This window comes from Prionailurus bengalensis, chromosome C2 (assembly GCF_016509475.1).
Source record: "Prionailurus bengalensis isolate Pbe53 chromosome C2, Fcat_Pben_1.1_paternal_pri, whole genome shotgun sequence".
Classification (NCBI taxonomy): Eukaryota; Metazoa; Chordata; class Mammalia; order Carnivora; family Felidae; genus Prionailurus; species Prionailurus bengalensis.
In genome coordinates, this window is record NC_057350.1 from 129511270 (window position 1) to 129655448 (window position 144179).

The window sequence follows — 144179 nt, forward strand, 5'->3', positions numbered from 1 at the left end:
AAGTTACACACATAATTTTAAAAGTCAAATATAATTCTCTAGAACTTTAGAAAAGCGGCAGTCTCCTGGGTTCCTCTGCTGTCCTCCATTCCATTCTCATGTTAGTCCCTGAGCTGTCTCTTCTGATATTTGCCTCTATATTGCTCACATTGGGATCACATTGCCACTTCTTGACTTACAGGCATTATTTGTGGATTTCCAAGGAGGGAGGTGAAGGTATCATGCCCGTTAAAGACTCCCACACATATTTAACTTACCGTCCCTCCACCAGTACTTTGGGTTTACTTTGTTTTGATGCTGTAAATGCTAGTCACCAGTGAGCCCTATGAAGCAGTTTAATTAATTGCCTTTCCTTTCTCAAACAACTTTTAGTTTTCCCCGGAGCTAATAAGTGGCCTCTTCCTCTGTGTCCTTCTGTCTAAATTCCTGTCCTCTCCTTGGGGACTTTGCTCCCAGACCCTTCTACCTAACCTTCTGGCAGCTCACTAGGCAGCCCTTCAATCTGAAAGGCAAAGACCAAAATGAACAGGGGGAAAAAAAAAAAAAGGAATCTGTATCAATAGAGACAATAACATAGAATCTGTGAGATAAGAATAGGTTGCTTTAAAAAAGAAAAGTCAAAAAGCAAAGAGCACTCTGAAAATAAACTATGACAATAAAAAAATTATAAGCCAATATAAAAGTTAAAATAAAAAGCCAAAGAAATACCCTAGAAAGTAGAACAAATGTCTAGTGATCCTTGCTTTGCCTTTATTATTTAGGAGTGCAGGGCTAAAAATCTGATTGTTGGTTGGTGACCTTGTCCTAGAGTCATAAAGGTGGAGTGAGCACCAAATGTCTTTTGTGTTTTCTATCAGTATCTTTTGATAGTTTCTTCTGGGCTGCTCAGATTCCCTGCAGAAAAATCTCCAATCTCCCACTGGGTTCCCAGCATCCTGGGAGCTGAATGTAGGAAGGGAACTAGAAAAAAAAACTCTGATCAGTACACAGAATTTGACTTTATGTTCCTACTTTTAGTATGGCATCGCAGCTCTCATCAGTACCTGATGTCTTCCAGTCCAAAGACCTCTGTATAAATGTTTCGTTTTGTGCTCATATTGGGGAGAAGACCCCAGGATCTAAATGCTTCTCAATCAATCCTCCTATTCTTAGCCCATCCTGCATTCCCCCATTCAGAGCTACCTGGTGCCTCAACTCCTGACTTAGGTTTTAGCTAAGTCAATTGCCACTGATCAGCTTTCAGCTTCCAAAATGTAGTTACTGTGGTCTCTACTGCCATTTCCCTTTGTTATTTGGGTTTATACCCTTAAGAAAGAAATCCCTTTCCTGCCATGTTAGTAGGGTTTGGGAGGCTAAAGAGATAAAAATGGTGTTCAATCTGCCATCTTCAAGCAGAAGTGTCTCATTCTACTTTAGCTCTTTCTGGTTTCACTTGGAACCATACAAGCTGGATGCCATGATGTAGCACTTTAAATATCCTCTACAACTTTGTTCCTTTTTCCTTCCACTGCTCTGGATCTGCATCCAAATATGAATTATTCCACAGGCCATCCTCTTTCCTCTTGCAAACAGAGTGCTCACTACACAGATCAGTATGACCTCAGACACTTTACTTCTCAGTTTCAGCCTCACTCTCAACAATGCCCAGAAGAACTTAAAGACCCCTGGTCAATACCATCTTCCACCCACCTCGCCAGCAACTGCATACATTCAACCCTTTTATCAAACCTCCAGTTCTACACTAGTTCTTGGTGCTCTAATCCAGAAATGACTCTCCTCCAGATTAAAAAAAAAAAAAAAAATAGAAGCAACCAAATGTGGATTTTCTCAACTTCCTTCCCCTATTTGTCTGCCCCATGAAGGTATCTGTGTCTGAACCCACCCAGGCCCCCTTTTCCACACTCGGTAGCAGGCTCTGCTTCTGAAGCTGCCAGAGGTGCCCCTCTCACCGTGTTGACCACACTGTGGCTTTCAGAACCAGCTCTTCCTGCCTCTTTTAGACTTAACTCCTCCTAGTCTTTGCATCTTTGACCTCTCCCGCTTGTTTTGGCACATTCCTTTCAGGTTAGAAGCAACTTACATTTTTCCACTTTAAAAAAATTCTATGCAATCCCCATTTAGATATTATGTTCTCTCTCTCTCTCCTTACTCTTTCACCAGGCTTCTCAAAGGCATTGGTACTCATTATCTCCACTTCCTTGCCTCTCCTTACTGCTTTGACCTATGCACTCAGTCTTCTGCCTGCTGCTCTCCCTCACTGATGCAACTTTGGTTGACAGATGTGTTGGGTATGCCTCAGTGCTTGGTTTACTCAGCAGTATTTAACATGCCGGGTCACCACCTTCCTGACATACCACTTTCCTTGGACTACACTACTTTCCTGGTTCTCCCCACTCTCTGGCCATTCCTCTTCTGGAGCTTCTCTTCCTTTCCTGTCCTTTAATGTTGATGTGCCCAGCGTTCCATCTCAGCCCTCCTTTCCTCTCCTTCTCCATAAGCTTCCCCCATTCCTCCCACACTAACCACCTGGTGTCTCTTGCCACCTCATTGTGGATGGATGTACGTCTACTCCAGTTTTTCTGCAGAGCTTGCACCTGCATTTTCACCTGCTGGCAGGACATGTCTGCCAGGATATTACACAGGAACCTCAAACTCAGTGTGCCCCAAGCTAAAATCACTGTTTCAGAACCAAAACTTGCACACAGTACCTTTTGCTATCTGTGAAATCTTGGGGAAGTTACTACATCCTCATCTGGAAAACTGGATAATAATACATTCCCTATAGGATTAAATGGTCTCATTATGTCTGATGACGTATGTCCAGCATTCATCAGTGTCTGACATACTGTCCATGCTCAACAAATGGCCCCATCGTTAGTAGTAGCAGAAGGAGAAAGAGGATGGTGAGGAACATTAGACACCACTTCTACCTGCTCCCAGTCCAAACACTTGGGATCCATCCCAGTCTCCTGCCTCCCCACCCATACCACCACCTCCCTGCCCGTCAGCCAACCATATTCAATCTATCATCAAGCCTACTGATCCTATCCCATAAATATCTCTCATATTAGTTTCCCTGTTCCCATCCTCACTGCCCTGCCCTTCCTGTTCAGTCTCAATCTTCTCTCACTTAGGTACTGAAAAGTCATGCTGCCTGGTTTCCCAGCCTCTGGTCTTGCCCTTTTTCCTCCAGTCCATCCTCTAAATCTTCACCAAAATGATACATCTAACATGCATGTCTGAGGAGGAAAGCTAATATTTAAAACCATAACAGATTGCAGCTGCGTCTCCCCCTAAAGCATGCATTCCTCCTGAGCACAGTGCTCTCTGTTTGCTAAAATACCTGCATACTTGGCTGCAGAAGATGAACAGTTGAGAATATATAATAAAGAGATAGCTTAACTCCTCTGCAGAGGAAACAAACTGGAATTAAAGGTTTGGAAGGGATCTAGAAGGGAAAGAAAGTTGCGGAAAGCCTTGGGGGTGGGGAGATTCTAGCTCACTATCTCAGCAGGTGGCTGGAGACAATTAGGCTGTGGTGGGGTAGGGCTGTCATGTAAAGATCAGAGGTGACTAATACATTCTCTCAAGCTCTGGACTGTTCTGTGCTGCTCTAGACCCCCTCCTATTCTGCCCTCAACTTCACTGCACTTCACCATGTGTGGAGGCAGAGTTTTGGCTGGCATGGCTGAAAATGGGGATTTAGGGTAGAGATTGGTGTGTCTAGAGCTGAGCTTTCAGCAAGCAGGGCCAAGAGCTGGCTTAACAATGGAAAGACTGAGCAAATAAGCAGATGCATTCAGGATAATGGGAGTTAGGTTTCTTACTGTCAGGGAATGGATTTACAAATAGGTAACGAGGAAGGAATGGTGTGGGATTGGAATCAGAGGTATTGATATGAACTCATAGATTTTACAAATGTAAGTGTATTTGCACACACTTAAGTACACAGACATATACATACATAAGTATGTTTATTTCCTTACTCTGTCTCCTGAGAGGGCCTAGAATCGATTACATTACAGTAGCAATAAACACAACTAGCTCCCAAATCTTGGTTTCTAAATACCATTCTCCACTAAAAGGAACAGGGGTTCCTAAGAAAAAGGGCTGATTGTAGGCTGCAACAGAAATGTACAAGAGAAGACAGGAATATTGTTGTTTCATAAAGTAAGAAAATACTCAATGAATGCTAGAGACATATCAAAAGAACACAGGAACCAGCAGAAGGAGCTCCCACTGGCCAAATCTCAAATACCTCCAAATACATTTTGAGGATGAACATATGAATGATAGTAATAGATTGTAATCCATTGAATACAATAAGAATTCATGAATCTACACAGATAAAAATAAATGAAAAAAGTAAATAGGAGAAAAGGAAAAAGTCTCCCTATGGTTGAATCCAACTAAATATGAAAGGAATAGTAGTAAGAAAATCATCAGTGGGTGATCAAATTTGTGGATAAAAGTTTGAGGAGGAACCAGAAATTTACATCATTTCAAAGTATCTCTCCCTCAAATTTCTTATTAATCACAAAGAAAAAAATAGTAACTTTATAGCAGGGAAATGTATAAGACAACACATTAACCAACTGGTCAAAGATAACAGCACCAGTAATAGGACAGACTGACATCATGTGCCTTTTGACATAATCTACTGAGAAGACATCACTTCAGTGCTTTCCTGTCAAAATTGCATAACCTGATTCTAATCACGAGGAAATGTCAAGCAACAACAACTGAGGGACATTTTACAAAATAACTAGTTAAGGTCAAGAACTTTAGGCAAAAGAAAGGTTGAGGAACTTTTAAAAGAGATGGAAAAAAGACATAAAAAGACATGAGAAATAAATGCAATGTGTGATTCTCGATTGGATGCTGGACTAGGAAAAAATAGTTATAAAAGACTTTATTGAGACAACTGATGAAATTTAAATATGGACTGTGGATTAGAAAATAGTTTTTTTTATCAATGTTAAATGTCTGTATTTTGAAAATTGAACTGCGGTTATGAAAGAGAAAATCCTTGCTCTTAGGAAATGCACTGGGAAGTATTTGGGGGAAACAGAGTACAATGTCTCTGACCTATTCTCAAATGGTTCAGAAAAAAATGCACATCTGTCTGTCTATCTACCTACCTACCTGAGAATGTCTTGGAATTTTTATTATTATTATTATTATTATTATTATTAAGTTTAATGTTTTTATTTATTTTTGAGAGAGAGAAAGAGAGAGAGAGAGAGAGAGAGAGAGAAAGATAGGGCATGAGCAGGGGAGGGGCAGAGAGAGAGAGACACACACACACACAGAATCTGAAGCAGGCTCCAGGTTCTGAGCTGACAGCACAGAGCCCCAGGTGGGGCTCAACCTCATGAGCTGTGAGATCATGACCTGAGCCGAAGTCAGATGCTTAACTGACTGGGCCACCCAGGTGCCTCATGTCTTGGAATTTTTAAAAGACATCAGATCCAGGACTCTCAATAAATTTCAAGCAAAGTAAATGGAAAGATATCCACACTCATATATATCCCAACGAAACTGCACAATACCATAAAAAAATCTTAAAACAGCTATAGAGAATAGACAGATAATGTGTCAAAGTGGCACTTAGAATTACAACTAAATTTCCAATGGAAATAATGATAACCAGAAGACAGAAGAATATGTCTGGAATACATGAGATCTGTTAGGGGGTCTTTTAGTTTATCATGCCCTGTGATTAAGGTTAATGGCAAACTATGACAATTCAATCCAGGTAAGATTAGTGATGGCCAGACCCTTTAAGAAAGAAGATTTGGGTCACCCCCACCAGGTAAAGAACTAGGACCAGCTGAGGAAGGGTATGCTGGTAAAGTTTTTAGGAGGTCAATTCCATCAACATTTGTAACTCCTTTTGATTCAGCAATTCCACTTCTAACAATCTACCCTACCAAATATATACATTATGCATGAAGATACATGTGCAAGGATGTGTGGTCTATCAGAACCACGAAATTTATCATGGTCCATTCCAACCAAAAGAACACCATGGATATGCCTCTGCATGCTCTGTCATGCAAGCATCCTCAAGACCTCAACTTATTTTGATCAGTGAAAATATCAAATCATGTGACCATTACCTTTTGTACAATTTCATTTCTATAAAACTGAAAACATGCATAAACACACAATTGTGTGTCTAAATACATACACATATACATGTATGCGTGTGTAAATATTGAGAGAAAGGGCTTATATATAAGAACATACACCAAACCGGGAACAGGGGGAGAGGGATGATGGTTTGTATCAGGAAAGATGTTCATATTTTACTCTGTGAACTTTTGTGCTGCTCAAGTCTTTCACAACACAATGGGTTAATATATTACTTGTGGAAGGAGAACGTTTAAAAAGCAAATCAGCTCAGGGTGCCTGGGTGGTTCAGGGACAGTTGCATCTGACTTTGGCTCAGGTCATGATCTTGTGGCTTGTGAGTTCGAGCCCTACATCAGGCTCTGTGCTGACAGCACAGAACCTACTTCGGATCCTCTGTCTCCCTCTCTCTGTCCCTCCTTCTCTCTCTCTCAGAAACAAACAAACATTTAAACAAACAAACAAACAAACTGCTCTACAGTACACAGAGCAGCATTCCCAACTGCTCCTTGCAAATAAAGTGGATGTTTCCAAAACTTAGAGCCACCCCTTTCTAGAGCCCTTCCCTAGCTGGGTGAACTCAAGGCCAGGGTGAGGAGTTGTTTCCAAGGCTCTGTGTGTAGGCATGTATCCTCGAGTGGAGCATCAGGTCATACATGAACACCCAGCCATTTCCATTATCTGGGAGGCCCCACCCAGCAGTGCCCATTCCTGCTGGCCCAGGGCTCCCATCCACCCACCCTGCTGCATCTCAAGCCCATGGCTGGCCTTTTTTAGGAACAGCAAAACAAGCCCTGATGATAGTATTTTCCAGGCTTTCTGAAATTTGTCTCCTGGAGCAGCAGGGTAAGGTCAACCACGGTGACAAGCAAAACCAAGAAAGAGGGCAGTGTGTAGAGTATGGTGATGATTTCGGCTTTCATTTCCTCCAGACAGAGAAACCTCAGGAAGCTGAGGTCAGGGATTCCCAGCATTTTGAGACTTATTGGGAAAATTCAAAAGACTACCCACACCTTGGTGGAGGATTGTGAGGGTGAGGGGTGGATGATTCCTTCTCTAGGGATAGGATGGGGCTTTTGGGAGGATCATTTTGTGGGAATTTGTTTGTTCTCTGAGGAGTTAAAGTGTTGGGAAGGTCACAATTTTAATTTTATTTAGAGGTCAACATTTGAGTATAGGGGTGCTTGGGTGGTTCAGTTGGTTAAGTGTTTGACTTCACCTCAGGTCATGATCTTGTGGTTTGTGGATTTGAGCCCCACGTCGGGCTCTGTGCCGACGGTTCAGTGCCTGGAGCCTGTTTCAGATTCTGTGTCTCCCTCTCTCTCTGCCCCTCCCCTCCTCGCACTCTGTCTCTAAAATAAATATTAAAAAAATTAAAAAAAAATTTGAGTGTAAATTTGAGGAGGTAAGAGATGAAGCCACGTGAATATCAGAAAGAAGAGCATTCTAGGTACAGGGAATAGCAGTGCAAAGGCCCTAAGGTAGGATTGTGTCTGGTGTATCGGAAGCACAACAAAGAAGCCATTGGGGCTGGAGCTAAGTGAGTGGGGGTGGGAAGGAAGAGTAGAAGGACACAATATCAGAAGGGGAAGGAGGAAGGTGGAGGGAGAACTGCCTTGATAGCTTCTAAGGACTTTGTCTTTTATTCCAGATGAATTCGAGAGCCAGTAGCAGTCTAAGAATCAAGTAGCAACAAGATCTGGTTGCATATAATAGGATAGTTTTGGCTGCTGATTTAAGAACAGACTTAAAGGGGTAAAGGAGGAAGGGGAAAGAAAGCATGGAGGCCAGTGAGGCAGCAAGTACAACAGTCCAAAGGAGAGGTAGTAGAGCTGAGGTTTTCTTGACAGAATGGTCAGCATCACCTGGAGGGCCTGTGATGCTCTTTGGGGGACAGGGGCTCTAGAGCAAACAATGACATGTTTATACCACTTCTCTATGTGTTCCTTCCCTCCAAAGTTGATACTTACTAGTCTGGGGTAAGGCCAAAGAATTTACATTTCTACAAGTTGCTAGGTGAGATAGTACTGCTGGTCTGGGGAACCATACTTTGAGAACTACCAACTTTTTCTTCACAGCACTGATGAAAATGTGCAACGAACATGTGCTTATCATATGTCCTCAAGGAAGCACCTGCTTACCCCTGTGTCTCAAGGCCAAGCATGATGTCTGGCACAAATGCACTGAACTCAGCTCTGGGCTAGGCATGGTGCTGCATTGAATGAAGTTTTTGAGGATCTCTGGTTTGAAGGGTTTGAAGGTAACTGGTGATTAAACTCTTCAGGAAATGGTCATTATAGGGAAGGGATTCATTATAACAACAGTAATAATGGGTGTGACACTTACCCAGTCCAGTGTTGGTCTCAGTGTTTTACTCAACATCTCCAATTAAATCCTGTGAAAGCCCTGTGAATCTGGCATTATCACCCCTGTTTTATGAATGAGGAAACCGAAGCTTGGGGAGTTTAATGTTCCCGAGGTTACACCATTAACCAGAGCAGGGCCAGGCCTGACTGACAAGAAGTCAGTTCAAGAAGTCACTGATTAAGAGGAGATTGCCTTGAAGACAGGAGCTTCCTCACTTAGGGACTGTGAACTATTTTTAAAAATGCAGGGCATATGCCATCTTAAAAAAAAAAAAAAATGACTCCTTTCTGAATTGAGAGCCCTGTTCACACAGCACATCTCCAGCCTCAAGCTCTTCTTGACAGAGCCCTGATTTTCTAATAGGTAGCAGTGGCTGCTCCAACCTAAGGATTTTTGCTGACCTTTGTGTTTTTTATGCTTGTCTGGTGGAGCACGTTTCTTCAACTCTCACCCTCTTCTCTGCCTCGTCCTGTAGGATGACAGGCACAACTCAGGGGGCTGAAGCTTGACAAATCGAGGCTGGCTTATCTCTAAATGTAATCCACGGCTCTCCCTACAGAACGAGAGAAATGAAGTTCCAGGACTTCCCGCCTCATCAGACACCCCCCTCGCCCTCCCCCGCCCCCGCTTCCCTCAAGAGGATAAAAATAGCCGCCTCCCAGGGCCTCTCTGCAGGAGCAGCAACTGCGCTCAGAAACCCCGCCTGCCCCTCGAGCAGCTGGCGGGGGTCGGGGCTTGGACCTGCCCGCAGGGGCGAGGTGACCCGGCCGGGCTAGGACGCTTGGAACTCTCAGCCGAGAGAGGGGGCACTTGGAGCATGTTTGAGCACGATGGTAGGTGCTCACATAAATGCACCCCGAGACCTGGAGGTCCGAGCACGGGTTGCTTAGGCTGCCTTTCGAAAAGCAGAGGCGTATTCCCGATTCTTAACCTCTTTGGGCGACAGGGTCTCGCTAGAACAAACGATGAAACGTACAGAGCACTTCTCTGTGTGTGCTCAAGCACACGCAGAGAAAAACAGACACACACTACTGCGCACCACAGGTTAACAACCCCAGATAGGGTTGATAACGGGGGCGCACAACGATCATGAAAAATAAAACTTCGTAAGGTCTAAGAATAAGGTTACTAAAGTTTGCTGAGCAGGATCTTTTTGGAGAATAAAAGCATATAATATTTATACATGGAAACTGACACAGAAATGTTGATGTTACCTCCGATGGTAGGATAAAAGGTGCTTTCCATTTTTCTCCATTTTCTCACTAAGAAAAAGCAGGTTTCTCTTAATGCAAACCTGAGCGACCGCAGCATCAAGCGTTTCCCTGGAGCTGGGACCCCACTCAGCCGCAGACGAGGCCGGGGCCTGCCTGCCTGCCTGTCTGGACTCTGTGTCGGGGCGGAATGGGGAAGCGGGGGTGTTACAGACAACAGGCAAGGAAACCTCAGGCTGGTGACAACGTAAGGTGGGGATAGGCTCCTTTCAGAGGGTGCCCAGAATGCCCCGAGGCCGCGGCAGCACTTGAAAATCAAAGCGCTCCCAGCCCGGCCGCGGCCAGCACTGAGCGGAGTGTGCGTGCGTACGCGCTCTCGGGGGGCGGCGGCGGCGCGCACGGGCGCGCCTCCGCGGCCAGCCCTCCACAGTGGACGATGCTGCCGAGGAGGCGGCGGCGGCGGCGCGCTCCGGCGGTCTGAAGCGGCGTCCGGCTGCCACGGGCCGGCGGCGCGATGAGCTGGGCGACCGCCCCCGGCTCGGGGCTGTGAGGGGCTCGGAGCCGGGGGTGGGTGGTGGCGGCGCGGCGGGAAGCCAAAGCTCCTCCGCGGCGGCGGCGGCGGCGGCGGCGGCGGCGGCGGCCATGCGCGGGACGGCGCGATCGGGGCCGCGGGGCCGGGGCCGCCTCCCTGGGACCCGCGGCCTGAGGGCCCCGCCGCCGCCGCTGCTGCTCCTGTTCGCGCTGCTGCCGCTGCTACCCGCGCCCGGCGCCGCCGCCGCCCCGGCCCCGCGGCCTCCTGCGCTGTCGCCGGCGGCCGCGGGGCCCAGCGTGAGCCTCTACCTGAGCGAGGACGAGGTGCGCCGGCTCATTGGTGAGTAGGGGCCGCCTGCTCCGGGGTGGGCAGGTCGGGCCCGACCCCGGCTGCTTCCGGCTGCCTGCGGCCCAGTCCGCGGGCCGGGGACCGCGAGCGGGTCACGTCCCAGTACTCGGGGTCGTCCCCGGGCCTTGGCCTTTGCCTGCCTCGCTGGCCGGGAGGTGTGGTCCCTGCCCTGCCCCCGCCCCAGGTCAGCCTTCCGGCCTACCCCCTTCGCCCTCCCTGCCCCGCCGCGAAAGACCTGGGATCCACCCCGTTCCGTCCTCCTCACAGCCCCTTCAGCCTTTGGCCCTATTCCGCAGTCAAGCGCCCTAACTTTTCTTCCCTGCCGCACCAAGTTTCTTTGACCATTCCTGATGCGTGTCATTCTAGGGCCCTGGATTTTGGATACCTCGAGTCCACGTTTATTTAGACCAAACCTGCACATTCTTGCCTGTGGTTTTGACGACCACAATACTGTGCTCTTACTTTCTTGTTACCATACTTTTTTTTTTTTTTTTTTTTTTGAAATGAGGCCGGTGGGGGGGAAGGGAGAAAGGGCACTACACGTTAGTGGCAGTCTCCAAATCTTGTGACCGAAAAGCATAATTTTAAATGGTGAACGAATCTTCCAGTAGCAGACCTGCTAACTTCTCCAGTATCTTTTTGGTTCTTGTCTTGGATGTGTTGGACTGTGGACTGTTTGTTCAGGGCCTCCTTTGAATACCTTGTAGGGAAAGGAGAACTTAGCTTTGGGTCAGTTGGTTGTTCTGTTGTACGTAATTAGCTTTGTCGTTTGGGGAATTGATTTGAAAAATAATGGTGTTCTTGTGCTGAGACTTTGTGGATTCTGGAAATGAGCCTTAGAGGAAGGTCTGAGAGAAATGGCCCCAAATGGGAAGTCTTTGGTAGTTGCAGATACCTAGACATTTCTTTGTGTGTTAGACTTTCTTTTGTGTGTTGCGGCACAGAATAACATTTCCCCCCTCTTCATTTAATCTCGAGTTTGTGGTGTGTCTGTGTGATGGGGGGGGAGGAGAATTTTTTTTTTTTTTATCATCCATTATCTGTCAGTTTTATTCTTTTCTTTTTAAGTTTATAAGACTTTCTTGAGGTCGACTCAAAGTTGAAATGGTATTGCTTGCAGCGGTCTGTTTACACGTTGTTACATATATGGGTTTGTAGTCTTTAATCAAAGAAGAATGCTGAGTTTCTGTAATGTCCTGCCCTTCTTAATCCTCTTTTTAGTCTAGTTGAACAAGCTAAATTTAGTTGAGATGAATTAAAACTGCAAATTAGGTTAGTACTTGGAACATAAAACTAAGATTTAGGAAAAATACTTATAAATCGACTCGTATCACATAATTATTTTTAAAAATTAATGCATTATGCATGGGTTTTAAAGGTTTCTGTTTTTGTTTTTGGTAGAAGCATGTACTGCATATGATTTGTGGCTTTGTTTATATATAAGAATATGTGTTAGAAACCAGCCAGGTGGGGATGAGGGACAGGAAACAACCAGAGGCTAACCTTGATTGAGTGCCTGCCATTTACCTGCCCCTTTATGTTTTATACACATCATTTCCTCTAATTTTCTTATGACCCAGTTAAGTAGACACCATTATTTCCATTTTAGAGTTGAGAAAAGTGAGGCTTTAAGTAACTTTCTCAAGGTCACACAATTTATAATCATTAAAAAAAATTAAACATAATGTTGACATAGGCCACAAAGTTTTATTAAGGGTAATGAAGATATTGTTTGTATAGAGGTTTTATTATGGCATGGTGGAAAAGAAATCATTGCTAATTAATACTTGAAATGATGTGTATGTATTTGTCACCCGACTGATGAGCATCCAGGTTCTGCCCAGGAATGGGCTGTGGGGAGGAGGGGACGGAAGATTGCCTCACTGACCAACCTCTGGGGCAAGAGGGACCTCCAGTAGTATTTTCTTTAATGCAAATAGAGTGGACTTGTTACCGGGAGTCTGACTCTCCTTCTTGCCAGATCCATGTCCATCTCCCTCATCCATTCTACCTTTAAAGTATTCCTTGGCTGCTCCTGGGGGCAGAAGAACAAGTGGGTAGGGTTCAGATCTGTATGAGGCATATTGAGTTCTCAGACTGCAGTTTCTCACAGAAACTCTTACAGTGTTTAAGACTACTTGAAATAATAGTTTGTACCATATTTTTGTATCATGATGGGTTAAATGCCTCTGAACGCTGACTTGGGAAACTAACCATCATTTTGTAATATATCTAAGACAATGAGTTTGGAATTCCAAATAAAAAACTTGTAAGTGAAGTTGATAATGACAGCTTTATAAATTGAACTAATTGCCCTTGGTATGAGAATAGGTTGTTGTTTTAATCCAATTAATATATGCACACAGTTAAAAAATCAAATAGTGCTAAAAGGCTTAACATAAAACAACAGCGTTCTACCCTTAGCCTCTTTATCCTCCACGTCCTATTTTACAGTGGAAGCCACCATCTCGTACCAGTTATAGTTCTGTTCATTTATTTTCCTGGTTTTTACTTTCATATTTTGAAATTAATGTAGAATAGGGACTTGACTTTCTAGTATCATAATTGATCATTTGCCCTGTTCTCTCTCAGTCCCTCAATATAGCTACATAACAATTTTTAGTAAAACCAACCATCAGAAATTACATTATTGTATAAAAATTTATTGCTCACTTCTGAGTTAAATAGTGATGCCAGATTATGTGGGGGTTTTTTCTGTTTTTTTTTTTTCCCCTGGAGCAAATAATTGCCTTCAAGTTTTTGATTAGTTTTTCGTGTATCTATGGCTACATTCCTCAAACACCAAGAAGTATGTTCAGTGCCTTTTGATATTTTTTCCAGGTAGCACAAATCATCCCTCAGTTCCACTTGGTTTCCTCTTAGAGACTCCCTTGCTCAGGAGCCTTCCATTCTCTTGCTCCAGTCTGGAGAGTAGTATTATTTTTTTCTGTGATTTCTGTTCCCTTCTCTTCTGCCTTGGAGCCTGTTTCCTGGATCACTTGTTTTCTTTTTCTTGGTTTGCCTCATTTGCTAAAGGGTACCCTCAGTGGCTTCCATGGTAGGTAAATTATTTGAGGCCTTGCATGTCTGAAGGTGTCCACACTAGATACTTTCTAGATGATTTATAGATGCTTTATAGATGATTAGGCTAAATTTAGAATAGTAGGCTGAAAATATTTTTTCCCATAATTTTGATGACATTTTCACAGTTTCTGGCTTTATAAAGGTTTTTTTTTTTTTTTTTAAGTTTATTATTTATTTTGAGGGAGCAAGAGCAAGAGCGAGCAGCAAAGGGGCAGAGAGAGAGGGAAAGAGAATCCCAAGCAGGCTGTCACTGTCAGTGTGGAGCCCGATGTGAGGCTTGAACTCACCACCTGAGCCGAAGTGGACCAGCTGAGCCACCCAGGTGCCCCTGGCTTTAACGGTTTCTGATGAAAAATCCAGAGCCATCTGATTCCTTTTATTTTTCTTTGTTTTCTTTTCTTTCTTTCCTTTTTTTTTTTTTTTTTTTAATTGAAGGTAAGCATCTTTTTCTCCAGCATTCTGAAATTTTGTAAGTTTTTGTGTGGGTCCTTCTTCTCACCTGTTGTCTATTTTATTTTATAGGCCCTTTGGCCTATAGACTCATATTTTTTCAGTTTTCGAGAATGTCTATTACTTTGGTAATTTCCTACCCTTTATTTTTTGTTTTTTCTTTTTGAGACACGTGTTGGTTTGATTATTGAATATCCTGGAATTGATCTTCAGATACTTCTATGTTGTCTGTTACTTACATCTTTGTATTTGGATGTGGACAGTAGCAAGGGGATTTTCTTAATTTTATAGGCTTTTATTTAAAAAATTTTAATGGTAGTGTTTTTAAATTTCAGAAGGTTTTTGTTCTCTGGTTTCATTTCCATTTAATTTCATTTTCTGTTTCCATTTTATTCTTATTTTATGGATATTTTATCTTTGAGGTATGTGTCTATTTGATTTTCATTTTTTCTATATGTTTAATATGTTTTTAATATTTCTTCTGCTTCCTCCAGTGTGCTTATTCATTTCTTTTTATGTTTGTTTACATCACAAACATCTGGTGGTCCTTGGCTGTCTACAATTAAGAGTGAGATGCTGGAAAGTTGATCAGGAGAGAGAGTGTGTGTGCTGGTGGTCTCATGACTTCCCTTGGAGTACAGGTAGACTTTTTATGGGGCATCTACCTCACATAACAGTACCTTCACATCCCCCTTGGGACTAGTGTCTGCAGAGAAGGTATCTCCAATAGCCTGCCTCTGGTGTGTTTGGCAATACACTGATTGTCCGGGTTTGGGTTATCTGTTTAAGGAGGGATGGAGGGTGCCACCATTCCTGGTATAGATTCGGACTTCTCTTTATTGTTCTTCTGCCTCTGTGGTTCAGTTTCTTCAGAAAAAACTTAAGGTCTCCTGCTGGATCTGGGAGCCCACCCCTTATAGAAGCTCCTCTTTGTCAAGCCTGAGCCTCAGGCTGGCCTTTGGTGCCTGAGGGGTCCTGAGGAGCAGTGACCACTTCTTCACCTGGCTCCCCTCCTGAAGAAGTTTGTTGAAATTTATGATGTGTTGTTGTCTTTTTCCCCTTTGTGTTTGTCTTTGTGGTTTAATGTCTTTGTGATTTCATTAGTTTCCTTTCAGGGAGTTGGGGAAGAAATGGGGATAAAGGTGAGTGGTCATTTCACAATATGTAAATGACAGGATTGGGCTTTTTTTTTAATGTTTTTTTCTAACGTTTATTCATTTTTGAGACAGAGGGAGACAGAGCATGAATGGGGGAGGGTCAGAGAGAGAGGGAGACACAGAATCTGAAACAGGCTCCATGCTCTGAGCTGTCAGCACAGAGCCTGATGCGGGGCTTGAACTCACGGGCCACGAGATCATGACCTGAGCCAAAGTCGGACGCTTAACCAGCTGAGCTACCTAGGTGCCCCAGGATTGGGCTTTGACTATTGAAGAGCTGTTGATGTATAACAGGGTATTTTTTTTTTTTCTTTCTTTCTTTTTCTTTTTTTTTTTTTTTTGGAATAATATTTAGAAGACTAGTAGTTGACACTTTTTAGATTGCTGCTGACATGTAGCAATCTTTTCCCTCTGTCAGGCACAAAGGTAATTCCTGTTTTAAATATATATTGTTATTTCCATTTTATAGATGAGGAAACAGGCTTGGCGGAAGTATGTAACTAACCCACTTCCTTGATTGTAAGGCAGACAGTCCTGATGGAAGTCTACGTGTACAGAGACTCCAAAAGCCTCAGGAGGTTTTACTCTCCATGTGGTGGCATCCCTGTTTCCTCAGGCCTAGTTTCATTGCTCTCATTTACTCTTCTTAACAGGCTGCCATGTCCATTTCCCCATTTTTACTGTTGAGGACTTTGATTTGGGACCCTTTGGTAGAGGGTCAGGTCTTGACTTAGTCATGCCTGAATCCAGAATCCATCTTGCCTCCTTGTGAGCTCTGGAGGAGCAGTGATTAACCAAAAATACCCAAGAAGTAGAATCTGAAAGCCTGCTGCCACATGTTTGTGGTCTTGACTATTATCTGCATCCTCCCATGTTCTCTCTCTAATTGATAATTCTAATAGTACTCAGTTCCCTGGAAATCCAGGACTTGTGAAACTGGCATGTGACTGGGGGCAGTGCTAAGGGTTTGGGAATAAAATGCTGAGGGGTAAGCAGTATGGTATAAACTGGTTATGGCAGCAGTCATGGTAGTGATAGGGATTTGTAAGGGTCAGGGGTCTTCTAAGAATAGATTCTGCCTTTCACCAATTAGAAATTCAGTTTGGGTAACTTGCTTTTCTTTTCAATAAATACCCTTTGAAAGAATTAAGCATTGTTCATATCTTATTTAAAATCAGTTTAATACAAGATGAGATCAGTGCTCTCCAAATCAGTCCAGTCAAAATTTTTGAAGCTCAACCAAGTACCATATATTGAGGGAGAAAATAGCAATTCAGAATTACTAAATTCCTTTTCTTGAAGAATTGGGAATTTTGTAGGGGAGACTTTTATATTGATAACTATAACACTGAGATAAGAGTTATACTACTGATTGACATAAGTAAGAAGTGATTACTTTTATTGGAGGAGTGGGTACTTTTATATTGTAGGAGTGATTACCTTTGACTTTAGAAGGGGAAGAGGAGAGAGGCTTAGAGAGTTTAGGGAAAGTGTTCCAGGAACTGAGGCATTTGAAATTCATCTTCAGGATGGGTTTGATAGGCAGAAAAGAGGAGCAGTTCAAGCCGGGTAGAGAAGATAGCTTGAAAAAGCTATAGATGTATAGAAGTAGATGGGTGTGAAATCAGGAAGTAGGAAAAATCTAATATGGCTAAAATGAGAAAAATTGGCAAAGCCAGGGAGAATATAAAGCTGGGAATTAGGTTAAGATTGGATTAGGAATTTGAATTTTATATTGTAGGTAATGAGGAGCTGCTGAATTTAGGAAAGGAGAGTGCACAAACAGGACTGGGTTGCAGAAAAGATGACTGGCTCCAGTGAAAAGGGGCTTGGAGACAGATAAGCTGGATCTGGGAAATGGGACAGAGTCAGCCTTGTGGTGATAAGAGGGATCAACTAGGGCAGTTGAAGGAGTGGGATAGATTGGTGAGGAATTTGCAGGGAGTTTGGAAAACCACGTAGTGGGGAGAGACCTGAGGGCTAAAGAAAAGAGAGGAGTCACAGAGGACGCTAAGGTTTCAGAATTGGGGTGCTGAACTGAGGGACTCTTCTCTTTTGGGAGGTGGTTGATGGAAAGAAAAATGAGATGAGCCATGAGTTCCACTCCTCCCAGCACCTCTCTTTCCTCTTAAACCTTAGGCCAAGTGCTTGGTCAGGGAGGGCAGTGAGGGTGTCCTCCCTACCGATGGGTCTGGCATGACCTGAGGAGGTGTGGGTGATTGTTATTGGAGTTGAGTTAGCACCCTGAAGCAAACTCTTAGACCTGGGTGTTTTGGGTGTGGTTGGTGGCATCGATGCAGCATTAATTTGAGTCCATGTGTTCTTCATTGGGAGAGTTAGGCTGAGACATTGTGCAATTGTGGGTTTTGAGTTTTTCCCCCCCTTCTTCATGCTACACATGTGGGAGAACTCTATCCAATTATGGCTAAACCTGCCCCCTGTGAGTCACATCCTGAGTTGACTACTCAATTTTGGAGGTGCTGCCTAAAATACTGTTTGGATTTTAAGGGTCCCTTTAGAAACAAATGAAACATGGGTATTTCTTTGAGCACCCTGAATTGAGAAATTCCATAGCATTACTTTTGTGGTTTTAATGCACTTATGCCAGTGTTGTGACAAAACTTGCCAGTTATACATACTAAAACAAAACAAAACAAAACAAAAACTTGGACATGAAATAGAGCCTTTGGCTACTCTGAAATTGAATTACACTTAAAAACGTATGCTTTTATTGTGTTACCCTTGTTGATGCAAATCAAGTACAATATTTTCTGATCAAAATGTTATTAAACAACTTTGATTTATTGTGGGACCCCTTAAAATCTGATGTGTCAAAACAAATGTGTGTGTATATTGCTGAGTTACATAATATATACTTAGTGAATGATTCTTTGTATTGTGCCCAGCAAGTGATACTGCTGAGTGGTAGAATATTTCCTTTTTTTTATTTTATTTTATTTTTTATTTTTTAAAATTTATATCCAAATTAGTTAGCATATAGTGAAACCATGATTTCAGGAGTAGGTTCCTTAATGCCCCTTACCCATTTAGCCCATCCCCCCCTCCCACAACCCCTCCAGTAACCCTCAGTTTGTTCTCCATATTTATGAGTCTCTTCTGTTTTGTCCCCTTCCCTGTTTTTATATTATTTTTGTTTCCCTTCCCTTATGTTCATCCCTTTTGTCGCTTAAAGTCCTCACATGAGTGAAGTCATGTGATTTTTGTCTTTCTCTGACTAATTTCACTTAGCATAATACCCTCCAGTTCCATCCATGTAGTTGCAAATGGCAAGATTTCATTCTTTTTGATTGCCGAGTGATACTCCATTGTATATATATACCACATTTTCTTTATCCATTCATCCATCGATGGACATTTAGGCTCTTTCCATACTTTGGCTATTGTTGATAGTGCTGCTATAAACATTGGGGTGCATGTGTCCCTTCGAAACAGCACATCTGTATCTCATGGATAAATGCCTAGTAGTGCAATTGCTGGGTCATAGGGAGTTCTATTTTTAGTTTTTTGAGGAACCTCCATAATGTTTTCCAGAGTGGCTGCACCAGCTTGCATTCCCAAGAATATTTCTTAAAAGTAGTTTCTAGGTCCCATTTGTTCATAAAATAAATGTTATGTCTTGTTTATAAATAAATATATTCTTCTATAAATATGTGTGTTTTAGTATACCTCTTGCTATACCTTTTGTTCACATGTGAACCAAGTACTTCACATGTGTTCTCCTTTAGTCAGTCATACAAAGTAGGTGGTGGCATTGACATTTTTTTTGAATAGATAAAGCTGAGGCTCTGGGAAATTACAGAATTTGCTGGAGGTCACAGAGATGTCTGGGGCTATGTGACTCCAGAGTGCATGCTTTCTTTCTGTGCTGCCTCTGAAGGCTAGCAGTTTACTTAGTTTTTACCTAACCAGAATCATCTGAGAAACTCAAACAAAATATGAATTCCTAGACCTATCCTGAGCAATTTGTTTAGGAGATCTGAGATGGGGCCCAACTCATGAACTTTTTGAATGCCATGTTTCATTCATTATATGATGTACAGTTTTCCCATGTTTGGGCATCTCTGAAATTGTAACCATTTTATACTCAATGGTAAGTATTCAGTTAATTGACAGTTCTATTTCTTTCTTAGTGCCACAAAAAAATAATGGTACACTTTGCATGAAATGAAATATGGTATTGTAAAACGGTGACCACCTTTCCTTTTTTGGGGGGAGGAGGGATACCTGTCCCAACTTTCTTTCAGAGTTGTAAAATTTACTGGTGGTATTTATTATTTGCTTATGGTAATGGCTGTGTAGTAATCTCCTTGCAAGGAAAGCAAACGACAGTGAGATATTACCATTAAGTTTACAAGCAATAGTAATTCAGTTTTCACGTAGAAGTTGCTGGCAAAAGAAATATCAGGGATTCTCAGCCTTATTTTGTGAAAGTCTTCAGCCCTTTCCCTAGACAAAGGGATGGATACCCAACTATATTAAATTTTGCATACTGTGCTGACTTAGACCTTGGGGCTTTGTACTTTATAGATGAAAGCTTATGGATGCATTTGGGTCCCACAAAAGCTGGTTCTGGAAAGGGTCATATTATATTCTGTATTTCACCCTGGTATTCCTTGACCTCCTACATGATTTTTTTTTTTAATTTGCATGCGTTAAAGTTCACTTTATTGTAGTTATATGGGTTTTGACAAATGCATAGTATCATGTATCTACCAAAGTATTGTATATAATAGTTTTATCACCCTCAAAATTCCAATTTATTTTAAATCAATTTGCTTTTAAAAATGTATTTATTATGGAAAAGTTCAGACATTCAGAAGTACACTAGTATAACAAACCTCTGTGTACCCATCATCCAGCTTCAGCAGTTATCAACTCATGGCCAGTTTTTTTGGGTATATACCACTCCACTCCCCAGTCTACACCTTTGCTCTTACTTCCCTGATTCCCCACTTGGCTTATTTGAAGGAAACTCAAACATTAATTTTTTTTAAGTTTGTTTTTTTTATTTTGAGAGAGAGAGAGCAAGCAAGGGAGGAGTAGAGAGAGTGGGAGTGAGAGAGAATCCCAAGATATAAGGCTTGAACCCATGAACTGTGAGATCATGACCTGAGCTGAAACCAAGAGTCAGACACTTAACTGATCCAGGCACCCCTCAAACATAAGTTTATAAAAAAAATTTTAATATGTATCTCTAAAAGATAGGGAATCTAAAAATTTATAATAACCATTATCACACCCAAGAAATTAACAATTCATAAATATCAAGCATCTAGGCTGTTCAGATCTTTCTGATTTATAGGTCAATGTTTATATTAAGACTCTTGCTTGCCACCTCTTTCCTCTCTTATCCCCCTCTCCCCCCATGTGTTTAGTTCTTAGTTCCTCTGGTGCTAAGCTCTTTCTCACCTTAGGGTCTGCCTTTTATGGTTGCTTTGCCTCACATACTTTCCCCAGATCTTCACAAGGCTGGAGACTTCCAGATCTCAACTTAAAATGTCACTGCCTATGGGGCACCTGGGTGGCTTATTCAGTTAAGCATCTGACTCTTGATTTAGGCTCAGGTCATGATCCCAGGGTCGTGGGATCATTGGGGCTCCACGCTAAGCTTCAGATTCTCTCTCTCCCTCTGTGCCTGTACCCTGCTTGTGAGCTGTGTCTCAAAAGAAAAAAAAAGTCACTGCCTCAGCCTTGCTTTCCTACGTTTGACCCCAAGTACCACTCTGTTCTTATCATCCTGTTCTATTTTAAGCATCTAATACTCGTTTTTGTCTCCCTCTATAGAAAAGTTAATTCTGTTTGATTAAAGACCTTTTATATCATTCTACTCTATATCCCCAGCACCTAAAACAATAGCTGGCATGTAGTAGATGTTCAGTAAAAGTTCAATGAATGAATAAACCAGACTTCTTTTTAGAGGAGATTCACCATCTTATGCCTTATGGGGGTCATCATTCTCTTTATCATTTCCCATTGTCTGCTGAGTTATTATCCAAAAAGGGAGTTGGACTGGACTTATGTTTATGGATGGGAGTTTAAATAAATTGGTTGTTAATACTTTTTCTTTCAGGTTGCCTAATTTTCTCAAGTTTCTGTTCCTTGTACCCTACTCTCTGGATTAAGTATATCCCATCTTGGCTTCCATAGCTCTACATTCTGTACAAACAAATCAGTATCATTGTACCCATCACATTCTGTCTTTCCCATATACTGCACTAAGGCCACCCCATGGCTTGACATGTGGCAGTCTCTCCGCAGACTGTTGGTCTCTACTACAGTTGAAGGATGTGAAGTATTCGAGAGAGATTCTGGCAGAAGCCTTTTCCAGTTGTTAAAAGCTGGGAAATACGATTTCTCATCTTTTCTTCTGAAATGCTTAAGCTTCTGTTCTGTCCAGTGTATTTTTTAATCACATGCATTGTAGTTTTTATTTCTAGAAATTTGATTTGGGTCTTTTTATGTCTTCCATATTTCTTAACTTTTGACCAATGAAGTACAGCTATAATAATTGTTTAAATGTTTTTTCTACTAATTCTAACATCTCTGCTGGTTCTGGGTTGGTTTCAGTTAGTTTATCTAACATCTATCTATTTAATTATTTGTTTTGCTTTTGTTTTGTTTTGTTTTTGCATGCCAAGTAGTTTTTGATTGGATGGGAGGCATTGGGAAATTTACTCTGGTGGGTGCTGAGTATTTTTGTATTCCTATAAATATTCTTGGGTTTTGTTCTGGACTCAGTTAAGTACTTGGAAACAGTTTGATCCTCCAGATCTTGCTTTTAGGATTTGTTAGATAGGACAGGAGCAATGCTCAGTATAGGCTAATTATTCCCCACTACTGAGTTAAAGACTCTGTTGTGTACTTTCTCCAGTGACCTGTGTGAATCATGAGGTTTTCCAGTCTGGCTGGTGGGTGTAGGTGATATTCCAGTTACTATGTAAGTAAGATTGTACATTTTATCCTTTCTCTGTTCTCATGCAACTTCCTTATGCATCCTCTGATGAGTACTTAACTGAAGACTGGAGGGCAGCTCTCTGCAGATTTTGGAAGTTTCCTGTGTAACTTTCTCCTCTCTGTTATTTCATCCTGCATGCTCTAGCTGTCCTTGTCTTTGTGAACTCTCATATTTTGTATGGTTCTTGGCTATCTCAGACAAGAGAGTTAGTCTGATCCTATTATTCTATCTTGTCTAGAAGTGGAAATAGCCAAGGATGATGATGATTATTTTTTAGTTTATTGGAGACAGAGCAGGGGAGAGGGAGAGAGAGAATCTCAAGCAGGCTCCACAGTCAGTGCAGAGTCTGACGCGGGGCTAGATCTCACAAACTGTGGAGATCGTGACCTGAGCCGAAATCAAGAATTGGTCGTTTAATCAACTGAGCCAACCAGGTGCCTTGCCAAGGATTATTATTTTTTGCATCTTTTCTAACTTAAACTATTTGTCAAAGGAGAGAATTTAGTCCAACTTAAAGGAAAATATTTTAAGGTTTGTATATGTGTGCATGCACATGTACACAAATTTGGGAATAAACAATATGGAGGTTCCTCAAAAAATTAAAAACAGAACTACCCTACAGACCTAGCAATTGCACTACTAGGTATTTACCCAAAGGATGCAAAAATACAGATTTGAAGGGGTACATGGACCCTGATGTTTATAGCAGCATTATCAACAATAGCTAAACATTGGGAAGAGCCAAAGTGTCCATTGACTGATGAATGAATAAAGAAGATGTGGTATATATATACAATGGAATGTTACTCATCCATCGAAAAGAATGAAACCTTGCTATTTGCAACAACGTGAATGGAACTAGAGTGTATTCTAAACGAAATAAGTCAGTCAGAGAAAGACAAATACCATATGCTTTCACTCATATGGAATTTAATAAACAAAACAGGTGAACATATGGGAAGGAAAAAAAAGAGAGGGAAGTAAACCATGAGATTCTTAACAATAGAGAACAAACTGAGGGTTGATGGAGGGCTGGGGTGGGGGATGGGCTAAATGGGTGATGGGCATTAAGGAGGCCACTTGTTATGATGAGCACTGAGTGTTATATGTATGTGATGAATCACTAAATTCTACTCTAGAAACCAATATTACACTATATGTTAACTAACTAGAATTTAAATAAAAATTTGAAAACAAAAACCCAAGCACATGTGGGAATATAGTAGATAATGTGGTGTGGGACAATACTAAATTTGAAATCTTCATATTTAAGTTTAAATTCCATCTTAAGATACAGGTGTTTAATTCCTGTTTCTGAGTGTTGGTTTTCATATATAAGATGAGATACTTTTCAACTACAACAGGATGTCTGTTACCACAGTTACTATAATGTATATGAAAATGCTATGTAATCCTCAAAACTGTTTAGTTTAGTTGTTGGTGAGGGATTTGCATGTTTTGGAAGGAAAACCAAAATGATAGAATGTTTGGAAAAGAGGTCACTTAGATATCATCTGGTTGATTGATTGCCTTTTGTAGCAACACTTTCAACTCTCCAAACAGTTATTTATTCATTGTTTACTAGGCCTTATTTTAGGGGCCTAGATGTTTTGGTGAGTAAAACATAAATATCCCTGCCTTCATGGGACTTTTAGTAGAGAGCTGAATGACTTGGCTAAGAAGAGAATTCACATAGTTTTGGAACTGGATTTCAAGTTAGTACTTTGCAATGCAAGTTGCTGGCAGGGAAAGGGATACTTGTGAGTTCTCCATTGTGCTTTGAGCCACTGGACATAACAGCCAGCTCTAAGTTACTAACGGCTTCCATGGCTGACTGAGATCAGAGATCATACTCCTATTGGGAGTTGGCTATGAAAGAAGTTAAATGGTGACCAAATCAAACAGTAACTTACTCCATCTCTATTATAGAGATGTACCTGCAATCCATGTTTGAACTGGTCAGGTTGTTTTCTTATTTAAATAGGGCATGTACCAATGACAAGTTATTTTCCAGAGTATCTTTTGCCAGATACTGGAACATTCTAGCACAATGGCAGGGCATGCTTCATATGTTATGTTATAATGCTGGAGATTATGGGTTGTGTTTGTTACTTACTAATACTTGGATAGGATTTGTGAAGTACCTTTATTGTCTCTGCAGATGTGGCATAAGTCACATCTTTGGGAGAATTCTTTTATGGATTTTTTTTATTTTTTACTTTTTAGTTTTTAAAAGTTTACTTATTTTGAGAGAGAGAGAGAGAGAGCATGTGTGAGTGTGAGCAGAGAAGGAGCAGAGAAGGCGAGAGAGAATCCCAAGCAGACTCCTTTCTGCTTGACTTGGGGCTTGAATTCTCAAACCATGAGGTCTTGACCTGAGCCAAGAACAAGAGTCAGACACTTAACTGACTGAGCTACCAGGTGCCCCAAGTGGATTGTTTTTAAGTGAACTATTGATTTTGACCATATTATCCTGTTTTCTTCCGAAAGTGGCAAAGTGGGGAAAGGTGCTTTGTGATTGCAGATGCCTGGCTTTTCCTCAGGGGGATCAGGAGATTCCCTTCCTTGAAGTTGACTCCCTAGCCACCTCTGAGGTGGGCCTGCTTGCCTTTCCTTGGAAGAGGCCAGTCTTGGGCAGGAGATGAGACGGCCTGGCCAGGAAGGGGGTGGAGGGAGAGGGGCATATTTATATTGTCTTCTGTTGTCCATTAGGCATATTGTTTTTCTCTTAAAAGCTCACTTTTATTCTTTTTATACTCTCTGTGCACACATGTATATGCTCTCAGCTAAGTTCTGTGGAGACGCTTAAGGTTATAGGAGAAAGATTGGAGGAAAATGGTGAATTGGTAGAGGATTATATGAAAAATCTTACTCTGTAAGATTATTGTTTGAACAGTTATAGGAATTGAAGATTTATGTGCTTCTTCTTTTTTAATCATGAGGAAAGAATGCCTCTTTCCTACAGTCTAATATTTGTAAATTCTTTGTCTTACAATGCAGTTAAACAGGTCTCAGCTAATTTTCTAGTTGTAATTTGACTACAGCTAGATTTATTAGATTCTGATGGACTTATTATTATTATTTTAATATTTTACTTTTAAACAATCTCTGTACCCATTGTGGGGCTCAAACTCACAACCCTGAAATTAAGAGTTGCACACACTACCAACTAAGCCAGCCAGGACCCCTGCTGGACAAATTATTTTATTGTATCTATTTCAGCTTATTAGTTTCCATAAACTTGGATATTTGAAATAAGATCTTATTTATTTAATTTATTTATTTTCAGTGTGGATTAAAATATGGAGTATTTAGTGGTTTTATACATAATAAGTGATGTTGGCTTTTTTTTTCTCCTGGCTCATGTACTACACTGTACTAAGAAACTGGAAGATTATCTTGACTAAATAAATTTTTTACTTAAGTTTTGACTAGCATTTAGAAACTCTGGATGATATCATAGAATATAATAGAGGTTTGGCTGACATTTGGAAATCATAGATGATATCATAGAATAGTAGAAATTTGTGGCTGGGGAAGGACATTAACATCATCTGGTTTAACTCTCTTGTTTTATTAGTTGAGAAAATTGATGCCTTGAGAAAATAGTTAAAAAATTGATTGCCAAAGTTCACTCAGTTACTTATTAGCAAAAACTCTGCTTTAGTTCTGTTTCCACAACATCACTTTTGTTTTTCTGCCTTAACTGATTCCTGACAGTTTCTTTAAAATACCATTTCCCTTTAGATTCATCTTTGATGTAGTTGATTTTTCCAACAGGCTGCCATTCATGCATCTAACATTTGAATAGCTACAAATATTCTAAGACCCTAGCCCTGCTGTGAGGTGTACATTGTAGTGGGAAAGACAGACATGTGAACAGCTTCCTGGAATGTGTTTTAAGTGCTATAAAGGTGGCTCTTTTTATAAAGGGAGATGGTTTGCTCATTGGCACTGTTCAACCATTGTTGTGGCCTTGGGAAACCAATAGTTAACTTTTAAAGTCATCTGGAAAAATTTTTGAACTATTGAATTATTTGAACTTGAGCTAAACAGGCCAAAACATGTAGGACGCGGACCTTGAATTAAAGTTTGAACTTAAGATTGTATAGCGAAAAATGAAATTTTCTTGATGGGAGTTGAGAGTTTTGGGGGACAACTTTGGTTTTTCAGCTTTGAATTTGGGTTGTTTAAAAATAAAATTATGAGCAAATGTCATATTTTCTAATAAGAACAACATTCCTACTTTGCTGGAATTGGCAGTGAAGAATTTAAGTCTGGTTTTTGTAGTCGAACAACTGAAATGTTTTTCATCCTTTGTTAGAATAGGAAAATTATACTCATTTGAATAACAAAATACTACCTTTTTTCACTCTGTGGTTGTCCATTCTTGGTCCTGTCCACCTTCCAGCAGAACCCCTCCACCCACTCTGCTTTGCCTGCTCTGTGCTCTTTTCTGCTGACCTTTTCACATTATCTTGCAGGATTCCAGTTCCAGTTCGGTCTTGAGGTCTCTTGATTGTTTTCATAATCTCTTTATCTCTTTAGCTTAATTGAGACTTGATTTCTCTTGTAAGTGATAATTTCCTCATAATTCTTTCTAGTCACTGAAAGCCAATTTTATTACAGGCCCTTCCCATTTACAGGGCAGAGGCCAGCTTTTTCTTTTAAATGTTTAATGTTTATGTTATTTTTGAGAGCGGGGGAGGGGGAGCACAGAGAGAGGGAGACACAGAATCTGAAGCAGGCTCCAGGCTCTGAGCTGTCCACACAGAGCCTGATGCACCATGAGATCATGACCTGAGCCAAGGTCTGCGCTTAACCAGCTGAGCCACCCAGGCACTCCTCTTTCTTAAAAATAATTTGTTGAGGTGAAATTCATGTAATATAAAACTATTTAAAGTGAGCAATTCAGCAACATTTAGTTGTGTATGATGTGCAGCCACCACTTCTTATTCCAAAAATATTTCTGTTACTCCAAAGTAAAACTCCTTACCCATTAAACACTCTTCTCCCCCTCCCTCAGTCTCTGGCAGCCACTAATTTGCATTCCATCTCTATGGATTTATTTATTCTGGATATTTCATATAAATGGAATCATATAATATGAGACTTTTGTGTCTGGCCTGTTTTATTTAGCATAATGTTTTGGAGGTTCATCCACATTATAGCATGTATCAGTACTTCATTCCTTTCTATGGCTGAATAATATTCTATTCTATGTATATATCAGGTTTTTTAAATCCATTTATCTGTTGATGGACATCTGGGCTGTTTTCACGTTTTTACTACTGTGAATAATGATGCTGTGAACATGGGTAAATGTGCTTGACTGAGTGTCTTCAATTTTGGATGTATACCTAGAAATGGTATTGTGAGTAATTTTGTAGTTAACTTTTTTTTTTAAGTAAGCTCTGTGCCTAATGTGGGGCTTGAACCCACAACTCTGAGATCAAGAGTTGCATACTTTACTGACTGAGCCAACCATGAGCTCCAATGATTAACTTTTTGAGGAACCACCAAACTGTTTTTCACAGTGGCTGAACCATTTTGCATTTTGCACCAGTAATGTATAAAAATTCCATTTCTCCACATCTTTGCTAACATTTCCTATTTCTGTTTTTTTGTTTTTTTGTTTTTTTTTTTGCTTAGAGCTATCCTAGTGAGTGTGAAGTGATACCTCATAGTGGTTTTGATTTGTATCTCATGACTAATGATGTTGAGTATCTTTTTATGTTTCTTGGCCATTTGTGTATCTTCTTTGAAGAAATGTCTACTCAGCACCCATTTTTTTTTTTTTAAATTTTTTTCAACGTTTATTTATTTTTGGGACAGAGAGAGACAGAGCATGAATGGGGGAGGCGCAGAGAGAGAGAGAGACACAGAATCGGAAGCAGGCTCCAGGCTCTGAGCCATCAGCCCAGAGCCTGACGCGGGGCTCGAACTCCCGGACCGCGAGATCGTGACCTGGCTGAAGTCGGATGCTTAACCGACTGCGCCACCCAGGCGCCCCTCAACGCCCATTTTTTAACTGATTTGTCTTTTCGTTGTTGAGTTGTAAGAGTCCTTAATATATTATGGATACAAGACCTTTATCAGACACGTAATTTGCAATATTTTCCTCCATTCTGTAGGTTATCTTCAGCTTCTTGATAATGTCTTTTGATGCACAGAAGTTTTAAATTTTTATCAAGTCTAGTTTATCTACTTCCATTGCTCATGCTTTTAGTTACATATCTAAGAATCCATTGATAAATCCAGGGTCATAATGATTTATTCTTGTTTTTTTTTTTAAGAGTTTTATAGTTTTGGGTCTTATATTTAGGTTGCTGAACTATTTTGAATTGTTTTTATATGGTATGAGCTAGGGGTCTAATTTCAATCTTTTGTTTGTGGTTATCTAGTTGTCCCAGCATAATTTGTTGAAGAGGCTGTTCTTACCTCATTAAATGGTCTTGGCATCCTTGTCAGAAATCAGTTGGCTAGAAATATATCGGTTTGTTTCTGGATTCTCAGTTCTAGTCCATGGGTTTACATGTCTGTTGTTATATTGGTACCACACTGTTTTGGTTCCTGTGGTGAGTTTTGTAATTAGGAATTGTGAATTCTTCAACTGTGTTCTTTTTCAAGATTGTTTTGGCTATTGGGGACTCTTCGCAATTCCATACTAATTTGAGAATCTGCTTTTCCATTTATCTAAAAAAAAAAAAGTAGTTAGAATTTTGATAGAGTTTTTACTGGTAGATCCCTCTGGGTAGTAATGCCACCTTAACAATAGTAAGTCTTCCAATCCATGAAGATAGGATAACTTAATGCTTATTTAAGTCTAATTTACTTTCTTTCAGCAATGTTTTATAGTTTTCACTGTTAAGTCTTTAATCTCCTTGTTTAAATTTATTGTAAGCTACTTTATTCTTTTGGATGCTATCATAAATGGAATTGTTTTCTTAATTTCCTTTTTAAATTTTTTTTTTTTAACGTTTATTTATTTTTGAGACAGAGAGAGACAGAGCATGAACGGGGGAGGGTCAGAGAGAGGGAGACACAGAATCTGAAACAGGCTCCAGGCTCTGAGCTGTCAGCATAGAGCCCGACGCAGGGCTTGAACTCACGGACCGCAAGATCATGCCCTGAGCCGAAGTCGGCGGCTTAACCGACTGAGCCACCCAGGCGCCCCTTAATTTCCTTTTTGGATTGTTGTTAAGGGACCAGTTTTTATCATGCATGACATCCTTTCCTATTTTGATTGTTTTTCCCCAAGACAGTGACTTAGCATCTTCTTCTCTTTTGACATCTGTGATATTTACTTACATTATCTTTGACTTATTGGGGTTGTTGTAATCACCTGACCTTTATAAGATGATCCTCCACAACTTCATACCCTGAGTTGCTTTTATTATTTCCCTCTCTTTATCCCTCCTTTGACCATGCTGGTATTCTAGTTCCCAGGTCTCTTTTCCAAATAAGGCACTTCTTGAAATGGCCACTGAGACTTGGTCTTCTTCTTAGCCCTTGGAACTTCCTTTTTCTCCCCAGGGCACCCCAATCTTCTTTCTCAGTCACTGTCCTCTACCAAAACCAATCTCTGTTTCCTGGTCTCCTAAAGAGTTACCTATTTCCTGGCTTGCTGCAGAGTGGCTCAGTAAAGCATTACTGAATAGATTGTCTCCCTTATTGCCTGTCTAACCATTCCTCATTGCCCACTTCACCTCTTTGGAGCCTACTTGATTTGGAGTGGTAACACTCCTTCCATCTACTACCCTTGCTTTGAGGTTGCATTTAATTGCTATGGTCATATTTGAAACACTAATAATTAGTAGCAATTAGAAAAGAATAAATTATTTAGATCCCATCTTCATTTGTCTTTTACTTTTTCTTTCAATCTTTGTTTTGTGAGCATATGTTGGGGAAGGGAAGAGAAAGATTATATTCAAAACTAAAGTATGATATTTCCACAGATTTCATCTTTTTCAAAATATCAGCTTGTTGAAAATTCTTTTTATTTTATTTTCTGATTATCAAGGTAAAAACATACTTATTTTAGGCTATTTGGAAAGTGTATAAGATCATAAAGAAGAAAAAATACATTATTTAATCATGCATTTATAATTTTTGGCAAATGTCTTTCCAATATTTTTTCCATGTTCTCACTTTTTTTTTTTTTTTAATATATATATTTTTTTTCAACGTTTATTTATTTTGGGGACAGAGAGAGACAGAGCATGAACGGGGGAGGGGCAGAGAGAGAGGGAGACACAGAATCAGAAACAGGCTCCAGGCTCTGAGCCATCAGCCCAGAGCCCGACGCGGGGCTCGAACTCCCGGACCACGAGATCGTGACCTGGCTGAAGTCAGAGGCTTAACCGACTGCGCCACCCAGGCGCCCCTCACTTTTTTTTTTAATGTAGTTGCACTCTTATGAATAGGTAACTTTTTGAGGTAGATCATACTTCAAAATCTGTAGTGTTAAGTTTTCCCTCCCTCCCCACCTCCTTCCCACTGCCCTGTGGTGAAATTGTGGCCTGTACATTTTCTACTTTAAGAAACTGATTATGCTTTTCTAATGGCTGATCACTTTTTGATAAATCTCTTATAGATGCTTTCAAAGAGTTAACTTTCTAATAGAGTGCTATCTTGATGTGTGATTATCTACCATATTAATTATGGCTATGTATATATATAAATTATATTCTCTACATGCTAGCATTAATCATAGACTGATAGTTTTGTATCATGATTATATAACTTACATTGGGTTCTCTCCATATTTCTAATATTTGGGGAAAATTGTATTTCCATGGGGTTCTCTTTGTATTTCTAATATTTGGGGGTTTTTGGACTTTTTACATTTTGATTTAGAGCTGTCAGGATTGAAGATTATTATACTTCCATCATGAAGTATACTTCTTTTCAGTATAAAATGCTTTCTTCTGTTAAAAATAAAAGTGTTATTGATGTCGCAGAATGTTTTGAAGTAACTTTTTGGGGGAAGAATGCATAATTGGTATATTTTCTGAGACCTGAGAATCTATTGTTTTTACATATGATGAGTTTAGGAATACAATTCCTGGCCTGCTTGCTATTCCCCTGAAAAATACCACTTTATTGCATTCCCTGTCATCTTCAGGGTTTCCTGTGTTATTGTCATTCAGATGGTGAGCATGGATAGTCCAAGAATTTTCTTCTCATTTAGCCCCAGTGTCAGTGTGGCATGTGGCATGTGGAAATTCTTTGATGTTGTCTTTTCAGTTCTTAGTGTTTTGCCAGATTTTACCTTTTTTGGTATACCTGGGTATTTTAAGGGAAGGTTAGAGGAAGGTGTTTTAGTTACTAATAAGTTATCATTACTGGTGTTAATATCGGTATATCAAAGATACTATCTTTACCAATGTGATTTTTATTGAATTTCATTACTTGAGGGCATTCTTTCTAGCTCTTACAGGCCTTCGTGGATTACTTAATCAGTAACTGGATTTTTATTTAGTGAATTGCTGAAGCTTTTATGCATATTTCTTTAAACATGTTTTTGAAAATGAATTTTTTCCAGTTAATTTTTGTAGGAAATTTAAGAGAAGAAAAAGAATAAAAGCATGCAATAAAAAATAATCCAGGGGCGCCTGGGTGGCGCAGTCGGTTAAGCGTCCGACTTCAGCCAGGTCACGATCTCGCGGTCCGTGAGTTCGAGCCCCGCGTCAGGCTCTGTGCTGATGGCTCAGAGCCTGGAGCCTGTTTCCGATTCTGTGTCTTCCTCTCTCTCTGCCCCTCCCCTGTTCATGCTCTGTCTCTCTCTGTCCCAAAAATAAAATAAACGTTGAAAAAAAATGCATAATCTACCATTTATAAACAGCCACTATTAATATTTAATATTTCCCTTCTTTTCTGAGAAATGGAGCACACATCATGCATATACATACACATTTAACTTTAGTCCACTGGACATTTATTGAACACCTGTTATATTCATGATGTATTCAGGTGTCAGACATTGTTAAAATTTACTGTATATGGTTTCTATCTTGTCTGCTTTCATGTTATAGTCTAAGCAAAACCCAATTTATTAAATTTATTTGTAATAGTCCTTCCTGTTCATGATTTCATAGTCTTTTTAAGTTCATTTTGATCATTAAAACCTGTCCTCAAAGGTGAACCTCAATCTATCACATAGATGAACAGGGAGAGATTTGATTGAAGGGGTATAATGGCTTGGGGTACCACCTCTGTCCTCTAAAGAAAGAGAAACTCTTGAAACCTATTGTTCTCTGTTATGGATGTACAGTATTATAGTTTATTGATTACTGCTTTGTTGCTGGCCATTTATCTTTTTTCTTGTCTTCAATTTTAAATAATTTTGATTAAAATCCTTATACACATAAATTTGTATCTATATTTGGTTTCCTTAGGGTGGATTTTTAGAAGTGGAATGAAGGGGGTCAAAGAGTATAAATATTTGTAAAACTTTGATATATATTCACAAGTTGTTTGCTTGCTATACTCTCACATTCAGTATTATATTTAAAGAATATAAACGTTTCTGTTACAACATCAAATGCATTCCTAAAAAAAAAAACATTCCAAGATTGCCTGTTCCCTAAAAATAATAGGACTTATGGGAAAAATAAGGTTAAGGGCAAACCACTCAAGACCTCTGCAATTTTCAAACCAAGTACTAACAAAAGCATAATTGGTACCTTATGAGATAACTTGGACAGCCCAGTCAAACCACTTAGCACAGCTGAGGCTGCCTCAGAGGATAGTTAAAGATATTAAAATGTAATAAAATGGAAATCGCTGGCCTGCATGATCTTGAGATAGCACAGACGTAAGTAGATTTCTAAGTCAGTGGAGCTGCCATAGAGGAGGGCATATGAGGAAGTACAGCTTGCTGTGTTCCAGGAACCGTGTGTAGGCTGGCGGTGCTCCTCTGAGCAGGAAGCCCTGGTTGCAGGTGCTCATTTTTAGTCTTCTTAAAATAGGGCAGAGGGGGGGTGACTGGGTGGCTCAGTCAGTTAAGCATTGGACTCTTTATTTCAGCTCAGGTTACCATCTCACGGTTTGTGGGTTCCAGCCCCATGTTGGGCTCCATGCTGACTGACAGTGTGGAGCCTGCTTGGGATTTTCTCTCCCTCCCTGCCCCTCCCTCACTCATTCTTTCTGTCCTTCTCTCTTTCTCTCTCTCCCTCTCCCTCCCTCCTTCTCTCTCTCTCTCTTTCTGTATCTATCTCAAGAATAAATAAATTAAAAAAAAATAGGGCAGAGAGGGTTCCTGCCTGACAGTAGCTGAGCCTGAGTGAGGGTCTTTCCTTTCCCACAGAAAGTTACAATTCTTTACCTCCTATTTCAGTTCCCCTTGGCTGGGAAAATTCAAATGTAAGTCATAATTTCTGTGTTATACTGGCATTGTTATTTTATTTACTAACCACTTATAAATTAATTGGTGTTATGGGAAACTGTCTTCTGACAAAACAGACTGTTTTTGCTTATCTGATAGGTGAAAATTTGAATCTCATTTTTTAAAAAGTGTATTTATTTTGAGAGAGAGAAAGCATGAGTGGAGGAGGGGCAGAGAGGGAGAAACAGAAAATCCCAGACAGGTTCTTCACTGTTAGTGTAGAACCCCATGCAGGACTCGAACTCACGAACCATGAGATCATGACCTGAGCCGAAGTCAGATGCTTAACCAGCTGAGCCACCTAGGTGCCCCAATTTGAATCTCATTTTAATGGTTTCTTCAGAAAATTTGAAACCCTTTCAAACTAGGTATAATTACCTTAGTTCATAAAGAATGTCTATTTCAAAACAAATATTTTCAAAATCTGTAGTCAGAAAACATCAACTCTGTTTAATAATTGTATTAGAATTTAAACACCTTAATCTAGAGTAGTAAATTTCAAATTTCCAATTTATTTTGGTGGCCATTAAGTGTTTATAGATATGGATCACAGGGGTCCAAACTATCAGCAGCTTATAAATATTAATTTATTTGTTGAGAATAGAAGTCATGGTTTTGTAGTGACTCTCATTTTGGGGAATGGCTTCATCCAAGAATATGCAGCATTAAGTTACAGTACCAGAGAAGGCAGAGAGTAGGGGAATCAAGTCAGTTCAAGATTGGCTGTTTTGGGGTTGGGTAAGCCTGTCCAAATTAGGCTGGTGGGAGAAAGTTGAGCGTACTAGTAAAGCAACTGAAGTAATTGGGGTCAAAGCCAGCAAGAAGAAAATGAGGAAATGATTGGTATAATAAAATGGAAGAAACAAGGATTTTGGACACTAGAGATTGAATGAGCCCCGAAAACAGCTATTGTAACATTAATGGGGACAGAGCTGGAGAGCTACTAGCTATTGAGATATTACACTTCAAGATTTTGGAAGTAGAGCAATTTATATATTGCTGCTGCCTATAGAAATGGGTTGCTTTGGTATATGTGAAGGTTATTGTTGGAGTTGAGGAACAAAAGGAACATTGAAGGACAGATTGAGAGAACAGTGGTCTCAAGGACATTGGGAACCTGCCATAACAATTACAGAATAAGGATGTATAGAAATTATATAAATTGGTTTCAGAGTCCTCAATGAATGAGGTAATTATGATACTGGGAAAATTATGATGTGATGGTATATATCTAAAAGGAAACAGGACTTTTGATAAGGATACTTCAAGTAATCATCTGAAGTGGTTATAGAGATTCAGGGCAGTGCCCACTGAGGGTGGGAGAATGGTTCCTTCAAGGTCTACAGGGCCAGCTATGTATGCTTCAAGGGGAGTGGGTTGGTGGAAGTCACAGTGGTATTAGGGTATAGAGAAGAGTCCTTGAAGAGAGGGGGTCATGGATGGATGAACAGGGTAATAAGCATGCTAGCATAAATTGAGGTCCAAATGGGTTTTAGAACCTTGATAAAGTTAGCAGAGGCCAATCTTGTCTCAACCTTTGTTGGAATGTTGTGGAGAAATTGCTCTCGTGTTTTCAAAGAGGGCGTTTTCTAGTTAGGAACCTTGGTTTCTGTCTAGAGTTTGAATTGGTAGAACTGGAGAGACCTTGAGCAATTTGGAGAGAGGACAGATGCCCCTAGGATATTAGAAAGGGAATTGGCTATATCCCTCAGTCTCATCTTATGAGAGGTAAGAACTCAGAGAATTTTTAGTAGGACTAAAACCACAAATTATTAAAGACTGCATGCATGGCTCGGATGTGTTTGCTTTTTTGTTCTTTCTTCTTTTACAGCCCTTTTTCATCTGGTTTTATAGGGAGTTGAATTTACGGAACCCCTAGATGTTTTTGATACTTTGAACTATACCTAGAATACCTAAGCATTTATACATTATTGTTATTATTACCAGTAATAGCATTATAGCTGTTATTTATTAGGAACAGAGTTCTTTATTTCCCTATGAAGGATTTCTTTTTAAATTTTTAATGTTATTTATCTTATTAAATTTATTTTTTTAATTTACATCCAAGTCAGTTAGCATATAGTGTAACAATGATTTCAGGAATAGATTCCTTAATGCTCATTTAGCCCATACCCCCACCCACAACCCCTCCAATAACCCTGTTTGTTCTTTATATTTAAGAGTCTCTTATGTTTTGTCCCCCTCCCTGTTTTTATATTATTTTTGCTTCCCTTCCTTTATGTTTCTGTTTTGTATCTTAAAGTCCTCGAATGAGTGAAGTCATATGATATTTGTCTTTCTCTAATTTCACTTAGCATAATACCCTCTAGTTCCAACCACGTAGTTGCAAGTTGCAAGATTTCATTCTTTTTGATTGCTAATATTCCATCACATACACACACACACACACACACACACACACACACACACACACCACATCTTTTTAAAATAATTTTTTTTAATGTTTTATTTATTTTTGAGACCGAGAGACAGAGCATGAGCAGGGGAGGGGCAGAGTGAGAGGGAGACACAGAATCTGAAGCAGGCTCCAGGCTCCGTGCTGTCAGCACAGAGCCAGACTCAGGGCTCGAACTCACAAACTGTGAGATCATGACCTGAGCTGAAGTCGGACGCTTAACTGACTGAGCCACCCAGGCGCTTCTACCACATCTTTATTCATTCATCCATTGATGGACATTTGGACTCTTTACTTTGGCTATTGTTGATAGTGCTGCTATAAACATTGGGGTGCATGTGTCCCTTCGAAACAGCACACGTGTATCCCTTGGATAAATACCTAGTAGTGTAGTTGCTGGGTTGTAGGGTAGTTCTATTTTTAATTTTTTGAGGAACCTCCATACTTGTTTTCCAGAGTGGCTGCACCAGTTTGCATTCCCACCAGGAGTGCAAAAGAGATCCTCTTTCTCTGCATCCTCGCCAACATCTCTTGTTGCCTGAGTTAATGTTAGCCATTCTGACAGATGTGAGGGTTTTCTCATTGTGGTTTTGATTTGTATTTCCCTGATGATGAGTGATGTTGGCCATCTGGATGGTCTTTGGAGAAGTGTCTGTTTTGGAGAAGTGTCTATTCATGTCTTTTGCTCATTTCCTCACTGGATTTTTTGTTTTTTGGGTGTTGAGTTTGATAAGTAAGTTCTTTATAGATTTTGGATACTAACCCTTTATCTGATATGTTGTTTGCAGATATCTTCTCCCATTCCCTTGGTTGCCTTTTAGTTTTGCTGTTTCCTTCACTGTGCAGAAGCTTTTTATTTTGATGAGGTCCCAATAGTTCATTTTTGCTTTTGTTTTCCTTGCCTCCAGGGATGTGTTGAGTAAGATGCTGCTGTGGCCAAGGTTAAAGAGGTTTTTGCCTGCTTTCTCCACGAGGATTTTGATGGCTTCCTGTCTTACATTTAGGTCTTTCATCCATTTTGAGTTTATTTTTGTGTATGGTATAAGAAAGTGGTTCAGATTTTTCTGCATGTCGCTGTCCAGTTTTCCCAGCACCACTTGCTAAAGAGACTATCTTTATGCCATCGGATATTCTTTCCTGCTCTGTCAAAGATTAGTTGGCCATATGTTTGTGGGTCCATTTCTGGATTCTCTGTTCTGTTCCACTGATCTGAGTGTCTGTTTTTGTGCCAAATGTTTATTTATTTTTGAGAGAGAGAGTGTAAGAACCTGCTCACGCACATGAGCAGGGGAGGCTCAGAGGATCCAAAGCCAGCTGTACGCAGCAGAGAGCCTGACATGGGGCTTGAACTCACAAACCACCAGACCATGACTTGAGCTGAAGTCGGTTGCTGGACCAACTGAGCCACCCAGATGCCCCTCCCTATGAAAGATGTTTTAAGTTTAAATTCGTAAGTTGTTGATCACTTAAGATTAATTATTTTTTTCTACAACTCGTATGTTAGTGCTAGTGACATTCTATGGTATGCAAGCTTTCTGAGATTAGAAAAGAGAGGTAAATAAAACCTATTGACTTTTTTCTTCCTCTTTTGAAAATTTTAGGGAAATGTTTCATATAATGAATGTGCAAATTTTAAATGTACAGTTGATTGAGTTTTGAAAAATGCATATAGCTGTATAAACACTATTCCAATTAGATATAGAATATTTTTATTACCCTAGGAAGTTCCCTGGTGCCCCATTGCAATTAGTTCACTAATTTCTCTCCCACCCCCTTTCCCAGGCAACCACACTGACCTGATTTCTATCAGCATAAATGAGTTCTGCCTGTTCTAGAATTTTCTATAAATGAAATTATATAGTATGTAGTCTGTGTAGCTTCTTCTGTGTAGTTTGTGAGATTCATCCCTTTTGTTACAAAGTCTCAACAGTTTATTTTCATTGCTGAGTAGTATTCTATCCTATGAATATACCACAGTTGGTTATTCATCATGTTGGTGTACATTTGTGTTATTTCCAGTTTGGGTTTTTCTGAATAAAAGTGCTGTCCACATTCACGTACAAATTTTTTTGTGGACATATGTTTTCATTTCTTTCGGGTAATTACCTAGGAGTAGAATTACTGGGTCATAGAGTATGTATATTAACTTTATACAAAACTGCCAGTTTTCTGAAGTAATTTAACATTTTTATACTCCCAGCGATGTAGGAGAGATGCAGTTGCTCCAACATGCTTGCCAACATTTCATAATTCTTATAGCTAGAAATGGCATCTCATTGTTTTAATTTGTAGTTCTCTGATGACTGATGATGTGTAGCACCTTTTCATGTACTTATTGTCCATTTTCATATATTTTCTTAAAAGATATATGTTCACATCTTTTATCCAATTTATTTAATGGGACTATATTTTTGGTTTGTAGGAGATCTTTGTATATCCTAGAAGCAAGTCTTTTACTTATTTACTTATTTAAAATGTTTTTATTTATTTTCTGAGAGAGAGAACATGAGCAGGGGAGGGGCAGAGAAAGAGAGGGACAGAGGATCTGATGTGGGCTCCACGCGAACAGGCTGACAACAGCAAGCCCAACATGGGGGCTCGAACTAATGAACCACGAGATCATGACCTGAGCTGAATTCTGACATTCAACCATCTGAGTCACTGAGGTGCCCCAAGTTTTTGTTTTTTTTTTTTTAGAAAGATGTGTTGTGAGTATTTTCTCCCAGTTTGTGACTTGAATTTCATTTTCTTAACAATGTTTTTTGAGGAGAAGTTTTTAATTTTGATGATGACCAGTTCATATGTTTTTTTCTCTTTTGATTCGTGTTTTGGGTGACCATTCCAAGAAATCTTTATTTACCCTAGGTTGTGAAGATACTCACCTATATTTTCTTTGAGAAGCTTTATAGTTTTAGCTTTTACATTTAGGTCTATAATTGATCCCAAATCAGTTTTTGTCTGATATGTAAGATAGGGGTCAAGACTTTTCTCCCTATACTTTTATCCAGTTGCATTAGCATCACCTTAACTCAGTTGCCTTGGTGCCTTTGTTGAAATTCCATTGGCCCTGTATTTGAAAGTTTATTTTTGGATTCTGTTCTGTTCTATTAGTATGCCTGTCTTTATGTCAATACCACACTGTCTTGATTACTATAATTCTTAATCATGTTGTAAAATCAGATGAAGTCTTGCAGCATTATTTCTTTTTCAAGATTGTTTTGGCATTTAAATTTCATTTTAGAATTAATTTGTTTCTTAAAAAAATCTGTTGGGATTTAGGGGCGCCTGGGTGGCGCAGTCGGTTGAGCGTCCGACTTCAGCCAGGTCACGATCTCGCGGTCCGTGAGTTCGAGCCCCGCGTCAGGCTCTGGGCTGATGGCTCAGAGCCTGGAGCCTGTTTCCGATTCTGTGTCTCCCTCTCTCTCTGCCCCTCCCCCGTTCATGCTCTGTCTCTCTCTGTCCCAAAAATAAATAAATGTTGAAAAAAAAAATTAAAAAAAAAATCTGTTGGGATTTTGACTAGGATTACTTTATATCTGTAGATCAGTTTGAGAAACTTGACATCTGGGGCACCTGGGTGGCTCATTTGGTTAAGCATCTTACTTTGGCTCAGGTCATGATCTCACAGTTGGTGAGTTGAGCCCCATGTCGGATTCCGTGCTGACATTGAGGAGCCTGCTTCGGATTCTGTGTCTCCCTCTTTCTCTACCACTACCCTGCTTGTGCACATGCTCGCTCTCTCTCTCTCTCTCTCTCTCAAAAATAAATATTTAAAAAAAGAAACTTGGCATCTTAAGAATATTGAGGCTTATCTAAGAGAATGGTGTCTCTCCACTTATTTAGGTCATCTTTAATTTTTCTTAAAAACAACTTTTTTTTAATGTTTATTTTTGAGACAGAGGGAGACACAGCGTGAGTGGGGGAGGGGCAGAGAGAGAGAGAGAGACACAGAATCTGAAGCAGGCTCCAGGCTCTGAGCTGTCAGCACAGAGCCTGATGCAGGGCTTGAACCCATGAACCATGAGATCATGACCTGAGCCGAAGTTGGACGCTCAACCAACTGAGCCACCCAGGCACCCCAAGTCATCTTTAATTTTTCTTAGTTGTATTTTTCTTAGTTAATATTTTCAATAATTCACTATTGAGAATGATGTTAGTGTAGAGGTCTTGCGTATCTTTACTTAGATTTATTTCTACTTATTGGTATTTTTTTAATGTTACAGTATTGATTTTTAAATTTTGTTTTACTGTTGCAAATATATAGAAATACAAATGATTAAAAATTTTTTTTCCTTTTTTTAATATTTATTTATTAAAAAAATTTTTTTCTTTTCTCTTAACCTTTATTTATTTTTGAGACAGAGAGAGACAGAACATGAACTGGGGAGGGTCAGAGAGAGAGGGAGACACAGAATCTGAAACAGGCTCCAGGCTCTGAGCCATCAGCACAGAGCCTGACGCGGGGCTCGAACTCACGGACTGCGAGATCGTGACCTGAGCTGAAGTCGGACGCTCAACCGACTGAGCCACCCAGGCGCCCCTTTAATGTTTATTTTTGAGAGAGTGTGTGCGCACAAGTGGGGAAGGGGCAGAGAGAAAGGGAGACACAGAATCCTGAGAGAGAGAGAGAGAGAGAGAGAGAGAGAGAGAGAGAGAGAGAGAGAGAAAGAAGGACCAGAGGGAAGGGGAGACACAAGATCCCAAGCAGGTTCCAGGCTCTGAGCTGTCAGCACAGAGTCTGACATGGGGCTTGAATTCACAAACCGTGAGATCCTGACATGAGCCAAAGTTGGATGTTAAACTGATTGAACCTCCCAGGCGTCCCTACAATTGATTATTTTATATTGGAGTTTTATGTTCTGAGACTTTGCTAAATTCATGAATTGGTTTGAGTAGTATTTTAGTAGATCTCATAGTCCTTTTTACACACATAATCCTATCATCTGGGAATTTTAGTTCATCCTCTCCAACGTTTTTTTCTTGTCTTCACATATTGGTTCGGACCTCCAGTTCAAGGTTGAAAAGAAGTGGTGGAAGTAGACCATGTGTTGTGGTCTTGTCCTTGCCTTTTTTCTGATCTTAGAAATAAGAATTTAATAATTCACTATTGAGAATGATGTTAGCCCTAGGGTTTTTAATAGATGCTCTTTACCAGACTGAGAAAGTTTATGTCTATTGCTACTTTGTAGACAGTTTTTATCATTAAAAATAGGCTTTGAATTTTGCTAAGTGCTTTTTCTGCATCTATTGAGATGATCTGTGTTATTATCTTCTATTTCATTAATGTAGTGAGTTAGTAATTTTTAAAACATGTTTGGTAATTTTGAGAGAGAGAGAGCACATGAGCAGGGGAGGGGCAGAGAGAAAGGAGAGAGAGAATCCCAAGCAGGCTCCATGCTGGTGACACAGGGCTCAGTCTCACAAACCATGAGATCATGACCTGAGCTGAAATCAAGAGTTAGACATTTAACTGACTGAGCCACCCAGGCACCTCATGAATTAGTAATTTTTAAAGGTTAGCCTCTCATATACACTTAATCATGATGTAATTATTCTTTTTGTATATTGCTGAATTCCATTTGCTAATGTTTTAGGGAGAACTTTATGTCTCTATTAAAGAGGTACGTCAGTCTGTATTTTTCCTCTCATATTTTTGTCAGGTTTTAATATCAGTGTGATGCTGGCTTTATACAGTGAGTTAGGAACCTTTTTTTTTTTTTAACTATTTCCTGAAAGTTTATGCAAGATTGATATTATATCATCCTTAAGTATTTGATAGAATTCATCTGGACCCAGAGCTTTGGGGGAAATTTTTATTATTTGGATTTTTAACTTATTCTTGTCAGTTTTGCTAAATTGTGTTTTTCAAGGGTTTTTCTATTTTATCTGTTATTGAATTTATTGTCATAAAGTTATTCATACTAACATTCTTTTTAATATCTGTAGGATTTGTAGCAATGTTCCCTCTTCATTCTTTTTTTTTTAACGTTTATTTATTTTGCAAGAGAGCTTGAACAAGTGGGGGAGCGGCAGAGAGGGGGTGGGGAGAGAGAATCCCAAGCAGGCTCCCTGTTGTCAGCACAGAGCCTGTCACAGAGCTCGATCTCTAGAACCTTGAGATCATGTCCCGAGCTGAAACCGAGAGTCAGATACTCAACCAACTGAGCCACTCAGTCACCCCCCCCCCTTCATTCTTAATATTCATAATTAGTGTTTTCTCTTTTTTTTCTTAATCTTGCAAAGAGTTTAACTTTCATTAATCTGGTCAAATAATCATCCTTTGACTTTATCTTTATCTTATAGTTAATTTCTTTTTTTTTTTTTTTTTAATGTTTATTTATTTTTGAGACAGAGAGAGACACAGCATGAGCAGGGAAGGGGCAGAGAGAGAGGGAGACACAGAATGTGAAGCAGGCTCCAGGCTCCGAGCTGTCAGCACAGAGCCCGACGCGGGGCTCGAACTCACGAACTGTGAGATCATGACCTGAGCCGAAGTCGGATGCTTAACCCACTGAGCCACCCAGGCGCCCCCTTTTTTTTTTTTTTTTAATATTTGTTTATTTTTGAGAGAGGGAGAGGGAGAGAGAGAGACAGCATGAGTGGGGGAAGGGGCAAAGAGAGAGGGAGACACCAAATCCGAAGCAGTCTTTGGGCTCTGAGCTGTCGGCACAAAACCTGACGCAGGACTCACACAGTGTGAGATCGTGACTGGAGCCGAAGTTGGATGCTCAACTGACTGAGCCACTCAGGCACCCCCGTTAATTTCTTTATTACAACATTTGATCGAGAAGGTAGCCTGTATTATTTCTAGTTAGAGTCCATTTTTAAAAATGTGTATGGTCTAACTCATGATTAATACCCCTTTGGGGTACTCCAGTTGGATGGGGGAGCTACCAACTGTGGGGGGTCCCACTTGGATGGAGGCTGGCAGCACAGGCAGTGAAAGAATTCATTCAAGGCAGAACAGAAGAGAGATGATTTATTGGATCTACTGTAATGGAATGGTGGGCAGGACAGCAAAAGAGACACTGTCTGCAACAAGGCAGTCGGTGGTGAGGGGCCACAGTTATAGGGCAGAGTGAGGGAGTATGGGACATATGGAATTTTATCTTTTGGCAATCGTAGGAACTGTGCCTATTTGTAATTGGTCAGTTAGAACCTATGGCTGTTTTGAAGTGGGTTGCTTAATGAGTCTGGTTGCATTCAGCCCTGTGGTCCCTATGGGCCCTTTTGCCTTAGTCAAGTTTCCTTTGCTCAAGCCTGTTGCCTAAAAGCAGCATCTACAACTCCCTTGTTTCTTGTCCCATAAATACATTGTTTAAATAATGAACATGGAGTTCGCACCTTGGTGAATTACAGGTAGAGACTACTCCAGATGGAGTTGTCACACAAAGGAAACTATTTGCAGCAAATAAGGTCATGCAAGGGTGAATGGGTTGCTATTATTTAGGGTTAGGATGAATATTCAGGAAGGGGGCTTTGTCATTGTATGTAGAGGTAGGCATAACGTTATGCATGCACCTTGAGGAAATATGTCTGTACATACATTGTATGTTAATGAGGCTTATGCTCTTTAGTGTTATAATCAAGTAAAAGTAACTGTCACTCCATGGAGCATCTATGCAGTTGTGAGTTGGGATTTGAGCTCAAATTGGGTGGTCTGGAGCCACCAGAGGTTTGTGTGGGCAGTCATTTTTGTTTGAGGGGTAGTTTTGGTTTCCATTATGGGATGCTGTCTGTGCCCATGGGGTTCTTTGCCTGAGTTGAAAGGTAAGCTGGGGGCGCCTGGGTGGCGGAGTCGGTTAGGCGTCCGACTTCAACCAGGTCACGATCTCGCGGTCCGTGGGTTCGAGCCCCGCGTCAGGCTCTGGGCTGATGGCTCAGAGCCTGGAGCCTGTTTCCAATTCTGTGTCTCCCTCTCTCTCTGCCCCTCCCCCGTTCATGCTCTGTCTCTCTCTGTCCCAAAAATAAATAAACGTTGAAAGGTAAGCTGGGAAGAAGAGCTTAAAAAGGGTGGAACAAAGGTTGGTGGGTACATGCAGGTGGGCAGTAAAAGGTTAGTTGTTGAAGTCTAGCTGGTTAACAGAATATCCACATTAAATTTTTATGTTTTGATCTTTTGTTTTCTGAAATAATATTAGTCTCCAACTGTGATTGTAGATTTGTCTTTTTATTATTAATGTTTTTCTATCTGTTTTTGCTTTACAGAAAGCTCTTTGAAGCTTTTATTAGTTACACTATCATAGCTCCTATGTCTTTTATTAGTATGAAATTTTTCTTACTAATATAAAATCTTTTTACCTTGTTCTAGTTTATCTCATGTCAATATTGCTCATCTACTTTGTTTTTCTTTCAATTTTTTAAAATATTTTTGAGAGAGAGAGAGAGCGTGCATGTGGGCAGAGCAGGGGAGGGGCAGAGAGAGAGAGGGAGATACAGAATCCAAAGCAGGCTCCAGGCTTTGGGCTAGCAGCACAGAGCCCAACGCGGGACTCGAACCCATGAACTGCGAGATCATGACTTGAGCCAAAGACAGTTAACTGACTGAGCCACCCAGGCACCCCTAAATTTTTTTTAATGTTTATTTATTTTTAAGAGAGAGGGAGAGACAGAGTGTGAGTGGGGAAGGGGCAGAGAGAGAGGGAGACACAGATTCCAAAGCAGGCTCCATCCAGGCTCTGAGCTGTCAGCACAGAGTCAGACGTGGGTCTCAAACTCACAGACCCTGAGATCATGACCTGAGCTGAAGTTGGATGGTTAACCGACTGAGCCACCCAGGTGCCCTGTTTTTCTAATTTTTAAAAGTTTCGTTCCAGGTGTGCCTCTTGTAAACAGCATCAGTCTAGACTAGAATAAGACATAGACTTTAAAAAAAAAAATTTTTTTTAATCTTTATTTTTGAGAGAGACAGAGTGTGAACAGGGGAGGAGCAGAGAGGGAGTGAGACACAGAATCCGAAGCAGGCTCCAGGCCCTGAGCTGTTAGCACAGAAACCGACATGGGGCTCGAACTCACGAACTGTGAGATCATGACCTGAGCCGAAGTCGGACGCTCAACTGACTGAGCCACCCAGGCACCCCCCCCTTTTTAAAACAACAACAACAACAACAAGCACATTTAAGCTGTTTACAATTATTGTGATTGCTGATGTTTTCTTTGTACCCAGCTTTCTTGTTGCATTTTCCCCTTACCTTTCTCTCACCTTCTTACCTTCCTTTTTCCCCTTCTCTAATACCACCAGTTCCTCCTCCCAGTGTTTGCTGGCAGTTCCTGTCCTGCTAGCAGTGAGGGTCTTTTGCAGAAAACCTCTAATTTTGTCCCATTGCATTTGGTATCTCTACAGAATAACTGAATAAAGCAGTGTTACCCAGACAGTGCTCCTTTCCCCTATGTAAGCTTCAAATCTCATTTCTGGATTAATGATTGTTTTAGATTCAGTTCAGAAATGAGAAAACTAATTTTACAGGAGACATACCTGTAGCAGAGTTATGGGTTTCTGTATCTATATCATAGAAGGTGTGGAGATCTCCATATTGACCTCTGCATCAAGGTTTTAGGCCCACAGTATAGACTTAGTAAAAATGAGATTTACATTTTGATTGGTCTCTCCTGTACCCTTTCCCTCTAGCATATGGAATATATATGTCATGCAGTACTAGAGGGACACCTAGATGCAATTTAAATAACAATAAATCAATTGAGTTACCCTGCTTTTATTCATTCAGTTCTTTTGGGTTATCATGAGAGAAAGCATCTGTTTGATTCTTTACTTTTGTCAAACACTTGCTGATAACCTCCCTCCTTACTTTTTTGTAAATAGTGAACTGGACTTAAGCTCACTCACTGCCTCGTTAGGCACCAGTATTTAGCTAGAATTTAGTAATACCGTTTTGTTTTCCTTTTAAGTGATTTCTTTTTGTTACCTTGTATTTTTTCACAATAATTACTAATTTCCCATTCAAGATAGTGATTAAATTTTCCTTTAAAATTTTTGTTTTAAAAAATTGAATCAATTTCAAAGAAAAATGCTAATTTGAGAATGTGGTATATGTTGGGAGGTTAGATGTGGCCCTGATGGAAAAGGTAATATGGGAGTGAGTGAGATTTGGGAGTTGCTTCTCCAGCATTTCTCAGGCATCTTGGTTATTTCTGCTTTATCTGCAGAACTAACTTGTTTAACAATTATTTACTGAGCATCTGCTTTGTTCAGAGAACTGTTCTGAGAATAGGAGGAGAAATACGGTGTTCACCTTGTAGTCTAGGTATGGGAGAGGACATGTGTTGATGTGGCAGCTAATGTGAGTGTATGATGGTAAATGCTGTCAGAGCGGCCAGGACGTTGTGCGGATGAGGAAGTGGAGGCCATCTCTGGCTGGGGTCTTGAGGCTTTGGCTTAAAGTAATGTTTTCACCTATGTACCTTTCTCTTTTCCATTTTGAATCTCTCTTCCTAAATCCACATCAGTTTTGCGGAGAGAAGAGGCTCTTGTGTGTAGGCATTACTCTGAGAAGGATCGGGTCCAAAAGGAGGAGTATCACATTGGTCCTCGGGAGACAGAATGGCTTCCGGAGTTCTGGATCTAACACACCTGTGTTTAGCTGGATAGCTACCTAATTGTTTTTAGTCCCATCTTCTTCATCTTTATTGATGATGATGAAACTCATTGTCCTACCTGCTTCATTAGACAGCATATGTGAGAGACATTCATGGTATACACTTGTATATCCATATTATTTTCATTCTTATTAGTATTTGAAATCCTAATGGTTAATGATTTTGACTGTAATTTTAGGTGTTTAATTATTTTCTCTCTATTTTTTTTTCTAGGTCTTGATGCAGAACTTTATTATGTGAGAAATGACCTTATTAGTCACTACGCCTTATCCTTTAACCTGTTAGTACCCAGTGAGACAAATTTCCTGCACTTCACTTGGCATGCAAAGTCCAAGGTAAGAGAGTAGTCAACCAAAGATGTCAAGACAGGACCACTCAGGCCCAGATGCCAATGCAAGGCCTATATCTGAGGGATGGACTGCCATCTATACAAAAGGGCTAGTAGGTGGTGGGCTGTAGCAGTACTGAGTATTTTCAGATTTATATTTTAAGTCTTTAGCCTATTCCTTTAGACTTTCTCAAGTCCTATAAAATGAAGGTAGCCACCATTTATGTCAGGCTTATGACAGAACATTTATATCCTTTCAGGCTTTTCAAGCAGGGATGCAGATCTAATGTGAAGAGGGAACAGTTGAACTTGCTGATGTTCTGTTATTTTTTAATTTTTTTAAATGTTTATTTGTTTTTGAGAGACAGAGACAGAGAACAAGCAGGGGAGGAACAGAGAGAGAGGGAGACACAGAATCTGAAGCAGGCTCAGGCTCTGAGCTGTCAGCACAGAGACTGATGTGGGGCTCGAACCCACGAACTGTGAGATCATGACCTGAGCCAAAGTCAGTTGCTTAACCGACTGAGCCACCCAGGTTCCCCTTGACTGCTGTTATTGTGAAGCAATAGGAATGGAGGATGGGGAAGTTGTTTTAGGCGTGTTTGATGTAATGGATATAGTTCTGCCATTTATGGAGAAATGGTAAAAGTAGGGTACAGCAGATGCAGGCACCCACGTGTGCTGTGGCCAAGCTCCTTTAACTGTAATGAACCTCCTGCCTGGCTTACTTGTAGCTGAATTCTTCACATTTTCTCTGACTGAGCTCCACGAACATGAAAAGTTTTTTCATACGTCAAAAGTGGGAAGCTGAGGGAAGAGCCCACCTCCTCCAATCAACTTTAATTTCTTTTATTAGCATTATATATGAACTGAGTAGGATTTTATTTGGGAAATAAAAATAGTTTTGCTACTAAAATCTCTAGCAGAGTTTTTTTTTTTTTTAAGTATTACAAAGTGATACTTGTCCTGATATTTGTTGCAAGTCATTTAAATTTGGTGACTTTAATATAGATCTTTTTATCTACTTAGAAACAATAATGAGTACTAGGAAAACCAAGTATTAATAGAATTATTTAAAAAACTACCAAGACTTTGTAGATCTATACCCAGAAATTATTGTTGTTTATAGTTTAGTATACTTCAAACTCATTTTTTAAAAATGTTTATATTTATTTTTGAGAGAGAGAATGAGAAAGAGAGAGAGAAAGAGAACGTGAGCAGGGGAAGGGCAGAGAGAGAGGGAGACAAAGAATCCTAAGCAGGCTCATGCTGTCAGTGCAGAACCCAATGTAGTGTTCGAATCCATGAACCGTGAGATCATGACCTGAGCCCAATCAAGAGTCAGATGCTTAACCCACTGAGCCACCCCCACACTGCCAAACTCACTTTTTTTTTTTACCTTTTTAAACAAAAAGGGGATTTATGACACCTATGTTGTACAGTATTTTCCCCCTTACCTAATACTGTCTTTTGGCATCTTTCCATTTCACTACTTACAGATTTAACTCATTCTGTATAATGGCTTATTATAATATGATATTGTATGGATGCATGATTATTTCTTTTTAGTTTATTTTTATTTTTGAGTGAGAATATTTTTAAATTTAAAAAAGTTTTCATCTCCTTTTCCTTATTTATTTCTGGTGACAATGCTGTTAACACTAAAATGGAAAACAACGTACAAAAAAGGAAAAGGTAAAAGACAACTTTGACAATTATCTATACACTGGATATAGTGGCAGAGAATATAATATGGTCAGATTCTAGTTACTTTTAACAGCTTTACTGAGTTGTGATTTATGTACAATAAAATTCACTCATTTTGAGTACATAGTCCAATGATTTTTTTGAGTTTGTGCAGAGTTTTCCAGAGTCGTGCAGCCATCACCACAATCCAATTTTTGAACATTTCCATCACTCCAATAGGGTCCCTTGTGCCTGTTAGCAGTCACTCTTCAGTCCTACCCCCAACCACAGGCAACTACTCATCTACCTCTGTCCTTATGCATTTGCCTGTTCTGGACATTTCATATAACTGGAGTCATAGAAAGTATGGTCTTTTGTGACTGTTTTCTTTCACTTAGCAAATGTTTCTAAAATTTGTCCACGTTGTAGCATGATATCAATACTTCATTCCTTTTTATTACTGAGTAGTATTTCTTAAAAAAAAATTTTTTTTAATGCTTATTTTTGACAGAGACAGAGCATGAGCGGGGGAGGGGCAGAGAGAGAGAGGGAGACACAGAATCCAAAGCAGGCTCCAGGCCCTGAGCTGTCAGCACAGAGCCTGATGTGGGGCTCGAACCCACAGATCACGAGATCATTCCCTGAGCCAAAGTCGGACACTCAACCGACTGAGCCACCCAGGTGCCCCGAGTAGTATTTCTTTTTAGTGGATAGACCATAATTTGTTTATCCATTCACCAGTTGAGGAACATCTGGGTTGTTCTACTGTTTTTTTTTGGGGGGGGGGCTCTACTTTTTGACTAGTTATGAATGATGCTGCTGTGATCATTTGTATACAAGTCTTTGTGTAGGCTTATGTTTTCATTTCTCTTGGGTATTTACCAAGGTTGGAAATTGCTGGGTTGTGTAGTAAAATTGTGTTTAATTTCTTAAGAAACTGCCATTTCTTCCAAAATGGCTGCACTATTTTACATTCCCATCATCAAAGTACAAGGGTTCCAATTTCTCTACATCCTCACCAACACTTGTTATTTTCTGGGTTTTTGATTATATCCATCATAGTGGGCATGAAGTAGTATCTCATGGTGGTCCTGAGACAGAGAGACTCTTAAGCAGGCTCCACACTCAGCACAGAGCCTGATGTGGGACAAAATGACTGTGAGATCATGACCTGAGCTGAAATCAAAAGTCAGACGTTTAACCAACTGAGCCACCCAGGCACCCGAATGTATGATTATTTCTTAAGTGCCTCGTTGACACATGTATTTTTAATAGCATTTCACTATTTCAAACAATGCTTCCTTTCTGTGTTAGAGATAGTTTCCTTCCCTTCATCTGTCAGGCAAAATCCATAGTACAGAGATAGTGAAAACAATTGGTAGTTCATCTTTTGTTACTGTTTCTACCTTTGTTATTGTTGAATATAGAAACACAGAAAAAATATGTGTATGAATGTGTACTTGGGTGTATATGTGTGTGTGTGTGTGTGTGTGTGCATGCATACATTGAGAACATCTTTGTTCAAAAAATTTTGTGCACTTGTGGCATAATTTTTGAATAGTAAATTATCACCAAGTAGTGAAATGGCAGGGTCAGAGTGTTTAAAGTTTTGATTAACATTGCCAAATTATTTCTCCTTCCCTCTCCCAAGATGGTACCAATGAACCAATGTTCCTTGCCAAATGAATAGGGGTGTTTATTTATTTCTTCAATTCACTCCTTAACACTAAATATTTTAAGTATAGTTGTTTGCTAATCAGTGAGTAAAAATGATTATATAACTATCCATATATTCCTATTATTATTACAGTTGACCCTTGAATAATGTGGGGGTTACAGGGTACTGATATGCTCCCCCTGCAGTTGAAAATCCACATAGAACTTTTGATTGCTTCAAAACTTAACTACTAATGGTCACATATTTTGTATGTTATAGATATTTAAAAAAATTTTTTTAAATGTTAATTTTTGAGAGAGACAGAGCATGAGTGGGGGAGGGGCAGAGAGCGAGAGCGAGAGAGAGAGAGAATATGAAACAGGCTCCAGGCTCTGAGCTGCCAGCATAGAGCCTGATGTGGGGCTTGAACCCACAGACCACAAGATCATGACCTGAGCCGAAATTGGTTGCTTAACTGACTGAGCCATCCAGGTGCCCCATATGTTATAGATATTATATACTGTAATTCTTACAAAAAGTAAGCTAGAGAAAATGTTAAAAATAATCCTAAGGAAGAGAAAATCCATTTATAGTACTGTACTATAAAAAAAAAAAAATCTGTGTGGGACGCCTGGGTGGCTCATTCAGTTGAATATCCCACTCTTGATTTTGTCTCAGGTCATGATCCCCGAGTCATGGGATTAAGCCCTACATTGGGCTCCATGCTGAGTGTGGAGCCTGCTTGGGGATTCTGTCTCTCTCTGCCCCTTTCCCCTACTTGTGCTCTCCTAAAAAAAAAAAAATCCACATAAGTGGTCTCGTGCAGTTCAAACACATATTGTTCAAGGATCAGCTGTATATATACTCAAGCATATGTTACAGAAACATTATATACACATATACATACAGGCATTAAAATATAAACTGCAGTAATGTGATTAAAGTTGACTTAGCTTGGATTCTGGGTAAAACATATGTGCCTTGTTGGAGCACCTCAACTGTCCAACACTGTTGCCTTGGGGTATCCAAACATGGGCTGCTTTTTTAGCAGTAGATAGGTCTCTTTAGGGTGAAAACTGCAAAAACAGAGGTCAAGAGAGAGAAGTCATGCGAAACAATTAAGAACATGTAGTAAATGGTAACCTGGATATGCTGAACTGCCAAAATAAATGGTACAGATAATTCAGAAAAGGTTCACCTGAGACATTAAAATTTTTAAAAAAATTTTTTTTTTTTCCAACGTTTATTTTTATTTTTGGGACAGAGAGAGACAGAGCATGAACGGGGGAGGGGCAGAGAGAGAGGGAGACACAGAATTGGAAACAGGCTCCAGGCTCTGAGCCATCAGCCCAGGGCCCGACGCGGGGCTCGAACTCACGGACCGCGAGATCGTGACCTGGCTGAAGTCGGACGCTTAACCGACTGCGCCACCCAGGCACCCCGACATTAAAATTTTTTTAATGTTTATTTATTTTTGAAAGAGAGAGAGAGAGAGAGACAGAGCACAAGTGGGGAAGGGGCAGAGAAAGAGGGAGACACGGAATCCAAAGCAGGGAGACACAGAATCCAAAGCAGGCTTCTGTCAGCACAGAACCCGACACAGGGCTCAAACTCATGGACTGTGGGATCATGACCTGAGCTGAAGTTGGACACCTAACCAGCTGAGCCACCCAGGTGCCCCAACCTGAGATATTTTAATATGAGCTGTGTCATTTTCAATGAATAAGCATCTGGACTCTTCAAGGAAACTGGACTAACACATTTTCCAGTATTCTTACATAACATTATGTGACCTTATTATTTAGAGGTGGGGGTAACTTCTAATTATGATATGATTTCAAACATAAAGGAAAATTATAAGAACAGTACAAATAATTCTCATATATCCTTTACCCACATTCACCGATTATTACTGGTTTGCTTCATTTGCTTACTTTATCATTCATTGTTTCTTTCCCTCCACTCTCATGCACACACCCTTTCTTCTTGAACTATATGAAAGTGAATTGCAAGCATCCTGCCCATTTAGCCTTGAATACATCAATGTATATTTTCTAAGAATAAGGGCATTCTTTTTTTTTTTTTTTAAAGAGTGGGTAAGGTGCAGAGAGAGAGAGGGGGACAGAGGAACTGAAGCAGGTTCTGCACTGATGGCAGAGAGACTGATGCGGGGCTTGAACTCATAATCCGTGAGAGCACGACCTGAGCTGAAGTTGGACACTCAACCAACTTAGCCACTCAAGAGCCTGAGAATAAAGGCATTCTTTATAAAGCCTAAGTACAATGATCAAAATCAGGAAACTAAACGTGGATATAATACTGTTATCTAGTATCTAATCTGTAGTACTCACATTTCACCAATTAACATGATGATGTTCTTTATAGCTCTTTTTTTCACCTGATTCAGGATCATGCATGCAGTTGATTAAGGTACCTTTAATCCTCTATTAACCTGGAACATTTCTTTGGCCTTTCTTTGTGTGCTTTGACCTTGATGATTTTGAAATAAATAGGCCAAGTATTTTGTAGAATGTCCTTCAATTTGAGTTGTCTGAGGTTTCCTCATGATTAGATTCAGGAACGTGTCTTTGCTAGTAACACCACAAAAATGCTGTCCTTCACAGGACACATGATGTCATCTTGTCCTATTACTGGTGATCTCTGATCACTCAGTTCACTAGGTTTCTCTACCAAAGTGTTCTCCTTTAGGATGAGTAAGTAATTGTGGGGAGATTTTGTGAAATTATATTTAAAAAATTCCATTCCTCATCACCCTTTAAACTACTAGTATTTGCATCTGTGTTTAGAACTAGGTTTCACTTTTTAGCCAGTGCTATTGATGAGTAGTAAGTTTCCTCTCACCGGAAGAGGTCAGATCTATACTGGGTAACTATTTCGTGGGAGTGTTGTAGAGGGAATTCAAGGATTTGTGGAGCAGTGGGTGTTGAATTTTAAGTTCCCTTGCAACTCTGAGATCCAGTGTTTCTGTGAACATCTTTTAGGCAGAGAATCTTTTTATATTCTCCAAAAAATTGATAATAAATCCTTTGTTACTTTTCCTACCTTTAATGTTGGTAAATATAAAAGCAAATAATACATATATTTTAAAGCAGCGAAAAATCGAATGAAATAGAGAATCTGTTCTAGTACTCCACTGCCGTTGAATAGGGTGTGATTATTCCTGGGCCTACTTAGGAAAAAATAATGATCTAACCTGGGCAAGTATATGGTTAGTGACTTGTGAATAAAAATTGGCAGTGTGCCATGTGGTAGTTAGAAGTGAAGAGAATTAAACTCTCTTAATCATTCTTTTTTAAAAATACACATACATTAGATGTTTTTTATCTGGAGCGAGTTTCAGGGATCTGACATTGCTAATAGTGGATGTCTGAGGACTTTTAAAGCCTGTCGCAGAAGGAAGTTGGAGTGGAAGAGAGTAGATAGAGGTAAGGGTTCAGATGAATATATATATTTGAAACAGTACTTGGCCTGGGCACATGTTGGGTCAGGAGGAGCCTTGGCATAGCTTGTATGGTACTTCCATATTCTTCACTCATAAATTCTAAACTACTTCTGTGGCAGGTTTTAAATACCATCATTAGTGCACATTTGGGCTACTGTTGCTGATATGATATTCCTGGGAGGGCAGAAGTTCCCTGACTTGTTGGAGGGCATTGCCACCTATTTACACATCTAGGACAGAAGCCTAGAAGGGGTCCAGTACTTCTTCTCCTGCACCTGCCAGGTCCAGTTGATTGTCTTTCATAATTATACCTTAAATTCATCTCCTACCTCTCTCTGGACTTAATGCCTCATCTGTAGTTTGGGCCTTTTTTGTTTCTTAACTAGATGGGAAATAGTTTTCTAACTAGTTTCCTTGCCTCTGGACTGACTTGTTGCTGTACTCCTGCCCCACCCTCACCCCCTACTCCCACCCTCAGAAGCAACTCTAGGGCTCCCAGTTGCCACCAGAATAAAGTTCTGATTTTTTAGGAAGCCTTTATGATCTTGTCCCTGCCTTTCTTTTCTCCTTCCTCTCCAGCTAGTTATTTAGTGCCATTTTGTTTGGCAATTTTTTGAATGGCCTGGACTCTGTTACATTGCTGCTGTTTATATTGCAAGAAATTCCCTTTCTCCATTCTTTATTTACCTCACTAACTCCTGTTCGTCTCATAAATCTCAGAACTGGTGTCACCTTTCCTTCAACTGTGTCAGGTGCTTTCTGTACCCACGGCACCTTTCTCTTTCCTCCCTCATAACCCTTAGCATAATCTAACAGTATTGTGGTGGTTGATTTTCTTTTCTGTCTCCCTCCTAGATGCAAAACACTTCAAAGTGAGGAACTCCTTTTCGTCTTTCTCTGTGTTCCCTGTATAGCACTTGGTACTTACGCTTGGTTACAGGTGCTCTTTTACTGACTACAGAAGAGATGCATAGATAGAAGCCACAGGGCACAGCTCAACAAATGGGGATCTTCTGAGCACTTAGAGCTTTTTAAAGTTGGAATGTACTGCTTTCAGAGTGGTGAATTTCTTGTTTCTAGAAGTGTGAAACATAGCTGGGTATACTTGACACTAGTTGTCCATCTGGGACTTTTCATGTATTTCACTGTGAATAAAGTTGTAAATTTGGAGGAATAGATGAAATTCATAGGTTGAATATATAGCAAAACTAATTTCACAAGTTCATGTGTAACAGGGTTTAGAATTTAGGGGAAAGTAATCATCTTCTATCTTACAACATTTTATAATAAAAAACTAAGGAATATGTTTGTATTCAGTTTCAGGCTTTGGCCACCAATGCAACTCCTAATTCCAGTTTTAGGTTATAATCTCTTTGGTAATTAATTTAACTTTGCTTATTTTAAAATTTAGTCTTTTGAGTATTCAATTTATGTATATGGTACAGAATTCAAAAGGCGTAAGGGAAGGGGTAAACAGTGAAAATTAAGTCCTCTACACCTTCCTAGTACCATCCCCAAACAATCCAGCCACCGAGTTTCCCTTCCATTGGCAACCACTGTTACCTGATTCCTGTCTTCTATTCTAAGGATAGTCTGTGCATGGATAAGCACATGTGTGTATATGTATGTGTGTGTGTGTGAATATATATATATATATATTTTTTTTTTTTAACAAGTTATATACTGCGTACTTTCTGCAGTTTGCAGAGCACTGAACAACATATTCTGATAAAGGTTCTCTGTCCCTGCATATAGACTTGAACTTTTTTTCCTTCAAATCACTAAAAAATACATTAAATGGTTGCACTTTGGTTTATTGATCACTTACTATGAAAAAAAAAAAATAAGACCTAGATTTGGAAGGAGACTTGCTTAAGGTAGTGTTGGAAGCAGAAGACACAGGAAGTAGAGATGACTTCAAGTGGGAAAGTCATACAAGGGAGCAAGAGAGACATGACTTCTTCACCTGGGGAGATACAGAGGGTTCTTCACCTAAACTTGTTGGCTCTGAGATGCGATCGTGAACTTTCTGGAGGAAGGCTGTGGCTCCTACACTCCAACCCTTTATCAGAATTTCTCAGTTCTTGCTTTTTAAGATGAGCCAAGAGGTAAAATATTCACTTCCAAAAATCTCAAGGTTCTCCTTGATATGTCCGTTCACACCATAGATACTTTAACGTTAGTTTTCACACATCAGAGCTTTTGCTAATAGTGTTGTTCTTCAGTGTTTACTTGGCTTTTGTCTTGCAAAACAGACTATGGTCTTCTCAGAGTCTGAAGCTGTATCTTATTCTTGACATCTGTGTCAGATTGCTTTAGTGAGTGGTTCTTAAATACCATTGGTTAATTGCATTTCCAGGTGGGATAAAAACACTGGTAATATCTTCTCTTTCACAAGGCCACATGGTCATCAAAAAAAAAAAGCAAAGATTACTAGGTGGTTTTAACCAATAATTAGGTTCTTCTGTATTCTGGAACATTCTCTGATATCTAGGGGAAAAAAGCATTCCATTGCATCTATTAAGTGTCTGTAGGTATTTTAGAGAGTTGGAAGGCAAAAATATACCAAAATGTAGCAGAATATTCCTCCAACTCACATCCACTCTGTATCTCTTCTCAGGTTTCAGGAATTCTTTATCATTGTCAGGAGGTTTTGTAGGGAACTTGTCCAGAGTTCCTGCAGCAGCCCAAGGGAGAGCCAGCAGTATCCCCTGCAGAGTGGGATTTCTATGAAAAAGGAGCACTTCTGGTCAATTCAGAGAAATTAAAAGGCTATCCAGCTGTAGGCAAATGTATTCACTTTAAATCTGTACTGTGTTCCAGAAGGAAATGGCTTTACTCATCAGCTGCCTATTGGCAATTGCCGTTTGTTTCCAAGTAAGGGAAGATTACCAAAAATGTTTATTTTTTAGCTTATTCAAATATTTATATTTTCTCTAGCTTCTTTTCTGAAATATTTTGGCTCCCTCTTTTTTCTGATAAACAACTGCTGTTCACATTTTCTTTGTTCCACTAGTTTATGAATGTTAGCTTTAGAATGGATCTGTTTCTTCAAGGATCACTGGAAAGTGAGATTCCACGTAGATCGATACATGGCAAAGTAGAGAAAATTTACAGTTCCCTGACCCCAGAAACTGCAGTTTAAAAATTAATATCCTAAGGATTTCAGAGGGAGAAGAGAACCGCCCTGTGAATGCCTCACATGTGTAGCTAGTCCCTCAGAAAGGGAGCCAGCAAACGGCAGGCTTCTGTGCTCTCATACTCCTTGTTCCTCCAGGCTGCTGTTCTGGCCAGAGGTCAGCCTTCTCAAACTTGCTACCCAGTCCCTTTGCCACCTCTCCCTAGCTCCACTCACAAGCTCATTTCCCTTCCCCCTTACATCCTTGAGATACTTAGGTGTTAGTCTTGCCTCCTGCCCTCCACATTGCCATTAGGGCCTGTGACCCCATTTGCTGCTCTCTGCTTTCTTAGAAGTTCTGGTCTCTGGTTAGCTGTGCCTCTGCTTACAATAACTGAGACCTAGAATAAAAGAGATAGCAAATGTGGGGAAACATACATTTGGCTTTGAATCTGTTAGATTTGAGAGCTATAAGATTATTAGACATATATGTCTAGTAGGTAATTGCACCTATGGGAGAGATTGAAGTTATAGGAGAGTGAGAGACCAGTGGATGATACAAGATCCCATCGGTGATGAAACGGGTTAGAACCTAATATACTAGGAAAGGAGTGTTTATTATTTGGAGAGGAGAATATGTCTTTCCTTGGGGCTGGAGGGCAGAGGTTGAGTACTCTAACAGATCTCTCTGGTGCTGAAAAGAAATGAAGAAGGGTGGGGGTCCTTGTGTGCTAGCTAAAGGAGACAAGAACATTGAGAGTGAGGAAGTGGGGAGGGCAGCAGGTAGTGAAGTGGTGAGGTCCTGTGACATTTGGAGTGAGTAGACTAGGGAGAGAGAAGAGGCTGTGAGGAAGGGCTTGCTGATAGGATTATGGGTCTGTCTTGAACTTAGGGGTCATTCTTGTGTAGCAGCACCCTTTTCTCCAGGAATGGATTTTCTCCATCCATGCTGGGCAACATGAGAGTGAGAGGTGGTTAGGGTGCTGGTGCGGCCCTCTAAGAGTATGGAGGGGAATGAACCAGTTATCATGTCAGTAACCTTGTAGTCTTCGGGGCATAGTCTGTAGGAAAGTGAAACCAGGCCACTGGCTGGATCAGAGAGAAGGGAAATAGCTGAATTGTCCACTGTAGCCCAGTTCTGTACACCGCCATTGGCTTACACATGTGTTTCATAAATGTTGGCTGAGTCAGTGATGGAGACAAAGAACTGGTTTTATAGGAATCAGAGGTAGTGATGGGGTCTTTGATAGGGTGGGATTTTTGTGTTTGTTTTGGTTCTGGAGTAATTCTTTGTCATGTAGGTTTACTGAATACTGTAATATTGAAGCCCACCCTGGAAGGTGACAGGAGACAAAGTGAGCCAAGGGCCAAGGCCTCTGCAAAGTTTTTGTCTGTTGTTGATGTTTATGGCATGAGAAATAGCCATCTTGAGTAGAATTTGTGAGCTTCAGGGTATAGGGGATTTCTCATGAGGGAAGGATGTCTAGAAAGGACCTAATGACCCTAAAAGAATGCAGACCCTATTGTCTAGACCCTAAGGGTTAGGTGTTGTAAGAACTAATGATAGGCAGGGAGAAGAGATCTGAGGAAAGCCAGGTTGTAGGAGATGGTGGAGAAGACATTTGTGAAAAGGTTGAGAGTGTAGGGGCTGTTTAGAATAGTGAGGGGTCCCAAGATGGAGGACAAAACAGAAGGACTGCAGCAAGTTCTTGGCAGAGCACTGGAAGGCTTACTTGTGTCAATCTCTGGGGTTAGTAGTAGGCTGGTGCTTATAGGGGAAGCACAATGGGGCAGTAGGGTAGCTACTCTGGAATGACAGCTGATGCCACTGCGGTCTGCATTTGTCAGGGGACCTGTGCCAAGCTGACAGGTGTGTTGTCTTAATTATCCTCTTTGATCCTCATAATGTGTTACCTCATTTTACAAAAACTGAAACTCAGGAAAGTTAATATACCTAAAGGTCACACAGTCTCATGGTTCCTATCCAGTTCTTACTGATTATGCTTAATTTCTTTTGTGCACTTGCACTTCATGTATTGTCCTATTCAAAGACAGCATAGATACAGGAATATAGTCAATGCATTCTGTAGTGTTATAGTTAGTGAGTGTTGCTGGAAAGTCTGCTCCTTCTTGGCCCAAACACAACGGTGTAGCTAGCTCTCTAGCACCCCCTGGTGGCAGTGACAGAAGTGTGGTGTGCTAGGGTAAGGGTGAACACTGACTAGCCTGAGGTACCACAAAGTCAGTGATAGGCAGCAAGACCATTTTCTTTGTTGTGAACATGGCACTTCCCAAATACAGCCTTTAACAGTTGTTTGTCTATGTATCTTAACTGTAAGGTAATAATATGATTTATACCCCTACAGTGTTTAGGGACATTCAAGTATGAAAGTGTGAAAAGACACCCACAGTGAGAGTTAAATCCTTTGGCTTGAACCCTTCTTATCCGTTGATAAAAACCCTTTGCCCCAGCCAATGTCCAGGTCCATCCCTTTCCTTATAAGCTACGATGGTACTCTCTTCCTATTTCCTTTCATCTTTATTATGTCCCATTTCGTTGGCTTTTTTCATTAGCATATGAACACATTTTAATACTGCCCATTGAAAAAAGAAAGAAAAGCTTTAGAATCTGTCACCTCTTTCTCACACCACTCCCAACCTGGTTCCATTTTTCCTAGTTAAATTTCTTAAAGAATGGTTTCATAAACCTCTTTCCTATCACTCTTTTCCCAATCCACTGCCCCTTGCCTTCTGCCACTGCCCCTTGCCTTCTGCCAGTTCTGTCTCTCCACCAAAACCACCCATGTGACCAGTTAATGGGAGAGGAGTACCTGTTCTTATCAAGACCCCAGTGGGCTGTTCAAAGAGTAATGTGAAATATAAGGCCTCATTGAAGGTCTTGAAGGTGGCAGCTATTCTGAATTTCAGCTATTGTTTTGCAGTTTGAGTTGTTTCTTTCATGACTATCAATCTAGCAGTAGGGCTGTATTATTGGGGCTGGCTGGTTATGTTAAGCCCCCAAGTAGGACAGGTATCGATAGTTAATATTGGTGTTCCAGTGATGCCTTCATAGTCACATCTTTTCCTTTCTGGATACCGACTCACTTGAAAAATAGATTCAGAGATTAGATGGGTATCCAAACATAAACTTTCTTCATGGTGAAAGCTGGACTAGAGATATTCTGTGAGAAATCTGTGCTTTGTAATCTTGTGTAGTGAGTGGGTCTATAGAGTAGACCTTCATCCACCAGCTACATGGAAAGCCTTAGAGCCTGGCACTTATTAATTAGAGAAGACATTGGTGACTAGTCAGTGGTCTGTAAATTACACATCTCAACAACTTGGCTTTTCGTATCTGTCTCTCCAGGGCTCTTTGGTCAGTGGTAGTGTAGTCTTCAGCAAGATTTCTGAATCCTAGTTGGCAGATTTTATAGGAGAGTGGTGGTACTGTTCTGGACATGAAATAGAGGGGTGGCTTCACTGGGTTGAGTTTTTATCCAGTTGAAAACTCCTAGGACTGTTTCTGACAATTTGGATTTTGTTAGAGCTAGATTTGTACATAATAATAAATGCTCATGCATTTATTAGTTAATGAGTTAATCAGTAAAGCCAAATTGTTAGTGTCCTTTCTGTTACCACAGATTCAGTTTGTTTATTTCTACATTTTACAGGTTGAATATAAGCTGGGATTCCAAGTAGACAATTTTGTGGCTATGGACATGCCCCAGGTCAACATTTCTGCTCAGGGGGAAGTTCCACGCACTTTATCAGGTGAGTCTGAAAGAGTGAACATACTGTTTTCAATTGTGTCGCCCATATCCCAAAAAGAACAGCTTAACAATTGACATATAGTGTATTCTACTTGATAGGCATAGGTGTATAAGTACTTTGAAAAGTAATTTTTGAAAATACTGATTATTTGCACTGTGTTTTAAACCATTCCCTCTTTTCCATCCTTTTCAGAACTGTCTATACTCAGCACTTCCTTATCTCCTTTTTCTGCATTGCTGGCACTGGCCTCCACATGGATCTCTGTGTCTGGTCTTGTTCGTTTTTGACAAATTCCCACACCATGGCCTGGATGATCACTGAACACTCCTATCTGACCAAATGACATCAAGCCCATCAGGGCCCCTTACTCCCATCAACTGAGTCCACTGCAGACTCTCCAGCCAGTGTGCTGTATGTTTACCCTGTCCCCTTACCTGCCTGTCTAGCTGTGTTGCTGCATTTGCCCCAGCATCCAGTGGTGCCATACTACATGCGGTTTTGACATCCTTGCCTTTGCACGTGCTCGTCAGTATATTTGGAACTGCCTTTTCCTCTTTTCTGCTTATAAACTCCTACTCATACTACCCTGCAGGATCTTGTTCTTCCTACCCTGCAGGATCTTGTAATTTAAATGTTTTTGAACTGATCACATTATCTTGTAATTCTTTGTGCTTGTCTCTCCCTGCTGGCCTGTGGTTAACCTGAGGACAGGAGCTCTCTTTTTCAGCCATCTAGCATTGGTGCCTGGCACAGCATCTGCACAGGATAGTCACATAATACATCTGACTAAATGATTTAAGTGTCATATATATACCAGTTTAACTACTATTGAGCCAGCCTTTTGAGCAAAGCTCCTAAAGATGTGAGATTTTACGAACAGTGAACTTCTTAAAATTTGAAAGGGTAAGCCATGTACTTTCTACAATACTGTGGAACTTTTTCTGGCAGTCACTCATCATTATTGGTGACATACATTAAGCTTTAGGAAAGCATAGGGAGGCTTACTCATTTTTATGGGTCAGTAAAGAAGTTCAGAAATGCCCATATTTTTCATATGCTCATACAGATAGAATGATATTGTAGGGGCACCTAGGTGGCTCAGTCAGTTGAGCATTCAACTCTTGATTTCAGCTCATGTCATGATCCCAGGGTCATGGGATCGAGCCCCGCATTGGGCTCCATGCTGAATGTGGAGCCTGCTTGAGATTCTCCCTTTCTCTCTCTTCCTCTTCTTCTACCCTGCTTAGTGTGTGCTTTCTCCCTCTCTCTCTCTGAAAAGAAGAAAAGAATGATACTCTAAATTTATAGGAAAAGAATCTTAAACTGAAAGATTGGAAAAAAATGGTGTGTACCAAAGTCTGTTACCTCATTGCTACAATAATTGATTAAAGTCAGTTTCTGTTTAGAAAGGGTTTTTTGGGGGTGCTTGGGTGGTTCAGACGGTTAAGCATCAGACTTCGGCTTGGGTCATGATCTCGTGGTCTGTGAGTTCGAGCCCCGTGTGGGACTCTGTGCTGACCGCTCAGAGCCTGGAGCCTGTTTCAGATTCTGTGTCTCCCTCTCTCTCTCTGCCCTTCCCCGCTCGTGCTCTGTCTCTCTTACTCAGAAATAAATTAAAAAAAACAACACAACACATTAAAAAAAGAAAGGTTTTGTTTTGAAAGCTTTGTATTTTTTAAATTCACAGTTGACTGATTTATCAGGTTATCAGTTTATAGGTTTATATTTAATCTTCGTTAAGAGCAATACATAATTGCATTTTGGTGATAAATTGTCTTTCCTTTTTATCAAGTAATTTTTGTTATCGTTGCTGATGTGACTGGTAAGGTAGCATGGTTTGCCTTATTCAGTAGCTTTACTATATTATAATGAGAGGACTTATGAGACAAAGTAATCTATTAAAAATCATGAGAAAAAGTTGAAGATAATAATCTCTTCTTTTATGTCTTGGCTTGTTCTTTAATGTTTAACTTTTATATCTATAATAAATGAATGATGTCTAAAGGTATGTAGTCTGAAGATAAGTTCTCTGAAAATTTTAGTATTATGTAAATATTCTTTTAGTTTTATGCAACAAAAATAAAGAACTGTAAAATACTAGGTATTAATGTTGATTTTTTAGAAAATTAAAATATTTTTTCTTTTTTGTTTTTTAAACAGTGTTTCGGGTCGAGCTTTCCTGTACTGGCAAAGTAGATTCTGAGGTTATGATACTAATGCAGCTCAACTTGACAGTAAATTCTTCAAAAAACTTTACAGTCTTAAATTTTAAACGAAGGAAAATGTGCTACAAAAGTAAGGAATTTATTCACCAAAGTATGTGTTTTATATAGATGTCAAAAATACATTTTGTCATCTTTTTCTAGATTTGTGACCAAATCTTGATTATAGTAGCAAATGAGAAAAGAAAAAGCACTAACAAATGAAATTCTGAGAAAATTGCCTGATAGCTACCTTGTTGCCAGGAATCTCACTCAGGACCTGCTTTCTCAAAAGCAGAAATCTTTTATCTGAAATGCTAATTCCATTAAGAATGTGAAATAGTATTAAAGAGGTAAAGAAGTCAAGTAATTCTGATAGGGGCCCCTGAGTAACTCAGTGTTAACTGTGTTTGTCTTATAACAATACTATGGCTCAGTTGTCCTGGGGCTGGATATACTTGGCAGGATATTTGGACAAGTTGTTTAACCTAGGTCTCAGTTTTTTCAGTTGTAAAATGGGCATGATAACCTGTTTCAGAAGTTGTTCTTATTTATTTTCTTTTTGGTTAATTGAATCAAACCTAAATCTTAGAATACTGTGTATGGGTACTTAATAAATGTTAATAGCTTTGGGTTTGAATAATCTGGTACTCAAGAAATGACAGTGGCTATGAGAATTCCCATGGGCAATAGATGAAAGAATTTGAGAGTTTTCCTGAAAGATTGTCCAATCCATTCACTTTAAGTTGCACAGAGGTAAAGTGACCTGAATTTGTGCTTTCTTTCACTTAATGTACAGATGGTTACTAAGATGTGGGGTGGGGGGAGGGAACTAAAATAAAGCCCTCTAAAATTGAGTGCCTCGTACTGTGCATTTGTACTATGTTACAAGTGCTTTTACATGCATTGAACCTATTTAGTCCTTGTGACAATTCTAAGCAGCAGTTTCTGTCATTATCTCCATTTTCTGAAGAGGAAACTGAGGCTCAGAGAATCTGACCAACTTGCCAAGGTCAGACAGCTAAGAGGTGCAGCTGCATGCAAACTCGTGCTCTTAGCTCTGTTGTTAAATTCTGTCTTAACACATTTCCTAATTGAAGTTAGTGCTAAGGGTTAGGAAAATACTTGGGGCCAGCAAGTGAGTTATCATGGCTAATGTCCAGATAGATGCCAATAAAAGAGCTGTACTGCCTTAGAGTGGACATTTTTTAAATGGAAAGTTAGCAGGCACCTTTTATTTTCACTGTTTTGATATATTTTATAGTTCTAGTATATTCGGTTATGTATGTACTTTCACACAATTTTAAAGCCAAAGAGGACTTTAGAGACTAGTTCAACCTAGTCATTATATAATTGATGTGAGGAGATTTGTCCCTGGAGAGGCCACCTAAGTTTGCACAGCCAGTCAGGAGTGTAGAAGCCTGGTTCCTGATGCTTAGGGAGGGTGTTCTGACTCTACCATGGTGCTTCGTCTCTTAATATCTAAAGGCAAAATGATGGCCAAATATGATGTGATCAATGGAGCCCACCACTGTTAGTATCCACTGAGGTTAATGGTTAGATGACATTCAGAATGATCTCATACTTTCTCCATTTTCTTTAATGTGTACATGAAAATTAACATTAACAGCATAATTTTCTATTCTGTTTTAACTTAAGTTTAATATAGTGCCACCCTTTTCATTTTGTTGTCATACTTCTGGCTACCCCAGTTATCCAATTTATGACTCTTACTTTAATATGTGATCCTAATGTGTTTGTGTGGTTTTCCACCTACTACATTTAAAAAACTGCAACAGAAAACATATCTGTACTATATCAAATGCTAATGGGTGTTACTGGCAAGAAAATGTTCCTTTTTTATGTGAGAGTGGGGACCGCTGGCCTGAGTAATAAGTTTCATTACTTAAGCATTCCTTAGAGCCTTTATACTCTGCTAATGTGAATTGTGAATCTCCACAGATGATATAATACTTGGCTTTCCCCAAACTTCTTGACCACAGAAATCCTTTTTCATTGAGCATCTATAAACAACACCCATAGACTAATGATTGGTGATTAGAGTGATGATGATCAGAATAGTGATGTAGGATTTATTATCTTGCAACAAATACCTTGTTAATTAGTTTAGGCAGTGTTCTAATAGAACTAAAACTATGTTAGAGAAAAATTCAGAAAGTGTATTTTAAGTATTTAAGGATTTTCATGGAAAAGAAGGAATTTCTAAAAGCATCTTTTATCTTTTTTAAATTCAGAACTTGAAGAAGTAAAAACTTCAGCCCTGGACAAAAACACTAGCAGAACTATTTGTAAGTGTTAATGTATTACCTTTCTCCATCATGAGGAATAAAAACTGCCTGATTGTAAATGTACATGATTGTATGAGGCTTGGAGGCCTAGTAGTGTCCAGTTTGCCAAAAGATACATGAGGCCTTACTATTTATTTCACTGATTGGTATATAGTCAGATGAAACTGTTAGAATATTGAAATATTTGTAAAGCAAAATTCATACATATTTTATAACAAATGATATAAAAATTTTTTATAGGCAAGAATTTATATCACATCATTTCAAATGGTAATAATTAAAGTATGAACATGAAAACGTATGTAAGATCCTCATCTCAATAGCAGAAGGTTAGAAAATCTGATTTGTGGCCTGGACCGGTTAACCCTCAGCTAATTTCATCCAGGTGAAAATGCAGCTTAAGGATACTTAAAGATACTTACTTAAACCTGCAGAGCAGAAACTCAAAGTAGATTTTTATTTTGGTAATGGTTGTGTTTAAATGGTATAACTTAGACTTCTTTTTTAGTTTTCTGATGTGGACACATTGAGTCCTATTCTTCCTGAGAGAGTTTTAATAGCACTATCTTAAAAGGATACTAGATTCTCTTCATAAAAGTAAACTTCAAAAAAAAATTGTGGAAGGGAAGAGTTTCAAATATGCAAAAGCTGAGAGAATGCACTGATGAACCTTTGTTCATTTGTGTGACCATTACCCTCCTTCAGTAATGATCAATGTTTTGCCAGTATTGTTCCATTGATTTTCTCCTCCTTTTCTGGATGAGTAAGTGGGTGGGGAGGGTTGGGGTATTTTAAAGCACAATCCAGGCATCATTTCATGTATAAATATTCCAGTATGGATTTCTTTTTAAAAAGGCAATTAAAAAAACAACCCACAAACACCCAGCACCTATTCACTTATATTTGATTTATCACAAAATTAACAGTAGTTCCTTAATAAATTATTTGGCTAGTTCATGTTCACATTAACCTGATTGTCTCAAAAATATCTTATACTTTCTCCTCCACAGTGGGATCAAATGAAGCCCACACACTGTTTTGTTGACAAATATTTTATATTAATCAGAGATCACCCCTCTCCCCCGTATCACTTTTTTGTTGACAAAATGGAATCACTTATCACATAGAATTTCTCACTTCTTCATCCTTGTGGCATTATTTAACATATTTTTCTTTCTCCTATAAACTGGTATTAGATTTTGTACTTGATTAGATTTAGGGCCAACTCTTGGCAAGAATAGTTCATAGATAGTAGTATGTGCTTCCTGTTTTATCTTTTTCTCACCTCAGGAGGCAAAGAATATCTGGATATTCCAACATGCGCCTTTTTTGAAGATAAAATAATATGAAATGTTGTCTACTTTTTTAGAATATTTCATTGGATTTATCTCTGAGAAGAAAGAAAACCATTTTTTAAAATATCACTGCTTCTCAAATTTACTTTGAAAATTCTGGTGACTTTACCCATTTCTTTTATGTTAATAGGATGTTATTTCTAACAAAGAGAATAGAATATTGCATATTCTTGGTCTCTGGCTCTTTTTCTTGATACCTCTCTCCTTCCCTCCCTTTCTATCCATCTATCCAGCATTTTTTGAGGATGTGTGGTATGCCAGGTGGTATGATTGGAGGCAGAGGATCAAACTGTGAGCAAAACAGTCCGTGCCCTCAAGGGCTTATGATGTAGAGGATGAGATGGACAAGGCAATAAGGCATTGATAATAACAAGAGTGTGGCAAGCTATGGTGCTTTGGGAACCCTGAGGAGGGGCATGTAATCTCTGACGGAGTGAGGGACAGCTTCCTGAGAAAGTGGCATCTCATCTGAGACTTGAAGGGTGACCAGGTGGTGGCAAGTGAAATGTCAAAGTGAAGGAATAGGAGCAGTGCATACACAAGCCTGGAATTTGGGGGGTGAACAAGTAGGATACATTCAGGGGACCTGTCTGGCAGAGCAGTGTCTTTCCTCTTCTCTGCCCTGGTGTGTGCTTGGATAGGTACTGCCAACACCAGCCTTGACGACCTTCCTTTTCTGCCTCTCCCAGGATTGACTAGCCTGTGGCATTCTTCAGGAAAGTCAGGCCTTCGTTCAGGCTGTAGTAAAGTGTAGCTGCTCTGGAAGCCATTTGGTTTCTTTGCTTTAATCTGTTCTGATTTATTGTTTGTTGATTCAAAGCAAAGTTTAAATTTTAGAAAGCAACCTGATTCCCAAGTTTTTCAAAGCTATAGCTTTTATCTTTTGTCCTTACCTATCCCCAGAACTCCACTTGTATTTCTTGTCAGCTTGACATGTCCATGTAGATGTATACTAGGTACTCTTAGTCACAACAAAACTATTGATTTTTTCTCTCTTCCCTCAACTTGCCTTTTTTTTTTAAATCTTTGTAAAGTTACCATTATCCACCTAATTCTTTAAGCCAAAGTTTTGATTCTTCTCTTTCTTTTTACCCCAGTATCATTCATAAGCAAGGTCTGTTAACTATACGCCGGTCCATTAATTTATCTTCCATAACACTCTTGCCCACACCACTGCTGTCTCTTTTTTAGACTACTGCAGTAACCTTCTAACTTCTTCCCTTTCCCTGTTGTTGCTCAACACTCAGCATTCTTTGCACAGCATGCAGTTGGCTTTGTTTTTTTTCCAGCTGTCATAGTGTATATCATTCCTTTGCTTAGTAATGATTTCGTGTCTTATTTAGGATAAAACCCAAATTTCTCAGGTTTTATTCAGTAGAATTATAATGTGAGTGCTCATCATCAAAACTTACTTGATGCTTCAGTTACACCAGTTCTGCTTCTATTTCTCTGTCTTCACCTGTCCTCGCTTAGAACGTATGTATCTCTGTCTCCGTGCATCTCTTCCTCAGTTTGCCTGTGTGTAGGTGTGTGTGTGTGTGTGTGTGTGTGTGTGTCGGTCTGTCTGCCTGTCTTTGAGTTACTTCCTCCAGCGCCAAGGCTTGCTTTCTCTTTCCGTCTGTTTTGAATAATAGAAAATTGAATACTGTTTACTGAGTGGGGTCTTGTTATCCTGCTCTTATTTTTAAAAATAAGCATGGCACAAGAACAGACACTCAGATCAATGGAACAGAATACAGAACCCAGAAATGGACCCACAAACGTATGGCCAACTAACCTTTGACAAAGCAGGAAAGAATATCCAATGGAATAAAGATAGTCTTTTCAGTAAGTGGTGCTGGGAAAACTGGACAGCGACATGCAGAAAAATGAACCTGGACCACTTTGTTACACCATACACAAAAATAAACTCAAAATAGATGAAAGACTTAAATGTTAAGACAGGAAGCCATCAAAATCCTTGAGAAGAAAGCAGGCAGAAACCTCTTTGATCTTGGCCACAGCAACTTCTTACTCAACACGTCTCCAGAGGCAAGGGAAACAAAATAAAAAATGAACTATTGGGACCTCATCAAAATAAAAAGCTTCTGCACAGCGAAGGAAACAATCAGCAAAACTAAAAAGCAACTGACAGAATGGGAGAAGATATTTGTGAACGACATATCAGATAAAAGGTTAGTATCCAAAATCTATAAAGGACTTATCAAACTCAACAGCCAAAAACCAAATAATCCAGTGAAGAAATGGGCAAAAGACATGAATAGACACTTCTCCAGAGAAGACATCCAGATGGCCAACCGACACATGAAAAAATGCTCCACATCACTCATCATCAGGGAACTACATCAAAACCACAATGAGATACCATCTCACACCTGTCAGAATGGTTAACATTAACAACTCAGGCAACAACAGATGTTGGCGAGGATGTGGAGAAAGAGGATCTCTTTTGCATTGTTGGTGGGAATGCAAGCTGGTGCAGCCAGTCTGGAAAACAGTATGGAGGTTCCTCAAAAAACTAAAAATAGAACTATCCTATGACCCAGCAGTTGCACTACTAGGCATCTATCCATGGGATACAAGTGTGCTGTTTTGAAGGGACACATGCACCCCAATGTTTATAGCAGCACTGTCAACAATAGCCAAAGTATGGAAAGAGCCCAAATGTCCACCCATGGATGAATGGATAAAGAAGATGTGGTATATATATACAATGGAGTAGTACTCGGCAATCAAAAAGAATGAAATCTTGCCACTTGCAACTACGTGGATGGAACTGGAGGGTATTATGCTAAGTGAAATTAGTCAGAGAAAGACAAAAGTCTTATGACTTCACTCATATGAGGACTTTAAGAGACAAAACAGATGAACATAAGGGAAGGGAAACAAAAATAATATAAAAACAGGTGGGGGGGCAAAACAGAAGAGACTCATAAATATGGAGAACAAACTGAGGTTACAGGAAGGGTTGTGGGAGGGGGGATGGGCTAAATGGGTAAGGTGCATTGAGGAATCCACTTCTGAAATCATTGTTTCACTATATGCTTACTAATTTGGATGTAAATTTAAAAAAATAATAAAATAAAAAATAAGCAGAGTAATCTGTTACTCTCAGAAGACTAAAAGTTTGTTTTTTAAAAATGTGTGGGCGCCAGTCAGAGTGGCCAAAATGAACAAATCAGGAGACTATAGATGCTGGAGAGGATGTGGAGAAACGGGAACCCTCTTGCACTGTTGGTGGGAATGCAAATTGGTGCAGCCGCTCTGGAAAGCAGTGTGGAGGTTCCTCAGAAAATTAAAAATAGACCTACCCTATGACCCAGCAATAGCACTGCTAGGAATTTATCCAAGGGATACAGGAGCACTGATGCATAGGGCCACTTGTACCCCAATGTTCATAGCAGCACTCTCAACAATAGCCAAATTATGGAAAGAGCCTAAATGTCCATCAACTGATGAATGGATAAAGAAATTGTGGTTTATATACACAATGGAATATTACATGGCAATGAGAAAAAATGAAATATGGCCTTTTGTAGCAACGTGGATGGAACTGGAGAGTGTGATGCTAAGTGAAATAAGCCATACAGAGAAAGACAGATACCATATGGTCTCACTCTTATGTGGATCCTGAGAAACTTAACAGGAACCCCTGGGGGAGGGGAAGGAAAAAAAAAAAAAAGAGGTTAGAATGGGAGAGAGCCAAAGCATAAGAGACTGTTAAAAACTGAGAACAAACTGAGGGTTGATGGGGGGTGCGAGGGAGGAGAGGGTGGGTGATGGGTATTGAGGAGGGCACCTTTTGGGATGAGCACTGGGTGTTGTATGGAAACCAATTTGTCAATAAATTTCAGAAAAAAAAATGTGATTAAAAAAAAAAAAATGTGTGGGGTCACTGTGTTGTATATTCCTTCTGTGAATCAGTGGTTGGTAACAAAGATGTCTGATCTTTTCCACTCTAGATATCATTGTTGAACAAATATGAATGATCTGTACATCTGTGTTGTCCACTATGGTAACCACTAGCCACATGTGGCTATTTAACTTGAAATTAATTGGAAAAAAATGTTTTAGTGTTTATTTATTTTTGAGAGATAGGGTGTCAGTGGGAGATGGGCAGAGAGAGAGGGAGACACAGAATCCGAAGCAGGCTTGAACTCATGATGTACGAGATCATGACCTGAGCCAAAGTAGGACGCTTAACCGACTGAGCCACCCAGGCACCCCAAACTTGAAATTAATTTAAATGAAATAAAATTAAAACTTCAGTTCCTCAGTAGTACTAGCTACATTTCAACGGCTTAATAGCCACAGGCAGCCAGTGGCTACCGTATTAGATAACACACTAGAGAACATTTCCATCACTGCAGAAAGTTCTTTTGGACAGCACTGCTACAGATGGTTTATCATATGTCTAGCACTTGTGACTTTTATATTCATTCATGAAAAGTTCTGTTTAAAACCATTTTTAAAAATTCCTTCAATAACATTAAAAAAATTTGAGAACTTCTATCAACACACCATTGGTGACTGATCTTATCAAAGAATGGACACATAAAATGAAAATCTTCCTCACAAAGAACAGGATACTCATTGTGTCACAAAGCAATTGATAATATTTGTTTAGGAAGCTTAATGTGCTTTTTCATTTTTATTTCAGATGATCCTGTACATGCAGCTCCAACCACTTCTACACGTGTGTTTTATATCAGCGTGGGGGTTTGCTGTGCAGTAATATTTCTTGTAGCAATAATATTAGCTGTTTTGCACCTTCATAGTATGAAAAGAATTGAACTGGATGACAGGTATTATACCTATTTTGGGAAAGGAAAAAAATTAAAGCGGTTATCTGCATTTTCATGGGAGCCCACACAGCATGCACAGTGGTGCACAGGGAAAGGAGGGAGGGTGATCAGGTCTTGCCAAAAGAACAACTGTTGTCTTTGTGATTATTTATGTTTCTATGATTTTATTTAAAAGATATTTTGAAGACAAATTATAGTTTATTAGTTTATGGGTAAGAAGTGGTGAGCACACTTTTATTCCCTTCCCCTTTGACATGACTCTATTCCACTCCTAGTACCTTTTTAAAATAGCCCTGTTTCTTCCTCCTAGTTCATCCCTCCATCATTGTCATTATATCCATCCATCTATCCATCCTTCCATCCATCCATCCAGTAAATTTATTGAGAACCTGCTGTGCTTTAAACCGTTGGTTCTCAACCTGGTTGCACATTATAGTCATGGATAAGCTTATAAAACATGGGTCCTACTTTCCAGAAATTCTGATGTAATTGGTCTGGGGTGGTGTTAGGGCATCAGTATTTTTCTTAAAGCTTCCTGGATGATTCTGAAGTGTAGCCTTGGAGATACACAGGGTTAGATATGCTGGGAATATTAAAGAAAATAATGATATACCTTGTAGCTTCAAGTATTTATTTATCTTTGACAACCTATAATTATAGAAGTTTATAAATCTGGTGATTATGATATGTGTAGTATAGTGTGAGAATAGAAAAGGTACTTGTCCCAGCCTAGGTGGATCAGAGATGACAGGGATGACTTTATAGGTAGGATAGGGTAAGAGGTAAAGATGGAATGATAGGTTTATTTTCCCAGTACACAATTCTTGTTTTTCTCCTCAGTGATTCCCACTTGCTGACTGAAAGACTTCCAACTTCATGACTTGCCTTTCAAAGCCTTTCTTTCGGTGGAGAGGTATTTTCCAAACTTGTTGAACCTTTCTCTTTTTCCCTTACTGTACCCTTACTTATGCTGTAGTCAGATGATTACTTATTCCACAGTTTTGCCCTATATTTGCCCTTTAGGACTTTAATTCATGCTTTCCTTTTGCCCACAGGGTTCCTAAACCTTGTTCTTTCTTCAGATTTCAATTCCATTGCCATCTCTTACATGAAGTCTTTTCTAAGCTTCCCAACTGCCCATTTCTCCCTCCTCTGTCTCTCTCTCCTGCTTTCTGCTTCTCCCTCTCTGTCTCTCTGTCTTTGGTGGCAGTTATTCTACTTTTTTCTCCAGTAATCATGTTTGTGTACTTGTCTCTGCTGCTAGACTATAAGCTTTTTCCAACTAGGGAGCAATATGTCTTCTTGATTACTGAATCCTCAGGCCTACACAGTGTTATACACACAGTGGGTAAGCATATGTGTGGCATAAACAACCAACACAACTTGGTTGGATTCAGTATCTGCCCCTAAGTACTCTTTGTCCCCTCTGTTTTACTTTATCTGAGTAGAGAAGGAAGAGGAAGAAGGTAAGAATAGGAAGGGAAATACTTGGGAGATGTGTTTCAGAATAGGTTTTGTGTATATGGTGGTGTTAAAGTTAGCATTGGGGTTTATAGAGGAAGAAATGACATTTGGAAGCCTCTGAGTGGGAAGTAAGGTAACAGGGACATTTAGATAGGACTTTGAGAGGACATACGCACAGTTAAAGGAGTCACTGAGGAACCTGGCATTTAGAAGTCTTGATACACACATTTTCCTTGAATGCTTACGTGCGTGCTAGGGCTGTGAACACACATAAGCCAGAATTGTGCAAAAACTTACAGATTCAATGGAGCATATACCTCAGCTTGCTAAAATATATATTAAATCAGTTACCCTCATGTGTTAGGTGTTCTGGTTCTTTCCATTTTTGGGCAAAGGTTTCCAGACATTGCCTGAATAAAAGCAACTTACATTATCACTTATTTTCAGAGCATAACCTAGTGGTTAAGAGCCAAACAAAGCATCTCTGAATTCTCACTGTTCTACTTACTAACTTGATGGCTAGTAATGTACTCTTTGTAGGCTTTTCAAGAATTCTGAAGTGGTACAAGAGTGCCACCTACTGTTCAGTTACTGGAGAGAAACAAATGACCAGTAAATAATTTAGAGTTTGGCCACTTATTTAACTATGTTGGTTGCAGGTAATAGTTAGGTAATAGTTTCACATATATTATACAACTGGGGCCTCAAAAAACTCCTGGGAGATAGGTTTTCTTAATCCTATTTTATGGGTAAGTAAATTGAAGTCCTTTATTTTCCACTCTTTGGGGATGGTAACATTTCTCTTCCCTCCCCTGGACGTTCAGCAACACTGATTTTTAGTCTGATCTTTGAGTAGTACCCAGAACTCCAAAAACAGATGTTCTGTGGTTCCTTATCATTCTAATATTACTAATAATATTAGTAATAATAATAATTTCTAATAATTTGTAAGTGTATGTTTGAGGACAAGGCACTCTCCTAAAAGCTTTCTTTCTTTCTTTTTCATATAATCCTTTTAGCAACCTTGTCAGGAGGTAGAATCAAACTCATTCTAAACATGAGGAATTCGAGGCTACAGAACCATTTGTTTGCCTGAGATCATACAGCTCGTAAATGGTGCTGGCAGTTTTGATTTTAAGGTTTATGTTCACTGTATTGCCCCCATACCCAAGGTTTATGGTCTTCATCTCTTCACTGTACTGCCCCATACCCACTACATGTGTAGACTCACAGAGATCAGTTCTTGAGTAGCAACTTTTTAAAAACATTTTTTTAATGTTTTTATTTATTTTTGAGACAGAGAGCATAAGCAGGGGAGGGGCAGAGAGAGAGGGAGACACAGAATCCGAAGCAGGCTCCAGGCTCTGAGCTGTCAGCACAGAGCCCGACGCAGGGTTTGAACTCACAGACCGTGAGATCATGACCTGAGCTGAAGTCGAACGCTTAACCGACTGAGCTGCCCAGACACCCTGATTGAGTAGCAACTTTTTGTCATTATTTTTTTCAATCACCAGGTTTTGAAAATACAGAGCTATTGTGTGGGGCCTGGTCAGTTCAAAGATATTGCATATTTAGGAAAGTTGGGAGCCTTTGGACCCTGCTGATCCTACAGCTAAGGAAGGCATGAAAAGCCTATCCTGACAGTTTGGTATGACTTCCTGCCATCTGAGTTCACTTTTTATGTTAAATTTCTATCCCTCACCCGTCTACTACAGAATTCAAGGGCTGAGGTAGTGAAACTGAAATGTGCCCAAGGGTAACCTGGGGTAAGGTTTTTTACCCACAGAAAAGACAAAAGCACATACTTAACGAGGTATTAATTTGTAAAATCTTGAGTATAGGGTTAACAGTTACTTGAGCCTGTCCTTTTCTGGATCTCTTATATTATTTAAAGGATATGGTAAAATGGAATGCTTCAAATACTAGAAAATTGTAATAAGTTCCAGAAATTCTAAAAAGGTGGGATTGATTTGAACCAGAGATGATACCCCTTAAAAAGCCTTGGGCATATTGGCATATTTGATTTGCTTTTATATCCTTTATTAGGCCATTTGATTTTGGACCACTAGTAAAAGAGGCCTGTCATTCTACTCCTCTTTTTCTTTTTTTTTTTTTTAAAGCAATTTAATTGGATGACATGGGCTCTTTTCCTAAGAGATGACCCATAGATCCCTAACATATCATATCTCTGTGTGAGGTTAAGGACTGCTGTCTATGGTGTCTAAGGACTAATACCTGCATTTCTGAATGATTGATAAGATGAACCTGCTTAATGATTGTGAGGATAGAAAGGAAAGAAGAAGTGGCTCTATATTATGAGATTAAAATTTCAATATGGCATGTTTGTGATTGAGATCCATGCATTATTGTGATTGCCATCAGGATTTTAAGCTGGTTATACGGGTTGGATGCGTTTTTGCATACATAGAAAAAGGAGGGTTTTCACTGAAGCTGACTTACCAAATATTTCTCTTTTAAAACTTGTTTGCAGCATCAGTGCCAGCAGTAGTTCCCAAGGGCTGTCTCAGCCATCTACCCAGACGACTCAATATCTGAGAGCTGACACACCCAACAATGCAACTCCTATCACCAGTAAGAGTTAATTTAATTCTAAAGATGATTTACTATTGCTGTCTGTGGTCTGTCTGCCAGTGGTTCCTGTGTGCTTGGTTATTTGTGGGGCATGCGTACCATCCCATGTACATAGTATCTAACATGCGCAGAATTAGGCTTGATCTTCAACTTCTGCTTTCTAGAGCATTGAGTGAAACATTCTAAAATTGGAATACTAAAAATATAATTTAAGTTCAGTTGCTAGAATTAATTTTGGGGAGATTTCCATAGGTTAATTACATTAAAAGGGATACTGAATCACTTCTGTAGAAATTCAGAAGAAATATTTTCAGGTAGTTAGATAGAATAAGCCATTGAGCTGTATGAAGATGAGTCTTAGATTTTAATGAATTGTGTGATAATCTGAAGGGCAGTGGTAGGGATTTTACATTGTTTTTTAATCATGATAGAATAACTTCCTATCCTGTAGGATAGCTGCCATTAGAATTGAGAACATGAAATCTGATTTCCCCCCCTTTTTTAAACAGGATTTTGATAAAAGTTTTTACACTGTAACATGTTGATGTTGGGGGGAAATAATCATTCTTAGAATATAATTTAGACGCAATGAGGAATGAGTCTCCACACAAATAGAAAACAACATAATCCTCAGGATAAACAGTGGACCATAAATCAGGGCTCAACTCAATAGTGCTATTGATTAATTAGGTCTTACAGGCAGTTAGCTGGTATCTTCCTTGGACTGGCATTTACTATCTGTTCTTCATCCAGTCCCCTGTTGTGGTCTTCCAGTACTGTTTCCCATTAAAAAGAACCAGGATTCTTTGGGGAAATGGAGAATTTCAGGACTAGGTCAGGAATGGGCAAGATAAACCTGGGGCAGGTTGAAATGGGACATTTGAGCGTCAAAAAGAATGACTGCAGTGGATGGAAACAATGTGTAAAAATCCTTGAGTTTGTGATGATAGTTATTGAAGAAGTTAATCATTATGAGAAGTAACTAAGGCACCAAAAATCCCTCTTTCTGATGACTGGCTATATGAACTGTATTTCAGAGTAAGCAGATAGTGCTGGTTGATGAGGGAAAATGCTTCTTTACAGAAGAATCCTAGCTAATAAATGTGGAAGGAATGATAGAATTAGAAAATCATAATTACAACCTCTGTTAAAATAATTGATTCAGAAAAAGACCATCAGTGTTAAAACCCTGTGAACAAAGGGAAATGGGATCATTTGAGGGAGCAGACTGTCATGGTGTGACTCCTCTAATGAAACTTTGCATCACGGAAAGTAGGACAACTAGATATTTTGTACTCCCACATGTGATATACCACCCATGGAGTATTTTTTGTCTCCCTTCCCCACTCCTAAGAGGTAACCTGCACCTAATTATGGCTGTGGAACTGATTGGCAGTTTACAAGAAATACAGGGATCGAAGAACAAGTTAAATGATACTTGAAGAAGCAGATGCTGAACATTCTTCAGGATAACAGAACTGGTTTCTTTACTAAGAGTGGCAAGAAAAAGAAAAGGGGGAAAGAGGGAATGCTCAAGATTAAATGAAATTTTAAAGAAATCATCAGTAGTTACCCTCACCACCAATGAAAGAAAGAATTATATGCTCTTCAGAAAACACAATGATAGATATGAAAGTAATCCAGACTATTCAGAAGAAACACATCATTGATTTTAATGTTTAAATGTCAAGATTTGCTCAGTAGAGTCAATTCTTGATTGTGGCTATAACCTTAAAGAGATAGAGATTCAATTATTATATGCTAAAAGCAAAATGCTTTTTAAAAGTCACTTGAGGGGCGCCTGGGTAGCTCAGTTGGTTAAGTGTCCGAGTTCAGCTCAGGTCATGATCTCACAGTCTGTGAGTTCGAGCCCCACATCAGGCTCTGTGCTGACAGCTCAGAGCCTGGAGCCTGCTTCAGATTCTGTGTCTCCCTCTCTCTCTGACCCTTCCCCGCTCATGCTCTGTCTCTCTCTGTCTCAAAAATAAATAAAAACATTAAAAAAAAAGTCACTTGAAATTACTTATTAAAAATATTTTTAGTTACTATTGATAAGAAATGTACTTATTTTTGTGGACATTATCTTGAGATAGATGATTCATTTATTATGTAGGGCAAAAACAAACATTTTTTTAAAAATCCAGTGGAAATCCACTTGTATATAAATAAAAGAAAGACAAAGAGAGGAGTAAAAAAAATATTTGGAGACACAATGGCCAAGAATTTTCCAAAATAACAAAACAACAGACCATAGATCTAAGAAACTCTGAGAACTCCAGGTATGATTAAACATATACAAATACAGATACACATCTGTGTGTATCCTGTTCAAACTGCTGATCAGTAGAATCAGGTGTATCAGTAGAATCAGTAGAATCAGCCTAATCCTTTGGTTACAGAACTCTCCAAGCCTTTCGTCTAGATCTTGTAGCAACAATTGATGACCATTGTCTAGGTCTTTTATCTCTCCAGGGAGTTTTCTTACCATGTGTTTACCAAAGCGCATAAATCTTAGAGAAGCCATTCCGGTTTCTACTTGCTAACACTGAATCTTCCTTCTATTCTAACATTTTTTTCTTGGAATGAAAATTTTAAGTTATAGCTAGAAATTTTATTTTTGCTGTCAGTAAGAATGAGTGGGAAAATAGCGGAGCTGAAAAACAGATGTATCTCACAATGATACAACTAGGCTGTATAAGCATGAGATTGATTAAATCAACCAGATGTTTTGTTCGAAAAGATAGTCTTTTCATTTGAAAAGTTGTTTTGTTAGGAGATTATATTAGAAAATCTTTTGGGGAAAAAAACTGTCCATAAACGGGAATAAGTTAAATTCTGTGAGTCAAGGGTGCCTGGGTGGATCGGTCAGTTGAGCATCCAATTCTTATTTTGGCTCAGGTCATGATCCTAGGGTTGTGAGATCGAGCCCCATGTCAAGCCCCACATTCGTGCCGAGCATAGATTCTGCTTAAGATTTTCTCTCTCTCCTTCTGCCCCTCTCTACCACTTGTGCTCGCTCTCCCTCTCTCTCTCTCTTTCTCTCTCTCTCTCAAATGAAATAAATAAAAATAAACAAATAAAAAGGGTGCCTAGGGTGCCTCTGTTAAATGTCCAACTCTTAATCTTGGTTCAGGTCATGATCTCAGGGTTTGTGAGATCGAGCCCCACAATGGGCTGTGCACTGACAGCACAAGCCCGCTTGGGATTCGCTCTCCTTTCTGTGCCTCCCCCCCCCCCCCCCCCCCCCCGCACACTATAAACAAACAAATATTCTGTGAGTCAAAGCTTATTTCATTTGGGTGAAAGGCAGTTGAAGTGGTGGTAATGGTAATACTCATTTTAGTGTTTCTTGTCTTAATTATGCATTTTAAGGATTTGGGATAGGTAGAAAGTGTTTCTTTAAAATTCTGTGTGGCCTTGCAGCACCTGGGTGGCTCAGTTGGTTGAGTGTCTCACTGTGATTTCACAGTTCATGGGTTCAAGCCCCACGTCGGGCCCTGTGCTGACAACTCAGAGACTGGAGCCTGCTTCAGATTCTGTGTCTCCTTGTCTCTCTGCCACTCCCCCTTTTGTGTGCGTGCACGCACACTTTCTTTCTCAAAAATATATAAACATTGAATAATTTTGTGTGACCTTCATAAGTAATTCTCCCTGTTCATGTGTGTGCCTTTCTCTTCTTTTTTTTTTTTAACGTTTATTTATTTTTTGAGACAGAGCATGAATGGGGGAGGGTCAGAGAGTGAGAGGAAGACACAGGATCTCAAACAGGCTCCAGGCTCTGAGCTGTCAGCACAGAGCCTGATGCGGGGCTCGAACTCACGGACCGTGAGATCGTGACCTGAGCCGAAGTTGGACGCTTAACTGACTGAGCCACCCAGGTGACCCCCATTTTGTGATTCGTACATTTATTCATTCCTGTGACTTGAGTCCTGAGGTTTGAACTGTATTAGTTGACCCTGATGGCACAATAAGGGTATTTATATTTCTTGGTCTGGCTTTGTTGGCTCCTCAGGTTATCCTACCTTGCGGATAGAGAAGAACGACCTGAGAAGTGTCACTCTTTTGGAGGCCAAAGCTAAGGTGAAGGATATAGCAATATCCAGGGAGAGGATAACTTTAAAAGATGTACTCCAAGAAGGTATTTATTTTCTTAAAATCGTTTCTCAAGCAAGATTTAATGTTAACACTATAAATTTTTTTTATTTCCGATTGTAAGAATTTCATGTCTTTGTGTTTAAGGATAGAAGTATACAATTTATTTCCTTTCTAAAACTTATTTTTATTTTCTCTTTCTTTAGATCTTTAATTTGCCGTAATACAGCTTTGGTGTAATTCTTGATTTTTCAGTACATTAAAGCATTAATGTACTTACCAATGTACTTATGTATTAAATGTATTATGAATTAAGACATAATGTACTTATGTATTAAATATGTATAGAAATATACGTATTTGTATATATTAGCATTTAAATACTACCTTTAAATATATTTTCTGTTCTTGTTTAAACATGATCACTACCTAGCAAGCCTGTTTCAAATATTCTAAGTAATTTTCTCTGTGACAGATAGTATGGGGATGGAGCAGATGGAACAAGCATGGGCTTTGGAGTCACACCCAACTTCCATCCCCGTCCCATGATTTGTCACCTGTGTGACCTTGGAGAACTCATTTAATGTCTTCCACGTCCAGTTTCCTTTTCTGTAAATTTGCACTGCATTGTCTGCACTTGGACTAGTAGCGAAGATTAGATGAAATGATGTACATTAAATGAACTTACGCATAATAGATCTTTGGTAGATTTTAGTACCCTTCCCTTTCCCACCTGTTGGTCCTTATTTTCTTTCTTGAATTTTAGGGTATTGATTGAGGAGATGCTGAATGAGGACCAAAATTAATAATAAAGTACTTCATTGAGTTGAGTCCCTCAAGTTATTAAAGAGAGAATTACCTTTTCCCCCTTCCACAATCCAGTTTGTAGTGTTTTGAATGCATATGAGTCATTCTGAATTCATCTCTTGGTTGAGATGCTTATAGGTCAGTCACAGCTGAGAGGTTTGAACTGTCCCCAGTGACAAGTAGTAATTAAAAGAAGCAAAAATTTTTGGTCTGTTTTTGAATGTATGAGGGGAGTCCATTGTTCTCTTTTGTTATTGTTCTGAAGCTAAGCTTAGAAACTCATAAATGCCTCTAATGGATACCCCATTACTGAGTTCCAGTGTTCCTGGCTATATCATTAGTTTATTTAGGATGATTCAGAAAGGATTCTCATATACTTAGTTTAAATATGGTATTTCTAAAAGCAAGTTAAAGGGTGCCTGGGTGACTCGGTTAAGTGTCTGACTTTTGGTTTCTGCTCAGGTCATAATCTCATGGTTTGTGAGATAGAGCCCTGTGCTCTCAGCGCGGAGCCTGCTTGGGATTTTCTCTCTCCCTGTCTCTCTGTCCCTCCCTGCTTTGTGTGTGTGTGTGTGTGTGTGTGCGCGCGCGCGCACACTTTCTCAAAAAATAAATAAACAAAAAAAACAAAAGCAAGGTAAAATATTTCATAGTTACAAAGAATTTCTAATAGTCATTAAAAAACCAAAGATTTAGGTGAGAATAATGCTGCTGATCACATATGTCCTTGTTATGTTTAAGTTATATTGTGCCAGGAAGTTTTGTACTTATAGTTTTATGAAGGTTATCATATGATGATCTCATTAATTATTATTTTTCCTTCTAGGTACTTTTGGGCGTATTTTCCATGGGATTTTAGTAGATGAAAAAGATCCAAATAAAGAAAAACAAGCATTTGTAAAAACAGTTAAAGGTAGGGTTTTCTTCCATACTGTTACCAAAATGTTTCCCTAAGGTAGATCATGCCAGTGAGATTCTGTCTCAGATTCTGAGTCTGCACCAGACCTTTAAGTCAGTTCATGTGAGTTTAGCTCATATGAGGCTAACTTTTGAGGATATTTGGCTCGTTTTCATAAGGTATAGAAAAAAAGTTCTAATAATTTAAGATGTTAAACACTTACTAGGTATTACTTGAGCTTGTAGTTAAATTACATCTATTTGACTTCATTGTTGCTATATGTACTATTGTGTTTTTCTTAGGTAAAAGTTGTTTCTTTCCTCTTAAAAACAGTTACTTATTTTTCCTCCTCCCCACTCCCAATACTGCTGTCTACAAAGAATAAAAAACACCCTGTCCCCCCTCCTCCACCCCAGACTCATAGTACCTTACATGAATAGGCTTGTTTATCTTCCTCCCACTTCCCTGCCTTTTTTTTTTTTTTTTTTTTTTTTTTTTGCTATTATATGTAATGCTGCAGAAAATATCCATGTGTGTATGTATCCTTCTTGGCTTAGTTTTATAGGTATAGCCATAGTTGACATTGTTGCCCCAAGAGGTATTTGCATTTAAAATTTAGATAGATGTTGTCAGATTGTTTTCTAAAGGGTATATCACACTAGTTAATGTTATCATGAACAGAATATCTATTTTCACATATTCTTTTGGAGCAATATGATGCCTAATTTTTCACTTTATAATTGATATTTGTAAAAGCTTAAATTTTAGTTAAATTTGGTCATTTTAAGAAAAAGAAAAATGTAATTTATAGGGTGTTTAATGTCTGACAGTGTCTGATATGGACTGAGATGACAAGATGTTAATTTTGAAAAAACAAATAATAGCATTTTGATGCAGAAATTGAGGAAAAAATTAAATTCCGTTTTATATGTAAGAGGTGACATTTTATGAAGTTTTCAAAGTTAATTTATAAAAACTTATGTTTCTAAATCTACTTAAATGAATTGATGGAAAAGTATGAAGGATTTATGTTGTTTCTAAAAAGTTGTACTAACCTTAAAAATAAGGGTAATTTGATTTCTTTTAATTTAGCAAAATTGCTTGCTTAACACGCACTTGCCATTCACGCATTGTTTTCTAAATGGTTTAACTTATTATACTGTTCAGTATATATTTTATCTACCTACCTCTCCTAGCCCCAAAGCATTTTTAAAGGTTAATATTTAAGTTTGGTCCGTTAGGTTTTCTGACTAGGTTTGAAAGATATTTTACATATTACCGTTTATAAATATAGAATTTGAACCCTTAGTTTAATACTGTTGACTTTTGTTACATTTTCCCCCATTTTTAAGGAAACATTCCTCTGTGATTTTAATATTTCTTCTGGAGTTTATAAATCTGTGGTTAGTTTACAACTAGGCTGTCACTAATTTGTTCTGAATGAATCTTGAATTAGCAAAAGAACTTTCTATGTATAATTGGGTTGACTTAGGGTTGGAAAGGAGAAAAAAAGGAAATAATAGTGATAAGAAAACACAATGCAGATTCTGGGACTGTTTCACAAGATAAGATTTCTCCTTCCGGATACACTTGAAATTGTAGTCAATTGGTTGTTTCTACGCCTTAACCACTGTGATTGTAATGTTCCTTCTGAGCTAGATGGAAACAAGAGAAAGCACAGTGAGTCCTTAGCCAAGATATAGTTACGGTTTGCATGAGAAACAAAGAGGAAGTGCATTGACCACAGTAGTTGGCGCAGAATTGTTAGATAGCTCCATATGATTGGGTATCTTGAGATTTATTTTTTTGGATTTTTTTTTTAATTGAAGCTATGAAAATCTGGCAAATTTCTTTCACAAATCTGTATGCTTTATTACTTGCCACACAATTAGAAATGTAGCTTAAAATGTAAAAAATAATTTTTTAAAAGATTATTGACCTTTACCTTTAGACATAAGCAAGAAATTAGAATTTGGCTTCATAAAAAATTTGTAAATTTGCACAGAGACTTAATAGACATTCCAGTCTATTATTTATGTTGTTTCTAAAAAGTTGTACTAACCTTAAAAATAACAATAATGTTATTATATATGTATATTATATATAAAACACAAGTTGTGTGTGTGTGTGTGTATAATGTATAAGAAAGAAATTTCCAGAGATTGAAATTAAGAATCTGAATCTCATACAGTGAATATTGTGAAATTGAATTCCATGAAGTAAATTAATTAATTTGAGGTTATTGGTGTTGGGTTCTTATTTTGTTTTATAGTTGCTACTACTTTGCAATTTGGAAATAAGTTTTTTTTAATCATTTGTTCTTCTTGTAACTTGGAATGTAAATATTTTATAGTATTCTTTTCAAATGTGCACATCTTAAAATAGATCTTTCAGTATTTAAAATTAAAAGACTTGGACTAGACTGGGAAGGGAATCCAGGAAAATGGTTTTTTCTTACTAATAAATGGATAAAATTATTTTTTCTCCAACTCCAACTGTTCTTAGATCATCATCTAGTTCAAGTGTCCCTTGCTTAATAGAGTATGCTTATTAAGGTTAATAATTTGAAGAAAATTAGGCATAAAAATAACATGTCCTGAAATTGACTTTTATTTGGATCTTCATGCCAGTTGACAGGAAGGTCACCACTTATTAACTGGGTGCAGATTTCCAAATATTACTAGATTTCAATCTGAAAAAGACCCTAACAGTCCCCAAATCGTCCTGGTCGTAATTTGATTAAAATTTATTTAGATTACAGAAAAAGAAATAAAGGCACATTCTGCCATTCCTAGATGATCCTAAATTTTGAGCAGTTTTTAGACAACTAGAGTTTATTCTGGCAGACATCAGTGTGATGCACGTTTTCCAAAGAAGTACCAAGTGTTTCAAGCCCTTGGCTTTTCGTCCGCCCATTTTACATTCCTACAAAGGTTTAAACTAAGTGTGAAGCTGTCTGGAAAAGTGGACACTACTAGCAAGTTGTGGAAGAGGGAGTGATTCCACTAGTTAGTCTTGGAAGAAAGTGAAGTTTGTGATTGCTTAGCTTTGACAGTTGCACTTTTAAGGAGTAAATGTGACACATACTCATAGTACTTGACTTCAGTGATCTGGATTTTACTCTTGGTTTGGCATTTTACTATGTAGGGCTGGGATGTGAATCTTGGCTTTGCCAGTCTTTGTATCTTTTTCTCCCTCTTGTTGCGTTGATCAGAAGCTTTGCAAGTTACTACTGTTTTTACTGTTGACATAGAAATTAGTTATTGGTTTCTTTGAAAGTGTTGTTGTTGTTATTATTTTTAGGGAGTGCTAGCAGGGGAGGGGGCAGATGCAGAAAGAGAGAGGGAATCCTAAGCAGGCTCCATGGTCAGCACGGAGCCTGACACAGGGCTCGATCCTACGACACTGGGATCACGACCTGAGCTGAAATCAAGAGTTGGACACTCAGCCGATTAAGCCACCCAGGTGCCCTTGAAAGTGTTTTTAAAGATACACTATACTTAGAGTGCCTGGGTGGCTCAGTGGGTTGAGTGTCCGACTTTGGCTCAGGTCATGATCTCATGGCTCTTGAGTTCAAGTCCCGTGTTGGGCTCTGACAGCTCAGAGCCTGGAGCCTGCTTCGGATTCTGTGTCTCCTTCTCTGTCTCTGCCCTTCTTCCACTCGCTCTGTCTCTCTCTCAAAAATAAAAACATTAAAAATAAATAAGTAAATAAAAGGTACACTATACTCATAATTTTGTTTTTGATATCTACAGGCCAGTTTTTTTTTAATTTTATTTTTTATTTTTTAAAATTTACATCCAAATTAGTTAGCATATAGTGCAACAATGATTTCAGGAGTAGATTCCTTAGTGCCCCTTACCCATTTAACCCATCCCCTCTCCCACAACCCCTCCTGTAACCCTCAGTTTGTTCTCCATATTTATGAGTCTCTTCTGTTTTGTCCCCCTCCCTGTTTTTATATTATTTTTATTTCCCTTCCCTTATGTTCATCTGTTTTGTCTCTTAAAGTCCTCATATGGGTGAAGTCATATGATTTTTGTCCTTCTCTGACTAATTTCACTTAACATAATACCCTCCAGTTCCATCCATGTAGTTGCAAATGGCAAGATTTCATTCTTTTTGATTGCTGAGTAATATTCCATTGTATATATACAACACATCTTTATCCATTCATCCATGGGTGGACATTTGGGCTCTTTCCATACTTTGGCTATTGTCGCTAGTGCTGCTATAAACATGGGGGTGCATGTGTCCCTTTGAAGCGGCATACCTGTATCCCTTGCATAAATACCTAGTAGTGCAATTGCTGGGTTGTAGGGTAGTTCTGTTTTTAGTTTTTTGAGGAACCTCCATACTGTTTTCCAGAGCGGCTGCACCAGCTTGCATTCCCATTTTCAGGCTGGTTTTTAAAAAACTGAAACTCATTTCCAATTTTATAATGAAAATATGCCATTCACTTAATGGAAATGTTCTTTTTAAATAGTGGAGAATATCCTCATTATTAAAGTAGTGGCCCCCATAAGATGAATAATGCTTATAGATTTGTGCAGATATTTGCTGACTTACAATTCCTTTGGAGGCGCAAACTAAAGATACTAGTAAATTGCATTATTGTGTTTTGTGTTTCAAAAACATTGAACTAAAAGCCAATTATAGTTCTGTTACTTTGGACCAAAAACCATAAGTTCAGATGCTATTTAATATCAGTTCTTTTTGTTTGCTAGCTTTTAACTCAGATAGGTAAGAAGAAAATAAAAGGGCCACAATCTCCCTTCAGAACCCCTGTGGTCATTTTTTTTTATAGTTTTATGTTTCTAAGGTTTGAACATGTAAATTGAAGAGAAAGGTGCAAAATTTAAATTCTCCCATCTCTAAACCTAACCATCATTAACAATTTATTATGATTCTCTTCATGAGTAAGAAAAAAAATGTGTCCAGATGTATCTAATTTTTCAAATAATTTGTTTTTATTTATTTTTTTTTTTTAATTTTTTTTCAACGTTTATTTATTTTTGGGACAGAGAGAGACAGAGCATGAACGGGGGAGGGGCAGAGAGAGAGGGAGACACAGAATCGGAAACAGGCTCCAGGCTCTGAGCCATCAGCCCAGAGCCCGACGCGGGGCTCGAACTCCCGGACCGCGAGATCGTGACCTGGCTGAAGTCGGACGCTTAACCGACTGCGCCACCCAGGCGCCCCTGAAATAATTTGTTTTTAAAACATAACTGGTCACTCAAACAATTTGTCACCTTGGTTTTAAAATTTAATATATCGGGGCGCCTGGGTGGCTCAGTCGGTTGGGCGGCCGACTTCGGCTCAGGTCATGATCTTGCGGTCCGTGAGTTCGAGCCCCGCGTCGGGCTCTGTGCTGACAGCTCGGAGCCTGGAGCCTGTTTCAGATTCTGTGTCTCCCTCTCTCTGACCCTCCCCTGTTCACGCTCTGTCTCTGTCTCAAAAATAAATAAACGTTAAAAAAAAATTAAAAAAAAAATAAATAAAATTTAATATATCTTGGAGATTTTCTGTCATACATAGAGACTTAAATCTTATTTTTTAAAAGTAATTGCATAGTATCCCAGTGTGCTAATTTAACTGATTCTCTTTTGATGGGCACTTTGGGTTGTTTTGAATTTTTTGCTATTACAAGTGAATAATATTCTTGTTACATTATATGTAGATGAACTTTTGTGACTATATCTGTAGATTATGCTCTTAATAGTGGGCTGATGATGTAGAGTATATGTATTTTTACACTTTGTTGGGTATTGCTTCCCTCGCTTTCCCAAGATGCTATTGATGAACCTGTTTCATCACACTCCTGCCCAAACTGGCAGGTAGCTGATTGTTTTTGTCCCACTCTGACCAAGAAAATGATACCTCTTAATTTAGTTTGTTTGTCTTTACAGAAGGGTGAAGCTAAAAGTCATTTTGTAATTTTTTTTGTCATTTGTGTTGCTTTTTTTCAGTAAAGTTTATGCTTTTATCTTTTGACTCTTTAAATTTTTCTCTTATTGGTTTGTAGGAGTTCTTTAAAGAAGGGAAAAAATGAAATTAGCCCTTTATGTGTATTTTTCCAGCCTGCTACTACTTTCTTTACTTTTTTTATGGAACCTTACTTAATTTCTAATTTTTACATACTCAAATTTATTCTTCATGGCTTCTGTTAATGTTCATCTATTAAATGAAACACTGCCTGTTGCAATAGAATTTTGTAATATTTTGTAATTTGATAATAGAAATAGGCTAGACCTATGTAGATTTACCTGTATCTTATAATGAAAATTCATCCTATAGTTTGAGATAAATTTTTGCTAATAGCAGAATAGGTCTTGTCACATATATAGTGTTAACATCCATGACAATGTCCTTTTCTTTATATAGATCAAGCTTCTGAAATTCAGGTGACAATGATGCTCACTGAAAGTTGTAAGCTACGAGGTCTTCATCACAGGTGAGAGGAAAACTACCCAGCATTTAAGTGTTAAGCATGGTAACATTGTATACTACATTTTTATTTAAGAAAGTTGTGATATGTTCTGAATTGAAAGCTTTTTGGAATGCCCTTATTTTTTAAATAGAATATCAGTGAAAAAAATTAAAAAATGCAATAGATTCTAAGGAAGAAAAGAAAACATAGCTGGATAAAACATAGCTAAACTTTTTTTTTTTTAATTTTTTTTTCAACGTTTTTTTATTTATTTTTGGGACAGAGAGAGACAGAGCATGAACGGGGGAGGGGCAGAGAGAGAGGCAGACACAGAATCGGAAACAGGCTCCAGGCTCCGAGCCATCAGCCCAGAGCCTGATGCAGGGCTCGAACTCACGGACCGTGAGATCGTGACCTGGCTGAAGTCGGATGCTTAACCGACTGCGCCACCCAGGCGCCCCACATAGCTAAACTTTTGAGAAAGGGAGTTTTTACATATTTGTGTGCATATTATTCTTTAAAAATTAGGATAGTGATATATATCTGCTATACTCTCTGTCAAAAATAAATAAACATTAAAAAAAATTAAAAAACAAAAAAGGCGCCGGGGTGGCTCAGTCGGTTAAGCTTATGACCTTTGGCTCAGGTCATGATCTCGTGGTCTGTGAGTTCAAGCCCTGTTTCTAGCTCTGTGATGACAGCTTGAAGCCTGGAGCCTCCTTCAGATTCTGTGTCTCCCTCTCTCTCTTCCCCTCCTCCATTCATGCATGCTCTGTCTCTTTCTCTGTCAAAAATAAATAAACATTAAAATTTTTTTTTTTTTAAATACCTGCTATGGGGGTGCGTAGGTGGCTCAGTCGGTCAAGCATCCAACTATTGGTTTTGTCTCATGGGTTCTCAAAGTTTGTGAGTGCAAGCCCCTACATTGGGCTTCAAGCTGACAGTACGGAGCCTGCTTGGGATTCTCTCCCTCTCTTACTCATTCTCTGTCTCTCAAAATAAATAAATAAAAACTTGAAAAAAAATATTAAAAAAATATTTAAAAAATACCTGCTATGAAATTCTTTAACATAGAATACCAGAGATAAGAATAATAAACACCAGTAATCCCATCTCCTAAATTTAGTGAAAGTTAACATTTTACCACTTTTGTTTGGTGTATATAAATGTCTATTATCTGCCTAGATGATACATAGATATTTAGGAGTGTAGAAATATTTTAAAGTAAACTAGACATCTCAGCACTTAAATTCATTTCCAGCCTGCAATTCCCCTCCCCCCATGAAGATTTTTTTAAAAAATATTTACTTATTGAGAGAGAGGGAACAAGTGGGGGAGGGGCAGAGAGAGAGGGAGGGAGAATCCAAGCAGGCTCCGCGCTGTCAGCGCAGAACCCAATGTGGGGCTGAACCTCACGAACCGTGAGATGACCCAAGCTGAAAATCAAGAGTCAAATGCTTAATGACTGAACCACCCAGGTGCTCCGAAGATGTTTTAATATAATCATAATACCATTATTATCTTCAACAAGGTTAACAGGCTTCTTAATATAACAGAGCAATGTATCTAACTTTTTATGTAAGTTACTATGAATTCATATCTACATTTAAAAAAGATTTGGAGCAGTTCATTGAATGGTTGACCACGATCTTGTCATTAGGTCATAGTATGGTTTTTAAGAAATACATGTATTTCTGTATGAAGAACTTTAAAAAAAAAAAACTCATATCAGTCCTCTTACAGAGCTATAACAAAAGCTCTATCTTCTGAAACAAAAAGACTGAAATATTGTATCTCAACATGCTGCAGTATCAGTATTGGGGCAAGGTTTTTAAAAAGAAAAAAAACTACATAGAGTCAGCTTAATTTGTATGCCTATTGCAGATTTGGTTGCATATGTTTAAAAAAATGGGTCAGTGACCATCCCTGTTGGAAGATATTTATGGACTTCTGGGGAAACACACACACACACACACACACACACACACACACAAGTGATGCATGCAAAAGGCATCATGCATTTTAATTTCTTTGTACTTTGAGCAGTTACTTGAGTTCTGCCAAAAAATAAGATGACTATGCAGAGTTTTATTTTTGAGTTTCATTTATACTTTGGTTCCTATTTGAAAGAATTTGAGAACCTAAAAAGAAGGCAGCAGTAGTGAGAGCAATAAAATGGTAATGAAAGTTGAGTTTTATGGCTTTGTGATGGTGGGGGAGAAAACAAATAAGCCAACAATAAGGATACAAATATTTTTGCTGTGATTGAACATAAAACATCTTTTAGTTTCTGGGGAAACATTAAAAGTTGATAAATCTCAGTATTAGAAGGGAAAGAAACAAATCTTCTTTGGGGGAGGAAAAAAGTTTTCCTAGTTTCAAATTCTCAAGTAGATGTCACATTAGGCTTATCATACTTGGGGCATTGATTAATATAATGAACAGATACACTTTTCAGTTTCATTGAGCATAAAAAAGCCCAGGGTGTTTGAAAAAATTGGACATACAGTAATGGTCGGACTGAAGATGTCCCATTGAAGGGTTAAAGTCAAGTGATTGAAGAATGTTACCTTCCATTGGTCTGATTCAGTCCAAGTATAGAACGTATTTACAGAGGAATGCATGGATAACATTCCTGAGATTATATTTTATAAAAAATACATTTTGTTTCCTTTTAGTAACAAAACAAGAACTGGATAATGGTCATTTAGAAATGTCCTTCTTGAGCAGATTGGAAGTGCTTGATGTTCTATTCTGCTGACTCTGAGAGGAAGAGCCAAAAGTGTTTAATACTAGTATGTAATGTCAACCTAGTATTTAGGTACCTACCTAGTATTCTTACCCTGATAAAAGGTCTGTACACTTCACAGAAGTGGGAAACAGGGATAAATGTAGACAAAGCCAAGATTTTCCCAAGAAGCAGTTTTATATCCACTGTAGCCTAGGTGCTTTGGCTGAATAACGTTCAGAGCAAGTATTTGCAGCATTTCTCATGTGGCTTTAGCCTGTACGGTTTTCCAGCATCCTATCAAGATGAATTAGCAGCCCAGGACACCTTAGGTGATGGAATGCCACATGCTGAATAGGGCTCATACTGGACATTCAGCGATTGGGGAAAGTCTTCTAAAGGCAGATTGTCTAGTTTGGTCATGGCTAATTGTTCTTCCTGGCTGTAGAGTAATACCAGGACTCCTAGTTTTTAATGAGTATCATGGGTGCGTGCATCTGTGCATTTATTTGTTCATTCTCTTATTCTAATTCATTTAGCACCAGTTTTGTACTTGGAACTCTGCTAGGCCTGAGGGACAAAAATGAACTAATGATCTTCAGTGTTCATATTGTACAACTTATCAAGCCAACAAAATACACTTAGTAAGAAATGACACCTCATTTCAGAATTTAACTTTTTAAAACTGGTTGTGGTACGCAATTCCACATGCAAAGCATGTTTACTTCATGTTTTAACATTCCAAGAATAAGAATTGTAAAGTGTTGATATATTTTAAGTATTTTGAAATTCTTTTTATTCCTTTTTCTGCTGGAATTTATGAGAATAATATTTACTGTAAATTGAAATAGCTGTATAAATAAAAAGATACCAATTTATTTTAATTACATCCGAAGTGCTTCATATTAAAGTACTCTTGAGTTATTTCTTTTTTTTTTTTTTTAAATTTTTTTTTTCAACATTTATTTATTTTGGGACAGAGAGAGACAGAGCATGAACGGGGGAGGGGCAGAGAGAGAGGGAGACACAGAATCGGAAACAGGCTCCAGGCTCTGAGCCATCAGCCCAGAGCCCGACGCGGGGCTCGAACTCCCGGACTGCGAGATCATGACCTGGCTGAAGTCGGACGCTTAACCGACTGCGCCACCCAGGCGCCCCGTCTTGAGTTATTTCTGTGTGCAGTTTGGCTCTCCATTGGCCTGAAGTTGCCTGGTGGTGACCTCACACTGAGTGCCTCCCAGCCCTCACTCTGCAGGCACGCTTGGCAAGACTGAGAACTGCGTGCAGTTCTTGTCTCATGTCCCCACAGAACCTTCCCTGTTTCTACCTTGTTCTTGCCTACAGCACCAGTTTCTACTCTCATCCGCTCTTCATCTAGGTCCCAGATCTTCCTTTTTATCCTCCTTTTCTTTATAAAATGGATAGAATGAAGGCCAGCCATTTGTACTTTAAAACATGTTCATGCAGGGGTGCCCAGGTGGTTCAGTTGGTTAAGTGTCTGACTTTGGCTCAGATTATGGCCTCATGGTTTGTGGGTTCGCACTCCACGTGGGACTCTGTGCTGACAGCTCAGAGCCTGGAGCCTGCTTCAGATTCTGTGTCTCCCTCTGTCTCTGCCCCTCCCCTGCTTGCGCTCTGTCTCGGTCTTTCAAAAATAAATAAAATATTTAAAAAATTAAAAAAAAAAAACATGTTCGTGCAACTTGTTACCTCTCCTAGAGGGCTTTTAATCCCCTGGTGATTGAGCAAATGATTTGATCTCAAACAGCAAACTTACTGTGCCTGGATAAAATGCCTTTAACTCTGCTCAGTGAATTTCAGACCTGAGGAGAGGAGCAGAGAAATAATTTTGGGGATGTTAGATCAGGTAACTCTTCACATTACACCTCAAATCATTGTGTGCTCAGTTAAACCTGAATGCAAACCTGTTGTACTCGTTTTAGTGTGCATGGGACTTGGTAAGAAAAGAGGCACTGTCACTTCCCGTGCATTCCTTCTTGCTCTCCCGGGAGGGAATATCCAGTGAGCCAGGGAAAAGCAAAGGGTTTTGGAACTGGATGAAGTTTTGAATTTTCTTCTCCATGCACTTGTTGTTTGTGCTTGGCAGATAACCTAACCTCTCTTTGCATGGGTTTCTTCACTCAACTGAGTGGGACTAATCATCACTGCCACTCTTAGGCTGTAATGGCAAGCAGAAGCTGTACTAGGAGCTTTTTTTGTGCAGGTCTAGTAATCTCTTGAGTCCTCATTTTCTGCTGCTTAGGGGTCAGTGCTTTCCCTATTAGTAAGTCCTACATAGCAGTAGAGGAGTCCGCAGCTTTCACTTGTGCACCGTTGGGTCAGAGTTGTGTGACTGTGGTTTTAAGAGAGACACATGCTCAATTGAAACAATTTAGAAAAAAAACATAGAAAGCAAGATAGAAATGATCTAAAGCCCCACAACTCAAAGACAACAACTTTTAATTCTTGTCATATTTCTATGCAGAGTTTTATTAGTTTTTCTCCCATCTTTGAAATTACCCTGCAAACATATGTAAATTTTGTATCTTGCTTTCATATAAGATAAACTTTTACTCTTCTTTTCTTAACATCTCTTTGTGACCATTTAATTGTTATGTACTATCCTGCTATTTGGGTGTGCTATTAGTTGTTTGTAACTTTTTGCTATTAATATTTCATTAACTATCCTTGTTCATGTAGCTTTTTAATGTTTGATATTATTTCTTTATTAAATATCCTTAGAGGCAGAATTTACTAAGTTAAGGAGTAGGATTGTTTTTAAGGCTGTGATACTTGTGTTATTTATCAAATATTTATTAAATGCTTATTTTCTATGGCACAGAATACAAAGCATTGGGCATAAAAATAAGAATTCATGTTTTTGCCTTTTTTGGCATAGTTGGGAAAATGAGATAATTAGGTAAAAAGTTACAAACCTTGAAGAAAATTAAATTATTTCCAGGTATCAATGGAAAGAGGTGTCGTCAGGAAATAGGATGAAAGTATTTATGTGTGCCATGGAAATTTAAAGAGAAACAATACTGCTTACTACATGGTTGGCTTTATCTTGTACATCATAACAACATTTTATGGTTGGTATGATGCCATGTTAGAGGTATGGAAACTAAGGCCAGGAGAGATGGTTGCACAAACAGTACATGGTAAATTTAGGATTTGGAAATCAGATTCTAAGTCCCATGGGACCAGCTAAGGGCATCTTGGCTTTTGTGGCAGTTGCAGCCTCTCTGAGGCCTTCTTGATAGCATATTCTGGTCCATAGTCTGCATGGGGTCTGCTTTTCTTTAATGTGTTGATGGACTAAAGAGGATGTTATATAAACGCATCAAGTCATTTTTTAGATGTCTCTGATTACCCCACAAGAGTAAAGTTTTAGTGTGACTAGAGAGTGTTTTCAGAGAATCCAGTCCACGGGAAACAACTTTGAGTTTACAGCTTTTCCCTATCTATCCACCAAGTGTATATGTGGGCAACACTGATGTCTAGTTTTAAGGGGCATTTATAACATTATTACATTTTTAATGGTTATCATGTTTTTAAGTATGTTTGAGATTTTCTGGGTTTGTTTTAGGTTACCTTTATTGCTTTTTATTAAAAATAAGCCCTTGAGGTTTTAGATTTCACTTGTCTTTCTCCTGATTTCATTATTTTGTAGAAATCTTCTTCCTATTACGCATGTGTGTATAGAAGAAGGAGAAAAGCCCATGGTGATACTGCCTTACATGAATTGGGGGAATCTTAAGTTGTTTTTACGGCAGTGCAAATTAGTAGAGGCCAATAATCCGCAGGTGAGAAAAATTTGCCCCAATACTAATTATTTGCCGGGAACTTCTGATATTATCTTTAAAAATAGATGTTAACCTTCCTATATATAAACTGTTTAAAAACCTGTAAAAAGAAACTCAAAATGAACTAGAAGATATTTATACCCTGTTGATTTAGAGTAAGATGGTTTATGATTCCTGTCTTAAAGGTTGCACTTCACTGATGGCTGAACTTTCTTCTTTTATCCATTGTGTGTTTATTTATAATCACCTCAGACCCTCTCTAACACCATCTCAGCCATTTTCCTGATAACTCTTTGAAGGCACTGGTACTAGATCTCCCTTGTAGGAATGGAAACACACTTGACAGAGTCATTTGGTCCATATTATACCAAAAGCTGGTCGTGACTGGAGGTCTAGATTATGGGGATAATGGATCTGTTTTTAATATGCTTGGCTATAAGATATCGATCACTTAGGAGTTTCCTTCTCTTTGCTGCTTGTGCACATGGCTGTGAAGCATTTGGTTATATTCCAGACACATTATGATGGTAGTGGTAGTAAAGCCTAGCTGGTGTTTTGTTGCCTACTGTAACTTGTAGCTGTATTGTTTGTTTTAGAGTTTATAATGATGTACTTACTACAGTTGCCCAGAGAAAGTGGATTCAAATGCTGCATCGAGTGACCTATAAGTCAATATGCTTTGTAAATTGACAGGATTAAAGCCAGGGTTCCCCAAAAATTGTTGGAGGCTGCAGCCCATCAACATTACCTGAGGAAGAATTTCACTCCTTAGCCCACAGTACTACAATAGTGGCTCTAGAGGAGCATATCAGTAGTGAGAGCTATAGACTTATATTAGTTTGAAAATGGTCTCCAGAGATAATCTCCTAATAAAAACTTTTGATTTTAAAGAACAGGTTATCAAATAATAAACATTTGAAATATTATCTTGAGAATTTGGCATTCATGGAACAGATATTTATTGGGCACCTATTGTAAGTCCTAGTTGTTGGGGAGATCTACCTAACCGATGAGAGAGACAGTGTGAAGTAAATGGTAAGTTACATTACAGAATGATAAGTACTAGTAGATACAAATATTAGGGAGCCATGGGAACATATTCTTGGTCAAGAAGTAGCTTTTTAAAAGTCAAGTGTAGGTGTAAAGAAGTATTTTGGGATGGAGTAGGATTATGGAATAAAATAAGTAGCTGCCATCATAATTTTTGTGCTAACTACAAGCAATGTCATTTTTTTTTTTTTTTTTAACCACAGGCAATTTCTCAACAAGACCTGGTACACATGGCCATTCAGATTGCCTGTGGAATGAGCTATCTGGCCAGAAGGGAAGTCATCCACAAAGACCTGGCTGCTAGGAACTGTGTGTAGGTGCCATGAGCTTGTCACTGTCTTCTGATGTTTAGTTTTCTCTGGATTTGGGCTCTCTCCAGGAGTCACTGTGGGAATTGTAAGAGTAACCCTGATTCATATGTTTTAAACAGTCTGATTGCATTTGATGCTCATGTCTTTACTTTTCAGGATTGATGACACACTTCAAGTTAAGATCACAGACAATGCCCTCTCCAGAGACTTGTTCCCCATGGACTATCACTGTCTGGGGGACAATGAAAACAGGCCAGTTCGGTGGATGGCTCTGGAAAGTCTGGTTAATAATGAGTTCTCCAGTGCTAGTGATGTGGTAAGTGCTGGGAATCTTGGATATCAATAGAATGGTGAAGAGGCTTTATGTTTTAATTTTTTTTCTACATATTTTTTTTAATTTAGTAACTGTTCCCTGAAATGTTTCATTGAGAAAGCAAGTGTAGTTAGCTCCAGTCAGCCAGTTCATGGAAAGATGCTGTGACTCAGACCATGGGCCATCAATGTGTGTAATCACATTTCATCCTCAGAGTAACCCTGTGAGGGGGCTGTTAACACTATGAAGTAGCTAGACACGAATATCCCAGTTTTAAAGGTAGCTACTAAGGCTTAGAGAGATTTCAGTATTTGGGTTTTTTTTTTCTTATGTAAGTCTCAGAAGAACCAAGTGATTGCCAGATCATAAAGATTTATTGTTCCTTTCAAACATCCTCTTCCAACATTATGAACTGTGTTATTTGTAATTCCCCAGATGCCACTCTCTTCCCTTTTGTCTGTTTCTGAGTAGTTCTGCCCACCAGAGAAGATCATATAGTGGGATCCTTTATACTTAGTGATGAATAGTTTCAGTAGCCACGTTTACTTGTGGGTATTTTGTAGACATTTTAAATTGCTTTTAATTTCTCACTTTTTAGTCTCATTTGAAAGATGGATTTATTTTTCTATCTCAGTACAGTTTGTTACTGTAGCTGAATAGAGATTAGGTAAAACTTTTGCTTATAGGGTCGCCCTCTGTGACCACTCAATGATATGTTAGTATTAAATATAAAACCATAAGAGACTTGAATGCAGAGAGCAAACTGAGGGTTGATGGGGGGTTGGGGAAGGGGAGAAATGGGTGATGGGCATTGAGGAGGGCACTTGTTGGGATGAGCACTGGGTATTGTATGTAAACGATGAATCACAGGAATCTACCCCCAAAGCCAAGAGCACACTGTATACACTATATATTAGCTAACTTGACATAAATTTTTAAAAATAAATAAATATAAAATCTTATAGAATTGTTTGCTTTGAAGTTTCAACTGTAAAAATTGGGCTTATTATATCCTTGTATCTTGTGGTTTACATCAGTAGATTTTACTTATAATATAGGGTTACCCTTTTACTTCTAAGTTTGTGTGCTTTAAGGATTGCTTTTTTAATGCCCTCATTTCTTTAGTTGTATTAGTGTCCTCTGGATGCTGTAACAAATTATGCAACCTTGGTGGTAAAACAAGAGAGGTTTATTCTCACAATTGAATTCTGGAGGTCAGATGTCTGATATGAAGGTGTAGGCAGGGCCATGCTCCCTCCAGAGCCCCTAAGGGGGAAACTTTCCTTTTTTTTTCCAGCTGCTGATGGCTGTTGGCATTTCTTGGCTCATGGCTGCATCTCTCTGCTGCATGTTCCTATCACCTTCTCTTCTGTGTGTGTCTGTCTCTTAAAACTCCTTCTCCCTCTATCTTATAAAGATATTTATGATTGCATTTAGGACCCACCTATATAATCCAGGATAAGCTTTTTTGGGGGTGGGAGGGAAACGTTGTATTTTCAGTTTTGATACCGATTTTTCTCAAATAATATAAAATGGGAAAGCGGAGTTTGATTTTAGTCTAGCACACAGCTCCTGTATGAATATCAGTAAGGACAAATTATGCTCTTATTGATATGTTTTGGAGGTTGCCAGATCTTTATTTAGAAGTTCCGAATTGTAGCTGGAATTCTTTGCCAGCTTCTACATTAAGCAAAGCTGTTTTCATGGGAGTACAAATGAGTTTAACGTTTTTAGCACATAGCTTAAAACATAATATCAGTTAAACTAGAACTATATGGTTTTCAGATCTACCCCTTTAATAGAAAGGGGTAGAAATCTGAACATTTTTGAGTGAAGAAAAGTAACTTTGTTCAATATAGTTTTTTTATTTTTTTTATTTTTTTTATTTTTAAAAAAAAATTTTTTTTTCAATGTTTATTTATTTTTGGGACAGAAAGAGACAGAGCATGAACGGGGGAGGGGCAGAGAGAGAGGGAGACACAGAATCGGAAACAGGCTCCAGGCTCTGAGCCATCAGCCCAGAGCCTGACGCGGGGCTCGAACTCCCGGACCGCGAGATCGTGACCTGGCTGAAGTCGGACGCTTAACTGACTGCGCCACCCAGGCGCCCCAATATAGTTTTTTTAAATTCTTACTCCATTGTTGATTTAAAAGATTAAGTCACTCATCTCTTTGGGATGTTACTATTTTTTTCCATGGTTGATTTTTTAAAATTTGTGATTTTGTTACTCATTGAAATATAGCATAATTGCCTTAGCAGAAATGAAGGGGCAGTTGGGGTGAACCCAAAACTAGTCTAGTGGGCAGGAAATGGAAGATGTTTCTTAAATAACAAGTATGCCATGTAACTTCAAGAGATTGGGAATTGTTTGATTAATCTCTCAGTAAAAGGAGTAGTGATAGTTTCTATTTCAAGGGAATATACAAGATGGCCAATAGTGCTGTTTGCTCTTACAGTGGAAGCCCCTAGAAAATGCACTGCTTAATTTAATGTATTTAGCTGTGTAGGTTATTCCACTCTAAGTTTGAGAAGTAATGGAATTATTTTTTATAACATTTATGATTAAATATTTCACAGGAACTCCTGAGTGAAAGTTAAATTAGATAATACACTTTCAACCAATGAAACTATAGTTAATAATACATCCCTAGGTGGGGTGCCTGGGTGGCTCAGTCGGTGAAGCATCCGACTTCGGCTCAGGTCATGGTCTCATGGTTCATGGGTTCAAGCCTCGTGTCGGGCTCTGTGTGGACCACTCAGAGTCTGCAGCCCGCTTGGATTCTGTGTCTCCCTCTTTCTTTGCCCCTCCTCTGCTCCCGCTCTGTGTCTCTTACCTTCAAAAATAAACATTAAAAAAAAAATAATACATCCCTGAGCAATGTGATCTACATCTCTTCAGCCGAGTACACTCTCCTGTATTAGCTGGTCAAGTCCCAAGTTGAGGATACATGGTTTACTTGAGCAAACATTTCAAAATTATATTTAGAATTAGTTACTTTTATGGTTATGGTATTTTATAAATTTTGCAAGAGTTCATATATTTTATGTAAGAATCTGTCTTCTCTCAGAATGTAGTTGTACTAGATACCTTATTGCTTGCTGGTTGATCACTTGACAGCTTTATTTTTTAAAAATCTCCATGAACTTAATGGTGAGCAACTTAACAGCAGACTTACTTTAAAATCATAATTACTTTTAGTGTATCTTGGCATAAACTTATTTGAAATCTCTGTGTAACCCAAATTCTTCTGGCTGTACTTAGAATGTGATAGTGAGAAAACCCATGGATTTACATTTAATATGGTTAGCTCCTAAAATGTTCAGATTTTTCTTCTTTAGATTCTTAGAAATTAATTTCTTTTAAAATATATGTGTGTGTATATATTTTCCATTTAAATATCTTTTGTCTTGGATAGTTAAGATTAAAAGGAATAGGAACACTTTTCTGTGTCCTATGACTGTGATGTCACACTCACTATTAGTGTATTCAGTTTTGTGGGATTAAATACTTTTTGAATTCTTACATTAAAACACAAATGTTAAAGATTGCTTGTTAACACTTGTATTGAAAATCTTTATGCATAATCATTGTTCTCTGTTCCCACTTTTCCATTATGGATGGAGTTGGGGGTTCAAAAGCTCCATTTGAAATACTGGTTTGGGGCTGAAAAGCTTTGTGTGTAGTCATATGCAAGATAAGTAATGTAACTCCACTCCCAACAGAGTCCTACACATGTAAAATACACATTTCAGGTGTAAATGTAGCACCTAACAAATGATATAACTGCCTTGGAGGGGGCATTTTCTTTGTCCTTTAAAAGAGCCTTAACATTTTTGCTTTTTTTTTTATAGTTGAAAATTCTATGTGATTTATTTGGAAATACATTAATGTTTTCTATCTTAAAAATAATACATTGCATCTCTTGATTGTGTTTCCATAATTTTTACTGAAAAGATTCAATATTTCAGTATGTCAATATTCTTATAATGTTAATATCAGCTTTTAACTGTTGAACTTAGGAAATATGCACAACTAGATTTGACTGGTTATAAATCTATTTTATTATTCCAAGATATGACATCATCTTAGGCATTCTTAAGAATTTCTGGATATTGTTTTTATTCTGTTTTCATCAGATATAGATACCACCATGGATTTTTTTGTGTGACTTTCTTTTCCTTTATTTGAAAATAGATTTCTTGATTTATATCTTCTTTCAATTATTTAGGTAATTATAGTAGCTAACATAATTCTGCTATTAAGAGACTACCTCCTGTTAAGAGACTAAATGCAATCAGGAATGCACAATTAAGAGTTTCTTTCTTAGTACTTTTTTGTCTTTATAGTATTACATTGTTTTTAAAAAACATTTTCTTGGCAAAAACAAGTCAAGGAAATGATTTCCATGCTAATCTTATCAGTATGACTTACTGTAATGAGACTCTTTAAGGTATTTGAACAGTTTTAGGGTACAGAGTAAATTAAAATGTGTTTCTTGTGCCTTTACAATATTTATTTTGTGAACATTAAAGATGACCTAGAAGAAGGAGGGAAATTTAGTTATCTAGATCTAGGTATCTAGATAACTATATCTATAGCAGAGTGCTTCTTACTGCTCATTTGCCCAGTGTCATGGAAAGTCATTGCCCATGCCTTAAGCAGAAGAAATTCACATTGGTAATACACTCATGAAGAGTGGTCTTCTGAACTACTGTGGTATCAAAGAGAAAGGTACGGTTTTCAGAGAATATGTAGCATTTGGGGGAGGAGGGGTTTGAGAACTATAGCTTCTACGTTTTTGGTTTTTGTTTTATTTATTTGAAAGTTTTATAATTTATTTTTTAAATTTATATCCAGGTTAGCATATAGTGCAACAATGATTTCAGGAGTAGTTTCCTTAATGCCCGTTTAGCCCATCCCCCCTCCCACAACCCCTCCAGCAACCCTCTGATGGTTCTCTATATTTAAGAGTCTCTTATGTTTTGTCCCCCTCCCTTTTTTTTTTTTTTTTTTTGCTTCTCTTCCCTTATGTTCATCTGTTTTGTCTCTTAAATTCCTCATATGAATGGAGTCATATGATATTTGTCTTTTTCTGATTAATTTCGCTTAGCATTATATCCTCTAGTTCCATGCATGTAGTTGCAAATGGCAAGATTTCATTCTTTTTGATTGCTGAGTAATACTCCACTGTATATATATATATATACCACATCTTCTTTATCCATTCATTCATCAATGGACATTTGGGCTCTTTCCATACTTTGGCTAATGTTGATAGTGCTGCTATAAACATGGGGGTGCATGTGTCCCTTCGAAACAGCACACCTGTATCCCTTGGATAAATACCTAGTAATGCAATTGCTGGGTCATAGGGCAGTTCTATTTTTAATTTTTTGAGGAACCTCCATACTGTTTTCCAGAGTGGCTGCACCAGTTTGCATTCCCACCAGGAGTGCAAAAGAGATCCTCTTTCTCCGCATCCTCGCCAACATCTGTTGTTTCCTGAGTGGTTAAGGTTAGCCATTCTGACAGCTGTGAGGTGGTATCTCATTGTGGTTTTGATTTGTATTTCCCTGATGATGAGTGATGTTGAGCATTTTTTCATGTGTTGGTTGGCCATGTGGATGTCTTCTTTGGAGAAGTGTCTATTCATGTCTTTTGCCTATTTCTTCACTGGGAGAATACCTAATGTTTTTAAAAGTATGGAAAACTTCCTATTTTATATTGTTTCTTACTCATTTTAGAATAATGTGTAGATTCCCAGTATTTATTCATTTCCATTATAGTTGCAGATTTTACACATCAACAATCTTAGACTCATGATTTAAACATAAAATTCACATTTTAAGAGGACTAGAGTTGCATTGTATGGTGACAGATTGTAGCTAACACTTGAGCGTAGCATAACGTATAGACTTGTCAAATCACTATGTTGTACACCTGAAACTAATTTGATATTTTGTGTCAACTATACTTCAATAAATATAACTAAATAAAAATTAGCATTAAGAGGAATTGATATAAAGATATTAAGAAAAAACCGGAGAGGTGAAAGGATCGTTCAGACATTAGGAAATAAAGATTTAAAACTTAATATTATTAATATTAAAATATTGCCTAGTTGTATTTAATAGTATTATTTTAATAGTCCTAGTAGTATTTCCTGGGAAAGAGGAATAAATGGATTTACTTTAGGAACAGTTATTATTTTCAGAGGTGACTGGTTGCTGTCTTGTGATCAAGTATTGCCCTTGATACATTTTCTGTACTAGGCTTTCCCTAAGAATAGCTATTTTTTTTCAGGAGGTTTCATGAACATCCCTTTCCCTTTCCTTTCCCTTCCTTGTCCTTATTGTATTTAACATTCCCTTCAAAAAGCCTGTGTTTTGATGGGGCAATGTCTAAGCAGCTGGTACTGTAAAGTGTCATAAATAGCAGATATGTGTAATGGCCTGATAGGCATCCAATATTGGCTCTGCTGTCTTTCTTAATCACAGATCCTAGGGCAGTTTCATAGTAGAAGTCATGTCTTTTCAATCATGTATGACACTCTGTGCCTAAAGATTGCCAGTTTTTGAAGTTGAGTTAGCAGCATGTACTAAATTTGATATCTGATGCAGTCAGTGCATTTTGTATACAGTCATTGTGTATCTGGGTTTGTTTAGCTGGGATAAAAAAAATACTTGCCACAATGATAAATCTGGAAGAGTGTCAAGATTTTTAGGTAGACCGTTAGCCTTGAAGAATTGTTGAAAGTTCCATTTTAAGGGTGACTTGTATAAATTTGTTAGTTATATCTTAAATTTTAAATATTTAAGTTTTTTTAAAGTAATTTACTCCTGTACATATATATCAGTTATTGAAAAAGACCTAGAAACTATGTGTCTGAAAACTAAAATTCATAGAATAATAAAAGCTTTAAAAATTGGATATTTAGGAAGGAGTATATAATAATAACACCTGTACCTTGTGCACAGTGGATATCAGTTTTGAAAACTTGTGAAAATCAATTAATGTTAGTAAGTTAAGTGAACACTAGCTTTCTTTCACTGCTAGGAATATTCCTCCATGATATTTTGATCTTCAAAGTGAACTCTTGATCACAGGGAGTTGGTAAAGAAAAATCCATGATCCTTCCCCTAGTTTTCAGAGCCTTCTGTTTCTTACCTCATCTTCCGTTTTTAGCTTTATATTTTCCGTTGTACATTTCCTTATAGTCCGCATTTCATCCAATCTTGAATTCCTGCTGAGTCCAAATACACAAGGTACTTTTATGCTCTTTAATTTGGTCTTCTTTGGATATCCAGAAAGTCTTGTACCTGTCTAACGGCACCTACCACATGCTGCATTATATTTTCATGCATAAGTCATTCTTTCCAGAATGGGTAGTAGAAACTCTGCTTTACTTACTTTCCTTTAGCAGATGTTCCATAGTTACAGAATTGAAGTTGATGTATATAGATATGCCTTTTTGGGTCATTTATTTTAAGAACATTCACAGCCAACTGTGTTAATCTTATCCTTTAGAGAGCTGTGTACTTGAATGTGTAAAAGAATCCTGAATGGCTCACACTGACCTCTTATCCTATTTCCATGCTGAATCTCACATTTCTTCTTGTCTCACTCCCACAGACCTTACTTCAGAGATTCCATCTGTTTTGACTACAGTTGTTATTTATGAGTAAATTTATTAATTGACTTTTGTCACTGAGGCTTCCTTCTTAACCATTAGACCTATTGCATAGATGTTTATTCTGCCTTTCTACTTGGGGCCCATATTTCCAAAAACTTCAGTGAAATCTTTGCTCTGTACTATTCTTTAGTTCTGCTGTTGAGGTAAATCTTAAGTCCGTGTGAAGATATAACACAATTGAAGACAACAGGTAGAATATCTGGTTTGGGGGAAAACATGATTGATTTGATATGTGGGGCATGTTGAGTTCAAGATACTAATGGATCAAATGTGGGTCTGGAGTTCTGGAACAACAAAGAAGCAAGATATTAGAAATTGGACATAAGCTTCATTAAAGTTAGGATTGAATGAACAGCAGCATTTGATCCCAGAGGTAGTGAATAGAGAGAAAAGAAAACCAAGGGAAGAATATAGGGAATATGTAGTATCAGTTAGTGAAAAAAGAAAGATGAATAAAGAATTAAATTGAATGTTGCATCACAGAAGCCAAGGAAGGAAATAGCTTCAAGGAGACTTTAGTCTATAAACATACCTGCAGTGGTCAGAGAGAATTACGAAATCATTGAGGACATTTGAACGAGTGGGTTTAGTAAATCATTAAAGATATATGTGATTGTTGTGGGGTCTGTGGGAGATGAGAAGGGGGGGCAATAAGTAGATTACACTTGGAAGAAGTACAGCTGTTAAGAGGAATGAAGTGATCTTAGCTTGATGGGGTGGCAGAATTAACAGAGGCTTTGTTACTTCTTTGTTTTGTTTTTTATTGGGTTTGTTTGGTTTGGTTTTTAGGCCAGGGAAACATGGAAATAAAGAGATTGATGTGTGGTTTTTGGAGGGGCAGTCCAAGAGATGATAGGTGAAATGGGCTCAGGAGGCCAGGTGAAGGTGTAGTCTTGGCATGGGAGGAGGAATACCTTTCTTCTGAGATGGGAGTAAAGTGAGAAGTAGAAGGAGAGAGAAGATACAGGAAGTTCTTGAAGAAAGATCTCTCATTGAGCTGTGGGACAGCTTCAGGTTGCTGAATATATGTGTAATTGGTGTCCACAGAGTGAAGGAGAGGGACAGAAAGAATGAGAAATAAAGACAAATGTTTCCAAATTTGGTGAAAACTGTAAACCCACAGATCTAAGAACTGAGCAAACCCCAAACCCAAGAAGCAAGAAGAAATGAAACCACAGTACATTATAATCAAATTTCTCAGAACTAGTAGCAAAGAGAAAGTCTTAAAAGCAGCCAGAAGAAAAACATTAATATACAAAGGAAATAGGTAAAGGATGGCAACAAATTTCTTACTGAAAGCAATGCAAGGGAGAAGACAGTTAAACAATGTCTTTAAAGTACTGTAAGAAAAAAATCCTATGAATATAGAATTCTATACCCAGTGAACATATCTTTCAAAAATGAAGGGGAAATAAAGACTTTTTAGAAATACCAAAGCTGAAATAATTGTCATGAGCAAACCCACACTACAAAAAATATTAAAAGAAGTCCTTTAGGAACCAGTGATACCAGATGGAAATATGGATTTATACAAAGGAATCAGAGACAGAGGGGTGCCTGGGTGGCACTCAGTCAGTTAAGCATCTGACTTTGGCTCAGGTCATGATCTTGTGGTTTGTGAGTTCGAGCCCTGTGTCTGGCTCTGTGCCGACAGCTCAGATCCTGGAGCCTGCTTCAGATTCTGTGTCTCCCTCTCTCTCTGCCCCTCCCCTGCTCACTCTCTCTCTCTCTCTGTCTCTCAAGAATAAATAAACGTTAAAAAAAAATTTACAAAGGAACCAGAGAGCACCAGAAATGGTAACTATATGGATAAATATTTAAATTTTTTCTTATTATTTGACTCTCTTTAAAACATAATTGAACACATTTCAGTGTTCCTCTCTCATTGATAAAATAGAAAATTGGTAAGGATATAGATTTGAATGACAGTGTCCACCAACCTGGATCTCATTGACAACTACAAAACACTCCACCCAACAACAGCAGAATCCATATTCTTTTCAAGTGTACATCGGATATTTGCTGAGATAGACCATATTCCAGTCCATAAAAGAAATCAATAAATATAAAAAGATTCAATTCATGCAAAGTAGAGTTTTGTGAACACAGTGGAATTGAATTAGAAATAAAAAATAGGAATCTAGAAAATTCCCAAACATATAGAAACTAAATAATACATTCCAGATAACCCATGTGTCAGAGAAGAAATCAAAAGAGAAATTTTGGGGCACTTAGGTGACTCAGTCAGTTAAGTGTCCGACTCTTGATTTTGGCTAAGTTTCTGAGATTAAGCCCCATGTCGGGCTCTGCACTGACAGCCCAGAGCCTGATTGGGATTTTCTCTCTCCCTCTCTACCCCTTCCTGATTCGCATATGTGTGTGTGTTCTCTCTCAAATAAACTATTAAAAGAAGGGAATTATGAAATATTTAGAATTGAATGAAAAAATATATTTCAGAGTTTGAGGGATGCTACTCAAGGAGGAATATATACACTACTAAATATCAATATTAGATAAGAAAAGTCTCAAATTAGTGATCTTAGTTTTCACCTTAACAAACTAGAAATAGAGCAACTTAAACCCCAAGTAGGTAGATGAAAAAAGATAATATTATAGACAGAAGTCAGTGAAATATGAAATAGAAAAATAATAGAGAAAATTAGTGAAATTGATTTTCACTGTGAAATTGTGAGAATACCGTTTATGATAAATCTCTCACCAGACTAATCAAGAAAAAAGAAATAAGTTGCCCATTAACAATATAATGAATGAGGAAGGTGACAGCATTACAGGTTCTTTGCAAGTATTAAGTAGTAAGAATATTATGAACAACTTTTTCCCAGTAAATTCACACACTTAGGTGAAGTGGACAAATACTTTGGAAAATAACTTTCAGAGCTCACTCAAAAAGTAGATGATCTGAGTAGCCCTATAAAGAAATTGTTTAGTTAAAAACCTGCCTAAAAGAGAAGACTCTGGGTCCAGAGTGAACTCTAGGGCACTGGTATTCCAGACATTTAAGAAAGAAATAATACAAATTCTATACATTCTCTTCAAGAAAATTGAGGAGAGAATACTTTCTAATTCATTCTACAGGGTCAGCACTACTTTGAAACATCACCAAAGATCAGAAGAAAAGATACTAGATTATTATTTCTCATGATCATAGATGTTAAAATTCTAAACAAAAGTTTATTTGGCAAGTAGAATCCAAAATATATTTAAAAAATCACTTTATGACCACATTGGCTTTAGCCTGAGTATACAAGTTTGTTTACCGTTTGAAAATCAAGCAGTGCAATTTACTGCATTAATATACTAAAAAAGAAAAACTATATGATCATCTCAATAGATGCAGAAGAAGTATTAGGGGAAAAAATCCACAATTCATTCCTAATAAAAATTCTCAACAGTCTAGGAATAGAAGAGAACTTCCTCAATCTGATAAAGGACATCTACCAAAACAAAAACACCTATAACTAACATAATACTTAATCCTGAAAGACTGAATTGTTTTTAGCTAATAACAGGAACAAGACAAGGATGCCTACTCTCCACTTCTCTTCAGTGTTGTACTTGAGGTTCTAGCCAGTGCACTAAGGCAAGAAAAGGAAATAAAACACAAGGAAAGATTGGATAGGAAAAAGTCATTATTTGTGGACAACATGATCATCTATGAAGAAAATCCAGTGTGATATACGAGATAGTTACTAGAACTAATAATCAAGTTTAAAAAATGTTAGGATACAAGATCAATGTGTAAAAATCAGTTGTATTTCTATATACAAATAATGAAAAATCAGAATTAAAAGTTGTTTTGGTCATTCTTATTTTATTGCATATATTTGACATAACATTGTAAATGTAAGGTTATAACATGTTACTTTGATACATTTATATATTGTAATATTGCTGTTACAGTGATATTTATCATATAATTACAGTATTATAGTCTATACTTGTTATACTATGCATTAGATCACTATGGCTTATTTACCACTCATTGCAAGTTTGTATCATCAACATAAACATCAACATAAACATCAGTTTTATCCTCTCACCCGTCATCCCCTGGTAACCACCATTTTACTCTCTATTTTTTATGAGTTTGCCTTTTTTGGATTCCACATATAAGTGATAGTGTATATTACTTACCTTTCTCTGACTTATCTCACTTAGCATAATACATTCAAAGTCCATCCATAATGTTATAAATGGCGGGGTATCCTTTCTTATGGCTAATATTCCATTGTATATATACCACCTCTTTGTTATGCATTCATCTGTTGATGGGCATTTAGGTTGTTTCCATATCTTGGCTATTGTGAATAATGCTACAGTAAACATGGGGATGCATTTATCTGTTGAAAATACTGTTTTCATTTCCTTTGGCTGTACCTAGAAGTGGAGTTACTGGATTGTATCCAGATCTTTTTTTAATTTTTTGAGGAACCTCCATATTGTTTTCTCTACCTAGGTTTTTAATAAACATATAAACATTAAAAAACATGAAATTCTTAGGAATACATGTAACTAAAATATGAAATATCTACACAATGAAAACTATAAAACGTTGTTAATAGAAATTAAAGACCTATATAAACAGAGAGTTATACCTTGTTTATTGATCAGAAGACTCAATATTAAGATGTTTTCTCCAAGTTATCTATAGATTCAACATAGTCCCAAACAAAAATTTTGCAGGCTTTTAATTTTTTTGGTAGAAATTGACAGATTGATTCTAAAATTGATATGGAAATGTGGAGGACCTAGAGTAGCCAAAAGAGCTTTGGAAAAAAAAAAAGTTAGAAGTCTGATTTCAAATTACAGTAATCAAGACCAGGTAATGCTGGCACTAAGTATTAGGAGAATGAAAAGGCAAGTCACACTCAGAAAATATTTGCAAATCATATGTCTGATACAGGAAATACATGCAGAATATATAAAGAACTCTTAAAACTCAGTAATGGGCACCTGGGTGGCTCAGTCAGGCATCTGACTTCAGCTCAAGTCATGATTTCGTGGTTCGTGAGTTCGAGCCCCATGTCACGCCATGTGCTGACAGCTCAGAGCCTGGAACCTGCTTAGGATTCTGTGTCTCCCTCTCTCTCTCCCCTCCCCTGCTCACGTTCTGTCTGTCTCTCTCTCAAAAATAAACATAAAAAAAAACCCTCAGTAACAAAAACAGGCAAAATAATTGAAGAGACACTTTACCAATGAAGATATATGGCAAATAAGCACATGAAAATATCAAGTTAATTAGTTATTAGGAGAATGCAAGTTAAAACCACAATGAGATAGCATTACACACCCATTTGTATGACTAAAATTGAAAAGACAAGTGTTTACAAGAACATGGAAGAACTGTAGTGTTTTTACGCTACTGGTGGGAATCTAATACATAATGGTACGTTTGCTTTGGAGAACAGTTTGCAGTTTCTTAAAAAGTTAAACGTATCTACCATATGCAGTCATTTTGCCCCTAGATAGATGAAAGCATGTATCCTTGCCAGTACTTGTACACAGATGTTTATAACAGCTTTCAGTAACTAAACCATAAAATAATCCAAATGTCCATCAACAGGTAAATGGATGAACAAGCTGCTATATTCATATAATGGACTACTATTCAACAATGAAAGGGATGAACTGTCAGTACATGCTGTGTCCTAGATGAGTGCCAGAATCATTACTCTAAGTGAAAGAAGCTAGGCAAAAAAGTGTACTCTTTGAATGATTCCATTTATAGAAAATTCTAGAAAATGCAAACCAGTGACAGAAAGCAGATTAATGATTACTTGGGGATGGTAGGGGTAGTGGTGGGGAGGGGCAGGGGGAAAGGATTAGAATAGAAACAATCTTTTGGAGGTGATGGATATGTTCATTATCTTGATTGTGGCAATGGTGGCAGGAATATATACATGTATCAGCTTACCAAATTGAGCACTTCGTGTGCAGTTTATTCAGTGTCAACCAAACTACAATAAAAATAAAAATAAAAACTGTCTTTGTTACCTGACTACCATTTGCTAACACATTTAAAATTAATTCCTAAATTTGCTGGATCTTAAGACTGAACAAGGACTCTTGTTTATAATACTGAGTTCCAGGGTGCCTGGGTGGCTCGGTCATTGAGTGTCTGACTCTTGGTTTTGGCTTAAGTCATGACTGTGGGATTGAGCCCCATGTGGGGTTCTGCACTGAGCATTGATCTTGCTTAAGATTCTCTTTCTGCCCCCTCTGCCCTTCTCCCCTGTTCTTGTTCTCTCTCTCTTTCTCTCTCTAAAATGAATAAATGAATGGATGGAGAGAAAGAGTGAGTTCCGGGCTTCAAAATGATTAGGATAGGACTGGGGAATGTGTACTTGTCACAGACACCCTAGATGATTCTTCTCATTAGTCAAGCTTGGAAAACACTTGATCCAGATTAAATTAATTGCACTTTGGTCATCTGAATCCATTTTCATACGTGAGAAGGGGTTGTTAGGTTTCTAGTACTAACAGAAAGGCCAGCCATAAAATACCTGATTGTCCTGCTTTTATTGAGACCCTTTAAAATTGGACAAAATTCTTTTCTCAGCAGTATATAGTATACTGAGGTCAGCCTTGCCTTATAAATTCCTGAAGTAACAGAATGGAAATCTCTGAATAGACCCAGCATTAGTTAATATTACATTTAAAAAGCAAAAAAAAAAAAAAAAAAAAAAAAAAAAAGAATCTTATTTGTATACCTTAGCTCACATTGGTATATGTTGTTAGTGAAAAAAAAGTTTCATGTCCTATATATTAAGCTATAAAATAACACAAGTTGGGGGAAGAGAATGTGACGAATAAAAGAACACTTGTTATTCTCTAAATGTTCTTTAAACGGATATAGCAACAGCCTTTCATAAAACTCTGGAAAAAACAGCTTGACCTTCTTATTGCCCCCTTTCCAACGACGTCAAACAAAAGGAAATTATAGAATAAGTCTGTCTAAATTTTAAATGGCTTAGTTATCGGAAGACTTTAGAGAGCAATTTTTCCACAAATCATCCTTGTGCTGTTTGGTCTTGATTTTTTTTTTTTTTTTAAAGGTTGGTGAGCCAACATGTAATTAATCACTTTTGTTGGCTTTTAAGGAAATGAAACTGCAGTGTACCCTTTGGCTTTATTGTTCTTTTTTTTTTTTTTTTTTTTTTTTTTTTGGTGTTTATTAGTGTTGCAATATGTAATATGAGAACCTTAGGTGGAAGCTTAGTGAAAATAATGTGAACAGAACAATGCGAAAGAAGTAATTTTTTTAAAGTCAGCTTATGCACATTATACTATTTTCATACCCGTGTATGTCCAGATCTCAGATACCAGCAGCATTACTGTGAAAGTCCCTTACAGTCAGAAATTGATAGAATGTACCTCCATTGTCAGTGGGTGGGGTTATTCCTTGTGTACAAAATGGCAGTATCCACTTGTTACTAATTCCCATTGTTTATTCCTCCAAAATCTAGTTTGGATTATTCCTTTTCCACAGCTGCTGCCACAATCCAGTGAGTAAGAACAGGCCCATCTCATCTCATGAAGAAAGGGTGAGAACACCCAACCAGTCTTACTTCTTTGGGCTCTATTGCATCAGGGTGGTAAACTGCCTTCCATATGGAAGTTGGACATGATTTTTAAAATTATGTACTACTAATTATTATCATTATTAAAAGTTCACCTAGAGTGAGCCTTTAAGATAGATAAATACCTAGATGTATGCAGGCACCTTCCTTTAAATTTTATTAATTTGAAATCATTTTTCCATTTTTAAACCAACAGTTTTAAGGAAAATTCCAGTAGGCTGTCTCTATGGAGATTTTAAAATTATACATCCCTCTCCACCTGTCCTCCCTTTCTCTCCACTCTCCCCTGCACTCTATCCACCTGTTGTCCCTTTCTCTCCACTCTCCCCTGCACTCCATCCCCCTTCACAAACCTAGACCTCAGGGATGGGCATTGCTCCACCCTAGTGATCTGTTAATGAAAAGGATACTGAGTTCCAAAGGCTTATTAACTCTTTGGTTTTGGTATTTAAGGGTATGCTAGCCTCAAAATGAGTTGGGAAATATTCCCTTCCTCCATTTTCTGAGAAGAATTTGTATGGGATTGTGTTATAGGTTGAATTGTGCCCCCCTAAAAACTAGGTTGAGGTCCTAAACCACAGTACCTTAGAATGTGACATTAATTGGAAATAGGGTCATTGCAGACATAGTGTTAAGATGAGGTCATACTCAATTAGGGTGTACTTCAATCCAGTATGACTAGTGTCCTTATAAGAAGAGACACAGACATGGGAAGGGAGAATGTCAGTGAAAACAGGCAGAGTGAGTTGCCACGGCTATAAGCCTAGGAACACCAAGGATTTCTGACTGCCACCAGAAGCTGAGAATAAGCTTCTAGACTCTAGAACTGTGAGATAATACATACTGTTGTGTAAGCCACCCAGTTTGTGGTACTTCATTATGGCAGGCCTAGAAAACTAATAAAGGTTTGTCTTTTTCTCTTTCAAATTTGGTAGAATTCACCCAGTGAAACTGGATGCAGTTTTCTTTGTGGAAACATTTTTAACTATGCATTCAATTTCTGTAATAGATATAAGCTACATACATTTTCTGTTTATTCTTAGGTCTACTTTGATAATTGACATCTTTTGAGGAATTTGCTCATTTCATCTAAGTTAATTGAATTTATTGTCATAAAGTTGAGTTCATATTTTTTGATGTAATGATGCTCTTTCATTCCTGGTATCAGTAGTGTGTGTCCTTTCTTTTCTTTGATTAGTCTAGCTTAGTGGTTTTCACCTCCAGCTGGGGGCATTTTTACCCTCCCCACCAGGGGATATTGAGTAAGATCTGGAGGTAATTTCAGTTACCACACTTGGGGCATCTAGTGGGTGAGGCCAAGGATATTGCTAAGGATCCCACAAGATACAGGATAGTCTCTCACAGCAACGGATTATGCAGCCCACAATATACATAGTACTGAGGTTGAGAACCCTCTCCTGAAGTTTACAGTGTACACCTTCGACTTTCAAATAATATTCTACCACTCATGTTTAATAGAAGCATTTATAATATTTCCACTTAGTATCTCCTTCCATCCTTTATGCTACTGTGGACATACAGTTTACTACTATATACATTATAAGCCCCACAATACACTGTTACTGTTTTTGCTTTAAACAATCTATTGAAGAAACTTTAAAATAAAAAAAATCTAGTTGTTACTCATGCTTTTAGTATTATTCATTTTTTTTGTGTAGATCCTAATTTTCATCTCAGCTTCTGTTTGTCTAAAAAATTTTGTATTTTTGCCTTCATTTTTGAAGTATATTTTGGCTTGGTATAGAATTCTCCATTGATAGTTTTTTAAATATCCTAAAAGATATCTTTCCACTGTTTTTTTTTGCATAGATTATAATAAGAAATAAAGCTGTTTTTCACTAATATAAGGTTTTTTTTTTAATCTGTATGCTTTAGGGAGTATTTCTCGATTTTGTTATTGAAAAATAATTACTTAAAATTTAATGCACTATGCTCAGATTTTGCACACAGACTCATTTTTGACTTGTGTGTTTTTCTTTTTCTTAATTTTTTTTCTCCTTCACTCAAAAAAATTTGGTTTTTGGGGCCAGTTATTTCTCTGGCCTCAGTTTTTCTTACCTGTAAAATTGGGCTACCAGTGCTTCTCATAGGTTTTTTGTGAGAATTAGATAAGGTAAAGGATTCAAAATGTCTAGAACAGAAGGGACTCATAACACGATACCATGGTACACAGATACCTTCCTCTTCATCCAGCTTCAGCTGTTCTGACCTCAGGGTTCACAAGTGGCAGTGGATCAGCGGGAGTCTCTGCTCTGAGCCCTTTCTGATCACATGGCAGTAACTCTGGGTAGACGTGTTGCCTGCCTGCTGCACAATCCCTGTGAGCCAGGATAGCAATCCCTGTGAGCCAGGGCCAAAATGGGGAGTCCTGCTTGGACCATGAATAAACACTGTTGCCACTGCTTATGATTTCTGTTCTTACTGACAGTTCACATGTTGATTTTAAATAAATCTGATCTTTTACTCAAGCGAGGTCCAAAGATGTTTTTTCAAGATACTTTCATTATTAATTTAAATTATTTGAATATAGTAAAAATCCATGACATCTTATATTTAAATAGTTTACATATTTCGCGTATTCAGAATGCCCTTCCTGCAGTTAGGCTTAAGTTTTATTCATTTTCCACTTTTCAATTATGGACACTAGCTATAGTTACATAATGTAACAGATTTTTCATTTTAGGAAAATCTTAGATATAATTACTGGTGGTGGGTGGAGGGTCTTTTTTTTTTTATGTTTATTTATTTTGAGAGAGAGAGAAAGTGTGAACAGGGGAGGGGTAGAGAGAGAGGAAGATACAGAATCCAGAGCAGGCTCCAGGTTCTGAGTGGTCAGCACAGAGCCTGATGCGGGGCTTGAACTCACAAACTGCAAGATCATGACCTGAGCTGAAGTCAGATGCTTAACTGACTGAGCCACCCAGACGCCCCTAGGGTGGTGAGTCTTGTAATCAACAGTAAAAACAGTTCATTCCAAGGGATCTAATTACCTTAGAATATATAATAATGATATTCACATTAAAGGGTGCATTCATTAAAATGCTCTTTTCTTTCTTTCTTTTTTAATGTTTATTTTTGAGTGAGAAAAAGAGACAGAGTGTAAGCAGGCTAGGGGCAGAGAGAGAGGGAGACACAGAATCCGAAGCAGGCTCCAGGCTCCGAGCTGTCAGCACAGAACCCGACACGGAGCTCAAATTCACTAACTGTGAGATCATGACCTGAGCTGAAGTTGGACGCTCAACCAACTGAGCCACCTAGGCGCCCCAAAATGCTCTTTTCTGTCTCAGAGAAACTAAGTAGCTATCATAGACTTCTTTTGGTAGATGTTTTGCTTCCGTTAAGATTGGGTGCTATTTTCAGTTCATCCCTGGTCATGGGCAGCAGCAGTCTGCCCATGTTGTAAATGTTGCCTCATCGTGTTTCTCCTCCTCTCCTTAGTGGGCCTTTGGAGTGACGCTGTGGGAGCTCATGACTCTGGGACAGACACCGTATGTGGACATTGATCCCTTTGAGATGGCTGCGTACTTGAAAGATGGCTACCGAATAGCCCAGCCAATCAACTGTCCTGATGAGCTGTAAGTGTTTCTGAATTTGAAGACATGGGTTTCACTCCATTTATGATACTGGGATAAAAGAAGAGCCAGTGTCCGTATTCATACAGAGACTTTCCTTTAGAGAAGAATGACTCTTTGGATTTGAATTAGACTCATAGAGAATCGCAAAGTAAACCAGACTCATTCACTCTTTAATACATTTGTCATTAGAACATTTTATTGTTCTTCTATTTGTAAGTCTAATCTGAGAGACTAATAATGTACATAGTAAGACAGTACTGAATACTGTGTCAGTTATTCTATGTAGAGTGAGTATCTGACTTTTATTTATACAGCCTTAGTTATAAAAAGCCTTTCTCACTGTCATCTTACCTTGTCAATTGGCGTCAACTGATATGTAAGGAAACTGCTCCAGGCTAGTGACTGAGATAGTTCCTGTTTCCTGCTTTCATCATGTAACTTCCCATATAAATTATGGGATTGAGGGGGGCAGGAGGCTATTCAGGGGTGATTGGGTGCACACGTGACTCTGGTCTCAGTTCCTGAATCCCCCGAAGCTTTATACACCAAGGTGAGGTGGCAGCTTTTGCACTGATTTCACTGTAGATGTAGGGTGCTTAGAGCTTAGATAAACTTTCTACTTCCTTCAAGTTCTTTCTCTCAGAAAACATGGGTTTTAGGTATTTATATGAAATCTCTGTATTTGCTGATGTATTTTGATATGACATCACGAAGAATGGAAATCCACACATAAAATCCAGGTAACTTGTTTTAGTTTCTTTTCATTTTAGAACTGCCAACATATAGTAATATTCATTGGTTTTTAATATCATTTTTTCCATGCCCACCTTTAGACAAAAAACATAACTGGCATCAAATTGACCAGAAGATTAGGAGTACTGTATTATCATTAACCCAGTTTTCCATTTGTGTCACTCTGCAGGTTTGCTGTGATGGCCTGTTGCTGGGCCTTAGACCCAGAGGAGAGGCCCAAGTTCCAGCAGCTGGTACAGTGTCTCACGGAGTTCCATGCAGCCCTGGGGGCTTATGTCTGACTCGCTTCCCACAGTCCCACAGCATCAGGAGCACTGTGCCTGTCGGGGCTCACTTGGAACCAGTCATAGATGCTTCGTACATCATACAACACCAGCAGAAGCACATGTCTTCCGGAACACCGTGCCTTAGGAATGCTTTAGAATCTGAACTTTTAAAGACAGACGTAATAATGTGGAATATTTTCTAGATATCATTTTTATTAGGTTGAACTGAAAAGCCTTTTGTAAATTTTTTGGCCCCAAATTTTTTAAAACATAGTTACTTTGGACTAGGGGTACATTCTTACAAAATAAATAAACAGTTTTAAAAATTGTTTAAACACAGATATTTGAAATAGCTATCTTAGTGCCAACTGCTTTTTATTTTTTTACTTCGTCAAGGTAACATAGGTGATTCACCTTTAAAGTTTTTTTGTTTTTTTTTTGTTTTTTAATATTTATCACTAGTCTTGGGAATGGTTTGTCTTCAAGATACATTACTTTTTCCTTAGGAAAAGAAAAACAGCATAAAAAGATGTCTGGTTTGCCTTGTACAGGAGAAGGCAATATTAGAGGAAGAAAACTGTGGGAAAGCTATGGGGAAAAAAACGAAAAAAAATTTAGAAATAGAAGTTGTCCTTTTGTGGGAAACTGTTCTTTTTTTAATTTTTTAATGGAAATTATTTCTGCTTTCTTATTTTGGGGAAAGTAGAAGCTGAGTTCATTGAAACATCTTCAGTTTGGCAGGAATTAGTGTTTCTGTGAGCTGGAAGTAGATTTGGGGCAGGTCAGTAGTAAATGATGGCGATTTTATTTATTTTACTCTCTGAGAAAGGAGATAATACAGTTCCAGAAAGTGAAATCATGTTTCTAAGATTAAGAATCCCTTTTATTGCACCTAGGGTAGTGCTATGCACAGAGTGGGTGCTTGAGTTGTTCTGGGTAGTGAAGAAAAAAGAAAGTAAACTGGTAAATTTTGTGCTAATCTCCAAGACTGGCTTAAATATAAAGTTATTTCTTAAAACACTTGAAAAATTAAAGGATTTGTTTTATATTACAACAGTATTGAACATATTGTTCATAATGAACAATTGGTTGTGTTTGATAAGTCTTTGAACATGTAGCAACCAGCTAGACATCCATGTAATCAGGCTCTGAAGCCCTAACACAGTTACAGCTGACTCTACTCAACCTCCAAAGTCTAATAAGATGTTGGGGTTATTATTACAAGGAAGTATTACAACATTGAAACTTTTATCCAGAGCCATTAAATGAGGGGTATGTATGTATTTATGCTTGGTTGTAGTTGGCCTAAGGCAGAGTTGAATGGGCTGCCTAAATAGCTAGGCCTGCAGGTGCCTGCCTCTATTCCCATCCTTACAGGTTATTAGGGAGAATGTGTAGCAGTTGGAGGAGGCTTGTGCCATTCTTAAAGAAGTTTTATGAGTCAGCACATCTAGAAAAGTAGCTCACCCAGCACATGCTCTTCCAAAAGCAGACCAAGAGTATGATTTTTCTGAGTACCATTTATTTAATAACAGTGGTTCTTTGGTTTTATGAAATACTTAGCCCCATGAATGCCCAGTTTTTTAAAAGCTCTTTGAACTGTTTGTAAGTTACAAATGATTTTGTTCACAACCTGTAATCTTGGCATTCAATCAACAAATATTTATTTAGTTCTTTATATGCATTATATACATAGAATGGTTCAACTCTAGCGTCCCTTCCAACATTCACTTTATTCTATTTTGTGTTCAGGTTATTGTTTAGAAATATATTGTTTAGAAATCACAGTTCTATTATGTACAAGATCAGTTTAAAAGAAAAAGTGCTGACATGTGACTTACTATCCCAAGTTAGCAGTTGCTCTTGGAGGTGCTCTCAGTTTGCTGGGATGTGTGATGCCTTTAACCTTATCTTTTTGTGTTTGTAAGCTGTTTTATGTTATATATGTGTTTTTGTTTTAGTAGGTGGTTTAAGAGTTTAAATAGATTTTTCTTGCTGAGCTACTTGGAGTCATTGACTTCGATGAAAAGAGCAGTTATAAGATTTCCATGGCTGGTCTTCTTCTAATTGTTTTGTTGTAGGGTGTGAATATTACTGAAGAGATTTTGCAGAAAAGGTACTTTTTATAGGGAAGAAGCAAATTAACAAAGCACTGATACTGTTTTATAAGTTGGCTCCAAAGACCTAGCACTCTATTACAGTCTGTCCTTTCTTATAACACCCCCATTGTAAGAAAATTTTATTTGTAGAAGCAAGGAGGATTAGGTTATTCATTCAATACATGTATATTTATTGAGTGTCCATTGTATGCCTGGCTCTCAAGATAGGCAGGGAATAGGACAGATGGGGCTCCTCTCTTTCTAAGTCTTACATTCTGGTTGGGAAAAGCAGATAATGGACATAAGTAAGATTTTGGTAAGTGCTGTGGAAAAAAAAATAGGTGTATCATAGAGAAAAACTTTAGGTGTAATATTTAGCCAGGCTTCTGTGAGCAGGTGGCATTTGAGCTGACATCTGAATGACAGGCCAGCTATGAGAAGATCCAGGCTGAAGGGACATAATTGCAGAGGCCTCAAAACAGAACAAACTGTCCTCTGGACGTGGCCTTTTCTGCTTATCTTCCAGCTGCTGCTGCTGGAAGGTGAGGACACAGGCCAGCATGGCTGTAATATAGCTAGGGATAAGAGGGTACCAGATGAGGTCTGAAAGACACAGGAACAGATAACAGCAAGGCCTTGTAAGCCATGGGACACATATTTTCTAAATAAAATGGAATTTTTCATTCAAGCATTTTTTTTTTTTTAAATAAGGCAGTGACATGATCTGATTTGCCATTTAAAAAATACTACGCCACATCTTTTGTAAAGATTGAATTGTAGGGAGGCAAGGGGGAAAGTAATAAGACTCATTAAGAAATGTTGCATAGTTTAGGAAATAAAGGACAGTGGTTTGGGACCAATTTGGGTAGTATGAGAGATTGGAAGGGGCAGATTAGAGATAAGTTTTGAAGGTAACAGACAGCATCTAGATCTTTTGGATGTTGGAAGGTTGGGTGGAGAATGAAAGAGTAATCAAGGATGACTAGTTGGTTTGGGGCTTGAGCATCTTGTTGTATGGCCAAACTATATATTGAGATGGAAAAAAAAAACTTGAAAAGGAATAGAATTTTGCTTTGGTGAAGGGAATCTGTAATTTGTTGTAGGCCGTGTTTGAGATGCCAGTTGGTTATCTTTGTAGATAGATGAGAGTCTGCAACTCAGGGAAGAGGTCTCATCGAACATGTTAATGTAGGAGTATAACATATAGACTATATTTAGAGTCATGGTATTGGATAAACTTACCTCTGGAGAGAGTTTAGATGGAAAGAGGTTTTAGGACTGAGTCCTATGCTCTCTCAACATTTAACACTTTAGTGAAGGAAGAAGAGATGGCAAAAGAGGACTGAAAAGAAGCCACTCTCATGGGAAAAAGCAACAACAGAAACAAGAAAATGAGTTGTCATGGGAGCCCAGTAAAGTAAGTATTTCAACATGGAGAAAGAAGCCTCTATGGAATTTGGCATTATGGAGGTTATTGACAAAAGCAGGAGGGATTGGAGCAAGCTGAAGTATGACTGAAGTGGGTAGGTGGAGACGCTGTTGTAGTCAGCACTGTTGAAGAGTTCTTCTTATGAAGGGGAATGGAGCATTTAACTAAAGGAGATCAAAGAAGTATTTGGGGGTGCAGGCAGGGGGACTGGGAGGAGAGCATGTTTGTTTTCCAGATGAAGATACAGTACCACAAAATGTTCCAGAGGCTAATGGGATGATCCAGTAAAGGGAAGAAGTCCCTTTAGGGAATGGGACACCTTTTTTCATGTCATTTGGTCTATAAGCATGAAAGACTCTCGACTCCTGCCCCCAGTGTCTTTGGTTGTGGTAAAGGTGATGTTTTAATTGGGGAAAAAATGTGAAGGGGAGGGGAGGTGGTCCACAGAACTTTAAATGTTTCTGTTATATGAAAATCAGGCTCTGTTGAGTTCACTTCCTTAGGACTTCAGACCCAACATGGTTGTCTTGCTCACCACCATCATCTTTTGCTCCATTGCCTCCATAACTTCCTACTGGCCTTGACCCTTAACCCACCCACCCAGACTCTGGCAGAGTAATGCTTCCTAAAACAGAGCTGCTGTCCCTGCTTAAGCCCTTCACCACTTTCCCAAAGCCTTCAGGATAGGGTTATGGACTCCCAAGTGCGCAGTCTCCACTGAACCCTGCAGTTTTACCTACTGCTTCTCCAGCTCACTACTCTTGCCCGCATGCATTGTGTCATTTCATGTGTCCTTTCCTTTGCATGTGCTGCTCCTCTTAGAGTGCCACACTCCACTCCAGATCACCCAGGTGTGCAGGAGACTGCTCTGACACCTTACCCTGCTCCTCCAGGCTTTGTAGTTGCTTTTCAGCCTTGTTCCTGGGTTTGCACTGTGACAAAGGTAAGATGTGGGCTTATTTTTACCACTTGGCTGTGCATCCCTTGAGGATAGGAATTTGTATGTCACTCACGTCTGAATCTCATTTGCTTAATTAGTGCTTGACACATGGTAGGATTGAATATTTAACGAATTGAGTAAAAATATCTTATTTGCACGAGAGCAATTAGGCTTAAAAAAAAGTCTGCTGATTCTTTAAAATCATTATCTCATATTTAAAATACTGTGTTCTATTATCAGTGTGATATTTATATTCAGATTTGAAGAGTTTAAGATTTGTGTAATATAAACCAATATGGCATGAAATAAGAAGAGACAGATTGGTAGGGAAGACTATATCCCACCCCAGTAGTGGCTTAAACCACCCCCTCCCCCAAATCCCTTGGCCACTTTTTCACTTCATTATTCCCTGGTCACAGGAATAATTAGCCCAATGGCAGATTGTTTCACATTTCTACAAAGTCAACTTTGTCATTACACATGAAAATAATTACCCCAAATGAAGTAATTCATTGACATCAGTGATAGATTGTTTTCCTGGTCTACCCCTCATCCCCACCTCATATAATAAAAAGGAGGTGATATAATTTATGGGTCTAGAAAGGAAAAATACAGTTGTTTATTAAGTTAATTTTATTTCTACTTTTATTTTTGTGCTTAATATTTTAGAATAACATTGAACTTCATTCTTTGGGACACATGAACATCCTACATAAGTGTATTGAGTGCACTTATAAGTGTTTTATATATATAACTTTTATATATAAGTAGACTGAATCCGCAGGCCTCTGTTTGCTGAGTGCTGCTCTCTAAGATGTTAGAAACTTATTTAAAAAAAAAAAAAGAAATGGGAATTGATATTTGTTTGAGCAAATAATAATATGGCATTTGTTCATACTTGGTTTATCCCATATTTCAAAACTAAAGCATTTCTTAGTGATTTATTTTTAGAGAGGGATAAGCATTCCCGTGGGGATATATCAAGATTGGAGAAAACATGTATAGTTTGAAAATAAAATAACTATTTACCCTTAAAAAAAAGAGAGAGAAATCAAAGCTGACTTCATGATGCCTGAATGTTACATTTTGAATCAACTTTTTTATATCTTTCTGAGTCTACTTTTTTGCCTTTTGTCTTCTTGGCTTCAAGAATAAGCACAGGCTGATGTTAGATAGGCATGCATCATGAGAGATAGCATTTGACTACAAGTGATAGAAATCTAACTGTAGGGACACATGGGCGGCTCAGTCGATTGAGCGTCTGACTTTGGCTTAGGTCATGATCTCACAGTTCGTGAGTTTGAGCTTCTCATCAGGCTCTCTGCTAAGAGCAAGGAGCCCGCTTCAGATCCTCTGTCCCCCTCTCTCTCTACGCCCCCTTGCTCTCTTTCTCAAAAATAAAAGAAAAAGAAACCTATCTATAATCACTTAACTAAATACAGGTTTATTTCTCTCCCATAACAAATCCAGAGAGAGGTAAACCAGGGCTGGTGTAGTGATTCCAGGATATCATCTATTACCTGGTATCCTCCATTTTTGCTGCTCTGCCATCTTTAGCATGCTTTTGCTCTTAGGGACCCCCAAGGGCCTAGACCTGGGAAGATGGGGAAAGGATGAAAGGCTAAAGGCATGCGTTAGCAGAGTCCTTTTTATGAGGAGACTGTTAACTTTCCCGTAGTATATTTCCACCAGCCTCTTAGAGTGGCCAGAACTATAGCATATGGGCACCCCTAGCTCTTAGGCATTATGGGAAATTAGAATTTATGGGGCTTTTTTTCAATAGCTTTATTGAGATATAATTCACATATCACTCATTTAAAGTGTACAAGTTAATGATTTTCACTATATTCACATAGTTGTGTAACCATCACCACAATCAAATTCATTTTTACCATTCTGAAAAGAAGTCCCATACCCACCAACATTTCCCACTTCCAGCCCTAGGCAACTACTAATCTACTTTGTCTCTATATTTGCCTATTCTGAACCTCTTATATAAATGGAATCATAAAATATATGGCCTTTTGCATGTAGCTCCTTTTTTTTTTTTTTTTAAAGTAGTCTCCATGCCCAGCCTGGAGCCCAACGCAGGGCTTAAGTTCACCACCTTCAAATCAAGACCTGAGCTGAGATCAAGAGTCAGATGCTTAATCACCTGAGCCACTCAGGCACCCCATGTGCTTCTTTTACTTAGAATAATGTTTTTGAGGTTCATGTTGAAGCATGTATCAGTAATTCATTTCTTTTTTATTGCCAAATAATATTCCATTGTATGAATACATATGGGTGTATGTGTGTGTGCACATACACTCATACACACACTTCATCATCATACGGATATATACTATTCACTCATCAGTTTATACCTGTTTGAGGAAATTTTGTTTTTAGTTGAGCACATTCTTACCCTGAACAAAACTGGGTTTGTATTAGTAAGGAAGTACCATGTAGCTGCTGGTGGGAAGCTAGCAATGCCTGTCTCTGTGCAGAAATGGAGTAATGGACTAGAATCTGGTCTCCTGTAGCAATATATTTAATGCTTCAGAAGTTCTGTCAGGTATGAGAGGAAGTACAGTGATTGTGAAGTTTCAATGAATGGAGGGAATGCCCAGTTGGCTTGTTTTAAGGTTCGTGAATACTGCCATATTTGAGGAGAAAGCCAGACAGGGATTACTATTACCTAAACTTTCAGCCTCTAAGTCTGTGTCCCAAAAATCTGCTGTTCCCTTGTGATTGCTGTTACTTTGGTCTCTAGCCCTATTTTCCACTGGGCTATGATTCTGCCACCACTTTATAGACTTGAGCTTGCAAGGATATTTATTTCTCCTCAGTATTTGCCCTGAAGTATCTCCTACTGAGTGCCTTTCCTCTAGCTTCATGGTCTAATTACCTAGTGCCTTTGGAAGTAAGTCAAAGATTGGCTATATGTCTCCATAAAAATTCTTATTAAAAGAGCTTAAACAGGGTCACCTGGGTGGCTCAGTTGGTTGAGTGTCCAACTCCGGCTCAGGTCATGATCTTGCAGTTTGTGAGTTCGAGCCCTGTGTCGGGCTCTGTCCTGACAGCCCAGAGACTGGAGCCTGCTTTGGATTCTGTGTCTCCCTCTGTCTCTGCCCCTTCCCTGCTCATGGTCTGTCTCTCTGTCTCTCAAAAATGAATAAACGAGGGGCGCCTGGGTGGCGCAGTCGGTTAAGCATCCGACTTCAGCCAGGTCTCGATCTCGCGGTCCGTGAGTTCGAGCCCCGCGTCGGGCTCTGAGCTGATGGCTCAGAGCCTGGAGCCTGTTTCCGATTCTGTGTCTCCCTCTCTCTCTGCCCCTCGCCCGTTCATGCTCTGTCTCTCTCTGTCCCCAAAATAAATAAAAACGTTGAAAAAAAAAATTTTTTTTAAATGAATAAACGTTAAAGAAAAATTTTTTAAAGAGCTTAAACATTTATTTAATGCTATATGACATGAATTTATTGAACTATATTTTATATGCCTTTATTTAGACTACTTGCATCCATATAAGGTTTGTTAATTTTTAAAGTTAAACTGCCCATTCCGTTACTTAGTATACATCTAAAGAATGCCCTAGAAGTTGTCTGTATAACACAGGGAACAGGATATTCTGGATACTTTGGGGGACTTGAGGAGGAATTGGACATAGGTCCTGGCTCCAGAAAAGCACCAGAGTTAGCATTTTTTTAAAATTTTTATTTTTAACATTTATTTTTTTTTTGAGGGACAGAGCACAAGTCGAGGAGGGACAGGGTCGGGGGTGGGGGTACACAGAATCCAAAGCAGGCTCCAGGCTCTGAGCTATCAGCACAGAGCCCAACGCGGAACTCGAACTTATGGACCATGAGATCATGACCTGAGCCGAAGTCGGACACTTAACCGACTGAGCCCCCCAGAAGCCCCACCAGAGTTAGTATTTTGAATAAAGTTCCTTTAACTCTGACTTTGCTGAGAATGGGTTTGACTTGACCATAATCTCTTCACCAGGAAATGCAATGTCTTGACAAACCTGTGTTTTAAGTTTTGTGTTGGAATCTCTAGGCAGTGTCCCTCTGGCCTTTGCTCTTTTTGTTCCCCCAGAAATACCCACAGATGACTTAGCCGAAAGAAGGGCAGCTTTATTTGACCTGACAGGCATTCTTGTCAGCTAAGCAGACTCTTGTCTTGTGATAAGGGCTCCCTAGGGTTCTTCTTGCCTCTTCTGGGAAGGCAGGAAAAGGAAGAGACAGGAGGCTGCAGCCTGGTGCTGCCAGGACCTGGGACTGGCTCCTCCCTGAGGACCTTCCTCTGTCTCCACTCTTCTTTCTGGCTACATTGGACCTCTTCCCACTTTCAGCATCCCTTTGTTACCAGCCTCACCATCTGGCTCATGTTTCATCTGTCCCTCTTAAAAGAGCCTCATTCCCTTTCCACAGGATGCAACATTTCAAGTGCATTTAAACAATATAATAAGGTTTAAAAATAGATATAAAGATTGCTTTTTTCCCACAGCCATTTTAGGATAGCATCACATTTTAGAGCTAAAAAGAGGGTAACCTAACTATATTATTTTTACAAGGAAGGAAACAAATTGAATTCAGTATCATTTCCCAGACTCAAGATGAAAATAGACTCTTTCTCATGTTGGTGATTTTTAGGGAGGTAGGTATTCTTTTCCAGAAAGGGGAATTCATTTATTAGGGTAATTGTTAATACTGCATAGGTGGGCATTTTAATGTGTGTACGTCAAATGAGTAAACATTGAATTGATTTGAGTTTTTTTTTTTAATTTTTTTTTCAACGTTTATTTATTTTTGGGACAGAGAGAGACAGAGCATGAACGGGCGAGGAGCAGAGAGAGAGGGAGACACAGAAACAGAAACAGGCTCCAGGCTCTGAGCCATCAGCCTAGAGCCTGACGCGGGGCTCGAACTCACGGACCGCGAGATCGTGACCTGGCTGAAGTCGGACGCTTAACCGACTACGCCACCCAGGCGCCCCGAATTGATTTGAGTTTTTAGACCTGTAGTTAGTTTGGTATTATTGGAGCATACTGTTCAAGACAGAGAGGGGAAGAGAGAAGATTCAAGGAGTAGATGGCTGATGTTGCAAGAAGGGCCTAACACTGAGAGGTTTGGATTTTGCCATATAGGTGATGGAGATTCCATGAAGGGCTTCCATGAGGTAGTGACGTGGTCACCTTTGTTTTAGCAATATTAGTAGCAGCTAGCCATTGCTTACTGTATACTAGGCATTGTGCTAGTTCCTTTACATGCATTATTTCTTTTACTTCTCACAATCCTGTCAAGTAGTATTGTCATCATCTCCATTTTACTGCTGAGGAAAGGGAGACTGAGCTAGCTTGCACATATAGTTAGTTGAGCTGTAATTGTAATTACAGTCCTGTAATTGTAATCCAGGGAGCCTGACCAGAGCACAGAGGGAAGGACATCTATACCATTGGGATAAGAGGAGAGGATTGTAGGGGTGGCTGGGACATAGTGGGAGACCTTGTTTGATGCTTTCAGCATTTGTAGTGTCATAAGAGACAGCATTCTTGATTGAAAGTAAGAGGTTGGACAGAGACCTGATAAGTATCTTGAGACTTTGTAGCCTTTACTGGGTGGGTGAATTTGCAAGGGAGCTGACCAACATCAAGTGAAAGTGGAACTCAGCTGAGGTTGGAGACAAGGTATTTATGGTGGTACTGCCTTGATTGGTGGTGGCATTTTTCTCCACATATTTGACTATAGTAGAACCTGCTGTAACAAGGAGTGGATTAAATAAATATTTATTTCTATCTCACATTACAATCCAAAGAGAGGAAAGTGGCCCAGGCTGGTGGACTGGCTCATTTCCTAGAACCACTCAGGGTTCTAGATCCCCTCTGTGTTGTTCCTTTATTCTGTAGACTGTGCTAATATGGCTGCATGGCCAAAGCTGGGTCTCTGCCACTTCCAGCTCCTGAAAAGGGCTAAGAGCAGAAGTGGAAAGCAATAATTTCTTTTTAGGTAAGAGAGAGGGAAGTTGGGCACATTGCTTGTGCTCAGCGTTCTATGGGTGAGAACTTAGGCACTCACTGCAAGGAAGTCTGGGAAATAGATCTGTCTAGCTAGGCAGCCAAGTGCCCAACTAAAACTGTTATTGTTGAAGAAGAGAACATATTTAGGGGGCCAGATAGCAGTCTGCAGCAGAAGAGAAGGCTGACTGTGAGGTTGATAGGGGAACTGGAGTTTTTCTGAACAGGAAGGGGAACAGCAGTGAGGGAAGCTTTAGGATGTTGATAAGATGTGGGTCAGGTGGTCATTTGAGTTCTAGCTGGGCAAGGTAGGTAAGCCAGGATATTGGGGGCCTGGGATCCTTGATTCTAGGAGGTAGTAGAATAGATGGCGAGACTAAAGGAGAGAGTGCTTGGAAGAGGAGTTCATGGTCTGATTAGAATGGGATCTGGGTTTGGATCTAGAGGTGGCTTCGTTCTGGAAGATGACAGGACCTGTGGTAGAGCCCGGGGTGAGATGGAGGTTTCTAGAACTGAGGTGATCACAGAGTATATTTGGTGTCCTCTGCACAGTGGTCAGACTCCCCATCTTAGCACACAGTACCCTTCATCATCTGGCCCCTGGCTGTCCTTCCCCTACACACCTTCTTTCTACCCAAGAATCTGTTTCTTAGAAAACAAATACTCCATTTCCCAGAGGTAAAAACTAAAAATGCCCATCTTGTGGAAAGCTACATCATTTTATTTTTTATGTTATGTTATTTTTATTTTATGTTATATTGTTATATAGATATATATGTATGTGTGTGTGTGTGTGTGTGTGTGTGTGTGTGTGTGTGTGTATATATATATATATATATATATATATATATATATATATTATTAGTTAAGATACATCGTTTTACATAAAGGGTGATTCCTGTTCTCAGGATTGTGAGAGGAGTCTGACCAGACCTCTGGGCCTAGATTGCCATGACTGTATCCAGGCTAGGACCTACCTAGAGAGGTTGGGGGGGGTCAGATCTGAGGTGGTCCTACCAGGCTGGACCTCCCACTGCCTCCCCAGAGCTCGCTCAGAGACTTTGGCCCTGCATCTTTGAGGGAAGTCCCTGCAGATGCTAGCCATGAGAAGTGCTCTTACCATGCTCCCATCCAGAGGCCCTGCCCACCCTCCACCCACTCTCAGGAAAATGGTATAATTGGAAGTCTGCTGTTCAGATGACAACATTCAGTGCTGCTCGGTATGAGGCCAGTTTTGGTTCCTCTGTTCCTCTCACCCCCACACTCAACCCACTACTTCTAAATGTGTCTCTGCACTCCCCATTGCTCTTTCCTCTATCACCACCCCTCTGGTCTAGGCTTCCATCACTCCTCCTGGACTGTCATGACCTCTTCCTAATGGGGCTGCCCTCTAGCTTCTTCAGTCCATTCTCACAGTTGTCTGAACCATCCTGTGACAGGGAATCCTCCCAGCCCTTTGATTGCCTCTGATTTTCCCATCTTTAGTGGCTTCCTCCTCTGTCTGTGTACTGAACCATGACTTCCCTCCTCTCTCCATTCAATCTCTCACCTGCCTGGTGCTATCACACTGCCTGGAAAAGCTGATGACTCAACCACCCCTGGTCCATCTCTTGGCTTACCTGGGGTGTCAGTACCTCCCAGCCTCGGACTAGTGTTCTTTCTGTACTTTGTGTATTTACTTTCTGGGGCTGCTCCCTCTGCAGGTCCTAAGAGTTCCAGACCTGCCAGATTCAGTGGTCTTTCCTGAGTCCTCATTCTCCTGACCCTCCCAACCCTATCACCCTCCTTGAAAGCCTCTTCTATCAACACTTCTCTCCTGGGCCTTTTCTTCCTCTTACCTTCTACACAGGCTTCCACCTCTCTCCCATTCTTGAGGTTCCTATCCCAGTCTTTCTCCATCTTGCCCTTCAGTGATTCCATCTATGCTGAGGTAACTGCTCTATGCCCAGCATCCACACACATAGGTCTCTGGTCTAGACCTTTTTTAATATCTCTTTCTGGATATCCCCACCAGCATGTCACATAGCCATCTCATCTCCAACACAACCGACACAAAACTCATCCTCACCCTTCTCAGCTTCTACCAGGGCCTCCCCAGGGAGCCACCTTCACTCCTCCTGTTGTGATCCTTATGGGATTATCTAGGGGAAGGCTTCTGACAAGGCTTCTCTAGTTGCCCCCCACTACCCCATCCTCTTGTGAGTGTCTGCAGGGTAGGTGGGCCAGCCTCTCCTGTCCCCTTTACCCACTCCCTCAGACTTTGGCAGTAACATCCTGTTTGGGCTTCCTGCCCCCATTTTCTTCCCAGTGATACCCTGGCTGCCAGAGATGCCTTCTTTTTTCTTTTTTGAAAATCACTCAAGCATTTATTGCAAACATCAAAAAATTGTTAAGAGGAATGTTTTCTTTCATGTGAATATGAAAGATGTATATTTTTTGATCTGTTACATTGTAAGCCCCCCAAGCAAAGAAGGGCCAATCCACTCCCTCTTCTGCAACTTCTTCTAGCATTTAGGGTTTATTAAATATAATGATATCTTGGCACAGAGTAATTTTACCAACCACATAAAGGTAAGGCTTCCATCACACTGAGAAATATACACATAGGGAAATCATTATTCCAAGAGTTCCTATTGGCAGAAAAAACCTAAATGTATTCAAAAGGCTTGATAAAGGTACGCCTTTATCTGGTCTAAAGGTCAAAAAGGTCTAGACCAGAGACCAAAGACAAGGTTACTTTCTAAGACACACATTCCTGAAACACAGAGAGACTGACTTAATTGTTAATGTTGATCTTAGGGGAAGATAGATGGCTATGTGTAGGGAGTTTCTACATGAACCTCACTGATGGGGTACTTTTCCCACAGCTATGTCCCCTTGGTGTTGCTTCCTGTCTAGCTCATATGTTCGTATATTCACCCAACCTACATTTATGCATGTGCATGATCCAGCTAAAGTCCTTGGAGTTGCTTTTAGCAGTGGTAACAACTTTGGCCCAATGGACCTGACCTCTAGACCCAGACATGAGACCACAGGGCGCCTACTGGGGTTGGGCTGCAGCCTGTGCTATGAGCCACTAAGGAAATGACCCGTGACCTAGACATCACCAACTCCTTGCTCTAATTCACCAGCACAAACATCACCTAGAATCTCATTCTGAAGAGTTGACACTGTTGGCTGACCTACCATGAAAGGGAGGCACTGGCAACTGCCATGGTGACTTCATGACAAATGGCCTTCCCTTTCTCCTTCCTGCCCCAGGAATTCAGTTCCTTTGTATATTTTGTTTTTTAATTTTTATGCAGTAGAATTAGAAAGCGCACGGTAATTTGTTACAAGTATACTTTCTCATCTAGGCACAGGATACTAGTAGGTGGCCTTGAAATTGTTTTTGCATATCTAAGGAAAATATATTTTTATAACAAGTGCACTTGCTATATAGTAAGCATTTGATTAGCTTCCTGTTTTCAGAGAGAAAATGCCCAGTGATGGACATAGGACTAGAGTTTGTTGTATTGATTAAACCCTAAAATAAGAGGGAGAAAAAAAGTCTTTTTTGAGGGCTAATGTTGCCTCTCCTTGTTCCATCTTCCATGTCTCTTAATCTCACTTTGCTTTTTTTCCTTATTTTAACTTTCTATACTCTATATTCTGGGTACTTTTTGTAACCTCCCTTCTGATTCACTAATTCTGTTTTTTTAGTTGTGGTGCTACTGCTTAATGGATTTGGGTTTTAAATTTCAATGGATGTATTTTTTTTCTAAAATCTTTCCTTTTTCTTATAAAAATATCTCTTTTTATGTAAGTAGTACCTTATATTTATTATTGTATCTTTTGTTTCTTTAACCATTGTGCACATGCCTTTTTAAAAGTCTGGACCATTAGGGGCGCCTGGGTGGCGCAGTCGGTTAAGCCTCCGACTTCAGCCAGGTCACGATCTCGCGGTCCGAGAGTTTGAGCCCCGCGTCGGGCTCTGGGCTGATGGCTCAGAGCCTGGAGGCTGTTTCCGATTCTGTGTCTCCCTCTCTCTCTGCCCCTCCCCCGTTCATGCTCTGTCTCTCTCTGTCGCAAAAATAAATAAACGTTGAAAAAAAAATTTAAAAAAAAAATAAAAAATAAATAAAAGTCTGGACCATTAGTTCCAGTTTTTTTTTTTTTAAGGTAACTTTTTTTTTCTTCTAAGTTTTTATTTAAATTCAAGTTAGTTAACATACAGTGTAGTATTGGTTTCAAGAGTAGAACCCAGTGATTCATCACTTATATGTGACACCCAGTGCTCGCTCATCTCAACAAGTGCCCTCCTTAATACCCATCACCCATTTAGCCCATCTCCCCCCCACCCAACTCCCCTCCAGCAACCCTCAGTTCTCTGTATTTAAGAGTGTCTTATGGTTTGCCTCCCTCTGTTTTTATCTTATTTTTCCTTCCCTTTCCCTATGTTCATCTGTTTTGTTTCTTAAATTCCACCTACGAGTGAAATCATATATTTGTCTTTCTCTGACTGATTTCTCTTAGCATAATACACTCTAGTTCCATCCACATTTTGCAAATGGCAAGATTTCATTCTTTTTGATCACTGAGTATATTCCATTGTGTGTGTGTGTATATATATATACATATATATATGTATATATGCATATGTATATATATATATGTATATACCATATCTTAATCCATTTATCAGTCAATGGTAGCTCCATTTGTTGAAGTTCTTGGTAGTCTAAAGCTGGTAGTGCTTTTTCTGGCCCTCATTTATTGTTTCTTCTCTTCTCGTGTGGTCCATAAGTTTGGGTTGTGACCTCATGTTCTGCCTGGCCTTCTTTGTCAAAATCCCATGGGATAGTAAGACATGAACAAGAAATAATATTGGAGGAGCAAGATTATAATTATTTACAGATGATTTCATAATATACCTAGAAAGTACAAGAGATTCAGTGACAATCAGAATTAATAAAACTTGTAGACAAACTTAGAATTAATAAAAAAGCAAAAATAAGCAAAAAACAAAGGAAAGAGGCCTACTACAGAATACCTTACTAAAATCACCAGCCTTCCAATCAGCTAATAATAACCAAAATGGCCATGGATATGAAGAGAAAACTTATAGAAGAGAACATATAAATGGTCAATAAACACAGAGGCCGAAGTCAGAGAGATACAGTGAAATGCAGCTAAAATGATCTTTTATTTTTACTAACATTTATCAAGAATTAAAGTCATAATATCAAGTGTTGATGAGGGAAATTGGTACCTTCACACACTTGGTAGGACTGAAATTTAGTACAGCATTATTTATAATTGTAAAAAAAAAAAACAAACCTATCAACAAAAGACAGGTAAAGTATGGATACTGTGTAGTAATTAAAGTAAATTTGGAAGAAATGATGGTGGGAGGGGGACCTTCCTCTTAAATACAAAAACTAAGTTGCAAAACACTATGTACAGTAAGATGAACTTGATAAAAAAAAAACAAAAAACGACAAGACTGTATTTATACAGGTGTAGAGAAAGGTCCAGAAGGATACATGCCAAACACACAGACGAGGGTAATAACAGTTACTGAGTGCTTGCTTTGTGCTGTGAGAGGTTACAGATTATTTACATCCATTAGGTCTAATCTTCCCAGCAATTCTGAGGGCATAAAACTCAGACTCTTAAATCTAATGATTTGTATCTTAAGTTGAAGGACATTTTCTGAAATTATGTATTTGGTAGTTTACTCCCCATAAGTCTCTGTCTTCCCTTTCCATAACTCTTCCTTGGCTGATTCTCTAGGTCTTTACAGTTTTCTCTCAGGTTTCTCACCTCTTTGTCTTTTTGTTTTATGTTTTAGGTCAGTGATTCTCATTCTTGAGGTGCATCCCAGTCTTCTTAAAGGGTTGTGAAAACACAGATTGCTGCCCCTTCACCCCAGTTTAAGGTTTAGTAAGTTCAGGCTGGAACCCACAAATTTTCATTTTAAAAAGTTCCCAGGTGGGGCACCTGGTTGGCTCAGTCAATTAAGTGTCTCTTGATTTCAGCTCAGGTCATGATCTCCTGGTTCGTGAGTTCGACCCCTACATCAGGCTCCATACTGCCTGCTTGGGATTCTCTCTCCCTCTCTCTCTCTCTCTCTCCGCCCCTTCCCCATTCATGCTCTTACTCTCTCAATAATAAGTAAGTAAACTTAAAAAAAAGTTCCCAGGTGATACTAATGCTGCTAGTGGGGATCATATTTTGAGAGTCACAGTTCTCAGGTATTTCTTTCATATATTTGCATTTTTTAGTTTGAGTTACATGTTTTAATTTCCAAGAAAATTTTCTATTTTCTTTTTTCCAGTTACTTTTTTTCTTCTTTGTCTATGGAAGAAAAATCTCCTAGAATCTCATGGAGAATACTAAGTAGATTTTTTAAAAAGTTATTTCCTACTCTCCAAACTATCTCCATTTCTCCTGAATTTATTGTTCTGCTTACCTTGGTTCCTTTGTGAGCTGTTTTACTCAAAGATCTCAGAATCATGGCTATCCATTAATATCTGTGGATGAAAGATTTGTAGTATAACATAGGTGGTTGGTGCTGGTCTTCTGTACCATCTTGTGGATCTGTTTCTTCAACAACCCTCTCCTCTAAGTGGGAGCCTTAGGTGTGTCAACAAGCAGGATGCCATTTAAGGGCCATGGTTGGGACACCATTCACCCATCCCCTCCCCTCCCCCCCACCCCGCCCCAGTAAATGAGAAAGCCTTTTCTTGTGATTCCAGCATAGGACCTAGGAGCCCCAGCCTTCCCAGAGATCCTGTCTAATGTCTTTTAGAGGGTACCCTCTGGTTCAGCCTGGGGTAGATACCATCTTGGCCTATTGTTCTGTCTACACAAGACATATGGTGGATGTACTCTTGGACACAACTCTTTCTACACCTAGGGCTCACCTTGATTTCTTCTCCTTACCATCTCTTGCCCTCTCTACCTGTACTTTCTGACCACAGTCTTCCCAGGTCCCCCGAGAGCAGTGGTTCTCACCTCCTAGGCACCTGACTCCATGGCCACCTCCTCTGCTCTGCTTGGCCAGTCAGGATAGATCCATCTGATTTTCTTCAAGCTCCACTGGTGGCCCCCCTCTTCCATGCTTAATGCTGTAATTTTTATTTCCTTTTGCCATTTTTTTAACTAGTGTAATCAGACACTTGTCTCATTCTTGAGTGAATCTGAGAAATCACAGATTCCTAGCAAGTCTAAGACAGACTACCACATGCGGAGTTTATAAAGAAAATGTCCAAGGAGTGTTCCATTTCAAGAATATGAGGGAAGAGCAAGCAAGCAAGCATTTGAGAGAGTTTCTTTGGAGATAGTCTTATTCTCACTTGTCTATAGGCCAGCCCCAAAAGGGCTGGGGCCACAGTACCCAAGAGGGAGAGTGAGGAGCAGAGAAAAAGAGGAGCTGACCAGCCCTCCAACCCTATTCCCTCTTCTTTCCTCCTGTTGGTCAGTAGGAGGCCCAGGAAGCAGCTGACCCCCAGCCACTTTGCACCCTCTTATGGGAAGGTTGTGGATCTGGGGAACTTGCCCTTCACCTTCTGTCCTCCATAAAACCATTCTGTTTCTGGATCTCCACTGTCCCTTTCTCTCCCACCCTGCCTCTTCCATTTTACGCTTGCATTCCTTGCCTCTCCCCTTTCTCACTTACTGCAGATAATGCCAACCTCACATTGCTAATTCTCGTGGCCATTTATAAAGACCATTACATTCCTCCCTTTCTCTTTCTTTTTTTCCAACTAACAGCACTGCAGAATGTGATGGTGGATCTAAGGAGATGATAAGAACACACAAGCATGGTGTGGTCAAGCTCCAAGAGAGGGCAGCAGGAAGGATGGGCCCCAAATTCAGCATGAAGGTGCCAGGAGGGCTTCCCAGAAGCTAAGTTTTGAGGAAGAATAGAGTTGGTCAGGGGAAGGGGATTTGAGAGGAGTTGTTAGGCCAGAGAGATCATTGTATGCAGAGTTTAGAGATACACTACAGGACCATACATTCAGGAAATGACAAACTGTGAGCCTCTGTCCTCATTTTACACCTCAACTGCTGTGAGACAAGCAGTACAGCATGAAATACCTCTGTTTTAGGGTCAGAGAATCCATTCCATGAGCACTGTTTGCCTGGCCATGCAGGAGAAGCTGACAGTAAAGAGAATTTGATTACTTCAGTAGATTGGTCATATTAATTACAAGATTCTTGAGACTAAAAGCTTTCTGTTTTTCAAGAGTGGTCAGAAAGTCATGGGTCCTGTTGGAGGCTTCGTGGAGGGGCAGGAATAAGGTGAATCCTGCTTAAACTCTCTGTAGTCTCACTTGTTAAAAGTAAAGGAGAAATTAATTACAGTGGGTAATATATTCCACTGAAAAGGGTGAAATGCTCTGAGGACAAAAAATGAAATGACCCCACCCATGTCAGTGCCAGAATGTCTAGGGGCAGCGTTCTGGGTAGAGGGAACTGGGACACTTGTCATGAAGCTAGGTTCATATAGCAGGTGCTCGTTTCTTCCTGTGATCTCAGAGGTCCACAAAATAGCCAAGTTTTCTAAAGGCCTTTAGATTCATACCTTACAAAATCCTGAGAAAACCTCCAATTTCATGTGATTATCTCTGTTGCAGTGGATTGGGGTGGTTTGTGGAGGTGAGGAACTTGAGGCCTTCTGCATACCCTTGGCACTGCCATGGCCCATCCGTGGCCTGGAGAGGAGGTGCCAGAAGAGCGGATGTGCCATCTCATGAGCTAGATGTGGGACCTGACCATGGGTAGCCCTGGGATCTGCTCTGCTGGAAAGACACTGTGCTGGGAGCCACACACTCATGTTTTCTGATAGCTCTGGGACCTTGGGCAAATCCCATGACCACCCCAAGTGTCTGCCCCAGGAGAGTGGGTATAGTGGGGCTAATAGTCGAGGTTCAATGTGATGACGTCTAACAATACTCTCACACTCTTCCATGGGGAGCACCTAGGCACCCAGTGGAGTGAACCCTGGGTGTCTGGAAGCATGCTCCTAAGGGTCTCTAGCAAGCATGAGAATTCTCAGTCTCTGCTCTAAATTCGAGGAAGCTTGCTTTTGCTTTATGTTTCATCTGTGCTTAACATTTTTAAAAAGTTTTATTACTTAACTTAGCCCCATCTCAAATCTTTAAGCAGAAATTCATGTCAGAATCCCCTAAGCACAGATGGGGAAGGGGCACAGGATCCTGGGATGTGGGCAGCTCAGTCTAGGAGGCAGAGTGATGGGAGAGCCTTGGTAAGCCATGAAACCCCAGATGCCTGTTGCTGACTGGCTTATTGATACAACCCAGAAGAGAGAACATGTGACAGTGAGACACTTACCAGGTCTTCTCTGAGAAAGTGGAACAGGTATCCAGATGGATGAATCAGGCTTCCTGGAGAGGTATGGCCAGACCTTAGGGATGGGGCAGATCTTTTCTGCCCACCCAGGATTCCCAGCCCTCCCAGAGCTGACATGACCTCTGTGTGCTGGGCCTGCAGAACAACCTGGCAGTCCCACTTGCTGGTGATGGGAATGTTGTCACATCTGCCAGTCATCAAGCCCTGGGACCAAACCTAGGCTGCTCCTTTCAGCTACAGTGGTGTGCTCATGTGAGAGGTGCAGGCTGGCTCTGTGGCCTAGGAGGTCTGAGCTAGATTCCTGGGAACTGTGCATGGAGGCTGATTTGAGTTAGCACAAGGTATCCTTGCCCAGAGGGGTAATGGCCTTGTGGGGCAGGGCCCAGTCAGACCCTAGAATCTCTACCTGGCTCCTCCCAGACCCTTTGGGCTATGAGGTCTGTGACTCATGGTGGGACATCGAGGAGGTATGAGGTATTCGTGTTTCTTCTCTCCAGGCAAGTGCCTTATGACGTCAGTGCAAAAACTTCCTTTCCCTCTCTAGATCTTTCTCTAAGCCTCCTGGCTGAGAGAGTTGGGTTTCCAGCTGTGGAAAACTGCAAATTGGAAGGCACTGGACCATGGGATGCCACAGGGAGCCAGATGCCAATGTGAGCAGAGATGGAGCCTGAAGTGAGACAGGGAAGGCCTGAGGAGGGAGCATCTGCAGGATGTGGGGTGGATTGGATGAGGGAGGAAAGAGGGTGAGTGTTGGGAAACCTCTCTTGCCCATCCACTCTTGCCTAGAGGGTTTTTCATAGTAATCATGAGGACCCTGCACATTATTCCCACTTTCATGTTCTTTTAAGACCTGATCAGAATAATTAACTTTGCAGCGTACAACTTGCGCCTTTACTTGGAACCAAACTTTCCATCCTGCGCTCAGCTCCCTGGCTCTGGCAGGGTGGTGTAGGTCTTTCTGGGCTTCTTTGTGCTAGCTGTCATAGCCTTGATGGACCCAGCTGCATTCCTTCCCCGGAGGATCAAGGACTTTTCATCACCATCAGTGCTGCTACCACCACCATCACCAACCATCTACCCTCACTGGCCTCCACTCTCCTAACCTGCTCCACTCTTCATCTTTGTCATCAACATTGTCTCTTCCACCAGCACTGGTAAGCACCACCATCATCAGTTCTCCTACCACTAGCCACCACACCACCCCGATCCTCAGGGCCATTGGCACCATCACAACCACCACCCTCACCACCCTCACCACCGTCATTATCACTACCATCCACTCAGTGCTCATTACATCCTATGCTGTGGGAAGCCCTTTCTAACCAATGCCTCAGTTGGCATTTCTCTGTCCTCTTACCTATTCTAGACTTCTGTGTCTTCTAATGGTCTAAATCCCTGACAGGAAGCCCATATTTGTCCCTTGCTTTCAAAAGTAGGAAACCTCTCTCAGAGTATTTGTTTCCCCCAACTTGTAGGAAGAGATAAGAATGTTCCAAATGTAAGACAAGTCGCTTATTTGATTGGATTAAAAGGCAAAACAAGTGGTTCCATTGGTTTCTTTACAAATTGCCTTGGTGTAACTAAAGGAACCATAACCAGACTTTCTCTTATATTTCATTTAGCAAGAATCATTAATTCATCACACATACCAAGCAGGAGTCTTTCCCAGAAAATAAACTGGTTTTCACAGCTAATAAAAGGCTACCTTGTCCTGTCTACCTTCCCCTGTGAGAGGCCCATCTCACTGCCTGGGGCAAAGGAAGAAAACTCTGGTGCCCATGTCAGGGGAACTTTCTACAGTCTTCATGGGGCTGAATCAATGGGAGGGAATTTCAGGCTCTCCACCTTAGCCTTCAGATGTTGTTTCCAAGAACTAGGCCAGTTCCTTGAAGTTCTGTTTACATCTGAATTTGCATTCACATGGGATAACTGGCTCTCTACAGTTGTTAGGCAGACTGGCTGTAAGCCAATGAGTTATTCCGGCATGGCCTTCATATTTCCCATCATCGGTTACCACTGTTTATTTGTTTAGTATGTATTCCATTCTGCAGCTTTTCATAATCTGTTGTGCACTGGTGATCTTTCTATCTCACTGATCTTGTGAAACTTTTACATTTCAACCAGTCAGATGGGAGAGTATAGTGATGTCTCTATCACATATATAGCCCTTTGTCAGTTATATATTTTACAAATAGTTTCTCATACTCTGTGCTTGCCTCTTCATTGCTTGACGGCATCTTTTGATGAACAAATTCTTTTCCGTAATGTCAGATATATCAATCTTTGCCTTTGTGATAGTGGTTTGTATGCCTTACTTAAAAAAAAAAAATCTTTATCCTGCAGTTAAAAGATACTCTTCTATATAATCTAAAATCTTCATTGTTTCAAGTTCAACATTTAGGTTCATAATCCACCTGAAAGTGATTTTTGTGTGTGGTTTGATAGAGGAGTTCAGTTTCTTTTGTATTTTATATGGGCATTTTATAGTTCCAGAATAATTAATCAAAGGACATTCATTCTTCATTGTTCTGTAGGACTACCATTGTCTTATATGTGTTAATGGATTCTGTATATACACTGTGCTAAAATTGCTTTGCAGTGTCTTAAATTCTGATAGGACAAGGGGTGCCTGGGTGGTTCAGTCAGTTAAGCCTCTGATTTTGGCTCAGGTCATGATCTCACAGCTCTTGAGTTGGAGCCCCACAGGCGGCTCTGTGCTGCAAGCTCAGAGCCTGGATCCTGCTTCAGATTCTGTGTCTTCCTCTCTCTCTGCTCCTCCCCCACTCACGCTTTGTCTCTCTCTCCTTCAAAAATAAGTAAACATTAAAAAAATTTTTTTTTAATTATGATAGGGCAAGCTTTTCTACTTTAAGAGATCTTGGCTCTTAGAACTTTGTATTTCTCTGTATATTTTAGAATTCGTTTGTCAAGTTCTACCAAGAAATTTGTAATTGTCCCAAAATTTTTGGATATTGTAGACTGCTTTTTTTCATTCTTTTTACTTTCTGATTTTCAGTTTAGAAACTTTCTATTAATTATTTTCATGCTCACTGATTCTTTGCTTGGTCATATCCAGTCTACTGATGAACCCATCAAAGGCATTCTTCATTTCGGTTAGTGTGTATTTGATTTCTCATTTCCTTTTGATTCTATCTTAGAGTTTCCATCTCTCTGTTTACATTACCCATCTGTTCCTACATGTCCTTTTTTTCCATTAGAGCCCTCAGCATATTAATCATTATTTTAAATGTCTAGTCTGATAATATCAAAATCTCTGCCATATCTGAGGCTGGTTCTCATGTTTTCTTTCTTTTCAGACTGTTTTTTGCCTTTTAGCATGACTTGGAATCTTTTGTTGAAAGCCAGACATGATGCATTGTGTAAAAGGAACTGATAGGGCATTAGTATGAGGTGTTTGATTTATCTGGCCAGGAGTTTGGCTGTATTTACCGCTTGCTGTAGCTGTGGTGTCAGAGGCTAAAATTTCCTCTAGTGTTCTTGTCTCCCCTGTTGATTTTAGATTTCCCCAGAGACTCCTTCAAGAGGATTTGAGGCTTGCAGTCTTTTAGCTGTAATCCCCTTATTGTATAGGAGTTCTGTTGATGTGGTGGTAAGGTGTGGGGAAGGGGGAAACACTTTGTAGTCTCGTGGTTAGGTCTCAGTCTTTTAGTGGGTCTGTGATCCTGGGCTTCACAAGTATATCATAGCTCCCTGACACCTTAAGTGAGACAGGAAAGGTAGCGGGACTGGTGTTGGGTACTTCCCTTTCCCCAAGTCTGTTAGGCTTTGGCAAAACTCAAGTCATTAGGCTCTTGTAAAATAGTTTCCCTTGATGGCAGGCCATGTTAAGGAGAACAGAGGACTCTGGGCATATTCCAGAATGGTTACTTTTCCCCCTCTCCACTGCCAGAAGCACAAAGGGGACCCTTCTCCAGTCTTCATAGTGAGAACCTGATGGGCTTCTGGAGGTAAAACTCCTAAAAGTTTGGTGATCCCAAGACTGCCCCCTCAAGAGTTCTTAGCTCTCCAGCTTGTCTGTTCAGGGCTTACAGAAATTTGTCAATTATATTTTAAGTGTTCCTACCAGTGCTGGCTCCTGCTGTAGACTTTTGCTCCTAGGATTCTTCTGGTAAGCTCTGATTCTGTATTCACTTCGTTTTTCAGGGCAGCAGTTTACTGTATGACCTCAGTTCTCTGTGGATCTAAGAACAGTTGTTGATTTTCAGCTTGTTCAACATTTTTCTTGTGTGAAATAGGGATGATGACTTCTAGACTCTCTGCACACCAAACCAGAAACTGGAAGTCCATCCTTCCAATAGAAGTTTTTAGCCAGTGATCATGGCATTTCTTTTTAGGTCTTTTGATATTCTCTTAACAAAGTTTGATCATTTTCTATAGAGAGGTCTTGCAAATACTCTGTTAGATTTACTCCTAGGTTCTTGATATGTATTCATATTATTGTAAATGTATCTTCTCTTAAGATTTAACTTTGTAACTATTGCAGGTATATGGAGATACTGATTTTTAACAACTTTACTGAGAAATTGTATGACTTAATGTTCATCTGTTTAATGAACATTCTAACAGTTCAGTGATTTTTGTGTATTTACAGGGTTCTGCAGCCATTATCATAATCTAATTTTAGATCATGTTCATAGTCCCAAAAAGAAACCTTGAACCCTTAAGAGTCATTTCCTATTCTCCCTTTCCCCCACAGAAGCAACCACTGATTAACTTTTGTCTCTACAGATTTATCTAAATGAGATTACACAACATGTGGTCTTTTGTGACTGGCTTCCATAACAACATGTTTTCAAGGTTCATACATGATGTATCATGTATTATGTATCAGTATTTCCTTCCTTTTTATAGCTGAATAACATTTCATTGTATGGATATACCGCATTTTATTTATACAGTCATCATTTGGTGGACATTGGGTTATTTACACTTTTAGATATTATAAATTATGTTACTACAAGCATTTGTATACAAGTTTTTGTGTGGACATTTTATTTCTCTTGGGTATATACCCAATGAGTAGGCTTTCTGAGTCATGTAGTAACTCTTTGCTCAGCATTTTGGAAAACCTTCAAACGATTTTTGAAGTGGCTCCATGATGTTACATTCCCACTAGCAATATGTGAGGGTTCCAGTTTCTTCACATCCTTGTTATTGTCTTTTTTTTTGCCATTACTTTTTTTTAAATTTTTATTTATTTTTAAAAATTTTAATTCTAATACAGTTAACATACAGTATTAATATTAGTTTCAGGTGTACAATATAGTGATTCATCAATTCTATACATTACTCAGTGCTCATCATGATAAGTGTACTCTTAATCTCCTTCAACTATTTCACCCATCCCCCCACCAACCTCCCCTTTGGTAACCGTCAGTTTGTTCTCTATAGTTAAGAGTCTGTTGGGTTTTGGGGTTTTTTTTGGTTTGTGTCTTTTTTTATTTGTTTTGCTTCTCAAATTCCACATGTGAGTGAAATCATATGGTATTTTTCTTTCTCTGGCTTATTTTGCTTAGCATTATACTCTCTAGATCTGTCCATGCTGTTGCAAATGACAAGATTTTGTACTTTTTTATGGCTGAATACTATTCCAGTGTGTGTGTGTGTGTGTGTGTGTGTGTGTGTGTGTACACACCATATCTTCTTTATCTATTCCTCTATCACTGGACACTTGGGCTGTTTCCATAATTTGGCTACTATAAATAATGTTGCAATAAACACAGGGTACATACTCTTTTTTGAATTAGTGTTCTCATATTCTTTGGGTAAATACCCAGTATTTACCAGATCATATGGTAATTCTCTTTTTAATTTTTTGAGGAACTTTCATACTGTTTTCCATAGTGGCTGTACCAGTTTGCATTTCTAACTGTTCATGAGGGTTCCTTTTTTTCCACATCCTTGCCAACACTTACATTTTTTATTTTAGCCATTTTGACAGGTGTGAGGTGATATCTCTGTGGTTTTGATATGCATTACCCTGTTGATGAGTGATGTTGAGCATCTTTTCATGTGACTGTTGGCCATCTGTATGTCTTACTCGGAGAAATGTCTACTCATGCCTTCTGCCTAATTTTTAATTGGATTATTTGTTTTGGGGGTGTTGGGTTGTAGGGGTTCTTTATCCCACATCCTCACCAATAACTTGTTATTTTCTGGGTTCTTTTTTATTTTTTTGATAATCATCATTTTAATGACTGTGAGGTGATATCTCACTATGGTTTTGAAATGCATTTCTCTGATAATTCATGATGTTGAACATTTTTTCATATGCTTATTGGCCATTGTGCTTCATCTTTTGAGAAATATCTGTTTTAGTGCTTTGCCCATTTTTTAATTGGGTTATTTGATTTTTAAAAAATTTTTTAAGTTTATTTATTTATTTTTGAGAGAGAGCATGCAAGCAGTGAAGGGACAGAGAGGGAGAGAGAGAGAATCCCAAGCAGGCCCTGCATTGCCAACACACAGCCCAACATGGGGCTGGAACCCACAAACCATGAGATCATGACCTGGGCCACAGTCAAAGTCAGACACTCAACTGACTGAGCCACTCAGGCACCCCTTGATTATTTTCATGTTGAATTATAGGAGTTCTTTATGTATTCTGGAAACTAGACCCTTATCAGATAATGTGACTTGCAAGTATTTTCTTCTATTTTTTAGGTTGTCTCTTCACTCTGTTGATTATGTCCTTTGATGCACAGAAGTTTTGAACTTGGAGATAATCCCATCTGTCTATTTTTCCTTTTGTTGCCTATTGTTTTGATGCCATGTTTAAGAAATCATTGCCGGGGTGCCAGGGTGGCTCAGTTGGTTGAGCGACCAACTTCGGCTCGGGTCATGGTCTCACGGTTTGTGGGTTCAAGCCCTGTGTCGGGCTCTGTGCTAACAGCTCAGAGCCTGAAGCCTGCTTCTCTGCCCCTCCCCCACTCATGCTCTGTCTCTGTCTGTCTCAGAAATAAATAAACATTAAAAAAAATTAAAAAAAAAAAAAAAGAAATCATTGCCAAATCCAATGTCATGGACGTTTCCCTAATGTTTCCTTCTAGGATTTTAATAGTTTTAGGTCTTACATTGAGGTCTTTAATCCATTTTGAGTTAATTTTTGTATCTCTAAATTAAAGGTTCAACTTTATTTTTTTGCATGTGGATACTCAATTTTTCCACCACCATTTGTTGAACAGACCATCCTTTTCCCACATGAGTGGTCTTGGCACCCTAAGATCATTTGACCATATATATGAGCATTAATTTCTGGGATCTCTATTAATTGATTTATGGGTCTGCCTTTATGCTCGCTAGCATCACACTGTTTTGATTACTGTAGCTTTGTAATATATTTTGAAACCAGGAAGTGTGAGATCTCCAACTTTGTTTTTATTTTTCAGAATTGTTAGGCTATTCATGGTCTGTTGAGACTGCATATGAATTTTAGGGTGTATTTTTCTATTTCTCCAAAAATTCTGCTGGTATTTTGGTAGGGATTACACTGAATTTGTAGATTACTTTGAGTAATATGAACATCTTAACAATATTAAGTTTTCTAATTCATGAACATGAGATGTGTTTTCATTTTTTTATGCCATCTTTAATTTTTTCAGCAGTGTTTTGTAGTTTACAGTGTACAAGTCTTTCAGCTTCTTGGTTAAGTTTATTGCTAGGTGTTTTGTTTTTTTGGTGCTACTGTAAAAGGAATTTTTTTTAAATATCTTTTGGGATTGCTCATTGTTAGTATATAGAAATGCAACTGATTTTTGTGTGTTGGTTTATATTCTGCAGCTTTGCTGAATTTGTTTATTCTAACTTTTGGAGGTGTGTGGAATGTTTAGAGTTTCTACATATAAAAGCATATATATTTCCTGGGGACAGAGATAATTTTACTTCTTTCTTTCCAATTTGGATGCCTTTTATTTCTTTTTCTTGACTAATCGCTCTGGCTAAGACTTCCAATACTTTGTTGAACAGATGTGGTGAGAATGAGCATGCTTGCTTTTGTTCCTGATCTTAGAGGAAAAGCTTTCAGTTTTTCACTGCTGAGTATTATAAGCTGTAGGCTTATAATAAGTGGCCTTTGTTATGTTGCAGTACTTTCTTTCTATTCCTAGTTTGTTGTATATATATATTTTTATCATGAAAAGGTATTGAAGCTTGTCAAATGTTTTTTTCTACATCAGTTGAGATATCACATTGTTTTTGTCCTTCACTTTGTCAATGTATTACATTGATTGATTTTTGTATGTTGAACCATCCTTGCATTTAAGGCATAAGTCCTATTTGGTTGTGGTATATAATGCTCTTTAATGTGCTGTTGAATTCAGTTTGCTAGTATTTTGTTGAGCAGGGATATTGGTGTGTACTTTTCTTATAAGTGTTTGGCTTTGGTTTCAGGGTAATGCTGGCTTCATAGAATGAACTTGGAAGTGTTCCCTCCTATTCAGTTGTTTGGAAGAGTTTCACGGGAATTGGTGTTAAGTTTTCCATAAATATTTGGCAGAATTCTCCAGTGAACTATTTGGTGCTTGGGTTTTCTTTTGGGAAAGGTTTTTGATTAGTGATTT

At 39.0% G+C, this 144179-nt stretch overlaps 1 protein-coding gene across 2 annotated transcripts; it reads left to right on the top strand.

The window, feature by feature from the left end:
• Positions 1-10136: 10136 nt before the first annotated feature.
• Positions 10137-116113, top strand: RYK (receptor like tyrosine kinase). Of its 2 annotated transcripts, none has more exons than XM_043595365.1 (15): positions 10137-10584; positions 46893-47014; positions 60603-60702; positions 62863-62997; positions 65159-65212; positions 71228-71372; positions 75328-75428; positions 79432-79566; positions 81154-81240; positions 87610-87679; positions 94057-94189; positions 95443-95552; positions 95707-95866; positions 114619-114755; positions 115678-116113. In XM_043595365.1, exons 1-15 carry the CDS (start codon positions 10356-10358, stop codon positions 115787-115789), a joined length of 1830 nt encoding a protein of 609 aa, XP_043451300.1. In that variant the 5' UTR covers positions 10137-10355; the 3' UTR covers positions 115790-116113. The 2 variants fall into 2 exon arrangements, with proteins under 2 accessions (XP_043451300.1, XP_043451301.1); XM_043595366.1 differs by having other exon boundaries at positions 79441-79566.
• Positions 116114-144179: the final 28066 nt, after the last annotated feature.

What these genes read in the sequence shown, in the direction of transcription:
- RYK (XM_043595365.1), top strand. Translation starts at nt 10,356, where the DNA reads ATGCGCGGGACGGCGCGATCGGGGCCGCGGGGCCGGGGCCGCCTCCCT. An exon ending in CTTGGCATGCAAAGTCCAAG is followed by an intron (nt 47,015 to 60,602) that starts GTAAGAGAGTAG and finishes TACATTTTACAG; the next exon opens with GTTGAATATAAGCTGGGATT. An exon ending in CTACGAGGTCTTCATCACAG is followed by an intron (nt 87,680 to 94,056) that starts GTGAGAGGAAAA and finishes ATTATTTTGTAG; the next exon opens with AAATCTTCTTCCTATTACGC.